The sequence below is a fragment of the Sphaeramia orbicularis genome, chromosome 21, assembly GCF_902148855.1.
Source record: "Sphaeramia orbicularis chromosome 21, fSphaOr1.1, whole genome shotgun sequence".
Lineage (NCBI taxonomy): Eukaryota > Metazoa > Chordata > Actinopteri > Kurtiformes > Apogonidae > Sphaeramia > Sphaeramia orbicularis.
The window spans coordinates 26,653,286-26,782,809 of NC_043977.1; the positions used below are offsets into that span (position 1 = coordinate 26,653,286).

Genomic DNA, 129,524 nt, shown 5'->3' on the forward strand with positions numbered 1-129,524 from the left:
ACTCATGATTTCAGAGAAAATAGTCTCAGAATGGTCACAAAAATGCACCATGTCATCTAAGAGTGAATCATGATATTCAGAAATGTTACCATTTAGTGTGATTAAATGAATGTATGAAACAATCTGAACACATGTAAAACTATTTCACAAATATAAAGCTATCAATTTGAAGAAGAATTAACATAAGACAGATTTTTTAAGTTCAACCTCACAGATCTTATAAGTAATATATTGTATCTAAAATATTTGATCATTATTTTGCATTTATTTACAAGTTGTTTATGTGTGTGCATGGATCAGGTTAGTTTTATTTGCAGATCCATGAATGTATGATGCATTTAAGTGTTGTTCAGTGAAAGGTTTTAGTGGATTCAGGTAGGATCTCAAAGTCGGAAAGACATTTTCAAAAGAAAGAGAACAGCTTAATGTTCCTTAATATGAACCCACATGTTATATCACATGTTTATCACTTTATGATAAAGTGACATTGGCAACTTCAGCAAAAGTTTTTAGTAGGGATGTGCAGATGTAGAGAAAACAAAAGGAAAATAAAACTTAGTTACATCCACTCTGGGGTCAGGTATTGGCCAAAGTGTGATTTTAAATCTCTCTAAAGGCCTAGAATTTCACAACTGGTGCTTCCATAGTTTGGCTGAAGTTCATGTTAGTTTGTTGAACTCTTTGTCTTATGATTCTCAGGCAATAACTAACTTCACTAGACAGTATTAACTTTTTAATGTTTCCTGTGTCAAAACTCCACATTTATTTTATTTTATAGAGGGAAAATAAATGCAAGACTAACAGCACAGGAAGTTTTTTGAGAGTAAAAAACAACGATCAGATTTGTGAAGCTGAAGTTAAAAGTCTGTCCATGGAATATTATTCAAGTTGTGACTTAGTCCATTTGTAAAATTGTGTGGCTTGTGTTCAAAATTGTTTGTAATTCCTGCGGTTTGGAGCATATGCTGATAAACACCCAAATTACAAACATCATTTTACACTTTTGTGACCATTCAGAAAATAATGACTCTCCATAGAAAACAATTTCATTTCATTTGGCACTGTATGTACATACTGTACGTACTTATGTAATAGTATTTACATTCACTCAAACACACACACACTCCAAGTCATTTCCACTTTTTAAGCGCTCTCCCCTCACCCACACTGACCCCTCCTCACTGCCCAGTTTCATGTGTTAAGACTCCGCCTCTTCCTGTGGGAAAAGTGACGGGATTTTTAGGATGGTTAAGTCACCATCCTTCAAGGCCAGTTCATGTTTCCACCCACTCCCACAGCTGACGGGGTGGACAAAACGTCACAGCAACTTCATAATATAGCCTGTCATTAGCACTGCACAAAAATGCTGGTAAATAGAGGAACTCTGCATTAAGGCAGCTACTGTGTGCAACATTTAGCATTTACTTTAGTTTTAGATGCAGACGTTTAAGGGTCAAAAGCTGGTGGTTGAATATTTCTGTCTTACTGTCAACAAATCTCACACAAATGGAGAAATATGGCTGAACTATATGCAACCAGGAAAATATTGTAATTACTTTGACAAAATACAGCAATTTTTGTGAAATTTTTAACTTTTCATTTTCCATTAAATAAAATATGAGGGTTTGGACCAATCAAACATGTTCCCTTATGTCTTGAGAATGTGATTTTTCTCTATTTATTTATGCTGGTCTGTTCTGACACATTGTCCCTTCATTCCAGAACTGAAGCTCCTGTGATCTGGACATTACACATGGTTAAAGCTGCACAACAGCAGTGACCTGGGTTCGATTCCCAGCCTGAGTGTAAATAGCCCCAATAGAATTCAAAGTAATTAATAATCTGTGTATTTTCCTTGATAACCAATCAAACTGACTCCAATTTTGTCCACAATAACCCCAAAAATGAATAGTGTAATCCTACACAGGGTTATATCGCAGTTTCAGTTACAGGCCTCGTCAGAAGCCAACTATAAAATGAGCCCTTTTGTAGCTTAATACAGCTGGATTATCTAGTTCCACTCCTTCTGCTGTGTCCCATTGGACCTAATTTCATAGAAAGTTGGTCAATGGAGGGAGGGAAATTTGGATTTGGATTATGACACCATTTGCACATATGTTTGTCTGTTTAAAAAATATGTTTACAGGTTAAAAAAAAAAAGACAGTTTGTGGTAAAGACAGAAAAGTATCATCTCACTTTAGTTTTGTGTGAAATAGCTCAGTGGACTGCATCTGTCATCACACCCAATAACCATCACTGACATCTAAACAGCTGCTGCCTTGGCATATTTTACCTTATTTTACAAGAGTGAGGTGAAAATAGCTTTATGTCTGGTCATTCTGAAGCTGCAGAGACATTTTCAGCGACTTAGAACAGATGCCTCATCTGCGACATTGAGGTGTATAGTCTTACTTTTGTAGTTTTACCACAAACTCTAACTTTAACCTGGGAAAATTATCTTTGAAATTGACATATATCATATTGCATGATGGCATAATTAAACAGAAACCAAAATATTAGTTGTCTCTTGCCACTGACTGTAATCTGAGTTTTTTTTCCTCCCAAAATTATGTTCCAATGGGCAAAACAGGAAGGGGCGGGACTTTCTTTCAATGACTTGTATTTCACCCAGTGTTACAAGCCGTAAATTTAGAGCAGTAAATTACACACAAGTACCAATGCAACAGTTCAGCACCAAAACAATAATAATGCAATCATTTTAATCAGAAAAGCAGCAAATCCTCCCTTTTGGAAAACTGAAAACAAAATGTTAGATGCTTTGCAAGGGTTTGTTGACAGTGACAAAAAAGAAAAATAGAACAACACCAGCTTTATCTGTTCAGGGATCAGTGTCTGGGGGGGGGTAAAACGGCACCCTGCAAATCCGATTTAAGGAAGAGAGTGCACCTGGAGCATACTGTAACACACATCCACACAACATTAAAGAAGTCTTTAATCTTTATGAGTTTCAACTCTTACTATTTTCTGTGCAAAATGAAAGTTCTATTGCTTAGTAAATGTTAGTAGTACCACACTGTCATGACAGCCACCTTCTGCAGAATGTGCTTTTTAATAATCCTGTGAATCTTACATGATCTGTTGCTGAGTGACATTAAACCTTTTTAGAAAGATATCCTGTTGGATGCACGATTTTCACTAGAAAAGGCATTTTAGTGTTTATAAAAATATACAAATATAAGCCAATGCTTTGCCTGCTCTGTACAAAGAATGAAAGGTGGTTTTTGTGTGGTAGAAGTTATGTTTTGAGTTTGTTCGTGCTGTGTAACCATAGACAAACTCGCTGCTAAAGCTCCCCCTCCAGCCCTCTCTCAGACACAGTTCATGCTTTGTTTCTTCTCTGCCGGCGGCCTCTGCCGTCAGCGAGAGACGCAAACGAAGATTAAGAAATCACTTCTGTTCTCTGTGGTAGGCTTGAATCTCCTCTGGAACAATAAAAAGGCCACAGACTCCCCCCTCACACACAGTTGAGTTCATTTGACTTGTGTTTTCGGTGGTGGACCGTGCAGAGGGATGAGGGTGTTCAGTCCAACGTCCACCTCGATCTGTTATTTGGACCGGTCCTGCCGCGCCCTGTGCTGAGGGATCAGTGGAGCCCTCCGTTGTACGACTTTCCATACATGTTGAAATCAGTTTCTACAAAATGTGTAGAGACGGGCTGCTTGTACAGAGGGTTGGAGGCCTGAAGGAGTGAGACAAAATAATCTAAAATTATTCCATACCAGCTGACTCACACCATCAGATCAGGATGTTCTGTTAATCTGTCATCATGAGGAAGGACTAATAAATCAACTTCAGAGTTTATGCAATGAATATTTATACTCTCTCATTAAATGTTTTAATGTTATTGGCATTTTGGGTTGTACTAATAATACAAGACATCAGTTGGAACTGTATCAACTACAAAAACAGCTATTATATATATATATATGTTAAAAAAACATACCATGTGGAAAAAACTTTTTGGACACCCTTAAAAATGTAAACAATCTCAAATATTAATCTAATATTTGCGGGAAAAAACCCTTTTTATGTTTCAAAATGCATGGCTGGATCAGACAAACACAAACAAATGCAAGTGATTTTTTCATTTATTGTTAAGAAGAAAAAATAACAACACTAAATTCTTGACAGTTTCATCATGTTGTGCCCTGGATGTGTTCCATTATCTTGGTGAAACATTGTTTTGACCTCAATGGAACAGAGCATGTGCAGAAGGGAGTATGTGGGTTTCGACAGTTCAGTGACTTACGAGTGATTCTTAATGTAATATATTACAAATACATGGGGTATCCAAAAATTTTTTTCCGCTGCTGTAATTTTATTGCAGTTGTGTCCTTACCATTTCATATCGGGCTCGTGAACGTGCGTTCTGAAAGCGTGCAAACTCTCGCCGATCATGAATGGTGATGACCAGCTTCCAGGCGGCCAGTAGGACCACACCCACCAGGAGGATGCTGCCCACCACCGCCAGCAGCACCGTTAAGGCATCAGGCCCACTCGCACACTCTGAAAAGACAAACACAATGAGACACAGTGTATAAATTAAACTATTATTACTACATTTTTCATACAAAACCATCATAATCATCATATTATCATTGGAATCTATTTCAGCAGTTTATTCATGAATCTATGTTATTATTTTTGTTGGTTTATAATTATTAAAATGCATTGTAGCATTTAGGTACATTTAGCTTCGTATATGAAACACTTATATATTACATATTTGGAAAATAGGCTGCAAAAACTGACCAATTAAAAATTTTTAGTAAAAACAAAGCCCCCACAAAAATCTTAAAATGAACAAAACTCCAGCCAATGAAACACAAAACTTCAAGCAAATTGTGTTTCTTATAAGATAAACCTAATACAAGATTTTGCTAATGTTTATGCTTTTAAAGTAAGGAAAATAATCTTCTTTAACTACTGGGATATTATGTAAACCATTGTTTAGAATTGTATTAGATTGAATATCTTAAGACAGTTAGAGTATATTCTTCTAAAATGAGATGATTTTAATAATGACAAACCTGTCTAAACTAGTTCAGTTTTTCTGCCTATGAACCAAGTCATTTTTACATACTTTCAGCTTCAACATATGGGTTAAAAGGGTTTTAAATGACTCATGTCAATGATCATCGTACTAATGTTTAGACCAGTGGTTCTTAACCTTGTTGGAGGTACTGAACCCCACCAGTTTCATATGCGCATTCACCGAACCATTCTTTATTAAAAAATACAATATGATTTTTTTCAAATTCAAGACACAGGCATATGTTTTACTGGTGCACAAAATGAACCGTGCATTAACATCACTGTGCTCAAAGAACGAAACCAATACAGTGCATGAACTCACAACAAATTACATACCTTTTCACAAAGACTTGACCTTTTCAATACTACCACACTGAAATGGTTTTAATTTTTAACCTTATGTATTCCAATAATGAACTTATTGTATTTATGCTATTTATCATTTTTTACATTTTAACACACACCCATCACCTAATTTCCATCAGGCTACAATAATAATGAATATTTACTGCAAATCAGTGTGACTTCTGCTGTTGTGTATATGTATGTGTCAGGTCAACCCGGTTTTCGTTTCATCTCGCTCCAAACTTTCCAAACCACGCAATTTTGACATAAAAAAAAGATAATTGCATGTAGTGTATAAAAAAAAAAGTTCTCGTTAAACTCCTTCAGTATTTTTGTGATCGTTGTTTTATTACGGCACTAGCTCGGCTTTAGCGTAATACGATTTCTCCATCCGCGATGGTGCGTCGGTTGTCACATGATTGTAACTGACCAATGCGGTGACCGAAAAATGTAAACAAACGCTACACATGGCTGCCTCCGTGGTTAACAGGAAGTAGTAAAAGTCATAACAACGATGTGGAAAATACTCAAATAATTCATCGTCAGATGAGTGGAAGAGATTATAAACACTTCCGGATGTGTTGTAGTGCTATAAGCAACAACAATACACCGCGTATATTGGATGTCAATCAGAGAAAGAGTCTCTGAAGCCGTTTGTTTACATACACGGACCTAGCCCAACACACACACCTGACTAATGAGTCGGGTGTGTGTCCTGACCTCCGCCGAACCCCTGAGACTGACTCACTGAACCCCTAGGGTTCGATCGAACCCAGGTTAAGAACCACTGGTTTAGACATTTGTAAAGAGCAGAATAACAAGCTTTCATTCTTGATAAATGCATGTGGCTTTAAATTACATTTTTAATCAAATCTCTTTTTCAGTACCCCATAAAAGCCACAGAAGTATATCATTTTACTTATGTAACTTTTGTAATACGGCTCCCAGATCTTATGACTGCTGTTATTCCACGTTTATTTATTTATTAAACTTTTATTTAACCAGGTAGGTTAATTGAGCACCACTTCACATTTACAATGACAACCTGGCCAGGAGGCAGCATAAGAGGCAGATGGAAAACAATATAGACATAAAGAAAAACACAGAAACTGATCATGCATATCAGTCCACTGAGTCCAGAGAGAGAGACAGTAATGCTTCCAAAATTTACAGACATATATTACAAAAGTAAATGGCTAAAAATAGTGAAACTGTATATATGGGGACATATGTTAGTAGCAGATGGCTAAGAGCAAGTGCAATGGTCTTGTAAAGAATGCCCAAAGTTACAAAAGTTACTTGACAAAAGTATTTTTTGCCATTACATCTGCACATGATTATGGATTTGCTATAATGCTAATGTTTACTTGATATTCTGACATGGATCCACAGATTTTGTTTTTACTTTCTGTAGAGTTAGTTTTCAGTCTGTAAAACAGGAGCCAGCTCTGAACTGACAGGTTCCCAGTTATTGGCCAGTATGGAAAAGACATCTGAGGTCAGGTTAAGAACAAATGGTTCCTTTTGTTGATTTATGTACCATCGCAATAATTCAAAGTGAATTTCTGTCCTAAAAATCAATGTAGTGGAGGAACATGATCAGAGGCACAGCTAATTTGTTGTTGCTTGGTGAACTGACCTGGCTCTTTCAGAGCTGTGAGGATGGATTGTCCGCTGGCGTGCTCAGAATACGTGAACTTCATGACACAATCATTGTCTGTCTTATAGAGACAAAGCACAGCGCCCGGGTCCTCGGTTTCTGGGAGAAGGAAAAGCAAGAGAGGAAAAACACGCCGAGTTTCAATCAGTTAAAAAACCACAAGAGATGACACTAAATCTTTCTGAATACCAGCCTTATGACAGCTCAACCATAGCCATCTTGAATTTATTTCTTTATACACGCTCTTAATCACAACAGCCTTAAGAAAAGGCGCTAATACCATTGTCCTACATGATAATAAATCACAACACAAAATTACTAAAAAAAAAAAAAAGTTTCTTAAGCGGACACTGGACAGCTGCCTATCTTCATTTCTTGATGTTATTACTTCCTTTCCTATCTTAACTTGCTTGGTAACTGTGTTTGGAGGAGGTTCATAATTATCACTGCAGCTAAAGATGATTTGGCTGCAGATTCAGTGGGAAAGACAGGGAAAAAAAAGAGGAAAAGATGATGAAAAATTCATCTCACCCTCAGGGGAAAGACAAAACACTGAACACTTGCCACATAGTCTGAATGTCTGTGCCATGAAATCACAGCTATGTGTAAAAAATGCATTCCCTGATTGAGACACGGATATTCAGGGTGCCCTTGTTTTCAGTCAATCTTCATCCAAAAGGAGTCCACGGCTCATGAGGGAGGGTGAGGTCACACTGCCCTGGTCCACCCCTCCCTACGCTCATCCCCCATCAGCCCCTCTTCCTCTGTTTCATGCACAAAGTATCCGGAATGTACATGTGGAGTCCATTAAGGCCAGTCAGATGGCTGAACTAGTGGGGAATGCAATGAAACACGTCAGATCTGGGCCAGAGCCATGCTGGGCCAATATGGAAAGGTCTTATAATAGTCTTTATAAGTGGAATAAGAGCCATCACCCCCCATCTCTTCTGTGCAGCAGCATGGCATCACAGAGCCATGATGACTATAAATCACTGTATAGTTATTAATACATTCCTAAACACTGCCTGACAGTTTTCCACCATGCTGCGATGGATGTTAAAACCTTAAGAGAGAGAAGTACTTATAGTAAACACAGTGGGACTGTCTGCACTGTTGGAAAACAAACCCCCAGGAATTTTAAACAGTTGGTGCAAGAAAGTATGGGACAAAAGATTTTGGACTGATAAGATGTTTAGAACGTAGAACCTGCTGCTGTCTTCTGTATGAGGTAAACATGTCTGTGGAGCTGTGAAAGGCTTGGACACACACCTGCCGTATGATAAAATACTGAAACCAGAGCAGCAAGAGTTTCAAAAATACTGTGTAAAAGTCTCAGGTCACCTTTAGCTTTGTTGTTTTTGCAGGGTTGAAATGAGCAGACATATTTATTTCTTGTCTATTTTCTTTAAATACAACAAGAAAATCAAGGGAATATGTGTACAGCCTCAAAACACACACAAAAACTAAACGAAATTGCTTGAAAAGGCTAAAGTCACAATTTAAGGTGACCCCTGGCCCTATGACAAGGATCAACAGAAACAGAAACATCTAATGTGTTGAATGAAACTTAATTAATGCAATAAATCTCATATTAAAGGGTTAAAGACATGTTAAGCACAAAAGGGAGGTTACACTAAATACTTCCACTTTAGTTTATAGAAGCTGTTTTGTTTTTAATTCCCATTTATCCAGATTGTATCTAAACACAGAGACTAAGAAATGCATATGTGTGGTTCAAACAATTAAAAAAAAAACCTAATGTGGCTTAAGACTTTTGCACAATATCATATACCAATGTACAAAACAATGATTTTGCTACTTTGAGACAAATACCTGACTTTACCTAAATCAGGTGAGCTGATTCCAAATCTAAAATTAAAATTCATCCAGCATGTCAAGATTTTATGCTATGCACAATTCAATGTATAACCATTAGCAGCAATAGGTGTTATTACGTTAATAAATTTGAAGTGATCAAATTCAGACAGCTTTCAATACCTGTATTGAACATGTGGATCCGACATTGGAGATTAAGCACATTAATAACCCCATATATTCCCCTCAAAGTTCAGTTCTCTAGATTTAACATCTTATGGCTCATTTGTGCCAAGTGGCGCAGCGTTTTCTGGCCAAACATAAAGCAACAAATTCTGATCAACCATATGAGGACATGATGAAAGCATATGAGCAGATGGGCTTTAGCATGTGGCTCAAAATTCATGTCCTCCACTCGCACCTTGTGATGCAAGTGATGAGCACAGAAATCAGATACCAAGAGCACTTCAACACAAATATAAAGGCAATTCACTGCAAAAATCTAAATCTTATTAAATGTATTTTTCTCATTTCTCGTCAAAATATCTCATCACACTTAAAACAAGACATAATCACCTAAAGAGTAACTTTTCAGTGAGATGTAAGAACATATTTTTAGGCAATAGATCTTGAAAATCTTATTTCAAGAAATCTTACCAAGATAATTTCCACTTGTTCCATTGGCAGATTTTTTTTTTGCTTAATTCAAGATTATTTTTGCTTAATTCAACAATTTTTTTTTTTTAGCTTAATTCCAGATTTTTTTTTATTTTTTTTTATTCAACAATTCATTCAACATGGAACAAGTGAAAATTATCATGGTAAGATTCCTTGAATTAAGATTTACAAGATCTATTATCTAAAAATAAGTTCTTATATCTCACTGAAAAGTTACTCTTTAGGCGATTATGCCTTATTTTAAGTGTGATGAGATATTTTGACTAGAAATGAGAAAAATAAACTTGGTAAGATTTGGATTTTTGCAGTGCAAGCAAAAGTGTCTGGAATATTTTATCCAATTCTGACCAAAGTTGATGGGCTCTGCTACTTTAGTTTATTCTTTGTTAGGCTTGATGTTCATATGTGTATTTATTTATTTATTTTGAACATGCAATGAGACTAAATAAAACACAAACACAACAACATTTAAAGGAAGAGAATCTTTCGTCAAGTACAAACCAGTCTAAATGTGCATGGACGAAAAAGAGTTAGAAGAAGTATAGACTTATTTAATCCTACCCCTCAAGTAAGTGTACGTGAAGTTGATCAATTTTGCTCATTGTTTTCAAATAATGAACACACAATAACAGGAGTTGATACAAGACAGCAAAATGTGTACTTTTTACATGTTCATATAATTTAAATTCTTAACATGCTGGAGAAATTCTGATTTTGTAATGCATCCTTGGTTTAGTCAAGGCCAAATGTTTTTCTTCCAGTAGCAGATGAAAACTATTTGTTGTTGTATTTCCTGTAGTCTTCTTTATTCCAGGTCATGGGGGATCCCACAGGATGTATTAGAGGACAGATCTTCAGTCTGCTGTGCACTCCCACTGTGACTTTAGTTACAGCCAACTCTAAACTAATAAGTCTCCGCTGTCTACGCCCGTGATAACAGCCACAGCAAATTTCATTGTAGATGAACTGTGCTGGATTTTTATATAAACAGTGGATGAGTGTGAGCACAGAAAGAGGCAATTCTCAACAGGAGATTTATTGACCCATTATCAAATATATGTTAGTACCTTTTAATGGTCGAGTATATAATTCAGTGTGTAATGAATTGAGAAACGGGCCTTTTCATGTGTTCATTTTATATACACTACTTATTCATCTGAATTTGTAGAAATAATGCAGTATCATGATAATTATTGTTAAGATGAAATGACCTATATGGAGATAGGAGACTTAAAGGGGTCCTATTTTACTAAACCCACTTTTATTGGTCTTTGGTACATTTATCTGTGTATTTGGACCCTAACAGTTCAAAAAGTTGGAATTTGAACCCTCCGGGTGCTGCAAAGCTATCTTTATATTCATGTCAGCAAAAATCGAGTGGATTTCTACAACCTGTTTTAATTCCTGCTTATTTTGTTATGTCTATAACTAGTTACATCACAACATTTGCACATATATGGTCAAGACTTTGGACGAACAATTCTCAGAGTATGACATAATTGTTTATCAGCAGCAGCGGTTGTAGTAAAAACTGAAAATATGTCCAAACTTCGAGCCGATTACCTAAAATCTTCAGTTATTGGTTGTATTAATGAACACAAGTAGCTGCACTGGACAGAAAGCACGGTCAACAATCTGGAGGGAGTGGGGCGTGAAGTGGCTCATTTGCATTTAAAGGGCCAGCGCTCAAAACGACCTTTCTGGTGTCATTACTCAGAAATAGGCTTGAAGTGGAGTTGAATTAATGAAGAATTCAGACCAAAGCATAGCATTTACAGTTTATGCAGACCACAGGGAAATGTCTTAAAATGCATAATTCCATTTTAAAAAAAGCAAAATACCACTCCTTTATGATTCTGTGGAATTGACAAGGTTTTCATGTGAAAAAAACAGTGTATATTAACCTTTTTTGTACATTTTGTTATAAAGGGACAGTGAACCAAACATTGCTCCTAAACAGACACACAGATTTGCATTTTATATACAATTAATTGGAGGATAATCCTGTTGAAAGTTTGTGTGTAAACTTGAAAATACCAGTAAATGTAAATTTGTAATTTGTAAATTTCCCTATGGGATGAATAAAGTATCTATCTATCTATCTATCTATCTATCTATCTATCTATCTATCTATCTATCTATCTATCTATCTATCTATCTATCTATCTATCTATCTATCTATCTATCTATCTATCTATCTATCTATCTATCTATCCATCTATCTAAATACAGAGTAAAGTAATCTAAAATAAACAGCTGCTTCTGCGGTATCCAGCTCTGATGTTGCTGAAGGTTTTATAGGTTTTATGCACACAAAGTAAGGTCCAGCTTCACTTGTTTATGCAGTCTTATTATTTGTATCACGCAAAAAGCACAAAGGCGTTAAATGTGTCACATTAGCTCGAATTATTGAACTACTTACTGTACTTTGGCAAAAGCCCACGCTAACGACTATTAAAAGATCCAATAAATAGTGACAGAGGGGGAGGCCCATAATATGAGAATCGAAACCATTGCAGATGTGGCAGATGTGTGGACTTTTCTGTGCCAGCTGGTCTGCATGCACATACTGTATGTGCGTGTGTTTTGTGTTTACTTACTGAGGGTCTCCACAGTGATGATTTTATCTTTGCAGAGACGCTGGCAGGTCTGATTATCTGCCAACCGCCCCGAGTTGAAAAGTCGGCACTCGATACATTCCCTGGAACAAGAAGAAGACGACTTGGACTCAAATTTTCTTATTTTACTTTCAGGAATGTGCTTCAAACCTCTACCTTCACCAAAAATATCCACATTATTACACTCCGAAATAGTCATCTGGACTAAAACAACAAAACCACTGGATTTATATTTGTTAATTTTCCATGACTCTGACCTGTTTCATGTCTTCCTCACAGTCATGAAAGATGATTAGATGTTTTCTGAATACATATAAATGGCAAAAGGAAAAGTGTAAACGAAGGATTAGCCTCAATAAACAAAGCGATAGAAAGACAAAAAGAGGCAAGACTCAATGAAAGAACTCAAATAAAATGGTTCTGTTAAAGAAATCCTTCACCTCAGTCTTATGTTTTGACTGAGTTTTAATTAAGGGTTTGGGTTGGCTGTAGAAGACGTTCACATTTCAGACCAGGCTGTGGCATTTTTCAGTTTGGGAATGGCTGTTCAAGACTTGTTGTTGTAAGGATGTTTGTTATTTTTGGTTTGGGTGCGTCAGCTGTCAAAAATGCACCACTGCGCTGCATTAAAATTGTAGAAATGCAGCGAAATGAAGAGCAAGCGGACTGTGCAAAACTGCAGTCAGTGATTTCAATTACTGATGTGTCACTGAGTATCAGCGAACAATGCCCAGACATTCTCCGCATGTTAAGTCTGATGTTCAAGCGTAAATCTCCGTCTTTTTTTTTTTGTTGTTGATAATGAATTGCTTACTTCATGTCACTGGTTGTATTATTGCAGCCCCGACAGCTGATGAAGTAGCGATGACTTGACTCTAAACACGATTCTCATCAGAGGTCAAAGGTTGTTCCATTTAGAATGCGACTGCCTTGGAAAACACAATCCATGTGTACGTAAGGAGGCCCGTTGAGAAGACATAGCAGTTACTCAGTCATCACAGAAGGCTGTTCTCTTTACTAGACGTCTGAGGCATTTAACCCCAACCTCAGAGAGTCTGAGCTGCCACAGTGACTGATGCAGCTTCAAACAAAGGAGCAACCGTTTTATTCCTGAGGGTCACCAATGGCATGAGAGTTATCTGTACAACTCTGTTACGACGTTCGCATCAAAGCCCAGATAAGTCGCTAAGTCAGTGAAGTATGTGAGGGTTTGGACGATGCTTTCCTACTTGATGTGTTCGACCTTTTCTCTGGCTGCCTAATGGATGGTGTGGAGTCACCGACAGATTCCAGAGTCGGAGGAATCTGGGAAATCATTCCGATTTCCTCGAAAATAAACTCACCCATCTTCTCCGTCAGCAGACATGGACAGTTCAATAATGCATTTCCACTGCGTAGTATTGACTTAACTCAACTGTAACAGGGTATCAGCAGGTTTGAGGAAGCTACACTGAACAAAAATATAAACGCACCACTTTTGTTTTTGCTCCCATTTTTCATGAGCTGAACTCAAAGATCTAAAACTTTTTCTATGTACACGAAAGGCCTATTTCTCTCAAATATCGTTCATAAATTTGTCTAAATCTGTGTTAGTGAGCACTTCTCCTTTGTCCTTTGCTGAGATAATCCATCCACTTCACAGGTGTGACATATCAAGATGCTGATTAGACAGCAGGATTATTGCACAGGTGTGACTTAGGCTGGCCACAATAAAAGGCCACTCTATAATGTGCAGTTTTACTGTATTGGGTGGTCCAGGGGCGTCAGAAAACCAGTCAGTATTTGGTGTGACCACCATTTTCCTCGCACAGTCTTCTTCATGAATTCTCTGAAACAGCTTTGGAGATGGCTTATGGTAGAGAAATGAACATTCAATTCACAGGCAAAAGCTCTGGTGGAGATTCCTGAAGTCAGCATGCCAATTGCATATTCCCTCAAAACTTGTGATGTCTGTGATATTGTGCTGTGTGATAAAACTGCACATTTTGGAGTGGCCTTTTATTGTGGCCAGCCTAAGGCACACCTGTGCAAAAATCATGCTGTCTAATCAGCATCTTGATATGCCACACCTGTGAGGTGGATGGATTATCTCAGCAAAGAAGAAGTGTTCACTAACACAAATTTAGACAGATTTGTGAACAATATTTGAGAGAAATAAACCTTGTGTGTACACAGAAAAAGTTTTAGATCTTTGAGTTCAGCTCATGAAAAATGGGAGCAAAAACAAAAGTGGTGCGTTTATATTTTTGTTCAGTGTAAATCTATTACTTTAGGGGTTCATACACATTTTTCAAGATCAAATTCAAGCACATTTTTTGTCAATTTGTCCAGCACGGCACCTTATCACTGGAGTAAAACACATATCTACAGGAATACATATACTCATGATTACTTCTTTTTTACTTTTCATCACAATGACAGGGTTCCTACACATTTGACATTTCAAAATTCTATACTTTTTCCAGACCCTAATTTCCAGATGTCTTGGTAAAAAAATTCCAACCAGCCAATCAGTCTTTATATTTGGGATTTATGAGCCAGTCGTCAGAGAATTTACATCTACCCATTATGAGTCCTGCCAACGGTCATACAAGGCATGCTGAATAGCTCGCTCATGAACAGTATGTGGACATCACCTGTCTGTCGATGCAGCAGTGAAACTTGACGACACCTGGGCGGGGCTTAAAATTGGTTGGAGGAGGATCAGAGCAGAAGGCTGGGCATTCAACTTGTCAATCTGCCCAAATGCTTTCTGGAATGCGTAGCCTATTGTATGTGTTCTGACACAAACATTTTACCTGTGCTAGCAAGCGCCTTAAAAAACACAGATCGAACAATTTCTTTTTTTAGATATTCATAATTTTATGTTTTAGAAAATAGAACAGTGGCAACAGTCTCGGAAACATGAATATTTTTCCATACATTCGTTTCCATTTTCCATAGTTTTTTGACCTAGAAATTTATAAAATCAAATTTCATACTTTCCATACTTGCGTAGGAGCCCTGCAATGATGTACATTGTATTATGCTATAGATATATAAAATTATGTTTCATAATAGCAAAAAATTTAGAAATTAAAGCAGAACACAAATTTTTATCCCAAAAAGGGAAGCCACTTGGTGTTCTTCAGACACACTTGCCAAATATTAAAATAAAAATGTAAATGGAGTCGACCTGAGAGCACCCTCTAATTTTATTTCTTGACAGAGTTTTATTTTTCAAAATGTATCACCTCTCTGTAAGTAGCTTTGGTTTGCCATCTATCCTGGCAGAGTTAATATTAAACACAAATAGATACATGACAGAATTATAATTGCAAGCACTTTCAAGCACTTAAACTAAAATTCAAGCACTCTTCAAACCTTGAAAACAAATAGAAATTCAAGTACTTTCAAGGATTTCAAGTACCCGTATGAACCCTGTTCTTTTTACTGATCAAATTCGAGACCTTACATTCACAAAAATAACAGCAGAACAAGAAAAGCTATTGTCTCAAACCAGTCTTAAAAATGTTTCAATACAGCTAACACTACATTTACATTTCTCCAAGACTAATGTTTCCACTACTGACGTTCAAGCAGCTGAAGCTTGAACCTGAACCCCATCTACCCATAAATGACTGTTCATTGTTCCACTCATTCTGATCTCAGTTTTCCTAAAAGCCTAAACAATGATTTGATAAATTCTTTACATGGATTTCCAAAGCAAATATTGAAACAGCCTTTAATGCGTCTGTGGATTTTTTAAGACCTTCCAGTGCCAGATTTAAGGATTATTTTGCAATTTTATAAATAATTAAGGTCTTAATTTAAGAAAATCAGATTTCAAACTTTTTAAGGATCCACAGACACCTTGTGAAATCAAATCTTTTTCATTTTCCATGTATCAAAAGTTATGGATAGCACCTGTTTCTTTATAATCTTGGCCAACTGTCAAAGTAAACTAAAGCAACACCAAAACATGAGAAATGGACGGATGGACTGTTTACATTAACTCTGTACTTGAAATCCACCATAAAGAAGTGTGACTCAAGAGCATAGTGCTACAATCTGCAACTTTACCTTTAGATATCACTAAATATTACACACGGAACTTTAAATAAGTCATTTTAATAATCTGTTTGTACTCAGGCTCACAGGATGCATTTTACAGGAATAAGGGTGAATATTTCCAGCAGTAGGATTGATATTCTGTTTTCCTTCCACTATCTGCATGATAAAATAGTGAAAGTCCATCTTACTATGCCAAAGACAGAAAGCCTTTGAGCTGCAACTACACGCTAAAAATGATCAGTTTTGACAAAGACATGTGCATTTTTAGTTACTTTAATACCGTCGTATCCTTCCTCTGGTGCTTGTGTTATTAACAGTTTTCTGCAAAGGTACTGCTACTGTGTCCTACATTCTGTGCCTCCCAGGACAAATGTGCTTTGTTTAACAAAGTGCAAACAAAGAAAACAACCTTGAAAGATAGCGGATGATGCCAGACCTATCATCAGCAGAGAACATGGTTGATCTGGGAACACAACACTAGCAAATACTACTGATACAGTCATGGAAAAATGATTAGATCACCCTTGTTTTCTTCAATTTCTTGTTCATTTTAATGCCTGATACAACTAAAGGTACATTTGTTTGGACAAATATAATAGCAACAAAAATAGCTCCTAAAAGTTTAGTTTAAGAGCTGATATCTAGCCATTTTCCATGTTTTCTTGATAATAACCAAAATCACTTCAGTTCTTACATCAATAGCTATGGCATTGTACTGACAAAACAGTGCTTTTAGGCATTCCATGTTTTCTTTTCTGTCTGTTTTAGTCACATGATACACAGAAGTTAGTACTTGATTGCATAACCATTGATTTTGAGGACTTTTGATGGTCTAATAATTTTTTCTGTGACTGTATGTGATGTTTCTGAACTGTAGTATTAATGTGTATGTTAATTTTTTTTACCATAGATATTTAAGTTTGAGCTCATTCATACTTAATATACTGCTGTTGGTTTAATCTACAGCAAAGCATCATATTGTACAATCACATAACCACATATTTCCACATATAACCATTGTTTTTGACGACTTGATTAGAGCTGAAACGATTAATCGACTCAAAGTGATCCAAAAAAAAAAATCATTCAACCACAATTCTCCTGAATCAAAGCTTTGTTTCCTTCATTTCTCTGCTGTTAAACATTGGTTCCACTGTTGTGTTTCGCACGGACGCTTGTTGTGACGCACAAAGAAGCTTCAATTCAGGGAAACTGCAATAGAATATTTCCCTTCAATCAATTCGAGTCGATTAATCGAATTGTGAATTTTTGCATTTGCTTCAAGCACCTAATCAATTAATCGGTTTCAGCTCTACTTTTGATAGTCTAATACATTTTTTCCACAACTGTAAATACTCAACATATTGGTATTGATTGCATTTCCATGTGAGACTTTACCTCTTCGTGCCACAGGCGTCGGGGCAGGTGGGGCATTTTTCGCAGGTATCCCCAAAGGCCCCAGGTTCCGTACAGTGGCAGCGACCGCACACACAGTTGCCCCGTCCGCTGCACATTTGCCCATCGTCTGAAATGCAGGAGGACGTCTCTGTGGAGCAGTTGCAGTTGTCGCCGATGTACCCAGCATGGCATTTACACTCCCCACAGTGGCACTCTCCATGACCTGTGAAAAAGAAGGGAAAGGAAGTCAGCAATAGTCGGCCTACGGGACAATTAGACCACCCTTGTAAACCCTGTTCGAATCATGTACTGTCAGAATTCAACACCTCAGGGTTATTAAAGCAGAAGTGGAGTGCTCATTTACAACCTGGTCAAAAGTCTGAACACACAAACACTGAACACGCTGTAGTTGAACATCTCGCTCCAATTCATAGGCAATAATAGGCTGCAGCTCCCACTAAGGCTAATGCCCCATGTTGGCAAAAAAAAAATGGTTACACAAGCAACAAAAGTCCAGCGAACAAAGAAGCATTCAGTGCAACAACACTGTAAGGAGGAGACGTGTCCTTGAAACAAATCAATAGAAGATCAGGAGCAAGTTTTACTAGTTTCAGAGGAACACAGCCAGTTTGGCTCATGCTTTTGTTTAGGAATACTTAATTTAGTGAAGTGCATTAGCAGTTTTTCTTCATATTTTAAAGGAATCTAGTAGTTTTCATTATCTATTAGCTATTAATGGCATGTAGGATGAAAGAAAGCATGGCATCAAACATCATTTAGATCAAATATGATTTGTATATTCATGATACTGAGTCTTTATTCCTGTGTCAGCTTCATTCTGTGCCTTTTCTAGAAGGTAGAATAACCAGTGTGCAATTCAAGAGGGAAAACAACAATGTCGAGTCTTTACCACAATTCTGTTTGCATTGTTCTGTGAACTTTCATCTTTGTGTTTTTGAGTGCAACATTTTTTGTAGTTTTAGCTTTAATTTTTATCATTAGAATCAGCACTGAGGTTTATTTATGACTTCATAACATACACTAAGCATACATGGCAGTGAAATGCCTCCAAATATTAGATAGACATCACAAGAATGAAGAAAAATAAAATTAAAAAAGCACAGGTTGAGGTACTTCTATGATCTCTCTATAGTCTACACCTACATGAATATTAGCCTTTGCAGCTGGTCCTGAACAGCAGTATAATATTTTTTTCTACCAATATGCCAGTTTTCTAATGTTACACTTGATTTCTACAGTTTTCTTTCTTTCTTTTTCCTGAGAAAACATTCTAAAACATCTCTGCAGCGATGAACAACTGCAGCAGCTGTGACCTGATCCACATCTAGTGCTGTCACAGAGTAAAATATTTCTTTTGTACCACACTCCTTCACTTTTTTCTGCACTGGCATGAGTCCAAATGAATCTAAACCTCCGACAATGAGCTGTGTCCTGCTGAGTCTTGTTGAAACTTTGATTCGTCTCGGGTGCTCTCCCTCTGTTCCAGGCCTCTATAAGACAAGAGGAATCCTTCTAGAGGGAGGACAGCAGCTGTAATCAGGGAGGAATTACTTGACAAGCCTATTTCACACTAGTCGTTGACTGACACCACACACAAAGACCAGAGTCATAGAGCAGATGGTAGGAAGGACACGATCAGCATGTTATGGGCTGTATCAGAAGTCCCTCTGTGCTGTGGGAACGTCTGTATAAGACTGAACATCAATGTCAGTAAGTTAATTAGCCGATTTTGTTTTTCAGCCTAAAATTGTATCAGCAACTACTAAACTGATAAATTATTGAAACGGTTATCTGATTATCAAGGAAACGAGCTTCACGTACCCTGTGTCTACCTCCTGGATTAGATAGTGAATGAGAAACTGTGACTATGAACTGTTTTGACCATGCTTTTATTTGAGATAATAACAATCTCACATTGATCAGTAGCTCTTTTTAATGCAAATCCACAAACTAAAACGTGGTTTTTGAGCTTTGAACAGAATCGTATGACTCAGTTGGGATGAAACACATAACTGGTGGTGATAATCATCAATAACCATCAAATCAAATGAAGAAATGAATTAAGTAAAATATTCAACAAATATATTAAAAAAAAAGCATTTTATGTGTGAAAATTACTCAACTTGCCATTTCCTTTTGGAAAATCTTCTTGAGCTTGTGATTATGATTTAAGAGTCTAACTTTAGTACAATGTGCAGTCCCCCCGTTTCCTGTTTCAGAGACTGCCAAACTTTGTTCATTTTTCAGTAGGTGAACCTGAGGCCTTTTTTACTGGTCTCTTCTGAACCACTGGACTCATGCAACAGTCATGATTGCTGATTTTTGTATGTAAAACTGCTGCCATGATTGTTTCAGTTTGATTCTGAAATAACATATTAAATCTCCGAAGTGACACAACACATGTTGCAAGGAAGTGTACTTTTTGTTGGGAACTCTGGCAAGCTTAAGAGACTTCAGGGCTTCAGTTCCACATGGGAAAGGACTGTATGACAGAGAGAAAAAGTGGCAAAAATAGTGTAAATACAGAAAACACTTAAACAGATATTGTATTTTTAGGTAGGCCTTTCTCAGATGGTAAAACCAGCACAAAAACTCAAACTATCCCTTTCAGGGCCAATATGTGTGTCTCAATGGTTGTCTGTTTAACGGATGTCCTTGAACTAGTCTCATCTCAAATGCTACTATGGTTCAGTAAAAAAGGTATTTAAACTATAAAAGCAACACAAAATTGGTTAAAAATCACTCAAAATAAAGCAGAAAGTAGAAAGTAGAGAGATGACGCACCATTTGTTTTATCATATCATGTTTTCCGTGTAATAACTTAAGTTAGATTATTCCAATTCTTTTAATGTTAACTGCCACTGACATGCACTTTAGAGACCATAAGAGATCATTTCTTTATTTTCTAGATATAACCCAGCTGTAAATCATGGCAATTACCTTGTACTTTCTAATTACATGCATAAAAAGGATTAAATGGAATAATTGTGCAATATTCATTAACTGAACTGGAAAAAAGGACAAATATTTCAAAGTTTTAAAAATACCATTCATCCATATATTGGAAAAAGAGGAGTCACTCACCAGTCATATCATGGTTGATTTAAGGAGTGGCTACTGCGTCTGTCCAGCAGACGTTCATGACAGCCTGGGATAAAAAACACCCACACTGTCCTACCCCTCAGACACAGTGTTTAGAAAAACAAAGCCTATGATTAAACCCAGATCCTTTAAGGAGGTCACAGAGATCTCTTAAAGTGAATATTAAGTGTTTTAACCAATATTCATGTGGTCACGATTGTGCAACATGTGTCTGGACCCACAGACATGCAGTAAATGTGTTCTATTTTTGCAAAAACGCATCTTATTTCTTGTTTCTGCAGAACTGTGGATTTTTAAGGTGGAAATTTTGAAAGTGATTGAATTAATTCTTTATTTGTGGTCAAGGATCTGGAGCACCACTCCCACAGCTGGTCAGTGGTTACTGCTATGACGAGTGGCATGTGGCTGAGTCACTGTACCAGCCCTGGTGATGTGTCCTTAAATGACTGAAGTGCTGCCTGGGCACTCAGAGGGCAAGACGAGAGGGTTTTTTCCTGGCAGTTTGGGGAGGATAAAAGAAGTGCAAGTGAAGCTGCTTTGACATGGGATTATTGTTCGACAAGTCTGGACGAGCAGCTCCAAAGTCTGCTACCTACGAAACACTCTTTATGAACGGTCCTAAACATCTGTGCCTACATCCACTAGAAAACAAATACAAAGAAAAGATAAATTCAGAGTCTTTCTGAGACTCTTGTGGAAGAACATTTTGTCAAACCAAGGCAACATCAACTGCAAATTGCTCCCCACTCCAGCACGGAAATCAACCGGCATTCTGACAGAAAAGAATACCAACACTGCATGAGCCTACATCCGATAACCATCAAGTGCACACACTCTTTCTCCCTTTTCTTTTGTTATTGAGCTGGTAAGTGGTTCCATTTCTTTTGGCTGAACTGTCTGGCAATTTTTAAGTCACTGCTCGACAGTGAGATTAAACACTACTCTTGATAAACACAGCTGTGGCAGAGGAGGAGATATGGAACATGTTCAGATTCCTCAGAGCTGTGACCTTCCTCTTTTCTTTGCAACTTTTCCATGACGCTGCTTGTAGACGTTCAGTCAGTCTGGATCAGCAGCCAAGCTGAGGGAATTTGGCAAAGGGGAAGCTGTTCTAGACAAACCTCACCACAAATTCTTTGTGTGCAAACCATCCCTTCCCAAATCTTAAGTCGGTGCGTGACAATTCAGCTGATAATTCTGCAGCTTTATTAGCCAGCAGATGAGTGAAAGGTTTTCAGAGTCTACAGGAGAAAAGGGAAACCAAATAAGGGAGCCAGGTTGTCCTAATGCTCAGTTGCAGCCGGTTCACCCCCACGCTGCCCACTGTCACTACTGACCTGATTACAGATCACTGACTTAATTCACATTTAGCTTTCCTACTGTTAAGTGGAGAAAAACAGAACAAAAAAGGAAAACATTCAAGCACATTTGCCATGCCTCTTACTTCATTTCGGGGAAATCAAAACCTCACTGATGAAGAAAATTTACCATTCTATTTATCACTTTTTTTTTATCACGTTTATTTTTGATGTCATACAACTGACAGCTGAGACAGTTTTACCAGTGTTTCTTTTGACTTTAGAAGGGCTTTAGAGAGAACACACACACATACTAAAGGAGTAGTTGTATCATAGCTATAATGTAAAATCATATTGATACTGTATGTGTTTAATAGCAGAGGATATACTGTAGTAGGAAAACCATTCAAATAGGATTTAAACACTGAACGAATCTGGAAACATTTCTGCAGAGCTTCACCTCCACTTCATAAAGTATCAGCGCCCTAGAAATGTTAATATAAGGAAGTCACCCAGACACCTTAAAAGTAATATTAAATGTTTTTATGTGTCTGGACTGATAGACATGCAGTAAATGCATTCTATCTCTGCATAAACTTGTCTTACTTAATTCTTCAGTGAAGGCTGCAGAACTGTGGACTTTTAAGGTGAAATTTTTGAGAGAGTCAAATTCATTCTTTGTGGAAAATAATCTGGAGCACCACTGACAACTGACAGCTCTTCTTGGACCAAGTCAGGCCATTTTAACAGTAATTTTTCTGGTTTTAGAAGTGCACTGGAGAGAACAGTAATAGTAAAGCTAAAAACTAGTAAAGGAGGAGTAGATGTTTCATATCTAAAATGGAAAAATATGCAGGTATGTGTTAAATAGCAGAAAATACAGCAGGGAAAACCATTTACAAAATATGATTAAAAACACCGGAAGAACTTGAAAACATTTCTGCATGGCTTCACCCCCACTGCATAAAGTATCAGCGCCCCAAAAATGTTAATATACGATGAATTATAGGCTCCCTGTGCTGTCAGACTGGCTGCTTTGAAGCCATAATTATAGGATGAGGAATATATTTGACACTAAACCAGCTCTGCACCAGATACAGCGCAGACACAGCCTGTTTAACATATTCTGCTATTTTCTGCCTAGAGACAAGCTGGGTTTCAACATCACATTTAAACAGGCTTAAGCAAATATTTTCAGATTATATGAAGAGGAAATGAGTGGCTGAGTTATATTTAGAGGCATTCATGTAGCACTATATCATTCATATCATGACAGACAGCCAGAGCTTAGGCTTTCAAAACAAACAGGAGCTCAGCATATGCAGCTTTTTAGAGAAAAGAAGAAGAGATAAACAAAATGTTCCCAGAACAAATTATTGCTGACATATGGAGACAAGGCTGTTGCACATATCCAACGAAGATCTGCCAGCACTGATACAGTGAGCGTACATATCATCTTTTTTTTTTTCACTGCTTGTAAGCGTCAAACAGGGAAGAAGGATCAGATGTACAGATGTAAACAAACTTTGTCTCATTATTTCCTGGAGCAGCTGGGCATCAGATCTAACCTGGTGTTTCATTTCCTCATGATAAGATTAAATCTCCAAGCCAAGTTGTGATGAAAGCTTAAACAAACTTAAATTTAGCAATGAAATGTATTTTCAAGTAATGCAGAATATTGGGAAAGTTTCACATCAAATTCCTCAGATGTGAACGACTTCATAAAAGCTGTGCAGTATGGGGCTATGTTAAACGACTAAACCCAAATACATACATCAGTCTCTGCTTCATGTTCAGGATCAAGAGCCACATTCCAATCCTAAAAAAGTCAAGTTTATGATGTCAGTAGGGGAGGGATTCATCAAATCAAAGCATTGTCCTCAGCTGCAGTGATAAAAATACAGCAATTCTAAGACATTAGATAAATTGGAAGACAACACATCACTAGTGGAGATGAAAAATAACCTCAAAAAAGTAAGACTTTTCCACTGCAGTGTGCTATCATTTTCACATAATATGACTGAGAAATGATACACAAAAGCCTTACCAAATCTCTTTAACAGACAAACTGCAACTTCAGTGTCAATGTATGCCATGCATTTTTATGAAATAATAATCCATTTTTGGCTCTAGTATTGCAGGAAGAAGTAATTCAATATCTTGATCTTTTCTCCCACTGCCCCAGGGAAAGATCATCTTGTTACTTCATGTCAACTGAACAATCTCCCTCTTCCTAATGAGTTATTAAACATATTTTAATCAAAGCAAAACTGTCTCTTTGGACACTAATTTAGTATGTAGACTTGTACAGCTACACCTATCTACACTCTATTTCAGCACTGGACAAATGTACGACTGAACCCATTTTCAAAGTGGGAGGATTGAAAAACTCATGTCTGTATTTCTTTCAACATCTTGTTTTCTTTGAACAAACTTTAGGTCAAGACTCAAATTGTTTTTTTACTGGATTACCATCAGCAGTGTAAAATGCAAAACTATGATATGAGTTAGGGTTAGGGTCAATTCATTTTCCTAGCAAAAAGTGGCAAACATTCTTTTTTGCAACCCGGACATGTACAGTTCAGATGATGCAGGACTTTCTCTCTTTGTAAACTTGGGCCTGTAAGCATGACAATTTGACTGAGTTCTGAATTCCTTTTCTCTTTATCACATGCATCGCCAAAAACATAATGCACATTTTTGAATAAAAACGTGGAATGGTACTCATTTAAGAAAGCTTAAAAGTGAACTTTCAGTATCTAAGTGATCTAAAAACACTTCTCCTCAGGAATGATACAGTTTTGCCAGCAGAAAACTTGAGCAATTGTGTTAGCAGCTGATATTGTTGGTGACTAGTATCTTGACAGCTAGCCGATATAACTTGTCAGTTTTAGCTGTGACTGACATTTCAACATTCCCAGTCTGACTCATTTCTTTAGATGCATTAGTAAGAAAAAGTCAGTCAAAATAAGGAAAATTCTTATGTATTTTTGTAAATTTGGGTCCTGGAGAGAAACCAAATTTGGCTTCTGGGTCTGAACAAGTTTTGGAACTCCTACCTTCAAGCAGTAACTGCCTCATGTTGCACTAAGCAGAGGATGTAGTGAAGACTGTTTTGTCAATGGTTTTGAGGGAACTTGTTTTGGTGGAATTTGCATGTGAGGAGAAGACTTGTGGCACTAAAATGGCAGAAGAAGGTGCCACAAAGAATGAAGCAGTCCTGCTTTATTGCATGTAAGCTTTCTATTTTTAGCATGATGTTTGTAGGTTGTTGGAGGTTTTTTCCTTATATGGTGAGGCGAACTTAGAAAATTGTAACATGGGGACAGTGGAAAAGGCATGAAAAGACTGACTGATATCGCTGGCCAGTGTCAGGCTTATTCAGTGAGTACTTCATGAGTCAGATAAATTATCATACCAACTACCATGGAGACACAGGATTAGAAGTTAATATTATTTTGTACCATGTCTTTGGGATTTGACTCAAACCAAGATAACCAGCATTCTTATCTGGTCTGATGATACTGTCACAAAAAACCCAGTGACCCTCATTAAAAATGCAGTTACAGGAGGAAAGAAGAGCAAAAACCCTCCCTCTAGTATTGACAGAAGGAAAGAGTGACTTCCTGCCGTGGTCAAAGAGCCGTCTGTGTCCCGGAGGATGTGGTGTGTTTGTGTATGTATGGAAAGAAAACATGCCTCCTAACCTCCAGCATCTCCAGTTGCAGTCTGGAGCACTGCCCCTTTTTCTGTTCTCAGCTGAGGCTGATGAAAAGCTTCTCTGAATACTTGAAATACTTGCGGTGCTCCCTTGTTCACAGAATTTGCACATTAAAAAAAGTGAAGAGGAGAAAGTTACAAGTCTGTCTCTTGGGAGGGTAAAAAAGCTAAACTTCCTGTTGTTGACAGTTGCCTGTGGGAAATCCTGCCGTACATAATATGCATGCATGTAAACAAATCCCAAACATGATGGTTTCCAGGGGTAGTTACAGGATGGCGTGTTCCCCGGTTCCAGGTGAAGGAATATAAGTATTTGGGGGTCTTGGTCACAAATGATGAGAAAAGAAAAAGTCTGAAGATGGGACTACATCAATATGTGGATGTGTGAATTGTTCTGCATGTATCATGAAAATAGACTGATGGTTTTCTGCTCATTGTTAAGTCTAGCATCAATTAATATGACATTGGACAAGTGCAACAAGAGGTAGGATTATATCATCATCATTGACAACATTAACTTCCAACAATGTTGGCACGGTGTACAATGAATCATCAAATCTAAAATCCAAAGTTTGGAGGAGATTTAGATTTAATTAGAAGGAAGGTCCAGTGCTAGAACAACAACTACTAACATTCACCAATGGTCCAACAGCACAAGCAAGCACACACAAGGCAAAGATGTGGCTATTAAAGTCGATTTCCAGCTGAAATTTAGCCACAGCTCAGCAAAGTCCAAGGTAATTACTGCATCTACAGACCGTTTTACTGCTGAGGGCCACGACCTTACAGTGCAGTCAAGAGTGAAGGCTTTAGTGGTATCGTAAATACTTCAGGACCAAGGTACAACACAACCAAGTAGACAGCATTTCTCAGACAAAGGGCTGACTGAGTTCTACACCGAAGTATTTGAGGTTAAGAATAAGCTTCTAATGAAAGATTATTATTTCTATTAAGCAACTGTTACATGTGAACTGTAACCAGACTGTGACATTGAACCATATTGCTTTGTATTACAACATATTGCTCATGAATTATATATCGTCTGACAAGCAAGAGGGGTACATATGTTGGAAAAGAGATGAGACTGTAGATAGGGTGCAGATTCTGTAGAGGTGTGGTTGATGTATCGTACATCATCTGTGGTCAAGAGGGAGCTAAGCCAAAAGCACAGAGTACAGGTCTCAAATTATTGGTCCATCTGGGTCCCTTCCCTCATCTGTGGTCATGAACTCTGGGTAACTACTCAAAGGACAAGAGTGTAAATACCAGAAAGTAGTTTTTTCCGCAGGATGTCTGAGCTTGAGAAGTTTAAAATCTGAAAAGGGCTCCGAGTAGACCTTAGGTAGCTCAGGCACCTGAAATGGATGCTCCCGGACCCATCCCTTTGGAGGGTTGCTGGGCTTGGTCATTTGGTTGGAGAACAAGAATCTGACTCATTGGAAGGATTATGTCTCCAGCTCACAAGGGTTTGGCTGAAGAAGTTGCTAGAGACCCAAAAATGGTCTAAGTAGTTTGAAGAATAAATGTATGGATGTAAGTTTTCTGTTAATATTACAAATTCAGGTAAATATTTCATTTTCATTTCATTTCATTTCTTTATTTGTATCAGACATGTAAATAATTACAGTCCATAGAGTATAATAAACATTAAAAAAATAAATAATAATAATAATAATAATATTGAACAAAACAGAAGCCTACCTATACAAAATGATGATATGGTCTACACAGTCACCAAGACTGGACCCAGTTGGACCCTTTTAGACTGACTGGTTAGAGTTAGACGACACTTTCCAACATCTAAACACCTAATGAGGGACAATCATTTGGAAGAATGGTTTGGAGACACCCTGCTGAGACTATAATTTCAAATTTTATATGTAGCTTCCTTGGGACAATATTTATGTCTATTGTTTTTTTGACAAATGATTGAAATATAAAAAATTTGCCTCTACTTATAATGGGCCATATTTTGATGACTTAAAATGGGCAAAGATAACAATATAGTTACTATTGAGCACAGGTAGAAAGTCATATATGGACTTTCATTTAATTTGTTGAGTTATTCTCAAGTGAAAGTACCACTCACTTCTATTGGGAGATTGATTGCAAAACATGCCAGCAAACTACAGAGCCACTGATCCTATTTTTTCTTTTAATTTGCCATAAGTTTGTATGAATTTGAACCTTGAATATCTACAGAAAGGTGTTCAGGAGGTATTAAAATCAGATCCTTAAAGCTCCTAAACTGCTACTTCTCATCATAAAGAAAGTCTCTTTATTTCAGAGGGTTTTTTTATCCTGTGATGGAGCTAAGACACCTGGTAAAGCACGCTAATGCCGGTAAAGCTTCACCCTTAGGCTTGGAGTCAAGATCACAGGCACGACACACATCTAGTCTTCATATTTCACCTCCTATCATCCGCCCACAGGAGTAAAAAGCTGGCTCTAAAATAAAGGCAGAATCCCACACTGCCCTTAGCTCATCTTCTCTGTGACACGTAGGTGTGCTGTGGATTTATTTCTTTGCTGCATTACAGGAAAGGGATTGACTGCAAAAAACAAAATTATGCCTCATAAGCGGTTTCATAAACCTTTTGATATTTTTGCTAGCCATAAAAATCTGTATCTCAATATAGTCAGATGAATTCAGCCACAGCAGTGCTCTTTGGTAAGTACATAACAGCCACTGCAGAAATGTACCTAAATTTATCCAAACTAAGAGTTAAAAATATATTCCCAAAAGGAAACATATACTGTGATTTTTGTAACTTAATTTCAGAGCACTTCTGTTGTTTCTCAGCACATAAAACCCTCCCTGGCATTGGGAAGTAGCGCAGAATATGACAGTAAATGACAGCAGAACAATAACATCTGAACCACTGATTACATGGTAGGATACATGATAGGATTGCTGTTTGGTCATAGGCTGTTTGTTTAGTTTATGATTCTACAAAAAGCATAAAGAGAGAAGGCTGCTCTCATAATCTATTGTGCTATGTATATATTAATGTATTAAAGTGTCCATGTTACTCTAGATCACACGTGTCAAATATGCGGCCCGGGGGCCAAAACTGACGCTCCATCGGTTCCAATCCAGCCCGTGGGATGAATTTGCGAAGTGCAGTTTAGGGCATCAAACTCAAAAATAATATCATAATAACCTATAAATAATGACAACACCAATTTTTTCCTCTTTGATTTAGTGCAAAAAACATTAAATTATGAAAATGTTTACATTAACAAACTATCCTGTAACAATAAAATGTGAATAACCTGAAATATCTGAAGTAAATTAAGAGCAATTTTAACAATATTCTGCCTGTTACTGAATGTTTTTTGCCTTTGTAGATCAGATCTGTAATGCATATGTGTAAATGATAAGTCGAGGTATAATATTGATAAAATTGGAATCACATTTCTTAACAAATTTCATTTTTTTCAGGTTATTCACATCCTTTTTGTTTGGATAGTTACCTCCGCCAAGGAGGTTATGTTTTTGCCAGGGTTTGTTTGTTTGTCTGTCTGTCTGTTTGTTTGTCTGTCCGTTAGTGTGCAACATAACTCAAAAAGTTCTGGACAGATTTGGATGAAATTTTCAGGGTTTGTTGGAAATGGGATAAGGAAGAAATGATTAAATTTTGGTGGTGATCGGGGGTGGGGGGGCCCACGGGGGGGGGGCACTGATCGTTACTGTGCAACATAACTCAAAAAGTTCTGGACAGATTTGGATGAAATTTTCAGGGTTTGTTGGAAATGGGATAAGGAAGAAATGATTAAATTTTGGTGGTGATCGGGGGTGGGGGGGCCCACGGGGGGGGCCACTGATCAGCCTTGGCGGAGGTCTGCGCTCTCCGAGTGCTTCTAGTTTGTAAATGTAAATATTGGCATAATTGAGTGTTATTTTTTGCGCTAAAACAGTTTGGAGTTGTCATTATTTATTGGCTGTCACGCTATTATTTTACTGGTCCGGCCCACTTCAGATTAAATTGGGCTGAATGTGGCCCCCGGAAGAAAATGAGTTTGACACCCCTGCTCTAGATATACAATAACAGACACATATTTGTAACTTTAGAGGGTATATCAGGAAAATAATCCCTATTTTGGTCAAGAATCATTTCACGCTCAGTCTTGTGACTATGAAAAATGTGATGGAAACAGAAGTGATGCTTTCATGACCAGAAGTAGCAGCAGAGAAACCCTCTAAGTGCGCCCTGTGAAACCTCTGGAGTGACAGCGGCTTCTGTAAACAAGGGGAGTCAGCGAGCAACCAAACTGCTGAGGGAGCAACTTTGTTTTCTTCACAGGCGGGGTAAAAGGTTAAAGAGTTCAAAATCGAGAATTAGACAGGCGCTGAGTTTTAAGGCAATTATAGGTTCAACTGATGCACTGTCAAAAAAAAAAAAAAAAAAAAAAAAAAAAAAAAAAAAAAAGAATGTTTTCCCCCTATCATCTATGACAAGGATTGCATAAATTCCTTCAAGGCTAAAGAGGAGATACCCAGTTCTAAAAGATAATAAGGAGACATAATGAATAGGCAATAAAAAAAGCCATGGATTTGAAGTGAAAATAAGCAAACTGTAAAACGCTCGAGTGGCAGTAAACGTCACCCAATTTTAAAGTCTAAAATACTTCTTAAGATTAATGGTGTTTCAAAGAATGCGGTAAAATTAAAGCCAGATATACCCTCTAGAATATGAAGATGTGAGTTATATCTTGAGAGGTAAAAGAGCGGCTATAATTCACGTCCCCAGCATGCATAGCAACAATAATATTCCCTTTATCTAGTTCAGTAACAGCAGCAGACTGTAAAACAAAATCAGGTGGGAGGAGTGAATTTTTTTGACATGGGGAGGACTGATGGGATAGACGTTGGAAAATGCATCTGAAGTTTTCTTTACTTTATACTTCAGTTACAAGAGCCAAAGAATACTTAACACAAAGCTCTGTGGTTGCTTCTTTGTTTTCTACCAAGGAATATTTCTGGGATTTTTTACATTTTTATTTCATTCTGTGGGAACAGTTCTCCAATTTCATTGTACTATTGTATAAAGTATGACAACAAAGATTTGTTTTATCTTACCTTAAAGATTATAGTTCAAAATTGATATACACAGCCAGGCCAAAAAAAAAACCCTAACACAAAAACAGCAAAAAAAAACCAAAAAAAAAAATCACACCTTTAGCATCTCCCTGAACTGCCTTTTTCTTTGATTATGGCAAACACTTGCTGTGGTTTCATTTTAATAAGCTTAGACAATGTTGTCACTTTTGTTTCAGTCAACTTTTGTACAACCCCAGATCATAACACTGCCCCCACAGGTTTGTACTGTCAGCACTAGGCATGATGGGTAATCACTACATATACTGCTCTTCTCATCTATATGCGACCATCACTCTGTAACAGGGTCAATCTGGACTCATCAGATCACATGACCTTTTCCATTGAAACAGTCCAATCTTTATTCTCTCTATCAAACCGATGGAAATAAGAAGCTACTCACTGCATCAGTTCAGATTAAAAACTTGAAACATCTTTATCACTGTAGTTATTATCCAATAGAAGGATCTGAACTATTTGCTCAGATTATTTGCCATGCAGTGTATTTCCCTATCATGATCTTTTCAAACAAGGAAGCAGTCTCTTCAGATCAGCAAAATGAGATTTATTACACAGTCATTTGTTATCCAGCATGACAGAATACCACAATACGCTATATAAACAAATATCCTCTACAAGTCATGTTTGTTTTCAGCCATTAAATTCATATTTAACGGCACAGAGTTAGGGGCTGCTTTGATCCGAGTCTTGCCTGTTACTCATTTTTAGCTGTGTTCCCCTTTAAAAGGCTGTTAAAACAGTATTAGTACGTTAGTGCAGTTTTATGTGCATGTGTGCGTGTCTGTCTATCAGGGCAAAACATCTAAAAAATGTAGGCTTTTAAAAAGTGCAGGCAAAGACAAGCTCTCTCTTGTATGCTGAGCAAAGCTGTTAGGCAGAAATTAACAGCCAGTCGATATGTGTCCTGTGTGCTTAGGTGTTGGAGTGTTAGAGCACATCAGAACCATGACCACTGTTAGGTCTTTTTCATTTTAGAAATAGAATACATGCACTTTTCAAATGTTGGCTGAGATTCAATAACATTTCAGCACTTGATCTACTAAAGTCATCATCATGCAGGAGAGCCAAAAAACAAATGAAATGGATGATGTTATATTGAAATCTAGGATGTGTCAGCTGTTTCGCAACCACAAAATGATAATACTGCACCTAGCGGATGTAAACATTATTATAGTATTTCCTGTAATCATGTAAATGTCATGCATGATTAAAGCAGTAAATAGTTACTTATCCGGCCACAATTTCGATTATTTATTTCCAAGAGATGCTGAAGTTTAACAAATGCATACCTTTACTATTTGTAGTTATTTGTTTCTGCATGTTTTGGCATTTGGTCTAGATTTAAACAGCTGTAAACATTCAAACTGGTTCTTTGTTTGGCATGACATCTATAACAGCATACACAGCCTTAGAAATGAACCAATGGGGGGAGCCGGTTCTTCAGAAAGAAAAACATTCCTTAGTTTGATTGCGTTTGTGTCCCAGTTTGTGCCAAAGTAAAAAATAAGCCACATGAGGTGTTCACTGAAACTAAAAGAACACACAGGAGGATGAGTTTGGGTGCAATTACAGGTATGTGCGGCTTTGACATGTAGGATTTCTACATGGATAATATCACTTGCTTGACAGACAACAGTCATTACAGTCATGAAAATAGTATTTACTTCTAGATTGATGTCTTTGCCATAAGAGGCCTGGTCATCCATAGACATTACTCACACTTAGTACAAGACAACAGCACATAAAAAGAGGCACAAAAGGGCAACCTGGAGACACAATGATTACCTCTGTGAGCCAGGTCTCTGAATGCTGAGGCAGCCTGCTGTTTGACAAATGCCAACATTTGCCGAGTAGGCATCTGTCGACTTATCATGTTTTAAAACAAGAATCTTTGTCTCCTTTTTTCTTTTTTTAATATTCTCACTAATTATTTTGAAAAAACTGAGTAAAATACAAGATTTTTGTATTTTTCTATGACATTAAAAGCGTATGGAGAGACATTTGTTTCTTTATTCATCAATCAAAAAGAATGGATTGGCAATTAAAAAGAATAGATTTGCAACCAAAAAAGAGATCTGAGAGCAAAAGACAGTAAGTACCAATCAAAAAAATAGGACCAATGGCCCTGTAGCTTACCCTGTAGCTTTGGGAAATGTATCCAGATGCCATTTATCATCACCCAGTTATGTGTATTTATTATATTACAGAAATAGCCAAGTTTTGGTCATATTCCAATCAAATCTGTAAAAAATTCAAATTCCAACTTGATATCATTGATACTTACGGATTTATTGGATCAACCCACTTCCTATCTCTTATAATGGGGAAATTTTTCAAAGTCGCACCAAATCCAGAATCAGATCCAGATCAAAATAATTTCAATACCTTGTGTTGACATCATCATACAGAAGCTGTATACCAAGTTTGAAGTCAATCAGAACTGGAGTTTTGGAGAAGATGATGATTGAAATGTTTTCCCCATAAGAGTCCATGTTAAATTTTCCGTAAGTTCCTGGATCTAGAAGATCCTGATCAGCGTGTGGCCATTATGTTTTGGTCATCTCCCCATCAGGGCTGGACTGTAGAAATTTACACTGGATATCATTTATATTTACTGAGTTATTGCATCGATCCACTTCCTATTTCTTATGATGGGGAAATTTTTCGAAGTCGCACCAAATCCAGAATCAGATTCGGATCCAAATAATTTCGCTAACTTTTGTTGACATCATCATAAAGAAGCTGTATATCAAGTTTTAAGTCAATCGGAATTGTAGTTTCGGAGAAGAAGACGATTGAAAGTTTTGTAACGGACGATAGATGACAACGGATGCTGCATGACAACAATTGCTTATGGCCTGTCGGCCGGTAAGCTAAAAAAAAATCATTTTGCTAATAAATCAGTCCTCTTTGCTTGTGAGTTAAAAACTTTTGCTTGAAAATCACTCCTCTTTGCAACTTCAAAAGTTTTGCTTGCGAATTAACTGCACTTGATGGGCGGGGCCTACGCTGAGGGATGACAGAAGAGTTTCTGTTGGTGGGTTTGACCTGGCTCCAGTGCCGGCTCCAGCTTCCGCATTAAACCCACTTATACTTAATTTATAAGCAAAATTATCTTTTTTTTGATTGGCACTTACTGTCTTTTGCTCTCAAATCTCTTTTTTTGGTTACAAATCTGTTATTTTTAATTGCAAATCAATTATTTTTGATTGATGAATAAAGAAACAAATGTCTCTCCATAAAAGCCTAATATGCAAAAATACAAGTGAATTATTTGCGGAGAGGGAATCTTAAGTTAAGATTTAATGCTAAAAAATGAACCCTGTACATTTCAAAATAATGAGAAGAAAATACAGTTTCATGATTTACACCCATGCTAAGAGAAAAAAATCCTATCTCTTTCCAAAACAGAGTTCAGAAGCGCTTTATTTATTTTCTCATCAGCTCCCTGGTTCAACACACTGTAGCCGCCACAACAGGACTCCAACAGCATATACGCAGCTGTGATCTGTTTTCTTGTCCCATTCAAACAGTTATAGTCAGCTGTTTAGCTCTAAAGATCCAAATCCAGGCGCTGGAAAAATGACCTCTGGGGGCTCTTAATGCTGAAGAACCGTACAAGAGGCTCAACCGGCCGTAAGCCTACCGGGCTTCACAATGAGCCCTAAAAACAGCTGCTGAACCCACAAAATGAAACTCAAACACTAAGCGATTTTCTCATGTACAGCTGAAATACAAGGTGCAAATATTTACTGTGAGGATCTGTGTGTGAGTTGCAGTGGGCTGTTGTTGTGGCTTCTGTGGCAACCTGGAAAAGAGAACCTTTTTCAGATGGACAAAAAAGCTGCGTATGTGAACATGCGACAGGCTTTTGTGTGCTTTAATTTTGGGACTATTTTTTTTTTTGCGGATGGACTGAATTATCTGCATGTTCCTGTTACATGATCTTACTGCGGTGAATAGAAAGCTTTACTTATCAGCACTCAGTGACATAAATTACTCTGCTGACATTTATTTCTCTGCTAAAATTTATGACATGTGAACGAGTTAACAGTAAGTCTGAATCCTAAAAACACCTTTCGACTCCAGAACAAACAACCACTTCCAGTTACTGAGAAACTTTATTAACTTATACAGTGATAGGATCAGGGTGTGGCTTTGTTTCTGCAAGATTTTTTTGGTCTTTGTAATGGTCAAGTTCAGTCAAGTCTCAAAGTGTAAAGGAGAAGGTGGAGTTATGGGGTGTTTGTTTTAGCCTGAGGTCTGAGGACAGGTGCTGCTCAGGTAGCTTTGTTCAGTCAGACCCAGGACTTCACCCACAAGCAGAAGGGGGAGGCAAGGGCTACTGTTTTTGGTTTGGTTTGTTTGCTTCTTTGTTTGTCAACACTCTTACAGCAAAACTACTGGTTGAATTCATACCAAATTTGGCTTATACATTGCAAGGGACCCAGAATACATCTAATTATGTTTTGGGAACAATAGGTCAAAGTTCAAATTTTTAATGAATTTTTAAAACCTTTTTTTTCCCCCCATTGACTTATAATGAGTGAAACTCCAAACATCTGTAGCAGCAAAACTATTGGCTGAATTCATACTAAATTGGGTTTATAGATTGCCAGTGACCCAGAATAGAAGCCATTACATTTTGGTAAAAATAGGTCAAAGTTTTAATTTTATATGAATTTTTTAAATATTTTTTTCCCCCCATTGACTTATAATAGGCAAAATTTCACATGTCTGTAGCAGCAGAACTATTGGTTGAATTCATACCAAGTTGAGTTTATAGATTGCCAGTGACCCAGAATAGATGTGATTACATTTTGGGAAAAGTAGGTCAGAGTTCAAATACTGTATAAATGTTTTAAATATTTTTTCGTCTCCCATTTACTTATATACATACTTCAATTTGCACTTTCTGTACATACTACAATGTAAAATCCACTGTAAATAATATATACATATATTTTTAATAGACCGGACCCACATACCCACTCACTGTATAAAAACTCCAATTTGCACTCTGTACATATCACACTGTAAATCCACTGTAAATCTCCACCCATTGCTGTCTTTGTCTCCAGTGGACTATTTGTCTATATTATGTCTAGGTCCACATGTTGTCTGGGTTCATGTTGAAACTGTATGTCGTGAGCAATGTAAAAACCGAAGCCAAATTCTTTGTATGTGTTCACGTACTTGGCCAATAAAGCTGATTCTGATTTACTTGGGAGAAAGGACAAAATTTCAGATGTTTATAAAAACATCAATTTTGTTTCAATTTACTTAAAACTTGCCATATATACATATATACATATACATATATACATACATACATACATATATATATATATACATATATACATATATATATATATATATATATATACATATACATATACATATACATATATATACATATACATATACATACATATATATATATATATATATATATATATATATATATATATATATATATATATATATATATATATATAGAGAGAGAGAGAGAGAGAGAGAGAGAGAGAGAGAGAGGCAATTGATATGCTGACATCAGCACACGTATAGACATGATGACATCAGCTGGATCGATGCAAAAATAAGCTACAATACATGCGGGGGGTGGTTTTTTTTATACCTGGCACCACTTGTTAAAGATAAGAACGTTTCAATGTTTACTTCAGCCATGCGATACATGTGTTAGGATGAGAGGTGAAACCATTTATGATCAAAATGACACTAATTTTACATTTTAATTTGCTGAAAGTGTCACGGTATGGTACAGTAATAATAAGTATGAATAATCACACCCTTCGCCCTACAGCTTTTATTTTAGACTATATTAATCAGAGAAAAAAATGATTAAAAAAAAGTTTGAGACTGTCAATTAAGCACAAGTTGTAATTAAAAATAAAGTTGTTGAGGGGGAGTGGTGGCAGGTAAAAAAAAAAAAAGTAGCTTGATAACGATAGATATCCTGAACTGCCCACCAGCGTAAAATGCAAAACACCATTACCTTTACAATGAAAGAAATAAATGAAAGACTTAAATTATATTAAATGCAAGCTGAATTATTTACCAACAGTGACATGTCTGATATTGCCAGTGATCTCCTGACTGCCTGGGTGGATCTAAGCCAAATGTTAATAAAGAACAGACACACTAATTGCTGCATGTTGAAGTAACACATAAAACACTAAAGTGAACCACAGCTGCAGAATCAAACACACTTTACAGACTGTGTTACAGGAGGCCTGTGCCTGCTGAAAAAAAAAAAAAAAACAACAAAACTTTCCGGTAAATTAACATTGAAAGTAATGGATGAGATTGATTTACTTCCACATGGGTCAATAGATAAAACTATTATGTTGGTGAAAAAGCTACAGTTTTCAATATTGTTATGAATTGCAATGAATAAATACGAAAGGGTGCATATTAGTTAAACTCTTTCTATTCTATTTATATTTCGATTTGTTATTTATTACATTTTAAGTAGTATTTTTTACAATGTGATGGATGCTCCTACTGCAATAAGTATGAAAACACAACTCATCAGCAGTACTAACTGTGTAAAGGAATACTGATATTTTCCATCTATAAAATAAATCTGTTCACTGACATTTTTTTGGGTGTATCAACAGAAGATATTAAACATTTTTACACTGTACATAGCTCCTAGATTCTGTTAACAACAGAACAAGGATTAACGCTGAACCTGCACATATTTTCTTAATGGCAGGTGAGTCACACGAGTATTGTCTGTGTTTTGACATGTCCTTTCACACACTGAAACGCCTTAGTTCACTTGTCACTGTCAGACAGAGAAGTAACAGCTTGTTAAGCCTAAAGACAAAAATATGTCCATTCTTTTTTGTTAAACTGATGGGTCATTGAGCTTTAAGGGTTCATGTGATGCTAAGTACCAACATGAATAACCACATGTGTTCCCATTTAGTCAACAAGGACACACGCTAGCATGCATACGCGTGCTCTCACACACATGCAAACAGTCAAAAGGCAGCTTTGGGACACAGTTTTATTTATGGGGTAAAAGAGGGTTTGTGCAACATGGAAAATAAAGTCATGCTATTTCTGGCAACTGGAGACTGCTGTGCTCTTAGATCATTATTTAGAACCAGATGCAGTGTCGGTGGTGGATTTGTGGGTCAGGGGGGCAGGAGGACTAGGAAGCCAATGCTCACAACACAGACAGTATATAGAACATGGGATTTTTAAAGGCAGAAATAAATTACTGAATGAGAAAGCCATATAATTTGAATGTATAAAACAGCTACACACTGACCTGCTACAAACAGACAAACAGGTTTGAATTAGGTCACTCACTGGTACATTACATAAATGCAGTCTGAGTCTATACAATGCATGTTTGTTTCCATGTCGTTCACCTTGAGGATAGTCCTCAAAGAGCCTCGGTGTGGACGAGCCTCAGGGCTGCACAGACACACATACAGACATAAACACAAAGGCAGATGGCCGAGGAGATACAGCGGATAAGATTACCAGAACATTCAGAGACAGACAGTCGTCCAACACTGGTCATCTGACCCCAGATACAGCACAAACTCCTCCTTTAAACGCCTTCTACGAGGTAACGCTGACTGACAACATTACCTGTTCTCTATTTTTTGACTCCATACCACAATATTCAGCTCTTGATTTCTTTGTTAATGCCATCTATGGAAAACAGATGGTACCTGCATGTGGAGCCAAAGCCAAAACAAACACACAGTTGCTTTAATAATTTCAGTTTCTGCACACAAAGTTGCCTCCAGCATCAACATTACATTTATACAAAGACGAGGATTGTAATTTGGCTGAAAAACTGTATCACGTCACTGCCTTTAGGGCTGGATGACATTCGAGGGATGTCATGATGGTTATAGCAGCCAAATCAGTAGTCACCCAGGGTCAGATGACATGAAAACAGTATACTATATGCCACCCTTTGTCCAATAGAAACTGATGTTAGCTTTTCTGTGTTAAATTTATGACTTCTGACTGCAGGGATTTCACTAAAGGCCAATTTGTGGAAAGAAAATATATCAATTCACGTCATTTTTTAAAAAAATTATTATGTTTTGTCTGGAATCATTGCTGCATGCACAAAATCTGAAACATCCCAAAATATATACAACCCAAACAACAAATACGATCAACAGTAATGCAACTCAAAGTCTATTGCCAGCTGCACATACATGTCCACTGGTACAAAATCATATGTAAAATGCATTCATCAAACATAGCACAATTTTTCCTGTAAGGAGAGAAAACGGCGTCATATCCAATTGTCAGAGGTTAACAAGTGCTGAAAAAAGTAGTTCTAGAAAAATGCCGTAAAACTTTGCAAATCAATAGAGGATTAATGTAGGGTAGAATGTTATGTAGACGTACAAAAAACAAAACAAATGAAAATCTGCAGTAATCTCATCTATTCATCAGCATATGTAAACAGTCACTTTACCTGAGCTGCCAAAATGATATTTTATCAGCGCCACACATCAAAAAAACAAGTTTAAGGACAGTGGATGACAGACACTCATGCATCACTCATGGTGAAATTTAGTCACATTTTATTGGCTGATATTAAAAAAAAGAAAACACGTTCTGTGGAATTCATGTTTGACTGTTATTTCCACAAGCATTTTCCAAGTCTTGGACTGGGGAGCTGTATTTTTTAGTGGTTTTGGCTGCTGACTGCCTAGTGTCACCAAAGTGCACGCACACCCATTTAATGTGTGCAGACAGTTTAACCTCACAGTCAGTCTGTACAGCAGGTGCTGAGGGCTGCCTTCTTCTCTTACTATGAACTCATTCTCAATTCATACTGAAAACTGATAAGAAAACTCAATAATAGAAAAAAAACGTAATTAGATCAAGCGGTTGACGCAACTTCAGAAGAAAGTCTGATCTGCTCAGAAATGCCAAAGAGACGGCGCTGAAGACAAATAGTAGCTGGCAGATAATAGTAAAGTTCAAAGTACTGACACCGCGATAAAAACACTACATAACGAATCACTCAACACCAAAAAAAATTCCTTTAGGATGTCAAAATGACTATTTATGTATTTATTCATTGCATGATAAACTGCTTCCAGTTCTAGAAAAATATAGATAACTTAAATGTAGCTTCTTTTTTAGCAACTGCACAGAAACAGCAACATTAACATGCACGTCAATACATCAATGCTAGACAGTTACAAATTGGACTCAACTGCAGAAAGCAGGACAGAATAGATTATCAATATCAAATCACACTCCAGTATTGATTGTTTGTCCTAGAGTTGCCTGGCTGTCTTTTAGCCCTTAACTCGTATCCCATCACCTCGACAGGAGTGCACATGTTTAAATACTGTCTGAACACACAAGCTGCTCTATAGGAATAAATGGAGAGGTCCAAAAAAAGGGGGATTTACATTCCCGCAATCAGTTGCCAAGACGTGAATATCACAAGAAATGTGATAAGTGATACTGAACCTGATCTGTGTGACTCAGGAACAGGAGCATTTCAGATTTACAGGCCGATAGCAACACTGCATTAAGTTCCATGGGAAAACAACATTCAGACACAGAGACAAAGAGTAAACTCAAAGGGGATGTCATGCCTGCTGATTACGTTTTTAATAAAAGTTGCTGTGCCTTTGGGCTGGTTATCAGTTTAGACACTCCACATTTTCCCAGACATAAGACAATAAATGAGCAGCACCTCAGTGGCGTGTGACCAATCCACATGGAGCACAATGCTATTTACAAGATTTTTTTGCCAGCTAGGGGCAAAAACAGATCTTAATAGTATTTCCTGTGGTTTTTAGAAATGTGCTCAGGTTTTACAACATGCCATGCACGGGGAGCTCCACAATAATTAAGTGACAGATTGAGAGGAGAGGGGAGGAAAGTATGGAGGAGGTGTAATGTTGGGTATCATTAGGAACTCATTACGTCTCCACACTGTGCCCCCATGCCCAGAAAGGAGGGGAAAAGAGATGAGCGGCAAAAGTAGTGGACTGTTAACATTTAATGACTGCTTATGGATGACTGGCACAAACAAACAGCTATTCTGCATCTGTGCGTTCAGCGTGTCCAGCTTTGCTGCTGACTAAACCAAAGACTTCTGTTTCATCGGGGTATAGATAAATAGAGGCGGGCATTGTTTTAGCAGATCGCGCCAAAGCTGGCCCCACTGTCACAAAGCACTCTCTGTGGTTTCACAGGAACAGTCCTTGGCTTGGGGATGAGCCAGTGGGCTTCCCTCCAGCCAAGAGGTCTCGAACCAGAACTCACAGTCTTGGACCCAATGTTCTGGGAACACAACAGCCCCAGCCTGTTTGGTTCAGCTGAACCAATACTCTGAGCCAAAACTGCCTTTATATACCAAGGCTCTTCACACTGTGAGTATGACGATAAAGCAGGGACAGTAATTGACATAATTATTTGAAGTTAGAATCAGAACACTCATCTCTGATGAGCAGAACATTACATAACTAGAATATGGGCATAGTTAAAAGTACAAACCAAGTTCAAAGCTTTGGAATTTCAAGATATCAGCTCAGTGTTACTGTTATTTAAAACTGGTCACACGTCCCTTGTTCCTCAACATGTCTCAGCTCACATATTTATCATTTACCCTTTTCTAGTTCAGCAGACAAGGTCACAGATCATTCTAAGACAAGTATCATATTAAAACAAGCCCTCAGTATAAAAACAAAACACAGCAACTGAATAACTACTACTGCAGCTGCTTCTCTGAGCTTCATTTTGGAGCGAAGCCAAAAGCCCTGCAGGCCACTTTTTCAGCCCAGTCAGAGAATGTAAGTCAGTTAAGCTGAAGTTAAGAGAAGCCAAACCACAAAGACACACCCAGGGCAGGTATGGAAACGTGAGACAACAACATGAACACGCATTATTTTTAATCATAACCCACAACAAGCAGTAGATCTAAGTGTGTTTGATGTTGGCTTGTATTCTCATTAAATCTGAAACACCAAGGGACTTGTGGTCTCTGAGAAGCTGAAGATCAACCATCCACAACAAGCACAGACTCCATGAAACTCCCCTTGACAGCAGTGTTCAAGTACAAATGTAACCAAAATAATTTCAGTGGAAATCTACAGATCATGTTTGCACAGTACCTGAGCAGAGGATGCCTTTGTGACGAGCGCAGGAGAAGTCATCACATTCGCAGAAGGTACCATAAATCTTTCCAAACTCCGACTCGTAGCAGAGACACTGGTTGCAGCTACACTCTCCTCGTCCGCTGCAGATCTGCTTGCCCTCGGCTTCCCTGCAGGCGCTCAGGTACATGCTGCTGGCCTCACCTTCCTGGCACTCGCAGTGGGCACCGAGGTAGCCCGGCTCGCAGTGACAAGTCCCACAGTTATAAGTACCTGAAACGCCAAAAGTTCTATTAGATTATTGGCTGTTAACGACGCAGGGTACATGATCCAGTAACAATATTTTCAAACTGTGTAGGAAAACACGTTCTGAGAAGAATGCGGTGAACGCTGTGAACATCAAACATCTCATGGAATCGGATCGTTTTCAGTTCTCATTTGTTCCACCACCGTATGAGGTTAAATCCAGTACAAGTCACTGTTTGCAAAACAACTTGAAGTGGAACAGTTACATCAGAATCTGTGTTAATTTAGTGACATTCACATTCATGGGTTTTATGGTCAGATACTTTCAAGAGCTGCTTAAAAATATGCAAAAGTAATAGAAAATGAAAAAGTAAGAAAAATGAAACGATGCTGCTGATGTAGGTAAGTAGGTAACCTAATGGACAAATACTAAACAACATACTTTTTGGCTGCACAAGCTATTTCACCAGTTTTAAACACCACATATTATGGCTACATTTAGACGGTAACTATCTGAACTGAAAATGCAAAAGTGGCGTTGCGTTCTCACTTTTAATTCCGCGTTTAGACGTGCATTTTGGGGGAAAAATCTGCATGCAAACCGACAAGCAAAAGTGCGTGAAATTTCCTATTTATTGATGTAGTATGCCCACCAGGTGGCTAGGTGGCATCACCGCCACTAAGACCAAGTGCCTCTGCCCTGCACAGAAGCTTTCTACTTCTCTTCCTGTTCTCTCCTAGCACAAAATACAATCACAAATAAATAGGAAACAGAACACTAATCTTTATAAAGCTTTATGACAATTGCTGAAACAACTGTAAATAAGAGCAGCTAGGGTAACTTGAAGGTCTGTTGCAGGGAAATGATCAGACATGGTGTTGCCTGTGAAGTAACCTTAACGCAACGAGAAAATGCAGTTTTGCGTTTTCAACCCTTTAGACGATGACGTGAGAGTGGAGCGTTTTTAAGATTTCCACTCTGGAAGGTGATTTCACTTTTTTTGCATTTTCAACCCCCAAAAACGCTGTTGCCGTCTAAATGAAAGGCACATCTGATAAAATATTTGTTCGTCTTACCTCTGAGAGCATTGTCGTGTAAACTGGGCCTTAAAGGCAAACTAACATTTTCCTTAAAAAACACTATATAGACCTTACGATAACAACCCTCTGTCAGTGATGGTGTCTAAACCTCTACTAGTGTTTTCTATTTCCTGCCAATAAACGCATCATGCAACTGGAAGGAACCAACATCAGTTACACGCGCTTTCCTCTTTCTCTTCTTCTCTTGCTTCCTTCTTCTCAGCTTGTGCTGATGTTGGTGTGTTTATTTGTGCTTTGAGAATATAATCACCATAACGGAATCAATAATGTTCCATTTTTCATTCCACAATCTTTTCTATTACTACACTGATAGTTCCCTGCATTTAGTCTGTTGTGAGAAAAAAAAATGTACACACTTTATCTCATCTGTCTAATAAGCTTATTATTGTACAAAAAAAATCATGAATTCCTGTTTTATTTCTTTTTGTGAGATAAAAAAGTACCTATGGAGCTGCAGATGCTGCTGTTAGTTTGTGCCGTCTGGGTGCACCCACAGTCACACATGTAATCCACAGTGACCTCCAGACGGTCTTTGAACCCCACTGGCTTGATGGTGAAGGTCTGGTCGGTGCCACGAGGGGGACAGCTCCTCGCTTCCACACTTACGTTGAACGATACCTAAGAGAGGAAAAACAGAGGAGGTGTTGTCACAGAGCACATACTGGCACTGATTTAAAAATGAAAGCGATTTCCTGTTTGTGGAAGGGGAAGGGTGCAGGTCAAGTTCAGATGGTCTGATATAGAACAGCAGGATTTTATACAACAACAACATATTAACTGCAATAATTTCACTGCTATTATCTAAATTCTTGCCAGCTAGTCTGTGAACTTGAACTACACATGACCCTGTGTTGTTTACATTACGGGGGCTTTTTCACCCAATGAGGCGTTTGCAGTGTGCAGCTGATGTGGCTTGGGCTGCACAGAAAGTGGGACATGACACAAAACCTACACCCATTTAATGCTCTAAGGAAGGAAGTCTTGACAAGTAGAGAAACCCAACCCCAGCTCTGTTTTGTCTGTTCCAACATGAGCTATTTCTGCTGGTATTTTTACTCGTAATCACTCAGTGACAGCAGGAACTCTACACACGGTCTGATGTTTGATTTCTTTTGACTTATAGAGATGAATTATGTTGCCAGAAAAGAGACACACACATCTAACTGACAAATTTTTTTGGCTCTGCACTCCTTGGATCAAAAATGAAACCATGATTATGTGGTAAAAGTGTTTGGCACTTTCAACCTTAATTTGAGGGTGTTTACATCCTTATATACTTTGCGCTGTAATTGTATCTTTAATTATACGAAGGCTTCCAAATGAAGGCTATATGAAGGCTACACACAGATCGGAAAACAAAAGAAACCTTGGAACCCTGACGACACCTGCTACTGCTGCCAACAACAATGGTGTGTATGGAAATTTATGATGACTAGTGTATCCTTTGCAGCTCCACAGTGTTTACTCCCAAACACACACTGTCAAATTACATCGAAAAATATCATTTTGGAATATGCTAAATGATCTGGACCAAAATGAGTCATTTCAAAGTGAAATAATTGCTAGTTTTCAACAATCATGTCCTACAACATATCCTCTAAACCAGGAATGTCAAACTCATTTCAGTTCAGGAGCCACATACACCCCAATATGATCTCAAATGGGCTGGACCAGTAAAATAATAACATAATAACCTATAAATCATGTCAACTCCAAACTTTTCTCCATGCTTTAGAGTGAAAAAAGTATATGAAAATGTTTATATCTACAAACTATCCTTTAAAAAATGTGAATTACATGAACAACCTGAAATTTATTTAGAAAAATAAGTGTAATTTAACAATATTCTGCCTCAGTTTATCATTTACACAAGTGCATTGCAACTTACAGATCACAGTGGTTCTACAAATACACAAAACATTCAGTGATAGGCAGAATATTATTAAAATTGCACTTACTTCTCTTAAGATTTTCCAAGTTGCTCACATTTGTTCAGATTATTCACATTTTTTGTAAAAGGACAGTTTGTAAATGTAAACGATTTCATGCAATTTCACTTTTTTTACACTAAAAGATAGAGAGCAATTTTGAGGTGTCATTATGTATAGGTTATTATGATAGTATTTTACTGGTCCGACTCACTTAGAATCAAATTGGGCTGTATGTGGCCCCTGAACTAAAATGACAGCCCTGTTCTAAACCCTATATTTAATCTCCATATGTCATAGAATGCATGAATATGTTGGCATTCAAGAGGAGCTCAATGCAACATACAACACTAGCCACTGAAGGATACAGGAAATGTCAAAGTGTTACGTGAGCCGGGCGAGCCCCTCCGCTTTTACGCGGGAACTTTAATGAGTTAATAAGAGGCCCAATTTAATTTACTGTAAATCTGAGGCACGAGGAGAATAGTTTACTCAATCACGTGGCTTGTGAGGACAACTACGAGGCTGTAAAAGAGGGGGTAAATTTTGGGAGGAAGTTGTTGCAGTCAATGTTGGGGATGAGGGGGGGTTATGAAGGACAGGGTAAGGAGATGATACACTGAGACTTAACTCAGCGATGACGTGCCTCATTATGCAGAGTCTGGAGGTAAGTAATGTGATTCCAGGAAAGATGATGGAAGGGGATGGACAACTTATAATGGTGTATAATGAACAACAGCTAAAATTTGCTTAGAGGTCTTATTTATGTCTTTGTGCATAACAAATCAATATAAGTGAATCCGCAAAGAAACTTTGTGTTGGTAAATGCAAGTTATGCAAATTTACAGGATTTCAGTTCTCTTGCAACATGTTGATGGTCATATGAACTATGTTTTCAGGTCAAAAATGTCCAATTTCATCACAATTAATACTATATTTTCATGTCACAAATGACAAAGTTAAATTTTAACTGAATTTACCTGAAAAACACATATTCTATTCTTTTAGATTCCCCAGTTTTTCTTACAAGATTATATACTACATATCACATGTTTTATTTTTACAGGTTGCAGTTTGGAGTATGGTGCTGATCCATCCTGCTTATATTCCGCCAATACATACATTAAGAATGTCACACGTCACTTTTTACATCAACAGTTTTCTAATAATAAGCATTTTTATAAAGAAATAACAATTCTGTATTGTTATTTACTCTTTAGTATGATGATAAACTATACAATAAATAATTATGATACTAGGTTTTGCACAGGGATCATTTGTGGAAACGGTGACATGGCTGCCGAGCATCAGTATGATGGGATCTGTAACAACCATGTCACATCCGTCCACTGCCACATTTTGTGTTTTTGTGTCAGTTGTTATTGTTTTAGATCCACAATACTAACATTTATGAATAAGAGGATAACTAGCAATAGCAAGTCTATAAGTTTATTACTAATAAAGTACTGGTACTGACCAGAGCATCATGGGTAATGTCACGTCCGTCCACCAGCAAAAGTTTTCACATACACGTGCTATTCAAAATCCAATATTTCTGAAAATATAGCTTCCACTGTCAAATAATATCAGTAGTCTGTGCACAAATGTATTAGCATTATTTCAACACAGTTCTATGCATTTCTTACAACTTTTTTTTTTTTTTTTACAAAAATGGCCACTCATTTGACCACCTAAGTAAATTTTAGCCGACAAACAAACTGAAATACATATAAAAAGTACAACAGGGGCTGACAAAAACATCATTAGACACCTCTATTTCTTCCATTTCTTCCCATTTGTTATTGCTTTTCTTTTGTTTATAACCCACTTCTCCTCTACTTGTATATATGCCAACACAAACACAGAAATCCCACACATCAGAATAGAGTGCACTTCCTCCAACACACACACACACGCTTTTCTATATTCTGCTGTTTGTAATGAATGCTTGTTTTGCTGCTATGTTCTAATCGTGTCATGTAACCCGATGCCTTTAGCTCCATTTTGTCTTGACTTGTTTTGTCTCGTCTTACATGCTACATACTGTTTCATTAAATAATATAAGGAAAAACACTGCGATCATTGTCTCAAATATCGTCCCAAAACCACAGTTACTAGGGAAACTTTTCTTGGCACAATGTAATTCTTATGACTGCCTGAAATTCAATTAAGTGGGACTAAACTCTCATTCTAATGGATCTGGTTTGTTTGAACAAAATTCTTTTAAAACTGACCTATGGTATGTAACACAGACTTGGCTTCATTCATATGTATGAGTTTATTCAGCAGACGTACATCTCTTGTGGTGTTACAGTGAAAAGGCTCCCGGCTTAACTACCTACACTCCAGCTAACATTCCTCTTCCTGCCAGTTTATTTCTTTCATGCCTCGCCGTTTCACAGGCCTCCTTCTGCCTACTATTGTGTGAGGTCATTGGCATGCAGAATGAGGCTCGATGGCAAGCACAGACACAGTGACTGGCACCTGGGTCATATCCTCAGTGAGGACCGGGAAAGCCTGGCATACAGCAGCCTGCACTGCTCCCCTCCATCTCCATTCACAGCTGAGGATAAAAGACATGAGCAAGGCCCATCACCCAAGGTCTTTAGAAAGCCCCCTTGCATTCACTGGTGTTATTCAATCACCGTCGGCTCCTCCACAACCAGTTCCCATCCCAAAACACTCAGAGGAAAATAAAGTGGCCAAGACAAGAGCGCAGGGGGGCTTTGGAAGAAGAAATCCACCATGCTAAAGCTCACTGTGCGATGGCGTGTTTAGAGCAACCCCTTGCTAGAACTTTCAAAAGATCCAGGATTCAACCCAAATCTTAATTGAAGCCTACGTAGAATATTAAGTGATCACAGGAGAGAGGTCTGCAAAACTCAAAGTGATTAAACTACCATCAAGTTAGTCCTTTGGCTTTTGCTTTGTTTCAGAGATACAACAACAGAAAAGTCCTCTGTGCTGGGGCAATGTCGAAAACAATGCATAATATATGCATTTTTAACAATACATGGATCTTCAACAACATCCTGATCCATGAGAAGACTAATCTACACTATTTTTTAATAAAGACCTCACTACATACATGAATTTGTTCATACAACCAAAGTTTGCATATTTATTATGGGCTTATATGGTTGGTTACATTGAATTTATTTAAGTGATACCATCAGAAGCAAAATCTATGTATTTATCCAAATGTCTTCAGGTTCCTATGGATCTATAATGAGAACTTTAGGCACTCTCCAACATCATAAATAAACGGAAATTATTTTTGAACATTTTAACATTTTGCTGTCATTGTTGTGGACCTAATGTCATTCTTACATTGTACAACTATAAAAAATAAATCAATAAAAATTACAGAGTAGACCTACACATGCTGGTGTAAGCCAAACATTTTTACCTGTTTTTCTTTATTGTACTTGTATAGTTTCATAAATGCTCCAAACATAACATTATTGTAATGCAAGGGTAAAATACCAAATACTCAATAATACAACATGCAAGAGTAGCTGTAGAGGAGGTTCAATATTTTTGGTGGATGCAGACCAAATATTTTTCATTTGGGTCAAAAACAGCTCTTTAGATGACAAAGGCTGCCAACCCTGACCTGGGCCTAGTCCTGGTCCTTCTGATCTGGGTTTGAGCTACATGCTTTCCTAACATACTGTGATGTAACCTGGAAAACCAGCATCACAACAATTCTTTCCAACAGATCAACAGCAGAACAGCTTATGCAGCATAGGCGTGCACAGTGATCTTCCCAGCTTAAAGACAACAATAAAACAGTAAAGCACTCAAGTCTCTATTTGTGGCACCAACTCCAACCCTTTAATGCAGATTCTTTACGCCTCTCTGGCTCTACCCTGCATCTACATTCAACAACAACAACACAATCACATTCCCAAACTGAGTGCGGAATAAAGACTGAAGTGTTGCCTTAAAAGCACCCAAACTCCTGCGACTATTCAAAGAACATGCTCAAAATGCAAAAAGAGAAGAGGGAAGAGTAGGCTTTGGTAAAGTGGTAATGGTCCTATAGAAAATTAGATACTGGAGATGAGTCTGAGTAAAATATCCATTGTTCTGTCGGCTAATCTGACACCAAAGCCCCACGCAGTAACATCTATAGAAAATAACCACAGAAGCAATGACTTAAAACGTGATAATTATATCCTTCTCTTCGATTATTGTGAGGGAAAGACGTAGCCAGCTTAAACATTACCACTGGACAAATGTATGCTTTGTTAGCCGTTGCTTAGGACAGTGGGCTGTGGGTGACACTTAAAGTGTTTCCCACAGCTCTATCCACTGTTGACCCAATCCAACCCAGAGGGGAAGAGAAGGAGCAAATACTCTCCAAGGAAAAGTAATCTGTGCCAAGAATTACTGCTTGACAATACTTGAGTCCTTTGTTGTTGATTTTTAGAGCTTGTAAACATGATTTACAAGTTGAAAATAGTGTCTAAAGCAAGTAACTTACTAACAGGCATAAATCTATATAAAACACTGGAAAGTGGCTTAAGAAGGGGAGGTCTCTCTATGAGCTACTTGTCATTAAAGGTGGAAAAAAACTGTGTCTGATAAGGGAGTCAAATACATCCTCCTCCCTCTCGTCCTAATCTGATTTTATTAGACAGGACCTCATTCAGATGATTCAAAGGTCAAACAGGGTTTGTACAAGACAGCTAAGTTACAAAGGACTTTCTTTAGTCGCTGACTGTGTGGATGAATGTCATTCTGAGCAGAGCAGGACTTCAGCCAAAGCTATGACTTCATACCTCAACCAGAATTGTACTTTCAACCTGGTAACAAAATATGGTAACGCTCAACAAATACTGCAAAATATGGGGTGGAAATTTGACAGTTTAGGCTTCGGCACAACAAGATAAAAATGATGTAAGGAAAGTAAAATAACAAAAATAAATGTTGTTTGTGTACAGTTGGACTGCATTGTTTGTGACTTGTGTCATTTAATTGGTCTCTAAGTGTGTTACCACCTCGATGATATTTGCACATGTTGACGTTTTCTTCCCACAGACTGACATTCCAACAAAATTCAACACAATTTTGATGGCAGAAGGGTCAGGAAGCAGTTATACATTAAGGCAATTCATGATTATTTGGGTCATGAGCTGAAAAAACATTAGAGAACGACTGCTCCAACTTTAAAAGAACACTTTTTTTTTTTTTTAAATCTACCTCTTTGGTAAAAATTGTTTAACAATTTATTTCTTTTGGAAGATTCTTCAGGAAATGTGTTCAACTTTAGGCATCCCAAACATGATATTACTAAATCCTTAGTACTACCAAGAATACTTTTCCAGAGATCTAAAAAACACCGGGTAAATTTTTCATAAGGTAAAAATATTAAACAGCTCTCTAAAGACAACCAGGCTGCTAAAATACTCAAAATATTTCAATGCTAACAGAATGCATAAAACATTGGAAACTCACGGTGTCTCCTATCTTCAAGTCGGCACACTTCCTGAGGCCTGGGAGCGGCTGTCCGTCCTGACAGGTGGCGGTGAAGGAAAGGCTGAGGTCCTCTGGGTGGTCCCACACCGTCAGCTCCACTTTAGAGCGGATGTTCTGAGAAGATCACACGATGCAGAATTTATTTGTGAATCTGAGACTTTTCTGTTCCATCGTAAACCAAGTTCTTCCAGACCTCCTTGCAATAATAAGTTCATTTGTAATAGTTGTCATCGTGCACTAAAAGTATAACGCCAGATTACTCTGCTGTTGCCCACACAGAGATTTATACTGAAACCACCTCAGTCTATCTTTTCATGCCTCTTACTCCAATTGAGCAACAGAGTGGAAAAGAGCGAAACATGGGGAATGTATTGCCCTGGTTAGGCACATTTTTATAGTAAATCTAACCACAACCACAAAAGCTGTGCATGAATGCAGGTTGCGTATGTGTGGATTTGAAATACCATAGCTGCTCACAATGCCAGCTGCATCTGGCTCTGTGAAACATGTGCAGGGCCACAGTACAGTCATTCCTGTGCTTTTACTGCCATGTAACAGTGCCAGGGATAAATCAGACTGACACTGTGCACATGGAAAAGCATGCCCTAGATAATGCTCTCTCACAGATGCTTACACTTCTGACTCTTAAGACAATCACAGCAAGCAGTCAAACTCTGGGGGGAAAATTTGTTGGTTACACAATGCAACCTCACAGTGTTTCGGCAAAGCTGATGGAGCTAAGATCCGCGGCCTGGTGGATATAATGTGGCAGCTGGAATGTTAATAAGACCCTGAGTCAAAGCGCTTCATTCAATCCCACTCCCACACATTGAGCGTGTCAAGTCTGCATTTGACACAAGTTTCTGCCACAGAGGATACGCTGCCACAGAGGATACGCTGCCACAGGCCAAAATAAGATGCAAATCCTCCTTACTGAGGAAAGGAAAAAATCTGAACACCCACACAGGGAAACATTTTAGGGAAAGGTTGACTACTTACAGCATAGCTCTTCAGTTTTTAGAGGCATAGATTCTTTTTCAACTTTTTGCTTTAGAGAGAAATTAACATTGGAGGACACACTGGGTGTTTACATACGTACTAACGTTCCACTGATTTCTGATTATTTCTCATATAAGCAGTACATTCCACATGGATACTCTTAACTTAGACCCCATTCTGATTCTATTACCTTTTCATTTTAAACATTAAGTTATTCAGCATTTAGATCCATTATTTCAAGTAAACACATCAGTTAGAATACATTTGCCACTCATTACTGTCAAGTTTGTACATTGTGCATAATTCAGTTTTTCAAGCTAGGGGACAAATGCCCTTAACTAAAGCCCATATTTCTGGTCTGAGAGAGAAATACACCTGCCATTAAAGTTTAAAGATTTAATCAACATGACTTTTTTGATATTCACAAAAACTACAAATCCAGACCATCTTAACTGTTGGAATTAAAAAAAGAAGGCAGTGTTCTCAGTAATGAACAAGTCTGCTAATGGTTAAAAACTTTGGAGGAAAACAATTTATCAGCCACATGGCAGAATGTAATATCAATAATAGTGAAAATATTAATTTTCATGAGCCGTGGACTCAGTTTTAGTAGGAACACTGTTTTCTGCTATATTTTGTGCATGAAATAATGTCAATGATACGAAGACATCACAGATTTTATCAAACACATTAAACATTATAGTATTTGTCTGTAGTGCTAACGGTACTTAATGTGTAGACCTCTAGACCTCATGTTCCCAGTGTATTACTTTATTTATATAAAATGAACCCATGAGCTACAACTACAAAAGAAAAGATCTGTCCTTGTACTGTTGGACAGACTAAACCTGTCACTGACTTATGCAGTTTGTTTACATCTGATTCAAGGATTGTTCTTTGTATTCAGTCTTTGTAAAAAGGAAAAAAAAACACTTTACAATTATGTGGAAAACAGCCTAAGGGCATAAATTGTCATAATTAATCCAAGAAGGGTATTTTTTGCCTCCCATCAAGGTTATACACTGAAACACAACAAAAACAAGCTTTTAGACTTTTTTTTTTTTACCTCTAAATTACAAGTCACTTAAAAACAAATAAATGAATTGCTGTGTTCCAGGCCTGTGAAAGACGTCAGAGTGAATTCAGTTTCTCCACAAAAATGAGAAATCCAGCTTGTGTGCACCCCTGACAGCTGGAGGCTCATTAACTGTGCCACAACAGTGAGAAGACTTTAAAGAATTTGCCTCCGTTTTCCTCCCCCTCCTCTTATCTGTCTTCACAAATCCTCCTGTGTCGATGCTGAGCCCTCTCCCTGCACATGCAAACAGGAAACGCCACAAACTGACAGTCACAACAGTATAATTTCCTTTACTTACGCTGTAGGCTGCAATGATCAGCTGAATGACATTCTTAGAGTCCTGGTCCAGGATTTCAACTGTAGTTCCAGGTATGAGAGCAGTGAAGTTCTTTTAAAAGAAGAAATTACAGAGACAATATTAGTTCTTTACATTTTCCAGAATAGAAAGAAGCTTTTTTTAAATAGTGACTGAAAAGTTGATGAGTTAAAGTACCTTATATATAACATACAGCCGCTTTGTCACAGCAAAGATGAGAAAGATATTATTTTCCGCCAATTTCTCCCCCAGAAGAGCCAGAGAGGGATAGTCCTGCAAAGAAACAGCAATGGACAATATGGGTGCTTGACTAAGGAGTGTTAATATTTACGTGAATTCAGTTCTGTGTTTATATTACTTAGCTGGCCTTTTGAAAGCAGGTTAACCCTTTATCAGGCAAGTGACTATTTCCGGCAATTTCCACACATATTACAAAAACAGTGACAGCAACAGTTACAGTGAGGACAGTTGGTCAACAATCTCAGGTCCAATGTGGTCTCCAGGGTCTGTAAGGTCCACCTCTACATGAACAGTGAGTGTACCTGCTTTGTTAGGTACCATGAAGTAATGGTACTAATGTAAGGAATGATGTTCAAAGGGATAATGTGGATGTGGACAGTGTCTGGATCAGCACTTATGTTGTTGTAAAGTTCTAAAAATGTTGTTCTAGTCTTCTAAAATAAGTTTCTTTCACAGCACATGTGCTTTTCTTGTATTTTTTAATATACACTTCTTGGATTTTTTTTTTTTTTGCACCACTTGCAAGCAAGGAACCAAATATGGTAACTTCACTGACCTCAACTTTCTACATAACAATAAGACATTTTGAAAATTTTCACAAAAGTAAATAAGGCTTGTTATGTCCTCCAGTAACACACTAAGGTTTAAATTTTGAATTTCAGAGTATTTATGGGTTAAAGATTAATGTGGGAGAGGGTGAATTAAACACACTTCAATATCACAGCTATAACAGCCTAACAGAAATTGGGAAGAATTTGTCCCTTGAACAGAAAAAAATTACAATCATTACAAGTAAAACATATTTTGAGGACGAAACAACTCTGTCTGCAATTGAAGGAAGGAAAAAGAATGATAAAAATCAAGAAGGCTGCTGATTTATGTTGAACAATATGAACAAAAAAATATATATTCTAAGTAGAAGCACAATGCAATGCACATGATACTAATGAATTTTGATATTATTAGCGCTTGGCTTCTACAAATCCTGTTTGAAATCATGAGTGAAAGACTTTCTTTGTACATTTCTAATGCATCTGGTTTAATATGAAATCCCAAATCCATTGGTTCCAGATTGGCACCCCTATTAGAAAATCACTTCTTGTGACAGCTAAATCAATAAAACAGCAAAGAAATGGTTGAAAATGTGGGCCAGTGAAGTCAATGTAAAATATTTTACCCTCTTGTATGACAACATGCTCTTGTGATACAGTATTTACAAGTAAACAGTCTCATTTGTGGTTTTACTGGGGGAGCTTTCAGATGTGGAAGTGTTGACTACCATGGACCGTTGCTATTAATACACAGCATGATTTGACCAATTAAAAAAGGCACATTTTTTCAGCATTGTGGTTGGTAAAGACTAATTTATCCAACATGACCTTAAAAAACAGTCTATAATGTAAAGTTGGAAACAAACACGAAGTTGGGACAGAAACCATATAAGGCTAGGAGACCGTGTTAACTCAATATATCAGTTATTTTTTTAACAAGTAAACAAAAAACTACAGCCATTAATAGGTGGATTTTGTTGAGAAAAGTGCCTGTTTAATCTTCACTGCCTATGGGTTTTTAAAGTTAATTCAAGGTTTCAGGTTTCTAGGGGAGGTAAAAGCTCGTTTCACTTCAACTATAAAAATGTCATGTACGACTGCTGCATTTTTACTTCTTTTTCTTCTCACCATCTTATTAGAAGCGCTGTACTCGTTGTTCTCATTCAGGTGGCACTGTCCATCATGGGGCTGAACCAGGCCTCCCAGTCTGCCGTCCAGAGCCAGGTGAGGGACGTCATCTGTGGCAAACACCAGCAGGTGGTAGGCCTCCTTCCTCCAGCCAATTTTCGACTGTAGGTTAAGAAAAGAGAGGTTTTATTTTGTGCTCTCTTGGGGAGTAAGAGCTGTTTTTTTTTTTCAGACTCAGCTTTATTGTCATTCAATCACAAACATGATCAGAATGAAACACAGTCCCAGATCTCAGTGTGTCGCATGAATGAACAGGATAAAAAAAAAAAAAAAGACAACAATAGATAAAAATAGATTAAAAAAACAAAAACAAGAGAATAGAATAAAAACTACTATAAAAATCACTAAAACAAATATAAAAACCTCTAAATCTGTACAGTCTTGCACAATACACTGCAAAATCTCTCTTCACACTTAAAATAAGACATAATCACCTAAAGAGTAACTTGTAAGTGAGATATAAGAACTTATTTTTAGACAATAGATCTTGAAAATCTCATTTCAAGAAATCTTACCAAGATAATTTTCACTTGTTCCATTGGCAGATTTTTTTTTGCTTGAATTAAGCAAAAAAATCTTGAATTAAGCAAAACAATCTGCGGATGGAACAAATGAAAAATATCTTATTCTTATTTCAAGATCTATTGTCTTAAAATAAGTTCTTATATCTCACTGAAAAGTTACTCTTTAGGCGATTATGTCTTATTTTAAGTGTGATGAGATATTTTGACTAGAAATGAGAAAAATACACTTGATAAGATTTAGATTTTTGCAGTGTATGCATTAACAGTGACATCTTAAGGTGGTGGTGTATGTACAGCAGCAACATGAGCAAGATAAAATAGTAATAGTGACATGATTAGCAGCATCATGTGTTGTTTTAAGGTGCAAGGTAAAGTTAATAGGTAAGTAAAGTTTATTTATAAAGTGCTTTTCACAGATAAAAATCACAAAGTGCTGTATATAAAATGGGTGCAATGAAACATAAGAATAATTTCGTAAAATGAATAAAAAGAATAAATCCATCGATCAAAAGCTTGTGGACACAGATGGGGGGTGGCGCAGTTCAGTAGTCTGACTACATCCGGGTAGAAGCTGTTTTTTTTTTTTTTTAAATCAAAGAGAGGATGATCTGGAAAAATAATTAGACCCAGCGTGTTTGCAAGCAGATAATTGAAACAATTAAATGATTATCGGGGTTCTATTAGCAGTCATTATGTAACTGAAAACTCCTGACAAACACCACCAGACTTTTCTGCAGCAGGATGGAGCCTGACCATCATCAAAAGGAAACAACAGGCAGAGGCAGCACCAGTATCCACCAAGCTGCTGACTAATGCGTGACAGTAAAGCACCATACAACTTTAACCACAGAGGGCTTTTGTCATTCCTTTGTGTGTTATTTAGTCTGTGCAGTTGACAGAGCACTGGACCAGTCTACCAGAGGCCTCTTTCAGGAAGAAGGCGTTGATATAAACAGAAAATATGGCGTGTGAGATGGCTGAGCTTTGGATCAAGGTGTGACACAGAACCATTTCCTGTTGGATAAGAAGTGGGTAATTATTTCTCAAAGCAGGAACTGTGTTGTAGTTTAACTCAAAGCGTATTTGTATCAAAAAGCCATTTTAAACCATTTCAACCAAACAGATATGCAATATTTTCTCATTAAAAATTACTTATAATCAGCATTTATTTTAGTATGTGGCTAAATGCTGCACCAAGTAACAAAATGAACACCGTTGCCCATAAAGTTAGAATAATAATATTTTTTTTTTTTTTTTTACCTCTGTAACAATGTGATTTATCCTTGGAAGAAAAAGTGTAGCTGAGACTCAAAGGTGATCACTGATGTGTATAAAAAGAAGCATGTGTCTGAAAACAGTGTCGTTATAGTTACGTTTACTAAAAATACACTTTTATTATATTCTGGCAAGAGCTGCATAATACTGGAAAAAACTGACACTGCAATTTTTTTTAACCCTGCAATATATATTGTGATATAAAATAGCTGTGTGGTGCCGACGTAAATGGTCAAACAAATTAGTTGTATTACCTCTCATTGTAGCAACAATTGCATGGCACTATCGACACAGAACACATGTTTCAGTATCATCCTTCTTGTAGCCAAAATAATTCCAGATAACTGATGTTGCTTTTCTTTTGGACACCAAGTCTTCATTTTCAGTGATCTTCTCCCGTTTGTTGCTCATTTTTCAGTGTTGTTACCAGTGACTCACTCCATGTACAGGGACGTGGTCTGTTTGGGCAAACGGATTAAGAATGATTGCGATTGGTGGATCACTGCGTGCAGTGTGTGTCAGGTACTCTTGAAATTAGTTGAGGACATGTTGAGTTCATTTGCCTCCTACATTGCAGGACCTGCGATGTGACTATTGTGCACACGTACATTGTGATACCAATGCTCAAATGATATATTGTGCAGCTCTAATACTGGCATTACATGAACTAATCAGACTGTTGGTCAATAAAACACTTACACCACAGTCATTCTGATATTCTACAAGTTGCTTCTTTTGTCAGATTTCTGGACAACATGGGTCAGAAAAAGTTTGAGTGCACCACCGGAGCCATCAATCCTTTCTGTCTGGACAGGCTCCTTTCATCTGATATTAGTTGGTCAAATTTAGTACCGTCTCTCTAAGCAATAAAAATATGGTGATTACATATTAATACTGGACGCAAGAATATCTGTTCTCAAAGACGTTTGAGTAAACACTTTATTCACATCCACATCTAATGGCTAACCTGGCTCCCATTGAATGAAAGTAGACTAGCCCAGATCAATCAGGCCTTTGGACAGACCCAGCCCAGTGTTTGAAATAGTACAGCTCCAGTAAATTACAAGGCAGGAGCGACTTGGAGAGAGACATTCTCTTCCTGTAGAAGACAATTAAATTGGGAGAGGAAAACAGGGATATGACTGGACCTGCGAGTGACTCGTCCTCATGTTTAACCAGCTGCACCAGACTACACTTCCTGTCTATCCCCCCTGGTGCTTTTAATTAACAAGCAAATAGGCCAGACGCCTGTCACGGGGGGCATCTACTTTAAGTGGTTTCACAGCAGCTTTCCTCTACTGTCTGAACTAAATGAACCTTCCAGAGAAATTATATTCTTCTTATTGCTACTTTCTTGTCATGAAAATTGTTGATTTGAGTGAATAATGAATTTGTGTCCCACTTAGACATTGTATTATTATTGTGCACTTCCATGAAAGGAACAAATAAAAAACTGAAACTGATAATCCAAACACTGATAAATAAGACCATGCAGTGATGGATGATTAGATATAAATCAGATGTCAGGAAAAACGATCAGGAACACTTGTCACCTTGCATACAGCAGCCTGCAGGATGGCATCAAATCCACCTTCCGGTGCATCTCGATTGCGAGATACCATCTGCTTCTGCACCTCCTCATTAAAACGGTCCACTTTGTCCGTCAGTGAAAGGATGTGGCGGAAACCAAAGGTGGGAACACAGTTGGGGAAAGCTTTGTATCTGTGGAGTGACAGAGAGGATATAGATGTTATTTCCTCTGAAAAGAAAAAAAAAAAAATCACCTGAGGACAATCGTAGTAGCAGTTAGTAGAACAGATTAGTTCTTGTGCGTTTTCTCAGTTCTCAGTACTAACTTGATTCCTGACATTAATAAAATGTGTCAAGCAGTAGCACTAAGGGGATCACTGACTGTTTATGTTGATTTGACAGGAGCTTTAAAAGTGCACAATGAGATACAGAGTTCAAATGCAGTTATCTACACCCTTCATGTATCCCTCACTATGTATGACGAGGACACAACCCACGCCATAACCTAGATGTGTAGTGATGCGTGATGGTGCACTGCTATCTCACCCCCAGGGCAAACATCGTGTGCCACAGCTTTTTCTTTCTTTTTTTTTTTTCTCTTTTTTATCTGTTATCTATTCTGCTTCCTTTCAACTTGCCCGCATCAACACCCCAGAGGAGAGGGGCCATTTTGAAAAACTGCTTATTCACTTTTACTTCATCAAATATGAAAAATCTCCAATTCTTGCAACTGCAGGATATCGAACTATGCATGATTCATGGATGTTCAAAAATAGAACATGTGGACTTGGAGTAAATTATTATTTCAGGATTTCCCATCATCTCCTGAGAGCACCTTTACTTCAGGACAGAGCAGCCCATCTATGCTATTCTCTGTACAGTCAGTGAGTCTACAGGGATAAATCCTTAAACTGCAAACTGTGTTCACATTACCCACCCATTGCAAGGATTCTCGTGATACTTCGGTGCCGTGTAAGAGAAAGGGGACACGTTTTTGTCCACAAAAGATCCAAAGCCTAGCCTGAAGTTGCTGGTGAGTTTGCCCATTTCCTGGGCCAGCTTTGTGCCCAAGTTACGGATGGTGTGCAGATCGTCTTTCATGGAAAGAGACAGGTCCATTAGATAATAAAGATCCACTGGGTAGTCTTCAACCTGCCGCACCTGCAGCCCAAACCACGTCTGCTCTCCTATATGAACAAAAAAGAAAAATCTGTGAGGAGATTTTGTCTTTTTTTAAAAGTGATTGTACAAAAATTACAAGAAATCCCAGCAACAAAAAGAATTCTCTTGTAAAATGCATGATATGAACTACATCAGTGTCATACCTGGTCGGAGGCTGAGTGAAATCTGCTGAGGCATAATCTGGACAACATCATACGGGGTCCACCCAGACCCTTTAGAACTGAGAGGTCTACTCTGCAGAATAGAGATGCTACTTTTGGGGTACTCAATGAACTGCACGTCACAGCCCCTCTTCTGCAGGTTTTGAATAAAATCACACCGTGACGTCAAAGTCCTCCCTCTTCCAAAATCCTGAAAAACAAAGTCATAAACTTTTAATTAATGCCTCCTGAATGTGACAAAAGACAGCACATGTGCTCTACTATAATTATTTGACTAAACTGTAGGGAATGTAAGATGAATGTACCAGTCTTTAACACTGTGAAACTGTATCAGTAATAAGAGCAATATGGTGTTTAAGGTATGTATATACCTCTTGTGCGCACCAGGCGCAACTGGGGTGAATGAGAAGGCATTCTTCACAGGATGTGGTGCTGCCACTCATACACATGTTGAGACCTGAGAAGGATTTGAGCAAATATCACAAGGATAGTAACAACAATGTGAAAGAAAAAGGAAAGTGATCACATTCATCTATGTTAGGACTTGTACTGTGGGAGTATAGAAAGAAACCTCTGCATAGAGTTACATATTAAAGGTATTATCTTTATTCTATATTTTTTATTTGGTAGTGGTTTATTGTTCTTATTTATCTATTCTATTTATTTGTTTATTTATTTATATTGTTTTTAACTGTATGGCTTTTTAATCTATTCTTGTATTTTATTCTTTTTATTTGGGTTTTATTTATTCTTCTGTATAGCACTTTTTTTTTTTTTTGTACCGTTTCTATGTCTTTAAATCTATTCTGTATTTTATACTTCTATTTTGCTTTTAATTATTCTTCTGTACAGCACTTTGGTCCACTGCAGTTGTTTTAAAGTGCTTTACAAATAAAGTTGGATTGGATATTTTAATGGAGCAAACAGGAGAAACTAGAACAGTTAAAGCCTTAAAGGTGTTGATTCAGCCTGTGGTAATGTTCGAGGGCACACTGTGAGTACAGAGTAAACACAAGTGACAAATTAAAGGAAAAAAACCACATCAAGGATCTCCATAGAGTGGTGGTCCAATAAATATCACTAGACCAGCTTCAGTGCTGCATGGCATGTTCTCTCATTTGGTGTTTTGATGATAGTGGTGTAGGGCATTATCTAACACGACAATCCAAAACCTTCTATGAGTGTTTGATTGTAGGGAGGTTTGTCAAACCCTTAGCATATGACTGACATCCTTTCCATACACCCTGCACCATTCAGTGTTTTGTTTTTTCCAGGCCTGTGGATGGGGGCATTGTCATTGTCAGGTTTTTCCTTTAATTTGTCACCCGTCTGTACATGAGGAACACCACCACAACGCTTCAGTCAGAAATACTGGTATGAAAACCAGGACAGTCAGAATATAATTTGCAGCTTCTGCATCATATGCGTGCAGTTCTTTGTGCTATTATTGTGTTGATGTCACACAAAGGTTACATATTCATAAGTGACATTTTCTTTGATATAAAGGCCTGCAGATATGTGCACAGCCTGCATCTGTGGACCCCGTCAAACCATTTCCACGAGTAACTGAAATGGACATGTTTCATCATAAAAATCCACGCAACATCTGCCTCTTGGTGTCACCTCCTCAGCTGTGATGACCGGTATTGCAAACAGAACTAAGTGTTTTGCAGCTTTGTTTGCCACATGTGTTTTCCAGTCCATCAGTGCGTGTATCCAGACACTGGTTCCACGGACAGACACACACTGTGGGGTGTTGCTGCTGCAAAAACAGGCAGATAAAAGTCAATTTATCACCAAACACACCCGTTTGCTTTGTCTTACCCTGAGTGGTGTGCAGGAATGTGTCCAGGATCACGCAGCACAGAGCCGCTCTCCACATCCACGTCCCCACGCTCCACATGGTGTCACTCGCAGTCGTGAAATTCTGGATTCGTGTCTCCTTTCGCACTTGACACCGATTTTTTTTTTTTTTTTTTTTTTTTTTCACGGTACCATCCAGCCGCTCGTGGGATTGAGTCCGTTCCGTGGGTGCAAACCAACCCAGTGCCTAGTGTTTACACCATCCCAGCTCTGCTCAGCCGCTCATTCTAGGTTCATCCTGAAGGATCGATGACACTTTGCCATTGTTTGGAGAAACCCACGGACCGCTCCACACCGTCCTGTTGATCCTCTGCGTGGACGCCTCTGCACACTTCCACGTCCTGTCTACTTCACCCATATCTGAAAGCAGCTCTCTCCAAACTTCTCCATCGGTTTCATGTCACTTCTCGGGCTGGTTCGGTCACAATCTGCGTAAATATCAACAAAGACAGGAAAAAAACACACTCAGAACGCGTAAACCAGGACGCGCACCGGGTCCACTAGTGGTTTTCTTGTCCAGATTGGTGTTGTTGCTGCTCCTGGTTGCTCCGTTTGGCCGGTTTGTGTTCCAGCTGGAGTCTCCGCCCATTCCCAACCACAGATTACATTAACCCCTTCAGTGCCTGCCTGTACAGTTGGCACCTTCTGTGGTGGAGGTCAGGCCTTCACTGGTGCAGACACCTAGTGGTGGTCTGGGGTAGGGGTGGAGTGCCGAGTTCTACCCCCTGCCCAAAACTGCTCTGTGGAAGTACTGTCTCATCAGATTTTCAATTATAAAAGCCACTGAATTTGTAGGTCTGATTTTTTTTTTGCACTGAAATTAAGTATCTGAATTTTTTTGCACTGAAATTAGGTATCTGAATTTTTTGTCTCTGAATTCAACTCTGTTCATAAATTTAGAATTTAAAAAAATCCAGATACTTCATTTCAGTGCAGTATATACACACACACACATATATATATATATATATATATATATATATATATATACACACACATACATACACATATATATATATATATACATATATACATATATATATACACACACACATTATATATATATATATATATATATATATATATATATATAAATAAATATTCAGATACTTAATTTCAGTGCTCCGCTCTCATTGGCTGGCATTCTGTGACGCTCCGCTCTCATTGGCTGATGTTCTGTGACGCTGCGCTCTGATTGCCTGGCGTTCTATGACGCTGCGATCTCATTGGCCGGCGTTCTGTGATGCTGCGCTCTCATTGGCTGGCGTTCTGTGACGCTGCAATCTCATTGGCTGGCGTTCTGTGACACTCCGCTCTGATTGGCTGGCGTTCTGTGACGCTGCGCTCTCATTGGCTGGCGTTCTGTGACGCTGTGCTCTGATTGGCTGGCGTTCTGCTACGCTGCAATCTCATTGGCTGGTGTTCTGTGATGCTGCGCTCTCATTGGCTGGCATTCTGTGACACTGCGCTCTGATTGGCTGATGTTCTGTGACGCTGCGCTCTGATTGGCTGACGTTCTGTGACTCTCTGCTCTCATTGGCTGGCGTTCTGTGATGCTGCAGTCTGATTGGTTGATGTTCTTTGATGCTGCGCTTACATTGGCTGATGTTCTGTGACGCTGCATTTTGATTGGTTGATGTTATGTGATGCTGCGCTCTCATTGGCTGGCGTTCTGTGACGCTGCACTCTCATTGGCTGGGTGTTCTGTGACACTGCACTCTCATTGGCTGCTCAAAATTAATAAATGAATGATTGAAAAAAAGCCTGTTTTGTTTAAAATCATTGCTTCCTGATGCTTTTTAAGGCTAAAAACTCAAAAAAGACTCTTCTAGGTAATTTGCAAATGCCCATGTTCCTGTGACTTTAATAAAAGAAGCCTCAAATCATCACAACTTTCACCACAATTTTTTGGAAAAGCTGCCGCAAAATCAGGCATTTTAGGCCACAACAATAAAAAAAAATCCTTTGAAATCCTGGAGGGACTGTAATATACACACACACACACACACACACCTGCATTTTAACAGTGTTAAAATATCTTTACACCATTTTCATCTTGTATGTCTCACCAGATCCTGTTGCATCTTTTTTTTTTAATTTATTTTTATTGAAAGAATTCAATTTTTTTTTTTTTTTTCCATACATTGGAAAAAAAAAAAAAAAAAAAATACACAAACTATGCAGATCCAGAGAGTGGGTGTAAAAAAACAAAACAAAAACATTTACAGCAGCTCACCATGGTCCTGGCATACAGGATCTCAAAGTAAAGAATCAATGTATAAATAAAGAAAAAAAAAAACAAAACACAAAAACATTCCCTTCAGAGGATTTTTGGGTTCATATTCATGCATTCATCCCAGCAAAATCAGATCTCAAAGGCTTCACATATCTTACCCATCCCTCCCAGTGTTGCACAAAAAACCCATCTTCAAATTTATAGTCAAGGTTATTCTTTCCATCCTATAAATTCCCATGGTTGTCTATCCAATTATTTATTCAGTTCTTCTCGTGTCATCCATCGTTTAGTCATTGCCTTTTTTCCTGCAGCTAGAAATATGCTGAATAAGTATCTGTTTATGTTTTTGACCTCTGAAGAAATGCATCCCAAATACATGGTTTTGAAGTCAAAAGGTAAGTAGGTATTAAGAATGATTTCTATGGCTTTATGTATTTCTTTCCAATAATGGTACATTTTTGGGCATTCCCAGAATATGTGGAAATGATGTGCTGTGTGGCAGCTACAATTCCTCCAGCATTGTGAATCCCCATTTGTATAGTGTGACTTATGGCTAGGGGTAATAAAGAAACGAGTTACATTTTTCTAACAGAATTCTTTCCATTAGTGAGACTTTGTACTTTTCCACTGAAATTGGCAGATGTTTGGCCATTCTTGGTCCATTATTGTTCGGCCTCCCTCTTTCTCCCATTTATCTTTTATGTATCTTGTTGAGTGATTGATAAAGTTATGGAGACATTTGTACAGTTGTGATATAATGTTTCTTTTCATATTAGATTTGTATGCTTTTATGAATAACTGGATGAAAGGTTTGCTGTCTTCTCTGATACTCTCCTGTTTGTTTTGGTTGTGATTGTTACATCTTTTACTTTGTTACCTTTTTACATCACTCATGTTTTGCAAGATCTTTTACTTTGATTTTCATCTTGTTACTTTTGATTTTTACAGCATTTTCATCTTCTATGTCTTGTTAGAGCTTTGTCTTTTAAGTCATTTTCATCCTGTTACATCCTCAACTTTATTTCCTTCTTGCTGCTTCTTCTACATAATTTTCAACTCACTTCTACATTATTGTCATTGTTACATCTTTTACTTGCACAGTAGAATGGTTCCTGTGTTTTACTATACACAGCACATTACAGTTTTTATCCAGATTCTACCCAGATCTTTTTAAACTTATAATTTATAGTGTACATTGTATAGTGTTTGCTCTTAGGTTATATTTCTCCTTACTCATGTTTGCTGTGGTATTATATTATATTGTTACTGAATGTGTCATGCTGCTGCTACACTGTAATTTCCCAGTTTGGGATAAATAAAGTACATTTATCTATCTATACACTGAATGTTGTTTTTGGATTTCAATTCCTGCTGAATCAATGTGTATGTTGCATTTTCCTGCTGTGGGAGTTTGATGCTGATCTACCACTGTTGGGTAGTTAAATCTACAGCTGCATCATATTCTATAAGATCATTTTTGTAACATCACTGTTCTGAGAATCACTTACCAGTATCTATAAAAAGACAACTTAGCATGAATTTGGAAACTGTCCTTTTTAGTTTGTTCGAATGCATTTGCAGATTTTTAAAAACATTATTTAGCTTGGGAAAAAGAGTGTTCCTAACCAATAAATGTAAATGCAAGGACGAGGATGAAAAACTGTAACCTGAAAAGTAACTACAACTGTCAGACAAATGTAATGGAGTAAAAACACAATATTTACCTTTGAGATGTTGTGCAGAAGAGGCTAAAGCTGGAATGGAAAATGAAAGCAATCAAGTGCTTCATATTTGATGCAAAATAAACACCCGATCCAGCAGCAGTTGATCACGCAAGACCTTTACTTCTGAACTGAAAATACAGCATCTGAAATCAGCCTGAAGTAACACACTGTAAGGTGGAAAATATAATCCAATTAAGATTTAACACTGAAAACAAGAAAACTGACCAATAAAGACAGTGAGACTTAAAAGATGAAATATAACCAAAGGTGCTGCTTAAACATCTATATACAACCATAAAACTAATTCTGTCATTTATTTAAACTAGTTTGCCTTAAAATAGAAATTCCTGTCAGGAGGTACTTTGTGAAACCACTGATCTGTAAAACACAAACTTATCAAGATACAAATCACTGCACTCAATGAAAAAGACCAGGCTGCCTGAAAAACAAACAGGCAGTATTCTTTAACAACAAAAAGTTTAACCCCTTTTTTTTTTTTGCTTTTTAACACAACAAACCCAAATTACATATTCACAACAAGCCCCAGTCACATCACTTAGTTTTAAAATGATATTGCCCCCTTTTTTGAATATTTAAACTTCAACAAACATAACAAAACTATACTTTTGACTGTAAGGCGCTGCCTCTTCATAACTGTGTGGTGCTCACTGGCCTGGTCAGAATGTCAGATGTCATCTGTCTGATGCTCCTGAGGGTCATCCCACTGAGGACACCCTGGTGTTTGACCCACAGCTCCAACAGAGCATCAAGTATTTGCTGCTTCCCGACATCTGGGTGGTGCTGTGTCAGTTCTGCCATCAGGATGTCAAAGCTGACCGAGGTGCTGTCCCACTGGGGCACACAGGTTCCTTCAGCCATGGGTGGGATGCTCACAACCTTCCTGTGCTTGAGGCTGGAGGTGAGTGGCAGCTGAGTTATTACCTGGAGAGAGGATGAACAAATTCACTAAAACTGTAATGGTAAAACATGTCAGCTGTTCCTCATCATTCAACAAAAGCCCCAAGAGTATATCTTCATCCGTAAAGCAATAATAATACATCACACTTATATAGCACTTTTTTGGACACTCAGAGATGCTTTACAAACAAAACAAAAGAACAAAGAGGTTCAAGAAAATGTAAGTTTGAACAGTTGAGTTTTGAGTAGTGATCTGAAGTTTTGAATTGAGCCCGAGTTCCTGATGTTTTGTGGGAGTGAGTTCCATAGGGTGCGGGCAGCTGCATCGAAGGCTCGGTCCCCCAAGCAGCCTATTACTTCCATTTTTGTAAAAAGTTGTTTTGACATCTGAGAGAACACCATCTTTTCCAGTACAAATATTCATTTAATTACACTACATACTGTATATCCATCCACTGCACTTACTAACAATTAACAGTTCTTTACAGTCATACACACAGCACATCTTATCAATTATTTTAATAGTATATGTTTTAAAGCATGGCATATTTTCCTACAAATATTTGACCACACAAAGTTACGGGTGTGATTGCTGTCTACATCAAGCAGTTACAGCATGACCCCTGACAGACGAAGTGCAATAATTTTAGATGACTGAGCTGTTGGGGATTTCTGGTCTGCAATGGTTACTTAGTGCCCCAAAAAAAACCCACTAATGAAAGACAACCAGATCTCAGTCCAACTGACCACCTGTGGGATGTGCCTGACAAATAAGTCCGATCTGTGGAGGTGCCAACTCGCTCCTTATCTGCTAATCTCCTCCTTGTGCCAGATATCGCAGTACATCTTTAGGAAGTCTGGTGGAGTCCATGCCTCAGGTCGGGGGGGGGGGGGCAATTTTTATGATCCAGTTTCTTTTGTCCCCCCCATCATAAAGTTTCTTTGTGTGAAGACATATCCTAACTTCATTGATGGTTGAGTACATTATTTCAATGTGTTGTGTAAGGCGGTCCAGTGAGGACTGATCCCCTGCCCTGGCTTTGTAGATCTGTTCAACTTGTAAAGTGTGGCTGTGCATCCTGTAGTCACTAAGCTCTCCTACTGTAGCTTCAGCAGACTGAAGGCTACCTACTTTCACTATAGCAAGTCTGAAGACGACAGTGAGACAGACTTTTGTTTCTATGTCCTGATTTCAGAAAGAAATTGCTCTTGGGATGTTAAGGGTTGCTGCTTCTACAATAGATGAAAACTTTGATTCAACATAGTTGAATCAACTTATGAGTGAGTGCAGTAACTTACTTGGCATCATTCTCTAAAGTACGAATGTGGGCCTCAGACACAATACTTTTTAAACCACAGCATCAGATCAACCTGGTCGAGATCAAGATTTTTTTAAGGCCTACACTGCCCTCTGGTGACAATAGTGATACAATGCATGAAAATTAAACAGTGGACACTGATCTAGTATTTGTTTTGACTCTAATGGAAAAAAGCACAAATTACTATCAAATTCATGGGACCTTGCAAAATCTAAACACTCTACTCCACATGTAATTAATCTAAGAAAAACATAATCTGACTCTAACAATTATTTGCATTAATTAGTACCTGGAGTTTAACTTTGGCATCTTTTCATATAATCTTTTTTTTTCTCTTTTAATAAGAAACATAACATGAACTTGGAGTTAGGAATGAGTTGGTATAACATGACCCATAAATGATGACTGCTGCTTTATTATGTATGACTGGTATTAGGCTGTATTTATTAATCAAGGTCCTCTGAGATAAGTATACCTAAAATGTGCCATGCATACATGCTGGGCAGAAATGAACAGACTCACCTCAGAGACGTTACTGGGCAGACCAGAAACACACAGCATTGAACTCATCTTCTTCTCACCAGTCCCATATTCTGTGGTTAAATTAAATTCACAACTAAGGATATGATCCAAAATAATGCATGATGTTTGAAGATTTGCAACTGACTGCTTACCATCAGTAACATGTTCTGAAGTCATTATTGTGTTCTGTTCTGTCTCAGCAGCTACTGCAAGCTCGAGGTCTTCCTCAGCATCATACCAAGCCTCACTTGTGCTCAAATCTTTGAATGGCGTTGCTGCTCACAGAAAATAGGACATCTCAGTCAAGCACTTCAAATCTTATTATTTAATTAAAGAAGGGGTGTTTTTGATTACCTGACTGACTTTCATTTGGCTTGTGTGTATTATGATCAGGGTCTCTTTCATTTGGGATAAGAGTGACAGCTCCCCTCATTTTACTGATGCCCTCTTGTAGTTGATTCATGTGTATTTGACCGTCCTGGGAAAAAAATGAACAAAACACTCAGATAATAAAAAGCTTCAGGAAATTGGAACAAGTCAAATTTAAGTATTTTTAAAAGCATTACAACTAAAATGTTCACATCCATACTGGACTTTAGTGATGCTCCTTATGTCAATACAGAAAAAAAACACTAAATGATCACAATTATTTGCCAGTATGTTTTTCTGATTGTTTTGCTCCAGTAAATTGTGACACGGCTGCAAAGTTGGCACTGGCACATAGTGCTTCCGTGAAGTTTTTCTTTTTTTGTCTGTTTTGTTGTTACACTATGACCAGCACAGTTTTTCTAGAATACGAATTTAAACCCTAAATTAAAGATTTTGGTGTTTTAGATTTTTTAAGGTGCTGCAGAAAACCTGGGTAAAGACATTGATGGAAACCAAGTTATCAGCACAAGAATCTAATCTAGATCATGCATACTTTTTTGATGCCTCAGTTAAGGTATACTCTATAAGTACCTGGCAGTCTTTGCTGTTTTCACCATGAGGACATTGAGGTTCATCAGTTGACATATTATTCTGTGGTTGCTGAGAGCTCCTTAGGATCAGGAAATACAAGAGTACCGAATCCAGAAAGTCAATGTTCAAAAGCGATAAACTTCTGAAATTGAATTATGTCAAATAGCCAAAGCATAAAGTGTATGTGCAGACATACCCAGATGCAGAATCTCCCAGCATGTCATCGGTTGTCTAAATAGTGAGAACATATTTAACTTACACCATTAAATTTAATAACTAGAAAAGCACTCAGAGCGCAGACCTCCGCCAAGCACAAAAATTCCCCACATAATCGGTGATACAAATCCTACATTTATTTTTTAAAATAAAATCCGTTTTCTGGATCAGATCCTGATCAGCCTTTGAAATATGACAGAGGACCCCATTGTCAATTCCTGAGTTAAATTTCATGAGTTTTGGTCAATAATTAAGCGAGATAATGGGAAACGAAAATTTCGGCCCCATTTACCACAATGTTAACGAAAATTTCAAAGTGAGCCAGAATCCAGGAATTTTTCCGGATCACCCCCAAAAGTTAATCATTTCTTCCTTATCCCATTTCCAACAAACCCTGAAAATTTCATCAAAATCTGTCCATAACGTTTTGAGTTATGTTGCACACTAACGGACAGACAAACAAACAGACAGACAAACAAACCCTGGCAAAAACATAACCTCCTTGGCGGAGGTAACAAGTGGTACCAGGCACAACAAACCCCGCCCCTCGCACATACTGTATCTTATTTTGGCATCGATCCAGTTGATGTCATCATGTCTATGTCTGTGCTGATGTCAGCATATAAGTTGCCTCTATATATGCGCCATGTTTGAAGTAAATTGAAACAAAATTGATGTTTTTATAAAGATTTGACATTTTGCCCATTATAAGTAAATGGGAGAAAAAAAAACAATCACAAAAAATTTAAACTTCGACCTACTTTTCCCAAAATGTAATGACATCTATTCTGGGTCACTGGCAATCTATAGACCCAATCTGGTATGAATTCAAGCAACAGTTTTGCTGCTACAGACATTTGAAATTTCACCCATTATAAGTAAATGGGGAAAAAAAATTCAAAATTCCTAAAAAAATCCGAACTTTGACCTACTTTTCCCAAAATGTAATCAGACCTATCCTGGGTCACTGGCAATCTGTAAACCCAATTTGGTATGAATTGAATCAACAGGTTTTTTGCTAGAGTGTTAACAAACAAAGAAACTGAACCAAAAACAATACCTTCAGGAGGCAAGGGGTAATAAATGTTTTAAAATTAAATGTTTTACATTATTGTATATCTATGATGGAACTTACTCGTGCAGGTACATAAGCTCCAGTTATCTGTGCACAGTCAACTGACAGCAGCTTAAGATCATGAAGAGGAATCCCAGCCTGGATCTTCTCTCTCATCTGGTTATACTCAGATTCCAGCATTTTCAGGACACTCACAATGTTTGCAGGAGGGGATTCGGGACTAAAGATGGAGGAGTAAATATAAAACTAAACACAAGCTGCCCTAAACAGCTGTCCTCTTTTCAGTATTTGGTGTAATGAAAATATCTCCCTGAACAATGTGATACACCAGAGTTTGACAACTGTTGGGCACCACAAAGGCTCAAACAGGAAAAGGAAAATACTGACCCGAGATGATCAGTGTCTTTCTGCACTGAGGGGGGCTGGTCTTTCAAATAGTGTTGTCTGCAAAGCCTGTACTGCAGGGCCAGGAGACTCAGCTCTGCTTGCTGGGCACGCTGGACATAGTCACATTTCTTTCTCGATTTACAGCCTGAGCTGAATAAATACAAATACAAAAAAAACAGTTTGATTAAAAAAAATAGTTAATTGGGAAAAAAAACACTGCAATTTAAATGTAAGAATATCTGATATATCACCATTTCATTTTTCCTTTTTGCAGTTCCTCTCTTTTGGTTTTGAGTTTGATAAATTCCTGACAAAGTAAGAAGAGTCTGCTTTAATATACTCATTTGGCTGCAGTTAATGACAGATCATTTTGAAACTTACCTCAGCAAGATAATCCAGATCTGACATATGGAGTTCTGTAATAAGATGCTTATCAGCTGTTGCTGGATTTTGAGTTTGGGTAAAAGCTGATGAGCAGATTGCCAGCTCAGTGCCAACCATAACATCACAGGTAGGAATGCAGGGCATGGGAGAGGTAAACTTCTCTGCGGTGGTTTTCTGGATAAGAGGCTGATCAGTTTTGCAGCTTGCAGGACTTCCACTTTCACTGGCATCTTCATTGGAAGGACCTCCTCTGATATTTGGTTGCGAACTGTTTGCAGCAACCAACAGCACAATACTCTTGTCATCATGCATAATGCTATGGAAGCTGTCAGCGTCCCCATTTAAGCTTGAGATAGTATCCTCTCCACACTTCATAGTCTTGAAAGTGCTCTTGTTGTTATCCTCTGTACCATCCAAGTGAATATTCCCAAGATTGCAGCATTCAGATAGCAACTCTTTTCTGATTGCTGACTGCTCTGACCTGAGATATCAAACAATGTTGTTCACTATCAACAAAATTTTAAAATCAGTTTAAACAAATAAAAAAAAAAATTTGTAGAAGGATGTGGTTGGCTCCGATTGAAACCAGCAGGTCTACTTTTAAAGTGATTAATAGAATGACATCTTAGAACAGTGTTTTTCAACCTTGGGGTTGGGACCCCACGTGAGGTCGCCTGGAATTCAAATGGGGGTCGCCTGAAATTTGTAGTAATTGATTAAAAAAAAAAAAAAAAAAAACTTACTAATAAAAAAATATATGGTGAGTTGAGAGAGACAATCACAATTCCATAAAAGGCATGACAAGCTCTGAAGCTGAAACTGAAGAACTGTGGTACTGTTTATCTTTCAAATGTTCATTGTGGCCAGTTTAAGATGCTGCAGCTCTTTCATAATTCATTGTTTGAGTTATTGTTTGTTCAGTATTAATTTGCAGCCTTGTAAATACAAGCTTGACTGACTGTACATATCCTGACCAAGAAAAATAAAATTCTCACTTTGGGCAGAAATCTCAACCTGGCTTTTCTGCCTCCATCCATAATAATATACATTATATAGCCCAAACGTCGTCTAAAATTAACATTTATTTGCAACATAGTATAGCAAAATTTTACATGATCAAAGACAAATTAATTTTAAGAAAAAAAAAAAAAAAGTCTCTGTTTTGAATGTCTGGGGTCACCAGAAATTTGTGATTTTAAAATGGGGTCACGAGCTAAAAAAGGTTGGGAACCACTGTCTTAGAAATTTTCAGTAATGTTTATCACAAATGCAGTACAAAAATTTTACAGAATCTGGTTGGGTATTCACTGCAAGAATTAAATAAATAAGTTGTAAGTCAGCCATACGACACATACTTACTTCAGTGGACTGATTCCAGTGTCTGACATGTGAGTACTTTGGCCTTGCATCACAGGAGACAGCTCAGGGTTTCGCCTCTTGCATCTTTCCAGTTCCATATCCAGAGAGAAGTTTGCCATGGATCCTGGATCATTGGAAAGAGCAGCACTGCTGCTACTGTTGGCCATCTGCCATGATTGTTCACTCAGCTAGGACAGCGGTGAAGAAAAACTTATTAATATTCCTCTTTTAATATTATTTGATATTTAACAAGCATTATACCTTCATCAGGCTAACAGTATACAATAGAACTCTCACTTGAGGTGACCCCTGATGATCTGCTTTCAGTGAAACTGGGCTGCTGGGTGCTGAATGGAAGATGTCCTGCTGGTTGTAAACGCTGTTGTTGTTGCCAACACCAACCATAGCTAGATTCTCCATCACATTATGGGGAAGATTCCTTGCGCCTACATTTATGAGGTATGTTTCTTCCATGCAGAGTAAAAAACAAAAAGTGAAAAATACCATATTTCGTTGTGCTAATGAGGTCTGCTAAATCTTGACTTGAAGTTTAATTGCCAGTAACATTTTTCTCAATGACTTTTATATGAATTTATTTGTAATCTCTTTTCTAATTACCACATTCACAATTCTTTGATCCTGGCATCTCAGGTCTAAAAGGAAAATACAGTTTCAACAGTAAATCATTATTTAAAAAAAAGAAATGCATATAAAAACACTTGATTCATGTAATGTGAAACTTTACTGCATTTCCTATGAGACTTACTTGTGCATTATGGGTGTCACATTTGGCTGGTTCGTTCTGATGCCATCTAGATGAACATACATCAAATAACACACAAATTGTTATGTGTTCTATGCAAAAGTGACATATTTTAAAACACTTACTTTTCACATAAACGTGGTGTCTTGACATCTCTAGGAAAGGATGGTTTTTCAAAAAGTTGTGTAACCCTCCTTCATCTAGTATAAAAGAAAATATTCACTGTTATACTGACACATAGCCTACTAACTCATAATTCTCTGCCAACTATACCAATTTCCTTGCTTTTTGTTTTATTTCTAAGGGGCGTCATCAAATGGCAGACACCAAAATGCCTCAGGATGCAACTGACAGATGTACAACTCAACAACTATACTACAAAAAGAGTTGTTACCAAAGTCAGCACCATTTTAGGAGGGGACAACTGCAGCCTGAGACTTATATGACAGAACTGAAATGAAGACTGGTGTAGAGATACAAATACTAGAATCAACATACCATTAATTTTAAAGTGTGAAATAAAACAAACAAAAAGCAGTTGTTTTACATTTGCTGATTAGTTTATGTACGCAATGAAATATACGCAACTCAAAAGCAGGTCATTTAGATTCCTGGATTTATTTTATACATTAAGAGACCATTCTGACTCGGTCCTTCAGTGATGATAACTCTTTGTTGACATCTCTCAAGAGGACATTTCTGCCTTCATTCTAAATCTATGTTACAACTAGTCAGAGCCACAACATGTGGGGATTTCAGCAGGTAATTAAGCTCACCAAATTCTAATCCTTACCTAGTATAATCCTTCTGTCCTCTGAAGATAACCTGAGATACCAGCCCAGAAGTCTTGGGTCCGTTAAATCAAGGTAGATACTGTTGTAAACCAAATCAAATGCAGACCTGTAGGATGCACAACAATGTTTAACTTCTCAAAAAGGTAAAAACAAAACGTCCTTTGTGTATTAGTATAGCAGTATACCTAACCAGAAGGGCCTTCCTGTTTTGCTCTGTATGTGGAGAAAATTGAGAAAGACAAATGTTAGCTAGCAGCACTTGAAAACATTTAATTGTCAAAACTCATAATAGTACATTGGGGGATGTTTTCTGATCACTGTAACACATCAGTTAGACACTACTATGTCAGCTGCAAATAAATTCTGTGAATTATCTTCTTTCATTCAACTTACTTTGATCTTCAGTCCCTGCGTTATAAATATAAGGTAATGTCTGCCATGGCAAAACCACAACTGGATAGTCAGACCATGCACCCACCATCCCCTGGTTAGGTAAGGTGACTGGGAATGACGGCCATATCTGGAAAAGAATTGAGTTTGCAATAAAGTAATCAAAAATGGCAGGCTGCTCAAAGAAGAGCTAACTACACAATGATAGCTAACTACACAGTATAACAGTTAGCTTTAGCTAGCTAGTTAACTTAGCTACTGCAAAGTCAAAAGTCAATTAGGAAAATGACATTATAACCCAATATTGTAACGTTATCTTAAACGTTTAACGTTTTTTTTGTTTGTTTGTTTTTACCTGTCGTGGCATCATATTCACTGTGGGGAAAAACTTAAACACACCACAAACTGCTGCAGCCTCTGAACTGAATTTTCTTCAGCTGTTAACACTTGGGCTAACTTGACTAAAATAGCGGAGAGGCATCAACTAATTAGTTGATTGGTCATGACCTACAGGGGCTAAAACAGTCCGTTTTTGTCCAACTTTATCAATAACACATCCGTCATCATAACTTTCTTCTCCTTTCTAGTCAACCAAGCATGTGTTTTGGCTTAATTATTTTTGTAGCTGTATATAGTTTTAATGTTTGAATTTTTTCCCGCTCAAAACAATAACAGCTCACATTTTTCAACCTAGATCTTGCAGCAAAATACAACACATGCAGAATTAACATGCATTTTCCTGTCAATTTCGATAATTTACATATTTGTAAACAGCTGTGTTGCATCTAAATTTAACTTCACTGGAAGAAAAAACACAAACCTTGCCACAAATTCTAGAGATAGCCAGCTACAAAAAAACAAAACAAAACTATAAACAAAATGTGTTTTTGTATTTAAATCAGGTAATCTGACATGTAGACAGGTTAACATATGGCTAGCTTCATAACATAATAGCTTAAGTCATACTTTTGGACAAATTGTGATATCTGTATAAAATGAAGCAGCAGTGTTTGGACAGTAAAGTTACGCAGATATCACAATTTGGCAAATAAATAAATAAATAAACGACTTGAGCTACTATGCTATGAGACTATATGTAGATTTCTCCCATTTAACGACTGGTAGTGATGCTCTTTTCTCTTGATGCAAATTGTGTGAAGTGCAGCAAACCGGAAGTGTCCGAGTCAAGACTGAACATTTGGAAACTAATAATTTACCGAAATCACCAGACTGACAGAGCTACTATTAGTAATGTATAATATATCTAGTAAAAAAACAAACAAAAAAAAAAAAACTATAATTGGTCCTCGTATTCTAGAGTATGTAGAGTAGTGGCCGCTGTCATCCAGCAGAGGGCAGCCATGCTTTGTGTTCAATGAGCCTTCATGGAGATTGACATGAAGTGGGTGGTGAGTGTGTTTGTGTACATGTTGTGAGAGATCAGTTATGTAACACAGTTTTTAGGACCATGGTCTCACCATGGTAATTAGGATTGTGCGAAAACAGCATGTTGGCCAGAAAATGTGAAAGATTTGTACTGTTCCCTTCCCAGCAGAATGACCCACATTTCTCTGTAGTCATAACCAGAACAGAGTGGTTCAATCTGAACCACAGTAAAATGGTTTTATGTGTGTATTTACACTGAGTGCCTCCTTTGGGTTAAAGATTCAAAGCTAAAACCTTAGTATGCTTCAGTTGCCATGTATAATATGTAGATCAATAATTTACTTGGTAGAGGCTATGGCTGTGTGGTGTAGGCCTTCTACAGTATATGTTGATGGACTACCCATTTGCTTGTTCATTTTTCTCTCTGCTCTGCCTAAGGCTATGTATCAAGCACCCTGTAATTGTGTATACATTGATTTAGTGTGATGTTTATGGTGCAGCCCTATATATACAGCCTTCAATCTTCTCTCAACATAACATGCTTTAGCCATACTATACCTCACTCTTGCACAAGCAGAAGGAAGTCTGTATCAGTGATGGAACATTTCCAAGATGACCTGACAGGACACAAAGTTTACTAGCCCCTGTTAAATGGACCAGGACCTTTATATCAGGATATGACTCAATGCTGAGGACAGCAGGATCATAGTATGTTACAAAGCAGACTAGAAAGCAGAGAGGGGGCATTTTAGGTGATTATTTGCTCCAGAAATCCTAAAGTTCCCCAGCCCCTAAACTGAAAGTTCTCAAAAAATGGATGTATTTATTCATCTGCTGTTGTTTGACACAGACATTTATGGTTTACAATGAATATTTGTTTTATTTATTGTGCTCACAGACCCACAGTTGTTTCAGTGGTTAACAATTTTGGCATTTGTACCAAACTTATTCACAATTTTTTGCTTTTATTTTATAAAATATGCATAGACAGATTCATTATTGTAATAATTAATGTATAGTTCTGACTCCACTGCACATAAAGACATTGAATAACAATAGTTTCATTATTTTAACCATAATATTACCAACTGCAGAGTAAAGATGTACACTACTTTTAGTCAAATCTCACTGGTGCTGGAATCTATCATTTTCATTGCTTTGTTGATCTTTTTGCTCCATTGACTTCATATCATGTTCTGTTTGTGTTTTAATCAGTGCTTTTAAAAATACCAGTGTAATGGGTCAAAAACAAGCTCTATGGCCTGTTTAGTTTTAATATACATTAACTATTTACAAGTTTTAATTTTAGTATCACCAGTATTTGGGAGTAACTAATTATATGTAACACCATGTAATTAAATTCCAAATGATTGTAATTGTAATCATTTACAGTTACGGAAGGAAACAAATATGTTGCCATTACAAAAGCTTTATCTCTAAATGTTTTGGGGTTTTTTTGTAAATGATTATTGTTTTTGTCAAATCTATCCATCGGGAAAGTGGTCATGTTGTTGGACAAGAACACTTTTAATTCTGGATATTCAATAATATTACCTCTTTGTAATCAGAAAAGTTCTCAGACATCACTGTATTGTGTTAGTTCAAATGAATTTGTAGAAATTTCAGCCTTTTTAGTGAATTTTAATCTGTAATAGAAGAACATTACAAAATAATCAAATGGGATGAGTTACATTACTCGGGTGAAGTAATTATAATATATATAATTATTGTAATTATTCGCTCCATTTTAACTGGATAATTGGTAATCTGTAAAAACAGTAGTAAAACCAATGGCCTGGTCTCTACCTACTTTTGTAACGAACAACAAATAAAAGAATGTTGAAGTCTGACTGTAGGTTTATTTCAGATGCTGTAATGGGGACAAAATCATGGTTGGTTCCACCACATAAGAACAAAACTAGAACCAGAACCAAAGGAAGTAATCTTGCATAGCCACACCTATATCCAGACTTAGTTTATCACATTCATATTGGACACAGCAATAGTCCCTAATAGTCCCTAATGTTGGGACAGAAGTTATAGCTGAACATGCATGTGAGAAAGCTCACCACGGTATTAAAATGGCCAAAAGAAAATTCTTTATTAGTGTGTAGCTGCAGCTGGAAGGTACCAAGGGACAGTTTCAGTAAAGCAACACACAGATAGAAGAAGGGAGGAGGGGGCCATCCCAGCCTTCAGTCACCCAGTGGTAGGATTATTCCAACTGAGTACATCCCGTAAGTGAGGGATGTCAAACATATAGCCTGTGCACCAAAACCGACCCACCAAAGGGTCCAATCCGGCTCATGAAATGAATTTGTGAAATGGAAAATTTACACTGAAGATATTAACAATGAAGGGTATCAAGCTCATTTTAGTTCAGTAAAATACTATCATGATAGCCTATAAATAATGACAACTCCAAATTTTTCTCTTTTTTTTAGTGTAAAAAAGTAAAATTACATGAAAATTTACAAATTATTTACAAAAAATGTGAATAATCTGAACAAATATGAACAACCTGAAATGTCTGAAGAGAAGTCAGTGCAATTTTAACAGTTTTCTGCCTGTTACTTAATGTTCGGTGCCTTAGATCCACTGTGATGAAACTGTAATGCGCATGTATAAATGATAAGCTGAGGCATGATACTGTTAAATTGTCCTTATTTTTCTAAAGAGATGTCAGGTTGTTCAGGATATATTGTAGATGTAAATATTTTCATACTGTAATTTAACTTTTTTCACTCTAAAACAGAGAGAAAATTTGGAGTTGACATTATTTCTAGCTTATTATGTCAATATTTTATTGGTCTGACCCATTTCAGATCATATGGGCTGGTTGACACCTCTGCTCTAAGCCTTCGATAACAGGTGTATATATGACTTTTAGAGTTTAGAGAAGAAACAAGATTTGACTACTGAGTAATATGATTTAGCGTTGCATCATGTAATAACAGTGCAATAGGTAATTAAGTAATCATTTTTCACCCCATTATGTAATATTAACATTTTGTAATAAAATTCTTGAATGCATTTTGTAATAACTTATTACATACAGCAACAATTATTACAAAATTTGGTTATAGCACCGGGGTTTTTTTTAAGGAAATGTAATAATTTGGAGCGTTATGTAATATACAGTCAAAATTGATGCCTTGATTGGAAAAACCATCATACCAGCAGAACAACTGTATGCATTCCAGCTTAATTAGACTTCATTAAAAAAAAAAAAAAAAAAAAAAAAATAGTAGGATGTTTCATTGATCAAATCTAAATCAAATGTAACTGTATTCATTATAATGGAGAATGTGTTTGCAAGCTACAGATAAAAGCTGCACTAATTAAGTATTATTGACAAGAAACTTACTGGTGCACTGAAATTTAGAAGACACTATACATTTAAGTTATTTATAAAATGCGGCAAAGTTTATTCACTGGAAAAAATCAAAATCTTCCCAAGGGTATTTTCTATTTCTAGTCAAAATCTCTCATCACACTTAAAATAAGACATAATCACCTAAAGAGTAACTTTTCAGTGAGATATAAGAAATTATTTTTAGACAATAGATCTTGAAAATCTTATTTCAAGAAATCTTTTTGCTTGAATTAAGCAAAAAAAAAAAATCTGCCAATGGAACAAGTGAAAATTATCTTGGTAAGATTTCTTGAAATAAGATTTTCAAGACCTATTGTCTAAAAATAAGTTCTTATATCTCAGTGAAAAGTTACTCTTTAGGTCAGGGGTGTCAAACTCATTTTAGTTCAGGGGCCACTTCCTCCCCAAATTGATCTCAAGTGGGCCGGACCAGTAAAATAATAACAGTGAAAAAAACAAAATCAAATTATGATAATGTTAACATCTACAAAAATCTGAATAACATGAACTGGAAACATCTTAAAAAAAAACAAGTGCAATTTTAACAATACTGTGCCTCAGATTATCTGTTTATCCTTTACACTTGTGCATTACAACTTACATTATAATTACAAATACACGAAACATTTAATAACAGACAGAATATTGGTAAAATTGCATTTACTTATCTTAAGACATTTCAGGTTTTTCACATTTTTTGTCAAATAACAGTTTTTTAGTATAAACATTTTCATGTAATTTTACTATTTTACACTAAAATAACGAGAAAATTTGCTGTTTTCATTATTTATAGGTTTAATATGATAGTTTTTTTACTGGTTCTGACCCACTTGAGATCTAATTGGTCTGTATGTGGAATCTGAATTAAAATGATTTTGACATCCTTGATTGTTAATATTTTCAGTGTAATTTTTGTATTTCACAAATTCATCCTACGGGGCCACATCGGACCCTTTGGCGGGCCAGATTTGGCCCCCGGGCCGCATGTTTGACACCTGTGCTTTAGGTGATTATGTCTCATTTTAAGTGTGAGGAGATATTTTGACTAGAAATGAGAAAAATACACATGGCAAGATTTTGATTTTTTCCAGTGTTACAAAATGTGTTCAAGAATTTTATTACAAAATGTGGCATTATTACATAATGAGGTGAAAAATTCTTACATTATTACATATTGCACCATTATTACATAATGTGGCGCTACAGGGATGTCTGTTAAATAAGTGGACTCTTCTAAATCCACCATGTCCCAGGCTACCAATACACCTGCATCAACTGACTCCAAACAAAGCACAAAAGACAGGCAGGGATCAGGTTTATCAAAAACGCATCTGTTATGAGTGATGGCAACATTTACTTACAATATCAGGGCAGGGCACTTCCCATGAGCGTACTAAAAGGCCTTTCATAGCATTCAAGGCACTTTCCTATCCTCTCTCAATCAATAGAGAAATGCCTGCCAGGCTGTTACTGGAGACCATGGCTTGGCTTTTACACTCCGGTTGATAAGGCTCTGACTCAACACCAGACAAAGTGTTGCTGGTCATCAAAACAATGCCTGAGTCTAAAGCTTCACAAATCAGATACCATCATGTACCAGATGTTTCCTCAAGAAAAAAATTAACCCTGTAGGTGTTTTACAAGACAATTCTGGCACAATACTTTTATAATTGTAGGCACTGGTATAGTCTTTTTTATGATTCAAATAGTTTTCCCTCATGAGTATTATTACTTCCACCAAGTGTAACGGTGGAGATTATGTTTTCATCTGGGTTTGTCTGTCTGTTAGCAAGAAAACTCAAAAAGTTATGGATGGATTTGGATGAAATTTTCAGGAAATGTTGATACTGGCACAAGGAACAAATGATTCAATTTTGGTGTTGATCGGAGGGGGTTATGATCTGCCTTGGCGGAGGTCTGCTTTTCTAGTTGAACCCTGTCATGCATAGTGGTCACTCCAGTGGACAGCTACTCTCCAGCTTTTCTCTTATGTATTCATGGATTTTGTTGTTTTAGTTCCATATCAGCCAACACAGTGGACACTTATGCATCATCCCAAACACTGCAATTCATACCGTTACAGTAACTTTGCTGTTCTTGAAAAACCTGATCTGGGCTAACATGTTTGAGTGTAAATCAGTTGCTAGATGTTATTTGACTTTAATTAACAGTTGTCTTCAAAAAAAAGTTTTTTTGCATATTATTCATTTATTTACAGGGTGGGGAAGCAAAATTTACAATGAACATTTAGTTGTTTTTTCTCAGCAGGCACTATGTCAATTGTTTTGAAACCAAACATATATTGATGTCATAATCATACCTAACACTATTATCCATACCTTTTCAGAAATTTTTGCCCATATGAGTAATCAGGAAAGCAAACGTCAAAGAGTGTGTGATTTGCTGAATGCACTCGTCACACCAAAGGAGATTTCAAAAATAGTTGGAGTGTCCATAAAGACTGTTTATAATGGAAAGAAGAGAATGACTATGAGCAAAACTATTACGAGAAAGTCTGGAAGATACTATTAAAGAAGAACGGGAGAAGTTGTTGTACTCGAATATTTGAGGAACACTTGCACAAGTTTCAGGAAGTGTGTGAAGGCAGTTATTGAGAAAGAAGGAGGACACATAGAATAAAAACATTTTCTATTATGTCAATTTTCTTGTGGCAAATAAATTCTCATGACTTTCAATAAACTAATTGGTCATACACTGTCTTTCAATCCCTGCCTCAAAATATTGTAAATTTTGCTTCCCCACCCTGTATTCATTTATTTGTTTTGAGCAATAGTAAGAATTAAGCATTTTTTGTGTACAAGGAACTAATATCTGAGCAAATACATTAATAAATTAAGGTGATCAAAACAAAATAGCAATTGCCATGTACACTAGTAATAACAAAATATATTCAAAATGTACTGCTCTGTGAAGTGAGTAATAACAAGTATTAGAGTATGATAAAATGTGAGAAAAAATCAGATTAGCTGCATTAAAAATGTTCTTATCTCATAGTTTTCACACAGTATATCACTTTCTGATATTGCGTTTTAATACATGTTTCTTTGCTTCAGAAATTAAACACATCTTGAACATATTAGTAACGCCATAAAAAATAGGTTCATTAAAAAAAATGTAATCACATTGTTTTTTTCATGCCTAAATAGGCATAAAAACACTCAGGAAAAAGAATCTTGACAAAGGTTCTCATAATTCATGCATCAAAGAGTTAAACTACCAAGCAGTAGTATAAGTACATCTGCGTAATTAAAACTATGAAAATGATACTCTTATGTAATGATGTTAAACTGATTTGGGCATTTTTAGCACATAGCAAATGTCAACAAATAACCTAACAAGATAATTACATTTATACAGTTTCTTACCTAATTTGACTTTTAGACAGCGGTGTCAAACATGCGGCCCGTGGGCCAAAACCAGCCTGGAAAAAGGTCCAACCCAGCCCACGGGATGAATTTACAAACTGCAAAAATTACACGGAAGATATCAACAATCAAGCATGTTAAAATCGTTTTAGCTCAGGTTCCACATACAGAGCAATTTGTTCTAAAGTAAAGTAATAGCATAATAACCTATACATTTTAACTCCAAATGATCTTCTTGGTTTAATGTGCAAAAAAATAACATTACACACAAAAAATATTTACATTTACAAACTATCTTTTAACAGTAGAATGTGAATAACCTGAGCAAATATGAACTTCTTCAAATGTCTAAAGAAAATGTGCAAAAAAAAGTGCAATTTTAACAATATTCTGCCTGTTACTAAATGTTTGTGGATCCGATCTGTAACGTACACATGTAAATGATAAGTTGAGGCATATTATTGTTAAAATAGCACTTATTTTTCTTCAGAAATTCATTTTTTTCAGCTTATTCACATTTTTATGAAAGGATAGTTTGTAAATGTAAATATTGTCCTAATTTATAAGTTATTAAGTTATAAGAGGTTTTTTTTTTGCACTAAAACAAAGAGAAAAATTTGGAATAGTCAATATTTATAGGCTATTAATAACAGACTATTAATTATTGCAATTATTTTATTGGTCTGGCCTATGTGAGATCATATTGGGATGAATGTGGCCCCTGAACTAAAATGAGTTTGACACCCCTGCTTTAAGCACAAAAGGTAAAATGTTCTCATTACAGTGAAATATCTAATTTTACATCTGAAATGTTCAATGAAAAAGCTAATGCATCAAAAGGTAAACATTATGAGCAGCAGTAGTAGTAGTTGTGGTATTAATAGTAAATATATGCCATCCTAAAATTATGGATGGTTTAGATGTTCACTGTTACTGGTGAATTTAATTGTTCTTCATTAACAGCCAGTACTATTTTCAACTCAAAACATAAAACTACATTCATTTGTTGTGCAGATTTAACAGGATTCAACGTGTAATTTAATCTCATAGTTATTGTGTAGAGTATGTTTCATGTATTTTACATATTTCTTTCAAACAAGTCTGATCCTTGAATGAATAATTCCACCAACTCAAATTAACTGCAATGTCTGTCCAGAATATTTTGGAGCTATTTATCAGTCTAGTGCTAAAACTGTAAATTATTTACTGCTGAGTCATAGTTGGCCATGAATATGTTAAAATAATCAGTCCAAAAATGTTCAAATAGCCATTTTCTGTTCTTTACCCTTCAGTTATTGTACATTTAACTTCTTTAAGATTTGTAAAATGTCTGTTCATTCCAAAACTACATAAAACTAACAGCCAAGTTTGTGCTTTAAACACCTCAAACCACCAACGTCATGTGCATTCACTGACTGACTGGAGATTCAACATGAATTTCCTGGCTAAGAAATTGAAACACATGAGATAAGTGTTTTCTACAGTTACACGGACATGTCTCACAACACATTCTCTGTGGGTTAGAACAAAGTAATCATTTACCCAGAAATGTATTGCAAAGAGCCAGGAGAAGCATGTGACTCATGTGAAATGAGCCAGGTCAAGCACAGTTACTGCCAGACCACAGCAGCCTGTCAGCTGGCTGACTGTAGGCTGGAAGGGGAGGGGGTGGACAAAATGATGAAACACACCAGGACTGCAAGCAGTGAAGCATAGAGGACCGTTTATTGTACCCAGTACAGATTATCATAAACTCAGCAGTGTAAGAAACACATTGTGAGGGGAGGGGACTGAAGCCTATACAAGTGCAGACAATCCCTGTGTATGGGAAGGATCTCATGATTTAACGTGCGTCTCTACTGTAGCCTTCGCTGGAACTCTGGCCTTTACACACATACTTTACAGCCAAGATAATAACATCTTCACATACACGCTCCAACCCAATACAGAAGCCTCTTAAAGAAACAGTCTGCAGTAGTAGCATCATAAGGATGAGGGTAAGTTTTAATAAGGACAGTTTTTTAAAAAGGTACATATCTATTAGAGCCAGAACTATACAGCTTATACATTAAAATCAAAACAAATGCAGCCTTATAGCAAAAATATATACTTTATATAAGTTTGTCTTTGCCCCCGTTCAGAAACAAAATGAACACAAAAAAAAAAAAAAAATTTGCAGAATATCACAAATATCTTCTTTGTCCAAAGACAGTAAAGCGATATGTTGGTGAACACACAGTCTTGACTGATTACACCATGCAAATAGAAGCGGAGGCCTCTTGTTGACAACTTGTGATTGGCAGAGAGGTGTCCAAAAATGGTGTCAAAATGTCACCCCTTTCTTTTTTTGCATGCAAGGTCCTGATGCTCCTGCCATACATTGGTGCATCAGAGGAACTAGTACACGGCCAAGGAAACATCAAGCACCCAGACAGAAATACAAAAAAAAGGAGCAACATAACCGTTTATCATACATGATTTCATTAGCCGCTCAGGGAAAAATATGTACTTTGTAACGGAGGAGCGCTAATTAAAACCCGACCGATTCATCAGTATGGGCCCATCACAGATATTGGTGTATACGCTTTTGGATAAGTGTTGATATCAAAACCTTGATTTATAGAACATATAATGCAGTAATAAATGGTTAATTTCTTAATTCAAGTTATACATTTTGTTGAGTTTGTTTTTGTTTGCTTAGTTATTTGTAAGTAGTGAAGTTTACTGTTCAGTGCACATGTCAGACTTTGGATAAGAAGGTTTATTGTTAAACTGTAGAATATTTGTGCCAGGGGTTTGATGGCCACTTTTGAGAGATCATAGTAAAAACAGTTTATACGTGTATATATAATCCTGTATAGTGGCCCCAGAAATCCAGAACCGGTCGGGCTCTAGCACTGACCTCGATCAACAAAAGGACCCAGCAGTGATGAACAGATGTGAAGAGGAGTGTACTGTGTAGACTGTGGGCCCCTACCATGTTATGCAGTCTCTAAAGGGAAGCAGATACAATCTCTTACACGGGCAGAACAGTTAAAGAACGTAGCATTTACACGAGAGAACAGCCCAACCAACTAGCCTGAAATACAGCAACATCCCAGAATCCTGAGCTCTGGGTCTCTAAACTGTCAACAGAACATACCAGGCATATTTTCAAAAAAGTAATATCTACAGAAAACAAAGTGGTTTGTGGGTTTTGAATATGTTGTGGGTTGTTTGTCAATCCGTTTTTGCAAATTAAAGCCCTTTGACGGATCTTGTAGTTAAAATGCAGTGACATGAAAATGGGGGACCCAAAAAGGCAACTATAGAATAGTGCTGCAGTTAGAATATCTTAGATTTTAAATATTTTGCTCTGTTGGATATTTGATTGTTTTAATAAAAGCAGATTGTCACAAAATCAGAAATGTAACAACTCTTGCAGTCTTGTACAAAGGGGGGTCTGGCAGTTCTTTTAAAGTTGGAGGCCTTGGGCCTTGCTTTGTTTGGTCTCCACAGCAACAGCAGCCTCTTGCCTTACTTCAGGAATCTTGTAAGGTGGGCAGAACTGTTTTCATGATGGTCTCTCCCTCTCTCTCTCTCATTAGATGGCATAGCAGAAGAGCTGTTGCAGGTTTTTCCCTCATTCTTCTTAGCCAGGGACCTTACGGAGTCAGACTGTACGAAGGTTTTCCAGGGAGGAGAGTGAAACTTGAAAGAGCAGAGCATGAGACTTTTTTTCTTCATGCTGCTCAGCAGTTCCAGCTCCAGGTAGAAAGCCTGGAGTGGGCGTCCAGAGACATAAGGAGTGTCTGTGTGTACATGTGTGTTGTGCATCAGGACCACAAAGCATTAGTAGCCATAGCCGTCCGGGAAGGGCAAGGCTGCCACACACTGTTCCCCTGCATCCAGCAGATACGGAGCTGTTTCATCATAATGGGTGAGGGGCACTGTGTCATCGTCCAGGCCGGGGAGGCTGTCGGGGTCTGCCTTCAGGTTGGGCCTCTGGTTGTCAGGGAAGGCCATGGAGAACAGAGCCTCTGGGTCACAGACAAACTTATACACGTACCGCTCACCAGCCACCTGGGAAATAAAGAGAACATATTTGACTCACTTTATTGATCCTGATTTAAGTAAGGTGGTAAAATGTGAAGCAAAAGCAGAAAATATATTAGATTTAGTAAAACTGGGCATGATGCCTGGATCCCAGCAGGGTTTCCTTTGTATACATTGTACTGTGGCAGCCTGCTACTGCCAGATCACTGTCACCAGTGCTTCAGTATGTTGTACATTACCCTTCTGTGTTTTAATTTGAAACAAAGGCCTTAAGAATCCAATTTTTATAATCAAATGTGATATCTGCCCACATCTGATTACTTGAATATCACACTAACAATAAATAATGTGGAAAAAATCACTAAATTATACTTTAATTTGAAAGGCATTTCAATAAATTTCTCTGTTGGAGTTAAATATTTACACCTATAAATGTAAGCCTGTATCAGTTCCAAATACTATTGGTTTCCTCTATTACCTCCTATCATCCCTTAAGAGAAAAGAAAAGGGTGAACGTGCCTTTACCTTCTGCATGATGCCCTTCTCGTAGTAGTAACGCAGGGAGCGACTCAGTTTGTCATAATTCATGGCTGGTCTGTTCTTCTGGATGCCCCAGCGACGAGCCACCTGACAACACAAGACACACATATAAAGAGCTGCTGTCAGTTACAAGTGTATTGAATAAAAAACATACAATCCATAGTTTATAAAGTTGTAGTGGTTGTACTAATTCTGAATAGTGGAGACTGACCTCCTCGGGTTCTATGAGTTTGAACTCCATGCCGCGACCGGTCCAGGCTATGAAATGGCCATTGGCCGGGTCATCCAGTAAAGTGACCAGGAACTGCCAGAGCTGCAGGGAGCCACGGCGTTGGTAGGGAGGACCTTCACGATACACAGAAGGCTCCTGTTTTACTTTTCCTGTGAGTGGAAAGAAGGGGAAGGGAGAAGATGGAGAGGCAGAAGTGGGGAGAGAGATAGAAAAGTGTCAATCAGTACAGCACTACACCACAGTCACAGTGTGGTGATACATTCCTGCCAGATGGTGACTGTGAAGTGGATTTGCAGTTCATTATGCACCGTGAGCAGTGGAAAGATTCTGCAGAAAACGCTCACAGTAGTTCAGGCCGTATTTAGTGTGGTCTGTATTGTTTGGTTTGAGTTAGAAATAAGTTAGGTTAAAAATCTGTAAATACGCTACCCCTCCTTCCCCCTTGAAAATTTTGAGAAATTGTGAAATTATCAGCTGTTTACTACAGAGAATGTTAAATAATTTATAAAATAAAACATATCAATAAAATAGATTTGCACCTATTTTGTCCTTGATCTTAAGGTATGATATTGTATTCGTCCCCTTGTATTTAAACCATTATCAAAAGTAAAACTAATTTATTCACTTTAAACCAGTTGATATAAATAGGCATTCTTATTTTTGGAAGATTTCAGAACTTACTGCAACACAGCTAACGGAACTTTAGAGAGGTTAAAGAAAGAACATAAGTTCCTCAGTCTCACCTTCTAATCTTTCGGGGACCACACAAGTGTCGTCAAAGTATAGTTGAGGATCTCTGTCGAAGGAGAAGTCTGAAATTAAAGGAAGACATGCATAGTTAATCAGATCTGTATAACAGATTGTGGGAAAAATGGAGCCCAGTAACCACCTTCCTCCCAGAGATTCAAAGTGCATACAAAGCAATATAGTTGGACAGTTTCCCAAGAGTGTGAGGTTGCAATATACTGGGCCTCTGCCAGCTGCTGATGTGAGGAATCGACTTTGTGTGGAGAAAGCTACACACCGATGGATTCACTACGCCTTGAAATTTGTACGCTGCTGACCAGTATTCTTTAGGCAAGCTAAAACTGAAGTGCATTTGTTCCCTCAAAGTCACAAGACTCAGAGCCACAAAAGAAAGGACTAATGAAATAACTCAAACAACTGAGACATAAAGAGACAAAAGCATGCAGTATGATGAACTTACTTTCATGGTTATTTTGGTAGAAGCTCCCTGTTCTCCCAAACGTTGACTGACAGTTAGGCACTTCTGTAAACAAAGAACATGGGCGTATAAATTTAGACCAGAATAATCACAACTTTACTGTCATATCAACTGTGTGATACATCAACATCCGCCCTGCAGCTGACAGATATATTTGGGGCGCTGCTGCTGTGCAAGTACAGCAATAAAAAGCTCTAATGACTATATGGTTCACTCAGTTTATTGTGATTGGTCCAATTCATGTTAATCATAAAAACACAAAAACATTGAGACGTGTTTGGCCTTTAGCTGTCCTACCACTTTGTTGTGTTCGTCTGCAGCGTCAACAGCTGGGCCCCCTCCCCCAACACACACACACCTAAGAGTGGACTAAAGCCCAGATCCCAGAGAACACCGAACAGCACACAACATTGCTTGCATGTCCACCAAGCCCTTAAATAGGATTAGCACCATGGTTGCTGTATTAAATCTCAATGACAATCAAGTTACGCCAGTCCTCACCCTGAGGGGTCAAAGTCTGTCTTCCGTTTGTTGCGTCTCTGCTATACGAACCCCTCCGCCCATTACTCTGTTTCCTGTCTACAGATAAGACAACCAGAGATCAATCAAGGTTTTTCTTAAGTCTGTGTCCCTTGTTGTCCTCACATTAGAGAAGAAGCTACAGGAAGTAGTCATGAAGGACGAAACCCAGAGAAAGGAACATACATATGAACTGATTTTTTTTTTTTCAGCCAATCTTTGAATTTATATTATTTAATTTTCCTGATTGTTTTGCCCTGTATTTTATTTGTGTGTGAATTGTGCCCATGTTGCATGGTGGCAAAGACAAACCTTTTGGACATAGTTGCAAATAATAACAATAAATATAGATTTTAAATGAAGCACAGTATATAGTTATGCAATCAAAGAACTGAAATCAGACAAGAGCTCCAACATTACAGTGCAGCACTGATATATCAGTATTTTCCAGGTAGACTAATAATTTATAACCGATTACATTTCAAAAGGAACCCTGTCTGTAGAAGCAATATGTTCATGTTGGTTGGCTGAACATGCATATCTCCCATCCATCTAGAGATGTGAGGCATCTGTGACGTGGGTATTTAAAGGCCATAAGAAGCTAAGAGGATTTGTTATTACATCACTGCCAGCCGGACAGTCACTACGCAGAAAAGAAAGGAGCGTATATGGAAGTGAATGCGCAAGAGAAGATAAAAAAAAAAAAAAAAAAAAACTGTTGCAGAATTTCAGGAAAAGTGGGTGTTAATGCAGCTGAGCGGGGACAGCAGCTGGCTGTGTGGGCGTTAGGATCAAACAATACACCGAGTTGCTCTGGCTTGTCTGATTTATTTGACAAGAGTAAACAGCATCTCTGACACAACTGTCTGACAAGGCTTTTTTTCTCTACCGTCAAGTTGAAATTTCCAGGCTCTTTCAGTGGCCGTGCTGTGCTGCAGGTCACTCTGTCCTCTGAGGGCAGTGGCCTAGATCTATTCCAGGTAGGCTCAGTGAAGAGGTTCTGTGCACCTGGCTGGATAACCCATTTACTTTTTGCCCTTGGAGGCTTAGGCTGAGCTAAAAGACCCACTTTTACTTTGCTGGCATGACTCGGGAGGAATGATGCAGATTAGACTTAAGAGTGTGTGCATGTGTGAAATGAGCACCTGTGTGCTCAGGCTTCTGCTGCACGGTAAAACTCACAGTCATGTGCCATTAGCCAGAATAAACATGCCCTGACACATTCCTTACCCACCGCCAGAGCTTCATTCATACAGCTAGCCTGCAGGGGTCAACCACTTATCTTCCTGAGCTATTATCTGATATTTAGGAATTTTGCTTTTAGCCTTTTTAGAGTATCACTTTTGTTTTATTTTTAATCCAAAATCTGGTGTTGTCACGCAGCCACCACCCTGTTGTCTCAAACAAAGCCCCTCCCACAGCACTTTTTCACCAAGTAATAATGAGCAAGATCAGAGGAGATACGCAGCCCCACAGTGATGTGCAGATGGTAAAAAATGCACCCAAATTCATTTTCAGCCACTTCCAAATCATACTACCTACCAGAATCAAAGCAGAAGTCACGAGGCTCCTGCTTGATGGCCATGGGATGGAAAGTGGCCTGTCGAGGTGGGCCTGCAGGTGGTCCTGGGGGGCCCATGGTAGGGACACCCTGCTCAGTGTATCGTGGGTCGAGGAGCTCTTGCTTGAAACCCTGTGGAGGTACGGCCACCAGAGGCTCCGACATCTGCCGGTGGTACGGTGGCCGCCCATCACATGGCAGATTGTTGTTGCTGCTGCTGGGGGTCTGTGGCAAAAACTGTGGGCGTCCTTGGCTCTCTGATGGAGGAAAAGGTAGACATGGCTCCGACATCTGCCTCTGAAACCTTAAGATAGCAAAGAGTCACAAAACATTAATTTTGTATTAAAGTAATTTTAACATTCTGGCAAAGACACTTTACTGAAAAGCAACTCCAACCAGTCGGTGGGTTCATCTCTGAGTACGGATGCTCACCGGTGCTCAGGGGTGAAGTTGTTAGCATCCTGGCTGATGGGTGCACAGGGAACAGCAAAGGGCAGGCTGTGGAGGGCTTGCTGGTTGGGGGCTCCAGCACTCGCAGTTATAGGCTGTTGTACGTGCACTGGACGTGGACCTGGAGTTGGATTGGCTCCATGTGGGTGTGGTGGGGGGGTCTGCTCACTCAGTGGATGTGTTCCTGCTGTGCTGGTGGGCCCACAAGGAGAAACTGGTGTTGAGGGAGGGGTTAATGGCTTGAACCCAGGAGTGGGCTTCCTGTCACAGGCACTGTGGAAGAAAAGAAGGAGCAAGGGTTACCAGTGAGAATTCAGCTTTACTTTAACCACTGATAAATACTCAATATATGATTAAGTGACTGCTAGGACACTGTAAGTTTGGTAGAGAATGAAGACAGACCCATTCATCTGCACCAATGAGGATAGCCGTAGTAGCCTAATCATCATCATCATTATCATTATTATTATTATTAATAAATATACCTGTAGCTGTAAAGGCACTTCTCTCCGTAGGGCATGGGACTCCTGTCCTGGCGACAGGGAGAAAGCTCTTTGGACGGAGTCAGCTCTCGTTTGATTTTGGCTGGTGGCGGGCCATGAAACATCACTAGATAGGAGGGAAGAAAACAGAGAAACAACAATACTGAGTGCATTAGATAAACTCCAGATATCACCTAATTGAAGCCATAAACAGAAGTGCAGCAGTTATCTTAACCACATCTTAAACTGATTGATAAATTGATGCATGGGCAATGTCAGTGTATTCCCTCGACTGTCAGAACCACTTAGCAGCTATTTGTCTTCAGCCTTAATGGCAGTCGACTATGGACTTTGAAAACAACCATCTATCCACCACTGCTAGGTAGCATGATACTAACTGCACTGTACACACAAAAGCTATCAAACTGCTCGTCTGATTCCCATTAGGGCGGGCCAATACCAATATCCATGAATCAGTGGGACTGTAATCTAATGGTGGTGAATGATTTTCCTTCTCTTGTGCTGTAACCATTAGACACTAGCTGCAGCTCTTTGTGTATCGGCTGCAGTTTCCGGGGCGCCACATAATAGCCAGCCAGAAACTGGATCCCTTGGCACAGAGGAGCAGGAGCCAAATAAATCACCCGGGGTGCTGATGGACCTAAGCAGGGCTAACAATGGGCACGTGAGCTCGCCTGTGTGCACTGTGAAACCTAATGGTTCGAGTGAGACTCCTCACACTGAGAGGAAAACAAATAAGAGGGAGATTAGGCATCTTTTTGTACTCTGTGGCTGGTGAGCGGAGAGTGGATTAACAGAGAGACACTACTTACACATACTCTGCTGCCTATCCTCGAAGAAACCTCATATAACCTCGACTCCAACCATCAGAGGCTATAAACTTTACAGCAAGTTCTAGGCATACTTAGCTCAGGCCTGAGTAAAAGGACTGATTTACCGCGTGGTGTGGTACCGGCTGTATCTGCCAGCCTAGACTTGGTGAATAGGCGACTTGTGAGGAAGAATGGCCTGCAGCCTGGCAACAACAGCAACTGCCAGACAACTTGTTTTTTTCCCCCCACACGCACAAAAACAGCGTCCTGTCAGTTCAATGTGTAACCACAACCATATTTAAGTCTATGGACTATATATGCCATCACGCAATGCATGCATACAAATGCATACATGTCAAAGCATCAGCCTAAATAATGCGTTAAACTGCAGGCTAGTGGTCAGTTTGCAGCTCACTGGCAAAAACAGGCAGCAACCACACCCTGTCTCCACCTCCTACGCATCAGACGAAAACATAAACTGAGGGAAAGCCAAAGGGGAGGGGGAAGATCATAAAATGCCCCGCTGAGCATAATTCAAATCTATCCTTCGGCTGTAGCCTAAAATGAAGTACAAGTATGTGTCTGGAGCAGGTTGGGAGTGGGATACAGCCAGTCTGGGGAGGCGAGAACTACAACAGTGAGCTCTGAAGCTGCCCTATCCACTGGAATCTAGCCCATTCCAGCAGCACTGCCTGAGTGCGGGAAAGTGTGAAATCAGATTAGGAGCTTGGCTCATGTGATGCCCCATGCCAATCGGCTGATTAAACTCAAAATGGAGGAGAGCGAGGGAGAGCAGCCTTTCCCAGAGCTGTGTTTTGAAGACTGAAATGAGTGAATTTTAAAAGGGTGAATGGAACTCAAAATAGAAAAAAAAGAAAAGAAAATGAAGCAGAGATAAAAAAAAAATTCTTATCAAGAACATGACTATTAAAAAACACAAATTTTATTTTAAGAACCATTTCAGAACATAAACAGATTCACACTCAGATAAACAGTAAGAGTCAGGTACTCACAGCTATCCGACTGGAAATCTGGGACAAACTGTTCGTCATCAGGCACCTGGGCTGTGAAGATACAGGACAAAATCACACGTGAGAAAAACCAACCACACTATAAATCCATCAGTAATGACCCATCTTTATTCATCTATACAAGTGTGATATTGTCAATAAAAACTCTAAAACTGAAATAAACTAAAAATACTTCTAGTAGTCGACTATAAACAGACTGTTTCTCATAAACAGGACTTTGTTCTTCTTGCTCCAGTTGTTACCACAACATAGGAATATTCCACATTCTCATCAAGTTAATCTTTAATCTCAAAACTTACCCAATTTTATCCTGTACACCTAAAAGATAACAGATGTGCCTAGTACTACCTTATGCAACACACTAATAGGACATTACATGTAAAACTTTTCAAAAACTGATTAATCCTGCTAAATGTATTTAACATAGACGGCTTATTGTACCAGAAGGCGGACTAGAAACTGTTCAAAGTAAAAGTAAAACTCACCTTCAGCAATCCAGATCTCTTGTAGTTGACTGAGGTCTTGGAAAAGCTCTGTGAAAGGACACAAAAAAGCAAAACCACAATGAGTTTACATTCCCAAAAAATGTTTGACTGTGTGTGATTTTAAATTAAAATATCCAAATTCCAAAATTGTGTTTTTAAAAAAGTGATCAGACAGACAATCTATACCTTCTGTGTCCTGGGCAAGTTCTGTGTCGATGAATTTCCGCTTCCTTTCGTTTAGAGGCCTGTTGTGAGACGGTTCCTCCACTTGAGATTTGTGCTGTTGACAAAAAGGAAGATGAAGACATGTCAGGCCAATCCACCCATCGACAGAAGAGGTCACTCCCGTCCCAGTGGACAGTGCAGACATGTGTACTGTAAATAGGTCTGCCATTTAAGTAAGCGCATGCTGACAATTGAGGAGGTGCATCTGTAATGTAGAGCCCTGATATGAGTGTAGGGATGAGATGTGCACGGCTGCTATGTGTCTACTTACATTGGGTGGGACCATAAAAGGGACTTGCTGGTCATAGAATCCGTCCATGATATCTGGGTGACTGGGGACTCCGATATTAGGGGGAGGGGGGAGTTGTTCGCTTTAAAGCGACAGCGCCACCTGGGCCACTTTCTGGGTCACTAGAAAGCATAGGATTGAAAAGAAAGCTGATGTCAAAATGTCAACTTGCCTGCAAGAAAGAAGAAATTTCACTAAAGGCCACTGTGTTCTCTCAGGCCTTTATTTGAACAACAAACAACTCTTTGAAATGAGCCATGGAGAGTCAAAGGAACCTGCATAATGTAAACACAGCGTCATTATAAAACACATGTAGCACTGTTATATAAGCCACACTAACTGACCATCTGCGTGCACTAGTTTTCAGCATAATTAGCTTTGAGAGCTTGGGTAGAAGACTTGGAGACCGTTCTGGGTCTGCCTACAGTCTATGGAGAGCAAAACAACATCATGCATTACCAAAAAAAAAAAAAAAAAAAAAAAAAAAAAAAGAAGCGAGAGCTGAAAAGTGTCTGGAATTGAACTTAAAGCTGGGGAGTCTCTGCTGCTGTGAGTACAACTCCATTAAGTTAGAAGCACCAAGAATAAAAAAAAAAAGTTTCCTTTAAGCAACAATAACACAGAAGAGGCACTATCACCGAGCTCTGCTCTCACATCTTCCTCAGCAGAGTGATATGACTCACTCCTCTATCTCCTGTTAATGGATGACGAATAAAAGATAGCTGCTGGGCAATGATTACAGGCGCCGAGCTTATGCCATCTGAAGTCACTGTACACTGTGTCTTAGTGGATATATTCAATCAAAGCAAAGCAACAGCACAAAGATTAAAACAAGTTTCCTTGGTTGAAAATAAGGCAGTCTCTAAAATTTAACTTGAACATGACTATAAACAACATGCTATTTAATTAACAATAAGCATCAGCTGCATACTTTTATTTCAAAGCTCATTTCTGGTTTAACAATTCAACAGAAAATAAGTAAAAGGCTTATAAATTCACCAGAATATAAAAAATACAAATTGTACACATCAAACACCAGTAAAAGCAGAAACAACATATGTTTTAGGAGTAAAACAATGTGCAGCAGTAACAGCAGGTATTAACTGAACAATAGTGAAATACATAAAAGAAAAGGCTGCAAATATGTTAAGTTATACTACAGAAATATGAGCATATGTTAATGATTTAGAACTCACCTACATCCCTAAATTCACCAAAAAGTCTAAAACTGATCAAATATGACAGATTCAATCACAGCAGTGGGAGGCAGATAACACACGTTTTGTTGCTATAAAATAATGTCAAATATATGGAGGAAACGTGCTCGAAAAGCATGATGAATTACAAAGAAACCAGTAATTTAATATTCTACAAAGTAGGAGCTTATTCTGTAGCTTATTTGTGATTTGTACGTCAAAAGAAAAACACAAAAAGTTCTTAAAAGTTGATTTAAAAAAAGTACAGCAAGTTCGCAAGGATTATGTGTATCGATGTTTTCCGACGGAAGTTTGATCAGTCTGATAGTTCTCATTGCAGCAGATTTCGCTAATTTGCGGCAAACTTTTGCGTTTCAAACGGGGCTGGGGGGCCGCGGTGGGGGAGGAAGATCACCCGACACCCCCTGCCTGTGCCGCCCCTCTTCCTCCTCCTCCTCCTCGTCCTCCTCCGCCCTTCCCCCACCCATCCCTCCCTTGTTTTTCTCAATGAAGTGAAACTCGATCCGTGTGGAAACACAGGAGGAGGAAAGAAATGGTTCGTCCATTCATAAAAATCACAAACAGTCGCCTGACCGCAGCGATAAGTCAAAGCTCATATCCACAAGATTAACCAAAGGTCAAACACAAACCCACCGCTTTGCTCAAACACAAGCTCCGTTGTTTATTTTGCGCAGATTGGAGCCGATAGAAAATGGTTGCCTAAGTAAAATATCTTTAAAGAAGATGGCGTGCGCTCGTTTGTAGCCTAAAAAAACGTTAGGACAATGTAACAACCAGACTACACAAAAGCAATATGTCGGTTAAAAATGTTGTTGCTTACCTTGTCTGTGTCTCTATATGTGCTCTCAGTCGGAAACAAAAGCGGTAGAAATATCCACAGTTAAAAAAAAAAACAACGTGTCGATAGTGGTGGAATCGTCTGCGCACTGATAAACTGATGTGCCTCCGTCGACTCACAAAACTTGACTGAGGTTTTCGTTAATGGCCCGGCCAGTTTTCCCCAGGGCTCGAGCGGCACTCAGAGACAGACGCTGATTGGTGAATGGAGCCTGTCTGTTTAGGACGCAGCCAATGGCGTCTCCGCAGCTCATGAATTATTCACCAGGGGGTGTTTAACCAATCACAGCGCAGCACTGGCCTATTTTTATGAATGGCTGGATTTCATTCACTTTTTTTTCAAGCATCAGTGCCAAGATGTTTGTTAAAGGGCCAGCTGCAGTGGAAATGTACTAAAGCTCCTACACATACAGATGAGTTCATCTGGACTCTGGACTCTAATGAGAGGTTGCACCGGTGTACTTTTTTTTTTTTTTTTTTTTTTTTAATTATCTGCCTCGGAGATTGAATGTGCTAAATCTCACATAATTTAATAAAATGAAACAAATGACAAAAGTGCTGGTTAGCTCATGGGCTGTCAAACTCATTTTAGTTCAGGAGCCACATACAGCCCAATTTGATCTCAAGCAGGCAGCACCAGTAAAATAACAACATAATAACCTATATATAATGACGACTCTAAATATTTCTTTTACATTATGAACATGTTTATAATGACTGTATTACACCTCTGCTTATCATTTACACATGTGCATTACAACTTACAGATCACAGTGGATCTACAAAGCTACAACACATTTAGTAAGAGGCGTAACTTTGATCAAATTGCCATAATTTTTCTACAGAAATTTCAAGTTGTTCATACGTTATATAATAATTTTTCTTTACAAGTGACTTCTTTTCTGGAAGATTTTGACTCATGGACCAGTGTTATTGCACTTTAAGGACAAAAAAATTCCACTTAAGTACCATATGATCAGTCATAAATACCCATTGCTACTTTTGTGGCAGTTCCAAAATATTTTTTTCTCTATATTTAACTTTTCTTAAGTGCTTTATCACCATTTATTATGATATTATCCTCTGTATTTTGCATTTTTTTGAGTGAAAATCATGTATTTTCCTATATTTAATTCACTGATCATGTACACGTTTATAAATGTTCAGTTTAAATTTGGGGGTTCTTATATCAGAAACAGAGCAAACTGAAGAAAAAGTTACTTTTTGAGCAAAATATATCATTAACTGAACATAAACCCAATGTCTCCATCCACTGTCATTGATCCAGCTCCATGGGTTTTACTGGTGAATCAATGTTGTAGAAGATGACGGTGTTTCCACATTTACTATGGAGCCTCTGAATGTCCAAATGGGTCATATCTGATGACCATGAAAAGATGAATAACTGTATTTTACACCAATTATTTATATGTATTGATAGGATTAGTGGATCAACAGGTATTAAACAGTTTAGGCCAGTAGATGGTTTTGGTCGTCGGTGGCTTTTTGGGTCTTTACGGGTTAATGAGGTTATTTTATATAAATGTAACACATCCAAACACACAATTCACTAATGTTAGATGAATAATAAAGAGGAAGAAGTATATTAGTTTAATTATGGAAATATATTATATATTTTATATTTTCTGTACAAAAAACAAGCTAGGCTTATTTCACTGTCAACATCACACAATCATGTTCCTTCTCAGATGCAAAAAAAGTGTTTTCATTGTCAGGTGTGATCATTGTTAAATTGATGGTGATGTGAGAGTCTTAGGACACACCATGCCAGAGAAATGTGCTGCTGTACAGGGTGGGGAAGCAAAATTTACAATATTTTGAGGCAGGGATTGAAAGACAGTGTATGACCGATTAGTTTATTGAAAGTCATGAGAATTTATTTGCCACAAGAAAATTGACATAATAGAAAATGTTTTTATTCTGTGTCCTCCTTCTTTCTCAATAACTGCCTTCACACGCTTCCTGAAACTTGCGCAAGTGTTCCTCAAATATTCGAGTGATAATTTCTCCCATTCTTCTTTAATAGTATCTTCCAGACTTTCTGGTAATAGTTTTGCTCATAGTCATTCTCTTCTTTCCATTATAAACAGTCTTTATGGACACTCCAACTATTTTTGAAATCTCCTTTGGTGTGACGAGTGCATTCAGCAAATCACACACTCTTTGACGTTTGCTTTCCTGATTACTCATATGGGCAAAAGTTTCTGAAAAGGTATGGATAATAGTGTTAGGTATGATTATGACATCAATATATGTTTGGTTTCAAAACAATTGACATAGTGCCTGCTGAGAAAAAACAATTAAATGTTCACTGTAAATTTTGCTTCCCCACCCTGTAATAGCTGCAAAATGTGGACATATCAAATACTAAATCAAAAATGGTTAAAAACAATAGGACTCACTTCATCCGATATTTGTGGTGCTCATGTTTCATGGACAATATGACATGAAATCATGTTTTGATCACAAAAAACTGTCAACATTTTCAGATCTGTCAGGTGTTCTACTAATTTTCACCATCACTGAATAAATAAAACTGTTACCCCAGAAAGCACACATAGCTGACAACAGTTACACTGTGGTAACTGCTGCCATAATACAGCCACAAAACTATCCAACCATCCCCACACTGGGGAAAATCCCTATTGCAGAATTCATGAATGTAAGTCAACTCATGTGATTTATATTCTACTGCATCCCTGTGGTCTGGCATGAGTTGGACAAACCAAATAACCTCTGAAATAACAATATCAACACAGTCCAGACAGACAATATGCTGATGCAAACTCCTGTGCGCCTCTTCATTTTTGTGGGATTTGGGAAGGTTGTGATTCCTGCTAGAGGAGCATGAACTGGTCCAGAGAGAAGTATTTTGGATGTATGCACTCAATAAAACATCAAATACACTTAATTACAGTTTACAAACTCTACACATGACTACTGATCATAATGAAGTAACACAGTCTGAGAATACTGGTTGTTTTTATTATTTGTCAGTATGTATTAGTACAAATAGACATGCTAAACACACTGAAACTGACCCTCTGTGACCATCTGTTCCTGCTGTACATGCACAAACACATATTTAAGAAATCAAGAATGGCCAGAAACAAAATTGCATGAAGCTTCACACTGTGTGTAATGGCGTATAAATAGAAATAACTACATGCAGGGTTTTCATGACAGTTCTTAGGTAATTTGTCAGACAACTTATGCACACAGGTTGGTGGTTTAAATGTCCCGCTCCAAGAAATGTAATTATTATTGGTAGCTAATGCATTCTTATCATACTTTTACCAACATGGATGATATTATAATCTTTGTTTTGTACTATTATTATTAAAAATATTGTGATACAATAAAATTAAAAGCAATCAAATCCAAAAAGCGTCAAAACAAAACCTACTAAAGCGCATCACTGGAGTCCAACACCCAACTGCAACCATCAGATATGGAAAAAGTCATTAACTCAAAGCTTTGATGCATTGTTTTTACATTTATGGAAAATTACATATACTTGTGTTTGGTCTTTGTGAGCAGAACCACAGAATAAGACAACCGATTGTTTCCCAAATATGTACTGAATTACTTGTAAATCTAGAATGCACTGTTAAGGGAACTACATCGAGGCATAAGCATAGTTTTATTGGGATGGGAGTCAAAAAAACAGGTGAAATGTGAATACGTTTTGTCCTTGACTTGGAAATTTGAGATGTGCTGGCATATTTATACAGCCTGGTTAGTTTACAAACTCTCTTGTATTACAACAAAAAGGAGACGATGACCTTAGTATCCACATTCCCAAAGAAAGTTACATAAACTAGTACTTACATTGTCATAAACTGTCAAGTGTGTATTTATGTGTTACCGAGATGATTACTTGTAATTAACCTTAAAAAAAAAAAAGAAGCAGATTTTCCATAAAGTCATATTTGTTTTCTTTTCCTATTGTTTTAACCCCTTGTCTTTTTGTGGCATGAGCATGTGTTTGCCCAGTTTATGTAGTTGATATTGTGTTTACTTTAATAATCTTCCATCTATATTTGCAATGTTTGTAACACCATGACCAGGATCACAGCCAAGAATCTATAAATACAGAGGCCATGAATGTGAATCTCTGGCAGTGCAGCAACAAAAATAGTCTCTGTGTCTTTTAATATAAAAACCCTTGGGAGTGTTATCGCTTATTTATTCACAAACTGTAAAATATAAATTCTCTTAAGATGCTTAAACCTTCAAAATATTATAGAAAAATATAGACAACACAATCAAACAAAACATTCGAGGTCCACTAATCATAAACTGGATTTTTTTTTTTTTTGCAGGATGTGCTGTATATTTTGTGACTTTGAAAACTAAATAACACAACCTAAAGCAAGTGTAAGACAGGATTAGGAAAAGATGCATAAGTTTGGTTTTAATATAAAAAAAAAAAAGTCTGCAAAGATGTGATTAAAGAAGGACTTCCAATGTATTTTTGTTGTATTTAAACCAGATCAGGATCTTTTTCTAACTGTAACTACATCTGCTGTTGAAACTGTTACTTATATATTTTTAACATCCAAAGACCTAAACAGCTGCTAGTGACCAAAAGCATCTACTGATCCAAAACGCTTAATAGCTGTTGATCCGCTAATCCTATCAATAAATGTAAATAATTAGTGTAAAATGCAGTTATTCATTTGGTCATGGTCATCAGATACGACCCATTTGGACGTTAAAAGGCTCCGTACAGAGCATGGAAACACCGTCATCTTCAACAACATTGATTCACCAGTAAAACCCATGGAGTTGGATCAGTGACAGTGGATGGACACACTTGGTTTATGTTCATTTAATAATATATTTTACTTAAAAAGTCACTTTTTTCTCAGTTTTCTCTGTTTCTGATAAACCTATTTCTCATGAAGTTACAAAAATGTCCACTTACCTGGACACCATGCGTTTAATTTTTGAAGCAAAGAAACATGTTTTTACTGTCAAACTGTGTGAAAACTATGAAAAAAATTGTTTTAATGCTGCTAATTTGATGTTTTCTCACTTTTTATTATACTATAATAGTAGTTATTACTCACTCAAATAATATGCAAAAAACAACGAAACGCAACAACTTTAACCCTTTCATGCACAAATTATGAGAACCTTAAGCAAAATTTTTTCCTGAGTGTTTTTATTCTTCTTTAGGCATGAAAAAACAACGCGATTGAAAAAATTCTTCTGAAAAATAAATTAAAATAAAATAAAAAATAAATTTAAAAATATATATATATATATATATATATTTTTTTTTTTAAAATGATGAAAAAAAAAAAAATTCTTATGAACCTATTTTTCATGAAGTTGCAAAAATATCCACTCAGCTGGACACCACACGTTTAATTTTTGATGCACAGAAACATGAAGTTAGTGATAAATTGTGTGAAAACTATGGGGAGGGCTTCTGATTCTGGGGGTTTATGCTCAGGAGAGATCTACATAATGTTACCAATTCATGTCAGAAAAGATATGTAGTGTCCTAAAACTTTAATAAAAATATGTGTAAAAAAACCCAAACAAACAAAAAAATTAAAAGAACAACAAAATCCATGAATATACAAGAGAACAGCTATAGAATAGCTGTCCACTGTAGTGACCAGTGTGCATGAAAGGGTTAAAAAAAAAAAAAAAGAAGTTAATTACAGTCTAATAACAATTAGCAATTGATTTGCACTCAAATATGTTACTGCAGATCAGGTTTACCAAGAACAGCAAAGTTACAGTAACGGTATGAATTGCAGTGTATTATGGGATGGTGCATAAGTATCCACTGTGTTGCTTGATATGCAACTAAAACAACAAAATCCACAAATATACAAGAGAACAGCTGTAGAATAACTGTCCTGTGCAGTGACTGCTATGCATGAAAGGGTTAACAGTTAAAACACACTTTTTTTCCAGTGAAAAACACAGATATAGTGAAAGTGAAATTTTCCTGTTAGTGCGCCTGCTGACACTATATATTTAGAGGAAGGTGCTGTAAAACCCAAAGGTCAGAGGTCGTAAATAAATAACCTCTGTCGTTATCACCCCTGTCACTAAATTAGGAATCCCCCACATGAACTCTCTACATATATTAGTCGACGTTAGAAGAAATTTCAGCAGCAGAACTGTAATCTCCTGCAAATCCCTGTGACAGTGATACAGAGATTATGAAGCCGGTGCAGAAGCAGTAATAGTAAGAACAGACAAACACACACCTAGTGGTCACATAAGCTACAGTGCTATCTTTGCTGGGGTCTAAGGCCAAAGGCAAACAGCTTGTCTTTCATACGACGCTGCGCAGAAACATGTGGAGGTGAGAGGGGTTTAAAAATACCATCTGTCAAATTGAATTGTACATGTGTGTGAAGCATTAAATAGCAGAGGACATATCTCAGTAAGACTATTGCAACATGCAGGTCCACTGTATGCTGCACCTCTCCGTTGGTTGGTGCGGATGTGGTGGGTGGTCACTTGGAGGCGTGTGGAGAGTGAGCACATTGTGTTGCTGTTCTTATTCTTTCCTAAAATAAATGTGCCATATGCAAAGGGTGACATGCTGCTTGTATACATACCTCTGTGGATGGATGACTGTGAAGCGTGAGAGTGGGCGTGTGTGGAGACAGGGCAAGATTTAAGGCGCCAATTTCCTGTTCCCTCCAAGGCCACTACTGTAGGTTAGTGTGACACTGACATAACGGTCAGGGCAGTGCTCCCTGGGCGCTAAAGTGGGTAATCCTCAACTTTACTAAGACCACAGGACGCACTTCACCTTTGGGCGTTTGATTCTTCTAGAGCACAGGTGTCAAACATGTGGCCCGGGGGCCAAATCTGGCCCGCCAAAGGGTCCAATCCGGCCTGCGGGATGAAAGTGCAAAAATTAACCTGAACAGTCAAGGTTGTCAAAATCATTTTTTTCAGGTTCCACATACAGACCAATGAGATCTCAAATAAAAATAACAACACAATAACCCATAAATAATGACAACTACAAATTTTCTTTATTAAAAATTATGTGGAAAAAGTTTAAGTGAAAAAAATAACATTATACTGTGAAAATATTTACATTTACAAAACTGCTCTTTCACAATAAAATGCAAATAAATACATAAATAAAAACAGAGATGAACAACCCGAAATGTGCAATTTGAACAATATTCTGCCTGTTACTAAATGTTTTGGGCATTTATGGATCCACTATGATCTGTAGTTGTGTTCATAATAAGAGATGGAATAATGTAGAAATTGTTCAAATTTTAGTTCCAAACTCCAAAATTTTAACAATATTCTGCCTGTTACCAAATGTTTGTGTAACACTGTGTGTAATGTACATGTATAAATAATAAGTCAAGGCATAATAGTGTTAAAATTGCACTAATTTTTCAAATGAAATTTCTGTTTTTTTTTTTTCCAGGTTATTCACATCTTTTTTGTAAAATGTAAATATTTTCATAATGTACTTGGGGGTTTTTTGTACTAAAACAAAAAGGAAAAACTTGGATTTGTCATTATTTATAGGTTATTAAGACATTATTTTACTGGTCTGGCCCACTTGAGATCAAATTGGGCTAAATGTGGCCCCTGAACCAAAATGAGCTTGACACCCCTGCTCTACTACGTGTAGTCCCCTGCTGGTCAGATGGGGTTAAAATCTGATTTTATGTGGTTTATTGCATCATTCATCATGCAAAGAAGGATAACTATGTTTTTTTTAGACTTTGTCATCATATACCTGATCTTTATCCAAGCATGTCTTACAGAAATAACATGTATTTATCAAAAGTGTCTAGAAAAACCTCCATTCATCTACTTCACATTTCAGTGGCTGAAAAACAATCTGTTTACTATCTGTGAAAAACAAACAAACAAACAAAATAAACTTGCTGTTTTCTTCCAGAATGCTATTTGCTAATGAAACACAGTAAATATTATACTGTTTTTGGACTATATTACTTTTTACAAATAGCATCCTGTAATAAAACAGCAATATATATTTTAAAAAATATTTTATTTTTCAGTTTTCAGTTATGTTAAAATACAAAAACAAAGGCTCAGATGTGTGTGATAACTAACTAATAAATTAACTAGCCAGTCCTTACTTAAAGAAAGAGGGGCAGAGGCAAAGGACGGTCACTGGTATACAGATATAATCCTTAACTTCCTCCGAGTGATACCAAGATATTTACTTTTTTTTTTTTTTTTCAAAATGTGTATTTTTTAGATAGGAGGTTTTGTTTTTCAGCCATCGATTTCCAAAATTAGGAACATCTTGTCCCAAAACAATGCACAAAAGTTTGTCCATGTATTTATCACTTCTGGGTTTGGCTACTGTAATTCCCTACTATCCTGATATCGAAATAATCCCCTAAAAAAACCTTTAATTAATCCAAATGCTGCTGAAAAACAGACCAAACCTCCCCATTTGTTTCCCTTCATTGGCCTCCTGTAAAATCTAGAATTGAATTTAAGATCCTTCTGTTAACTCACAAATCTATAAATAAACTCTGCCACACATTACAGATCTCCTCGTATGTTACGATCCAAACAGAACACTTTGTTCACAGAGTACAGGTTGACTTGAGTCTGATCTAGACTGGAAGGAAAAAGTGTTCAGTTACCATGTGGAACCATCTACCTGCATGGATCCAGGAATTAGACACACCCGCTACCTTTAAGACTAGACTAAAAACCTTCCACCGTGTAGTCAGGGCCAGCTCTGGTGATCCTGAACCATCCCTTAGTTTCAGCTGCGTAGTCCTAGGCTGCTGGGGGACCCTGATACACCAAGTACCTCATCTTGCCTCCATTATTTGTCAGTAACTTCTTCTTTTGTGAGGTTGATTCTCTTATATGGCTCTGAAATTTGAACGCTCAGTGCCAAGACAAGGAAGATGCTCGAAGCAGCTGAGGTGCGGTTTTATCATAGAATACTGAAAATCCAATTTAACACGTTTCTTTCTTTTGGAGGCAGTGTGGTCAAATAAATGCAAACCATGCACATATCTGCTGGTGTTGCTCCAAAAATAAACCATTTTGGGATAAAATAAGCTCTGTGATAAATGAGGTACAAGGATATACGGTCACCAAGAATTGTTCCACCTTATATTTGGGAAATATAAGTTCAGTTGTACTGAAAGAAGATAATTACTTTGTCAAAATTCTTCTCACAGCTGGCAGGAAGGCCATAACAAGAAACTGGCTGCTACAGACCCACCTAGATACAAACAATGGTTAGATATAGTACAGGAAATATGGGTGATGGAAAAAATGACTGAAACCTTAAGACAGTGTTTTTCAACCTTGAGGTTGGGACCCCATGTGGGGTCACCTGCAATTCAAATGGGGTCACCTGAAATTTCTAATAACTGATTAAAAAAAAAAAATTACTAATAAAAATGTATGGTGAGTTGAGAGAGACAATCGCAATCCATAAAAGACATGACAAACTGAAGCTGAAACTGAAGCACTGTGTACTGTTTATCTGTCAAATGTTCATTGTAGTTGGTTTCAGATGCTGCAGCTCTTTCATAATTCATAGTTTGAGTTCTTGTTTGTTCAGTATTCATTGTCAGCCTTGTAAATCCAAGCTGGACTGACTGTACATATCCTGACCAAGGAAAATAAAATTCTCACTTTGTGCAGTAATCTACACCTGGCTTTACTGCCTCTGTCCATAATAATATATATTATATAGACTAAATGTCGTATAAAATGAGCGTTTATTTGCAACATAATACAAACAAATTATTATGTGATCAAAAACAAATTAATTTTAGCAAAAAAAAGTCTGTTTTGAATGTCTGGGGTCGCCAGAAATTTGTGAAGTTAAAATGGGGTCACGAGCCAAAAAAGGTTGGAAACCACTGCCTTAAGATTTAAAAAAAAGATGACTTTGATAGAAAATGGGACAAATGGATTGGATTTAAAAAAACAAAGACATCAGCACTGAAATGGTAATGTGATGCTCTTATTTTCCTTTTAATTGTATTATTTCTGGGTATCTTTTGTTGAATATTGTAACCCTCAACTGGCCTTGCTGTACTGCTTGTTGTATTTTACGTTCATGAACATGCGAAAAATAAATAAATAAAAATAAATAAATAAATAAATAAATAAATATTGAAAATCCCCTGGACCTTCATGAGAGCAAATGAATCTAGCAAATGGCAGGACAAGATCGTCAACTGCTTAAAAATATAAAACTCAGATGGAGCAGATCACTGACACATATCATCTGGAAACAGGAACTCGAGGATCTCTGTCTGGCCAGGTGCTTCGATGGTTTAAAAGCACATGGAGGGCAGAGCAATATCTTCCCACTGGCTCACCAAAAAAAAAAAAAAGAACATGGGATTTAGGGAAGTAGAAGAGGACAGCCTCTATCCGACCCATTCGACACAGGCTGCATCAGACAACGGCATCACTGTCTTTGTGTCTTCTGTCTCTGTTTCCTCTCTCTCCCTGATTCTGGTTCTGTTGGAGGTTTTTTTTTTTTCTTGGAAAATTATTTTTTGTCTCCCTTGTCAATTTCAGTTTACTCCGTTGTTTGGTTTCCACTTTGTATAGTCTTTTTATTGTTGTTGTTGTTGTTGTTGTGGACACGTTTTTATTAGTTATTTATCATTTTGTCATACAGAAACAGTTGACAACATATAACAGTCACAGTCTAAAAGTAATGATAATATAGGTTACAGTTATGAAATAGCAATCAAGTTACACAATTAATTTTTACAACAGCATTTCATAGGACTATGAGAAAAACCACACATTAATTGTTTGTAAAGAAACTAATCCATTTATCCCATCTTATTATGTAAAGTTCATCTTTCAGCCCCAGCATAATGTTAATCTCTCCATTTTGTGAATTTCATCAACAATTTTCAACCAGTCCTCCAGCACCGGTAGATCAAATTGAAGCCATTTACGACTGATTGCTTTTTTTTCTTTTGCCTGCAGCGCCAAAGATTTTTAGACGGTATTCATTTATTACTTATTGTCAAATCATCAGGAAGATCTCCTAACAATAGGGACAAAGTGGGTTGCTGTAATTTAAAAACCAAAATCTGTTCTATTTTTATTCCAACTGTATAGTCTTTTTTAAGGCCTTGATCTAAATTTGTGAACAGGCCTGAAATTATTAATTTATTTTGTTTGGCGCTATATAAATAAAATGAACTGAAGTGATTTAATCATAATGCTGTTGGAGGTAACTACTTACTTACACGAGACCACATTAGGGTTTCTAAGATCCCTTTGGAAATGTAATAGGTTGCAGTTTACTAGTTCTGTTAAAGTGCAAATGATTATATCTGATGACTGTTGTACTAAATGTTTTTAATTGATTAATAAAAATGGGTGTTTTCCAGAATATTCTGCACTTGGCTTACAACAGTTCCTTGACTGAAAACTCCACTGTAACTGGATAATAATTGGACATAGTGGTGAGAAACAGAAATAAGAATATAGGGCAGTGTTTTTCAGCCATGGGGTCGCAACCCCACATGGGGTCACCTGGAATTCAAATGGCAATGCCTGAAATTTCTAGTACAGTCTACTCTCGTTAAACCACCCGCCGTTATACCGCCATTTTCGCTCACCGCCGACCAAAACCATTGCACAAAAATCCCCAATACATTATTCCATTAGCTACCGCCATTTCCGCCTATCGCCATCCGCCAGCCCAGTTCCATGCACAAACAACACTTATACCATTGATTTCCTGACCGTTATACCGCCAGCGTGATTGCCATCGAGTACACATAAATTTTAACAATGCACTGAAACAAACGCGCCAGACGCTGATCGTGACAAGCTTCAAGTAGGTCTACGGAACGGCCACCGTTCATTTATCGCAGAACACTCAGTAGGTCAGGATGTCGGGAAGAGGACGTGGGATTAAGCCAAAGCCTCAAGATGATGGGGTGTCATTTCCCGACACGGTATAATAATGCTTAAAATGTTTCCCCACTTTAAATGATCCCTTACAACATAACAGAATCAAGATTTATTTAGAAACGCAATTAGAACGGGTTAACGGAGGCAGCATAGACATCATATAGTAAAGACATGCACATTATGGACGCAACCCGTTGTAACGCCATTTTCGCTATACCGCCAATTTGGCCGTGAACGGAAGTTGGCGGTATAACGAGAGTAGACTGTAATTGAAAAAAAAAAAAAAAAATACTGATACAAATATTTAAATGATTCAATATATATTTCATTATAATTAAAACATCACACTTGCACGATGTCATATACTTTTGAGGCGGAAACAGGAAACCCCTCCCACACATGATCAGTGGATTGCAGACATTATGAAGTTTTTACATGTGGAGAAGATGAGATGTACGTTAGCAGGATCAACTGCAAAATTCTATAAAGCATGGCAGCCTTTTCTGAAATTCACAGAAACTTATAAAATGAGCAATATCTCATGACTTTAACACCAAATCACCACTCATCACCTGGATAACTGTAGGTATGGTACATATTTTATTTCTGTCTTTTTTTTTTTTTTTTTAATATATGTATAATTGCCATCTATTCAATTTTATTTTATGTATTTATTTATGCTTTTACTATGTTTTCATATCTAGACTTTGTATGAATGCTATATGTTTATGTTTATGCATTTGGCAGACGCTTTTTTCCAAAGCGACTTACAGGGGAAAACCAATCAAATCACTCAATCAAATTTTATTTATATAGCGCCAGATCACAACAAAAAAGTTATCTCATGACACTTTATATATAGAGTTGGTCAAAACCAGACTCTAAGCCAATTTACAGAAACCCAACAGAATCCTCCAGGAGCAAACACTAGTGACTGGTGACAGTGGCGAGGAAAAACTTCCCTTTAACAGCAGAAACCTCGAGCAGACCCAGACTCCTGGAGGATGGCCGTCTGCCCTGACCAGCTGGAGTTAAAGAGAGAGGGTAAAGAAAGACAACAAGAGAGAGCGATAGAGATAGAGACTGGGGGAGAAGGGGGGAGTAGGGGGAGACACATGGAGGCAGTTGAGGATAAGTGAGTGATGATGATGAAGGCAGGAGAGAGGCAGGACCACCGCAGCAGGTCCAGAGATAAGAGCTATATGCCTCCTGTTCATAATCGTGATGTCTTCTGGTAAATATATTTACATGGTTATGTTTATATTTAAGTTGGGGGTGGGGACTTGTGTTCAAAAACACAGTAGAAATGTAAAGATTGTATGATGCATCCATGTTATGCTGTTGAACATCCACAAATAAAATTCTAAAAAAATAATAATAATAATAATTAAAACACTACACACTTTTTCTAATAAAAATCAAGTTCAAATAAAATGCAGGATATAATATCTGAGAGGGCATATCTTGAATGATCTGATCATGTGACCATGTGCGTTAGTTATTACGCTTCAGCCTGCCTGGATACAGTCACAGTCAGAAAACTGGACTGAACAGACAATGGAAAGATTTCTTCGCCCGCCTGGACCCGCAAAGACATTTCCAAGAGAAAAATATCTCTTTTTTTGAATGTCTGGGGTCACCAGAAATTTGTGATGTTAAAATGGGGTCACAAGCCATAAAAGGTTGGGGTTGACATTCTCTTGGGTTAAAAATCTTACCATGCCTAAGTCATCCGTAAACTACAACTTTGGCTTGATCGCAGCAAAGTGCCAGGAAAATCAGTATAAGTGGGTGACAGAATTGTAATGGAGTGTCTTGGCAGTCTGACCTATGGTTTGCAAATGTCTGTCAAAAAATGCATTTTCCAAAAGAGTTAAAATGGGAATGTGCCTCTGGCTGCTGGATGCTCTCTCAGCGAGGGACAAGATGTGACTTGCCTTCTATTAATAGCACTTTGGGAGATAATTCCTGCCTTGTTATCTTAGCAGCCGTACCCAAGAAGCCTCGCCAAAGGCAGACTCCTCTGAAGCTCCCAGTTGTATAACCATGCTTTCTTTTATTATCTCTATTGTCTCTCTCCCATTCTTAATTCAATGGCTGCCTTCTCTTTGATAGTTTCTCCCCCATTTCTGATTCTCATCCTTGCTTTCACTCTCCCTGCCTCTGCTGGCTCTGCAGGAAGCCCCACGGCCACAAATTAAGACTAAAAGGGCAAAAAAGAAAAATGTAAACACAGCGGTGAAAATGATGAGACGGTACAAACAACCCCCATGTCCTACTGGAACTAGCTTATCACATTTGGTCAGCTCTATAAGAAACAAAGCCTCTGCCATTGTACATTCAGAGATAAACTAAAAACTCATTACATTTTTTTTTTTAGTTTTTTAATGATACACGTTTAGAAAGACCATCAGACTTCAGCTCTGTGAGGCTGGACTTAAAGCACATCAATATCTGGAACTATAAACATGAATGACAGCATGAAAACACGGAAACACTGTGATTTTTAACAGGTTTTACATGTTCCACATTCATCACTCACTTAGAGACTGTAATTATGTGACTACACAGACACTCACTGGAGCTCATTCCTCTGCCAAGCCTCCATGGTGGTGTAATATTTAGAAAATTCAACACAATTTTAAGTAGGAATGCATGCAAACAATACAACAGCCAGAAGGATGTCCAAGGCATTCGAATACAAAAATAAAATGAGCTGTAGGAACACAAAGAATGCTTATTGTTAATTGCTCTTTTTTTTTCTCTTTCTCTTTGCATTTTCTTTCATATGTCTAGATTTTCGGTTTTGACCCAGTGAAGAGCATACTTCTGTTTTTTTTTTCTTATAATATTAACTGGGGGGAGGGGCAGCCATGTAGAGTTGGCTGTAGAGTTGGTTTGTGACCGAAGGATCGAAGGTTCCTGGCAGGAAAGGTTGTTGGCTGATGTGCCCTTGAGCAAGGCACTTAACCCCCCATTTGCTCCCCAGGTGCCTGATATGGCAAGCCCACTGCTCCCAGTCTGCAGTGTGTGGTGTGTTCCTGCATGTTCTACTGATGGGTTAAAGGCAGAAGTTCAGTTTCAGTGTGTGGTGCATGTACTGTATACTGACAAATAAAGAATCTTAATTGTTTTGATTTTAGTATAAGTGATAGAGACATTCTCACACATAATGTTATGTCACTCTTTTGTTGTGAATTTTCTGTATTATACTTATATTAGGGCTGTCAAAATTAATGTGTTAACGCAGATTAATCCACCATCATGATTAATCGGATTAAAAATTTTAACACAATTAACCCATCTGCAGTGCAGAATGACTCTGAATGTCTCTGCCAACGCATTTGGGGCAGTTTGTTGTTGATGAGTAAACATCGCGACAAACAGTAGAACCAACCCATAAAGATGGAAGACGCTAAACAGCACATTGGCCATCTGGATGGAAATATGAGGACAAAAAAAACAAGACAAAACAGTCGACCGACAAAGTATTACACACACTCTGCAGGAAGGAGTGTTTTTTTCACCAAAGCACTTCCATCTTAAAATACCACATTAACGTGAAGCATAGGTTTGTCAGGGGTTCTGTTAGCACTTCGGCTGACATGTTTCCCAGCTTGCGACAAAAACGTTAAACACGTACATATTCTCTTCTTTCTGGAGTCTGTTTGCACATGCTAAATGAAATGTGATTAATATAGATTAAAAATGAATGATATTTAATTGTGATTAATCGAAATTAATCCACAGCAACCCTGTGATTAATCTGATTAAAGTTTAATGGTTTGACAGCACTAACTTATACCAGTCGTGTATTTCTACCTTACTTTTCTTTTTCTTTCTAATGCTAATAGTAAATTAGTATTTAAATACAAACACTTAATTCAGCACATATAATTGGGCATAAGTTTAGTTCTGGTACTAAATGTCAAAGTAAAATAATAAAAATTCATAAAAACACTTTTTGCTTGCCTATCAGCAGTTATGTACAAACTATTGCATGCAGTTGTTGTATTGGTCTGTATTTCATTTGTTTGTTTACTTCGAGCATTTACAGAATACATGCAAATTCAAAATTCCAAAAAAAATCATTCATCTCTACTCGAAAAGGAGTGGGAAGAAGAAGAACTTATTTAATCCCACCTCCATTCTCATCATCAAATAACTGAACATAATAACAATTTAAATGCTCACTTCTGTCCTTTGACTTCAAGCCAGAGCAATGAACAAAACAGAACAAAATAGGCCTAAACCAAATTAGAATGAACTCATTTGACAGCATTTACATTGTATAACCAAAACATGTGCAAAAAAAAGTAGAAACAAAGTACATTCCTGGTGGTGTTACCATGGTAACAGTTAACCATCAACTTTCATAATAATAATTACATACTAACAATGGTGAAAACAAAAAACTGCCATACCACAAGTGGTAAAGAACAGCAATAATTACATACCAACAATGGTAAGAAAAAAACCCAAAAAAAAACTACAACAGCACTAATGGTAAAGGGCAGCACATCCCAGCAATGGTAAGAACAATAGCAGATGGTAATGGACAACACATAGATGAGGAACAACAAGCACACATTAACATATAAGACAGAATATTGATGTTTTAAGACCCTCCATCTTTATACTGGGGCCAGATCATATTTTTGTATAACAGTTTAAATCAGTGGATATTTTGGCATTGCTTGTGTTGGATGTCCAGACTGCTCCAAAGTTTCACTCCACATACAGACACACAAAAATGTTTACGAGTGGTTTGAAATTTGGGTAATGCGTATAAAATAATTTGTATAAACAAAAGTGAACAAAAAATTGTGCTGATTTTCATTAAATGTGGTGTAAAACTAAGGCATGGATCAGGGATGGACCATTGCACTTTAGATCTGATTCACAAAAATGGGTGGAGGTACTGTCCATACTGACATGTATATGTCTGCCAAAGCTCCTCAGACCTGTAACTACATCCATTAACCCACTAATTTTAAAACAAAGCAGCCAATAGGATTACAACTGGTGAGAATATCGATTTACTTCAAAGTAATTTCACTGTAAACCAAGAAGGTGATAGGAATATTACAACAATATTATAGAAATGATCTATTGGTAGACTAGAACAGCTTTTACTGAAGGAAGACACATTTATAACACTGGGTTACAAAAAATGTTTTTTGCAAGTTGTCTAGGTTTTTTCAACTGAATTAGGACCATTTTGCACCGCTAAATCCAAAAATGACATCTGTTTTTCTTAATCAGGTCAGTTTTTTTTGCTAATTTGATTTTGAAAAATTTGATCTTCTCACAAAATTGATTACATTTTTGTGACTTTATCAGTTGATTTTTTATACAGTTCTCACCCAAAATAGGTTTTAAGAGAAAAAAAAAATCATTTTCTAACAGGATTCCTGTTAGGTACAATGGCGTATTCACCGCAGATGTAGCAGAATATGTCAGGCTTATTTTTGTACGATCTTCTAGTTGAAGCCATTTCATTCACCTGTAATATTATAAAAAACATTAATCATAAATTGGCAAAAGTAAAATCTTCAGAACTCGTTTATTGCAAGAAATATGAAAGAATTTTGTATCATATGATGTGAAAATGCCCATAAATGTAAGCAAAAATGTTAAAAAGCCAATATGTAGCATAGTTCAGAAAGTTGACCTGACTGAGCAAAATTAATGTGATTTTTGGATTCAGCACACCAAAATTATTCTAAATCAGCTCAAAAAACTTCAATAATAAATTTGTTGTTGACCAGTGTAATCCAAGAAATCGGAGTGCACATGCATTTAGACAAATATCAGTGTGGTATCTGGTACACTGTAATTACCTCTGAGAAGTTTTTCCTGTTTTTCGTTATCTCTACAGACCATAGTGCTTTAAAACCATGAGGTATTTATTTTATCATGGTCCTCCCCCTGAGGCAACGCTTCATTCACTGTTTCAATTTCCTCTGAATCTGCTTAATCACTGACTCACAGCCATAGTTGGAGGTCTTTAACTGACCCACGATGCTTTTGAAAGAAAACCAGCCTTCTGTCATTATCTGGCTGCTCCAACAGTGGGCCGTTAGTCCCGTGTTTGACGTTCTAATCACATCACCAGTGAGTAGATATTACAAAATAACCACATGCAGCAAATCCAATCAAACCGGCCCTTCATTTGTCAACAGTAGATTGTGTGTTTAAGGTCAATAAACTGACCCTGACGTTAGTATCATGTCTATATATGGCCGCTCTCCGACCTTACTTAGACTTTTGGACGTTCCAGTTTGATTCAGACCAACTTTCTGTTGTGAAACGTCCTCTGGACCACAGCTCTGACCTGACAGATCTGACTGATCTCTGGTCCAACCATAAGAGATATTATATCCTCGAGGTTACAGGTCAACATCACTGTAACATCGTAATGTTTTTCTGTAAATTATTCAACACCACATTCCTGTGTATGTCAAGACAACTTGGTTATCACTGGAAATTATTCTGTAGAATCTTCTAAAAACTACATGTAATGCCTTTTAACTGAAGGCTATATTTGTGAGATTTGTGTGAAGTTTGTGTTGGAGTCTGTGTTGAGCTGAGAGCCAGTTATTTGTTGAGTTTAAATCCATTTCTGACTTTGCAGCAGAAATCAACATTAACTGATGGCTCCCATTACTTAGACCAGTGTTTTTCAACTTTGAAGGGCCGGGACCTCACGTGGGGTCACCTGGAATTCAAATGGGGTCGCCTGAAATTTCTAGTAATTGATAAAAAGAAAAAAGAAAAACTTGCTAATAAAAAATATATGGTGAGTTGACAGAGACCATCCCAATACATAAAAGACATGACAAACTTTGAAGCTGAAACTGAAGCACTGTGGTACTGTTTATCTGTCAAATGTTCATTGTGGTCGGTTTCAGATGCTGCAGCTCTTTCATAATTCATAGTTTGAGTTCTTGTTTGTTCAGTATTAATTGTCAGCCTTGTAAATCCAAGCTGGACTGACTGTACATATCCTGACCAAGGAAAATAAAATTCTCACTTTGTGCAGTAATCTACACCTGCCTTTTCTGCCTCCGTCCTTATTAATATACATTATATAGACTAAATGTCGTCTAAAATTAATGTTTATTTGCAACATAGTATAGCAAACTATTACATGATCAAAATCAAATTAATTTTAGCAAAAAATTTCTTAAGTCATTTACTACCATTTATTATAATATTATCCTCTGTATTTTGGGTTTTATCAATATAAATCAGGTATTTTCCTGTATTTAATTCACTGATCATGAGGATGTTCATAAAAGTTCAGATTAAAATGGAGGGTTATTGTATCAAAAACAGAGAAAACGGAAAGAAAAAGTGACTTTTTCAGGTAAATATATCATTAACTGAACAGAAACCGAGCATTTCCATCCATTGTCATTTATGAAACTCCACCTTATAGAAGATCACGGTGTTTCCACGGTAACTATGGAAGTCCAAATGGGTCATATCTGATGACCATGAAAAGATGACAAACTGTATTTTACACCAATTATTTGCATGTATTGAAAGGATCAGTGGATCAACAGGTATTAAACAGTTCAGATTATCAGATGCTTTTGGTTGGTGATGGATGTTTGGGTCTTTATGGGATAAAACAGAAAATAAATGAAGTAAACATTCCTACAGGACTAATTTTATCCCAGGACGTCTGTGTTCGCTGAAACATGGTACGTAATTTGCAGTGGAATTTTCTAGGTATAGCAGATTTGCACTGGATTAAGACCACAGTGGATCTTTGCAATTCTTACAAAACCAGAGGTCAACAGGTGAGACTTATCCTGCGTGAATACGTCTGAAGTTGTCACTCTACACTGTATGTTATGTGGATCTGGACAGACATGGATGTAAACCGGAACCTGGTGAGTTATTGGAGGTGTACGACTATTAGCCAGTATCCTTTGTAAACATGAAACTTACATATTGAACTTTTAAATTCCTTCAAAAGCACTATTTGCACAGGACTAATATAGTCTGTGAACCTCATGATTTGAAAATGAACCCCAATATTTATGTTTCATGTGGCAGCAAAGTCTGTTTTTGACACAAATATACCGTCATTATTTCCCAGTTCTGACATTAAGGTCATGGTTTAAAGCAGAGCTGTCAAACTCATTTTGGTTCAGGGGCCATATTTAGCCCAATTTGATCTCAAGCGGGCCAGACCAGTAAAATAATGACTTAAATAATGACAAATCCAAGTTTTTCTTTTTGTTTTAGTACCAAAAAAACCCAGTTACAATTATTAAAATATTTACATTTTACAAAAAAGATGTGAATAACCTGAAAAAACATAAATTTCATGAGAAAAAATAGTGCAATTTTAATAATATTATGCCTCGACTTATTATTTATACGTACATTACACACAATGTTACATAAACATTTGGTAACAGGCAGAATATTGTAAACATTTTGGAGTTTGGAACTAAAATTTGAACAATTTCTACAATATTCCATCTCTTATTATCAACACAACAACAGTGGATCCATAAATGCACAAAACATTTAGTAACAGGCAGAATACTGTTAAAATCGCACATTTCAGGTGTTTCATCTTTGTTTTTATTTATGTATTTATTTGCATTTGATTGTGAAAGAATAGTTTTGTAAATGCAAATTTTTTCACATTATAATGTTATTTTTTCACTTAAATTTTTTCCATGTAATTTTTCACAAAGGAAATTTGTAGTTGTCATTATTTATGGGTTATTGTGTTGTTATTTTTACTTGAGATCACATTGGTCTGTATGTGGAACCTGAACCAAAACAATTTTGACAACCTGGACTGCTCAGGTTAATTTTTGCACCTCCATCCTGCGGGCCGGAATGGAACCTTTGGCGGGCCAGATTTGGCCCCCGGGCCACATGTTTGACACCTGTGGTTTAAAGGAAATGTAAAAAAAATATTCCTTGCTGTATTCATGTCATCCATCTCGTCATCTTTTGAGATGTTGCTCTTCTTATTGACTGAAGTTTGCTCTTTAATTTAATATCCGTGTTATATGTCATGTTATGAATCTCCTCAATTTTCACCAAAACACCTTTAAAGCTTTCATTTATTTCCACCAGTGCAGCCTCCTAAACTATGAAATGGAAGAAACATCAACACACTCATTTTATCGCAGGACCTCTGTGTTTGATGAAATGTGGTGGGTCATTTGCGGTGGAATTTTTGCTTTACTGATTCTAGGTATTGCAGATTTGCATGGGATTATGACCACAAATCCAGCCACTGGTTCCAGTTTTAGTTTTAGGCTTAGTCCTAGCTCTAGTTCTGGTCTCTAATCTATCAGGAAAGGCATCTGGTGTAATGACAAAAGAACAAAAAATAACCTTTGCAATTCTTACAAAACCAGAGGTCCACAGCTAAGACTTGTCCTGTGTGAATAAGTCTGAAGCAGGGGTGTCAAACTCATTTTAGTTCAGGAGCCACGGTCAGACCAGTTAACTAATAACAGGGGAAAAAAGTAAAATTACATTATGAAAATATTTACATCTACAAACTAAAGAGATTAAAAAAACAGAAAAATAAGTCTAATTTTACCAATATTTTACCTGTTACTAAATGTTTTGTGTATTTTCGTGTATTTACAGATCCACTGTGATCTGTAATATGCAACGCACATGTGTAAATGATAAACTGAAATTTAATATTGTTAAAATTGCACTTATTTTTCTTCAGACATTTCAGGTTCATATTTTTGCAGGAGTCATAATATAATTTCACTTTTTTCACTCTAAAACACAGAGGTTTTTTTTAGTCATTCATTCATTTTCTGAACTGACTTTATCCTCTCTAGGGTCACGGGGGTCGCTTGGGGCCTATCCCAGTTATTTATGGGCGAAGGTGGGGTACACCCTGGACATGTCGCCAGTTCATCACAGGGCTGACATATAGAGACAAACAATCACTCTCACATTCACACCGATGAGCAATTTAGATTAACCAATTAACCTATCAGTGCATGTCTTTGGATGGTGGGAGGACGCCGGAGTACCCAGAGAGAACCCACGCAGACACGGGGAGAACATGCAAACTCCACACAGAAAGGTCCCACCCCCATCAGTGTTTTTTTTAAATTATTATTTTATTCTTATTAATTAAAAAAAAAAAAAAAAAAAAAAAAAAATATATATATATATATATATATATATATATATATATATATATATATATATATATATATTATTATGTTGTTTTACTGGTCTGACCCACTTGAGATCATACTAGGCTAAAATGACTTTAGCATTGTTAATATCTTCGGTAAAATTTTTTGCATTTAATAATAATAATGGATTAGATTTACATAGTGCATTTTTATTTATGCATACTCAAAGTGCGCACAGTGGATCTATTATTCATTCACTCACACATTCTCACTCTGGTGGTGGTAAACTACGTTTGTAGTCACACCTGCCCCGGGGTAATCTGCGCCAACAGCCCCTCCGACCAAACATTCACACAGATTCACACACCAGTGAGTGGCAGCACTGGAGGCAAGGTGGGTGAAGTGTCTTGCTCAAGGATACATTGGCACAGGACTCGGACAAAGCGGGATTCAAACCGCTACACAGCAAATTTGTGGAGTAAAATAATCTGGAGTTAGGTAAAAAAGAGTGAAAGAGTTAAATTTCTGGAGTTCATTCTGCAAGTTTAACTCCAGCTTGTGTCTTTAATGGTGTTACTTTAACCCTGCTCTAGAGTGTGTTCCATGGTCTCACATGTACATTTAATCGAGTTGATTTTAACTCCCATGGAGTTTATTCCAAAGACCGTAATTTGCTGTGTAACTACAAATTTCACAAATTCATTCCACCGGGCCAGATTGGACCCTTTAGTGCACAGGTGTCAAACATGCGGGCCGGGGGCCAAAACTGGCCCACCAGAGGTTCCAATCTGGCCCGTGGGATGAATTTGCAAAGTGCAAGTTAGGGTGTTAGACTCAAAAATTATATCATAATAACCTATAAATAATGACAATACCACTTTTTTCTCTTTGATTTAGTGCAAAAAACATTAAATTATGAAAATGTTTACATTTACAAACTATCCTTTAACAATAAAATGTGAACAACCTGAAATGTCTAAAGAAAATTAAGCGCAATTTTAACAATTTTCTGCCTGTTATTAAATGTTTTGTAACTTTGTAGATCTGATCTGTAATGCATATGTATAAATGATAAGTCGAGACAGAATACTGATAATAAAATTGCACTTATCTTTCTTAACAAATTTCATTTTTTCAGGTTATTCACATCCTTTTTTGTTTGGATAGTTTGTAAATGTAAATATTGGTATTACTGAATGTTATTTTTTTGCACTAAAACAATTTGGAGTTGTAATTATTTATTGGCTATCATGCTATTATTTTACTGGTCTGGCCCACTGCAGATTAAATTGGGCTGAATGTGGCTTCTAGAACACAGGTGTCAAACAATCCGGCCCACCAAAGGTCCCGGCTGGCCCTTGGGATGAATTTGTGAAACGCAAAAAAAGATATTGAGAAATTAGCAATCCTTTTAGTTCAGGTTCCACATGCAGACCAAGTCAATCTCCAGTGGGTCAGACCAGTAAAATTATATCATAATAATCTATAAATACTCACACCTCCACATTTTTCTCTTTGTAAATGTAAATATTTTCATGTATTTACACTAAAACAAAGTATAATTTCACAAAAAATGTGAATAATCTGAACAAATGTAAACGACCTGAAATGTCTTAAGAACAATAAGTGCAATTTTAACAACATTCTACCTGATACTAAATATTGTGTGTATTTGTAGATCCACTGTGATCTGTCTGTTATAATGAACATGTGTAAATGATAAACTGAGGCAGAATATTGTTAAAATTACACTTATTCTTTCAGTTTGTTCAAGTATTTCACATTGTTTGAAAGGACAGTTTGTAGATGTAAACATTTTCATTGTTTAATTTAACTTTTTTCACTGTAAAATACAGAGAAAAGGTTGGAGTTGACATTATTTCTATATTATTATGTTAGTATTTTACTGGTTCGGCCCACTGCAGATCAAATTAAGCTGAATGTGGCCCCTGAACTAAAATGAGTTTGACACCGCTGCTTTAGTGGGTCGGTTTTGGCCTGACAGCTGTGGTCTAAGTCTTCACCACATACAGTATATAATATGACTGTGAATGTGGACAGACATGGATGTAAACTGGAACTCAGTGTACGACCATGAGGCAGTGTCCTTTGTAAACGTGTGCTGTAGAGTGCTTTGCAAGGTTATGGATTTTTCATTATAGTTTAGTTTTTATTTAGTTTTGACTTTTTTTTCTCTAAGTCAGTTAGTTTTAATTAGTTTTTAGAGCAGGTTTCCTAGTTTTTATTAGTTTTCATTATTTTTGAAATGCTTAGTTTTAGTTTTTTTTTTTTTATATCTTTTCTCTTCTTCGTCGTATTCACATAAATCCCAGACAGGACTCTGCTGCTTTCTCCTAACTTTAGTCTCCATGCTTCCAGGTAGAGTGGGGACCAGAAGACGACTGGAAACCACAAGTGACCGTGAAGTATCGTATGGTGCCAGCAGCTAAAATTGCTAGAGCGAAATAAATCGATTTCATATCAATCCGACATTGACAAGACAAAAACGAAGGGAATTTTATCCATAATTTTATATGTTTAGTTAGTTTTGTAAGCACACAATACAGTTTCAGTTAGTCATCGTTTTTTTCTTTTAATACTAGTTCTTATTTATTTCAGTTAACGAAAATATTTTAACAATTCTAGTTTTCATCATTTTGTTAGTTTTTTAAAAATATATTTTATTTTGCGGTTTTCAATTATATAAAACATTACACACAAAAACAAAACAAAACACAAAGGCTCAGATGTGTGAAACAACAGATCAATTAATTAACTAGTCAGTCCTTGTTCAAAGAAAGAAAGAAAGAAAGAGGAGCAGAGGCTGGTACACAGATATACTCCCTAGTCCAATTTAACGTCCTCCAAGTATGTGAGAAACGGAGTCCAAGTATTTGGAAAGGTGTTCACAGAACAGCTCCTCAAAGACCTGAGCTTTTCCATCTGTATTAATGACAACATGTTACTGACCCACGCTTGAAAAGAAGGAGGATTTGGAGACTTCCATTCTTTTAATATCAGTCTCTTAGCGATTATCATTCCAAGTTCCAGTGGACACTGTTATGTTGCTGGTATACTCCCGACAATCTGAGAACAGCCAAAAATAGCAAGTCCTGGTTCAGGCTGAAGGGGCCTTTCATAGGCCCTGGAGAACCAGTCAAATATTTTAATCATTTTGTTAGTTTTTGTTAACGATAATAACACTGGTCTGCAAGGAAAATGCTTCCAGAATAAAAGTAATGAAATTTTATCACAAGAGTCACTGATAAAGAAAAATCAAGTCAAAAATGCTGGTTGGCTGAACTTTCCAAGATACAGCCTTGGGTCAAAATGTGAAATTCAAGAATTAACGAGAGAATGGGTTTGACTCAAAAGGAATATTTATCTCAGAGCTACAAGATCTACTTCAAAACATTGTCTGCACATTAGAATACATTCACTTTACAGGTTCTATTTAGTGGAAGATTTATAAAACTGTTATATACAGGGTGGGGAAGCAAAATTTACAATATTTTGAGGCAGGGATTGAAAGACAGTGTATGACCGATTAGTTTATTGAAAGTCATGAGAATTTATTTGCCACAAGAAAATTGACATAATAGAAAATGTTTTTATTCTATGTGTCCTCCTTCTTTCTCAGTAACTGCCTTCACACGCTTCCTGAAACTTGCGCAAGTGTTCCTCAAATATTCGGGTGACAACTTCTCCCATTCTTCTTTAATAGTATCTTCCAGACTTTCTCGTAGTAGTTTTGCTCATAGTCATTCTCTTCTTTCCATTATAAACAGTCTTTATGGACACTCCAACTATTTTTGAAATCTCCTTTGGTGTGATGAGTGCATTCAGCAAATCACACACTCTTTGACGTTTGCTTTCCTGATTACTCATATGGGCAAAAGTTTCTGAAAAGGTATGGATAATAGTGTTAGGTATGATTATGACATCAATATATGTTTGGTTTCAAAACAATTGACGTAGTGCCTGCTGAGAAAAAACAACTACATGTTCGTTGTAAATTTTGCTTCCCCACCCTGTAAATGTACATAAACCAATATATATGTGTAATAACACTTAAACATATACCTTGAAAACATCAGCAAACCGGCACTTTTGTCATTTATTTTCCAATTAATCTTATTACAATACGTAACATTTAGCACATTTAATCTCTGAAGCAAATCATTTCTAAAAAATTGTAGACCAGTGTAACCTTGGTCTTTACCACATACAGTATACAATGTGAATGTGAATGTGGACAGACATGGATGTAAACTGGAACTCGGTGTACTACCATGAGGCAGTGTCCTTTGTAAACATGTGTGCTGTAGAGTGCTTTGTAAATACAATTATTATTTAAAAAAAAAAAGAACAGGACAGCATGAATGTTTAACCTCTTCTGTTTATTTGATAAAGTGTTTCGTCCATCAAAATGCCAACAGCTCTCAAACAGTGAGGGTGACAGAGAGGCAGATACAAGGGCAGACTGCAGAGACTGCAGGCGTATTGATTCCTCAACCTGTTTTGTCCAATCACGTCATGGACATGAGGGACAGTCTGCCCTTGACCCTCTCTGGGCTGACAGTCCTCTACCACACTGACCCTGAGGGGGAACAGAGGGCTCGCATCACTCACACACACACACACACACACACACACACACACACATAGAGTTTATAAATCAGTCCTGGCAGATAATTTAATCTTGGTTACATAGTTTTTGTTTCCTACTTGGTAATAATCCCCTGAAGCGGTGTAATGAAGTTGCTATTGTGATGTGCCGCATTTGATTTGTGATTCACTCTGTAAACTCTTTTTCCTTATTATTTGATGATTTAATGTACATGTGGAGCTGCAAGCCTCTGATGTCACTCGATGGTAATCTGATAAGAACAGGATCACACTCCGCTGCTTTAGAGGGAGAGGTGGGCCAAGTAAAGGGCGAAAAGGGAGGAGGAAGGGGCGGAGACAGCTCCACGTAGAGAGAACAGATGGAAACAGACGACTGTGAATGTGCTGATTAATGAAAATGCGGCTAACGATAAACACGTGGTGCAGTTTGACACTAAATAGTACACAGTAATATGAAACCTGTAAAGGAGACACGTGTTCGCTCTCAAACCCAACAGTTAAAGGTTCAGTGTGTAATGTTTATTCGCATCTACAGTAGCGGAGAAAACGTGTTTGGACACCTTTAAAATTGTACACAATCTCAATTATCCTGAAATATTTGTGGAAATTTTGTTTTTATGTTTCAAACAAATGCAAATAATTTTTTTGGTTTAATGTTAACAACGAAAAAAATGAAACTAAATTCTTGAGTTTCAACATGTTGTACCCTGGATGTGTTTCATTATTTTGCTGAAATGTCCAGTTTTGACCTCAATGCAACAGAGCATGTGCAGAAGGGAGCATGTGGGTTTGGAGAACGGAACAATACTTGGTGTTCAATGACTTAAAAGTGATTCTTAATGCAATATATTACAAATATATGGGGTTTCCAAACCCTTTTTTCCACCACTATAGTATTTCAACCAAGTGAAAGCCCCTCCCCTCACCCTCTGCTACAGTGGCTGCAAAAAGAGCCCCTTTTCCACCAACAATTCCAGGATATTTTATTACCAGGAATTTTTTTTACCTGGGTTTAAGTGGTTTGTGTTTCCACCATACCTCAAAGGTCTGGAAAATACAGTCAAATCAGATTAATGAAGAGCGGGCGAGTGGAAAAAAAATCTGCAACACGTGTCCAATCCAGTAGGTGGCGATAAGGAGAAGATTAAGGCCAAACAAGTACAATGAAGACATAAACAGAGGTCGACAAGTCAGTGTCATCATGTGTGATGTAATACTCCAAAATGGAGGACGTTCAGGTTGTTCTGTTGTGCCTTGAATGAAAAAAGCGCATACACCACTGGAATAAACAAGCTAGGTGAGCAGCCAATCAGTGTTCAATACACAGCCCCGCCCCTCAAGAATTCTGAGCAATCTGAAAAGTTCAGACCCCCTACTAGGTACTTTTTTTTCAGAGAAAATAATGCATTTAGGGAAAGTTTTTTTCTGCGATGGCATATTAGGGCCACATAAGAAAATAATATTGCTTGTCACTACGAGAATAAAGTCGTTATATTTCAAGAATAAAGTCGTTATATAATGAGAATAAAGTTGTAGTTTTAAAAAACTCATTATTTAGTGAGAATAAAGTTGTTATATTTCAAGAATAAAGTTATAATGAGAATAAAGTCGTACCCACTCACTGAATAATGTAGAACTTGGAACATTTTGTGAAGTTCTACTTTCACTTTCATTCAACACATTATCATTAGTCTAAGGACTTTGAAGCCAGTTTACACACGTTTGGGTTTGTTGTAAGAACCGAACTGATTTGTAGCAAATTGCCTCTTTTGTGGAGGAGAAACTGAGGAAGTGGTCAGCTGCAGGGCTATCAGTGGTTACACCAGAGAGATAGGGTTTGTTGTTTCTCAAGAAACTGGGAATTCTACTCCAAGTTTTGGAGTCCAACAGAAATGACAATTGCTGCTTCGCTTGTTGCATTTGCTGTAAAACCGGAAACTTTGTCAGGTTTTCAAAATAATAACTTTAACTTTAATCTTTAACTTTATTCTCATAAAAGTACGACTTTATTCTTGTTAAATAGTAAGTTTTTTAAAACTATGATTTTATTCTCATTATATTATGACTTTATCCTCAAAATATGACTTTATGCTCCTTAAATAATGAGTTTTTTTTTTAAACTACAACTGGCCCTAATACGCTGTCATATTTTTCTCTTATAATTTCAGTGGAAAAGTTTTTCAAGAATCCTGGTAAATAATAAAAGTCCCTGCAGGAGAAAAGGGGCTTACTTGTTTGTTTATTTTTTAGTTAACAGTATAAGATCTCTGGTCCTGACTCAAACATAGTAAATGGACTCTGCTCTCTTTGTAGATATAAACAAGTCATTTTAAAAACACAGCAATTCTTCTGTTCCGGTGATCACATCCTACGTTTCCCTTCTGCTATTAAATTCCCCTCATATCTTACACACTGGACCTTTAAGGCCTCCAGATGCTTCCACAGATGCTTGTCGGTCAAACATCTGAAACCTCCTTTCTACACCACACAACCCTGTGACAATGGAATTGAAGGGTTTGTGTCCAGCACTTGTAATTTTCCAAAGCTGACAACCCACTGCCACCTCACACAGCGACTGGATGTGTGCAGAGGAGGGAAAGTCTCTCATTTCATTGTTCACGTACTCCGTGAACTTGTGAACAAACAAGTGCAACATCATAACTGAATTCAGAGGCAGACTGTTTGAAATCCAGTTGGATAAAAACAATTATTGCTTTTTTTCTCCTCTTTATGAAGGCGGCATTTTTATCCTCTTCGGACTGCAGCCTTTTGGAACAGCAATTAAGCCTTTGACATCTTTTGAATTCACTTCAAACCTAATGTTTAGATGAGAAGTCCATTATATCTGTGCATTATTATCAGTCCAAGCTGAACAATAGGACTGGTAGGATGGGAAACAGCTATCCAGATCTAACAAGAAAAAAAAAACAGGCCTACGAACACCTCTAAAGAATGAATGTGAGTACTTTTTTAGAGACTGTGTTTGCATTTCCATGTAACAGGGTTATGTGAGTGTTTACATGAATCACAGAATCTGCTTATTCAGTTACGTGATATGATGACTGATACTAGAATCCTGCTTATTGATTACTGTGATATGGGTTTGGACATGGAGGCTATTGGAAAATTAAAAAGAAAACCCAAAAACTATTAGATTCATTATCTACCAGGTATTATTACTACACTGAGCAAGTAAGTCACATTTATTTTGCATTATTTTAGATAGAATTATACACTGTTGTCCACAAAGTTGGAATAATTTTGTTTTCAATACATTCCTCTTTAATTCCTATTTCTACCACATTTGACCAGGTGTAATGATTATACACTGAGTTACAATTTGTCTAGAATAAATCAAAGTGTGACCATCATTTCATGAGAAGAGGTGACATTTTATATTGATTTATTTTTAAAAATATATTTTATGCTGATATTTTTATGGAAAAATACACTTTCTTTTTTAAAGTGAGATGACGATCATTGATCAATAGGTAAACTTTTTTCATCATTATGAGAGCACTTTTGAGATCTTCTGTCTTAGATTTGAAATCTTTAATTATTCCAGCACCTTATTTCACAATTTCTGAGATGATGTATCTTAATTTGACTGAATGCACTGTCTTTTGGTAACTTAATGCACTCTAGCAGACTAGTACCTCGTGATGGTTAAAGCATCAAACGGCAGTTTCATCTGACATTTATGCAGCTATTAGTCTACCTTTAAAACAACTTGAGTGTGGCTATTGAAAATGAGGCCACTTTGGCTGACAACAGGTTTAGCATTTTCAGAAGCACTTATAGATTATTAAATACCAACATTGCATTGCGGAGTCAGCTCATCCACCTTGTTGCCAGCGATGGGAGCCAAGAATAACAGGAAATATTAATATGCCCTCAAGTGTCAGGTGATCACTTCCACTCCATGTATATTTAATTAAAGTTTTCATCACTGTTAAAGTGAGACCCCTTTATTGCTGCAATTATTTGGGTTTCTGTTAGATCAGAGAGAGAAAAGTCTCATCTGTTCAGGGATTTCAGAATACTCCGGCAAACTGAGTTCCTCAAAGGCAGGTTTTAAAAGGGAGATCCAATGCTTACATGTGCGGACACAAAATGGGGATCGTCCACTGATGTATAAATAGAAATTAATGTTAAAATGCAGTTTTTATGTTCTGTAATGACTCTTTGCTAGACGACAAAAACATTCAGACTAAATATTATTTGTGTGAAGATGAAACAAACTATGTATTTGTTGATATGTGAGCTTTAGAGCTGCTGGTAGGTGGATTTATTCATATTGGGCAGCTGTTTCCCTCCTTTATTCAACGATACTCTTATTCCTCAAGAAATTAAATAAATAAATTGTAAAACAATTTGAAGGATAAAGTAGACAGATATACACTAACTATATGGTAGTTTGTTTTTTTCTTGCTGGGGATGCTTTTTGAATTCTTGTGAATAATGTAAATGGTAGGTGACTCATAGATATTTCCTGTGCAACTACAGTACGTGCTGTGTGACAGAAAGAAATGTTTCAGCCTTTTAAAGTGTCACTGAAAGGAAGATGTTACTGACGGCTCCAAGGACTTCTCCACTGACTCATCAGTTTAAACCAAACCACACAAGAAGAAATCGAAGCGACAGAGTCTGAAAGTAAACCATGCAATGTTAAAGGTTTAGAACGACATGATTAAAAAAGGTCCTTAAATCCACATCAATCCACTATAGCGAATGAAGTGCTTCTCCAACGCTGTGACAGCCAGTCCCCTCAGTCAGTCATTAGAAAGACAAAAAGCAGCACAAATAGATTTATTTCTTTCTCCATGTGAACAAAACCCAATCCCAAATGACTGCCTTTATTATCCAAACGCCTGAAGCGGTTTGTTCTTGTGTTCCACGGATCTCCATTGTTGTCCAAAATTAGAATCATATCAATATTCCGTCAAGTATCAGTAGAAAATATTCCCAAACACATGCTCTACTTACTTCTGTTTGAGTTACATTTGCTAAAACTACTACTGTCAGCTGTTGAAGGTAATTAGTTTGCCTTTCGATGTCTGAAATGAACTTACTGTTGAATATTTACATCTTTAGTTGAACTAACAGACCTGAAATCGAGCCAAAGATACAGCATGTGAAGTCGCTAACATGACACTTCAGTTTTAGTGTTTTTGGGATCTGTTCATAGAAAACCACGACAGTAAAGATGAGTCCATTACAACAGCCCATTCCCATGTTCGTTACATCCCTCAGTTATGAACTGAGGGTTATGCAACAAAAATGGCCCCACTGGGTTAGAAAGTATTGACTTTTGAGGAGTCGCTGCCTTTACATGATGTTGAGCCAGATTTAACCCTTAAAGACCTACAACTATTTTTTTGGCAACTTCCTTAAAGGTATTTTGTTTGGTTTCCTTAAACGTTTCTTGAGTGCTCAATAAAGTCAATCAGTAACTGTGCCCAAATGAATTTTTCTGTAACATTTTCTATCACCATTTATAATAAAATTATCCTCTGTATTTGCATTTTTCAGTGAAAATCAGATATTTTTCTGTAACTACTTAATTGATAATGTACATGTTCACAAAGGCTCAGAGTAAATTCCAAGTTATTTTATCAAAACAGAAAACATAACGTGCTGCACACTTTTAATATCCCTCAGCCAAATATAGTGTAAGATTCTGTTGAAAGTTACTGCCCTATAATTTAGATTAGATTGTGTTTGTGTAAAACTTATTACATATATATTTATATTTGAAAATACTCAGATATTATAACTGCACAAGGCCATTTGACCTTGAAAAAGTAGATCAAGGTCACCTATTTTCAATAGGCTTCTGCTCTGCGCCAAGATGTATCCACAGTATAAATTTGGTGCAGATATCCCAATGCATTCTTCAGATAATGTGATTATGTCATTGAATGGACAGACAGACCGAGACAGACGACAAAATGATTACAATACTCTTTC

General features: G+C 37.3%; 3 protein-coding genes across 4 annotated transcripts; all 3 read right to left on the bottom strand.

The window, feature by feature from the left end:
• Positions 1-365: 365 nt before the first annotated feature.
• Positions 366-62,250, bottom strand: itgb5 (integrin, beta 5). Its single transcript, XM_030124409.1, has 16 exons — positions 61,643-62,250; positions 60,190-60,275; positions 59,801-60,008; positions 59,413-59,662; positions 58,499-58,667; positions 55,087-55,248; positions 53,345-53,440; positions 53,150-53,239; positions 50,754-50,888; positions 43,806-43,980; positions 42,034-42,288; positions 17,624-17,846; positions 12,155-12,255; positions 7,041-7,160; positions 4,362-4,528; positions 366-3,701 (listed from the first exon to the last, which is right to left on the bottom strand). The coding sequence occupies exons 1-16, from the start codon at positions 61,719-61,721 to the stop codon at positions 3,606-3,608; spliced, it is 2,412 nt and encodes an 803-aa protein (XP_029980269.1). The 5' UTR covers positions 61,722-62,250; the 3' UTR covers positions 366-3,605.
• A 3,578-nt stretch (positions 62,251-65,828) lies between these two features.
• rbm44 (RNA binding motif protein 44) lies at positions 65,829-71,897 on the bottom strand. Its single transcript, XM_030125224.1, has 10 exons — positions 71,420-71,897; positions 71,290-71,345; positions 71,039-71,188; positions 70,712-70,871; positions 69,557-69,591; positions 69,361-69,439; positions 68,755-68,878; positions 68,553-68,675; positions 68,401-68,471; positions 65,829-66,583 (listed from the first exon to the last, which is right to left on the bottom strand). Exons 1-10 carry the CDS (start codon positions 71,795-71,797, stop codon positions 66,290-66,292), a joined length of 1,470 nt encoding a protein of 489 aa, XP_029981084.1. The 5' UTR covers positions 71,798-71,897; the 3' UTR covers positions 65,829-66,289.
• A 12,676-nt stretch (positions 71,898-84,573) lies between these two features.
• etv5a (ETS variant transcription factor 5a) lies at positions 84,574-96,977 on the bottom strand. 2 transcript variants are annotated; one of them, XM_030124407.1, is made up of 13 exons: positions 96,821-96,977; positions 94,766-94,905; positions 94,456-94,549; positions 94,270-94,317; positions 93,767-93,817; positions 91,924-92,047; positions 91,421-91,711; positions 90,970-91,292; positions 88,891-88,953; positions 88,427-88,495; positions 87,663-87,832; positions 87,437-87,538; positions 84,574-86,938 (listed from the first exon to the last, which is right to left on the bottom strand). In XM_030124407.1, exons 2-13 carry the CDS (start codon positions 94,811-94,813, stop codon positions 86,708-86,710), a joined length of 1,614 nt encoding a protein of 537 aa, XP_029980267.1. In that variant the 5' UTR covers positions 94,814-94,905; positions 96,821-96,977; the 3' UTR covers positions 84,574-86,707. The 2 variants fall into 2 exon arrangements, with proteins under 2 accessions (XP_029980267.1, XP_029980266.1); XM_030124406.1 differs by having other exon boundaries at positions 87,431-87,538.
• Between the last annotated feature and the right edge of the window lie 32,547 nt (positions 96,978-129,524).

Bases quoted from the DNA above. Each gene is read 5' to 3' on its own strand.
- itgb5 (XM_030124409.1), bottom strand. From the start codon at position 61,721: ATGTGGAGCGTGGGGACGTGGATGTGGAGAGCGGCTCTGTGCTGCGTG. The intron at 12,256-17,623 runs GTAAAGTCTCAC...TTCTTGTTCCAG, and splicing joins GACGCCTGTGGCACGAAGAG to GGAATGTATCGAGTGCCGAC. The intron at 7,161-12,154 runs GTAAGTAAACAC...TCCTTCTCCCAG, and splicing joins CATCACTGTGGAGACCCTCA to AAACCGAGGACCCGGGCGCT.
- rbm44 (XM_030125224.1), bottom strand. From the start codon at position 71,797: ATGAAGTGTGGAGAGGATACTATCTCAAGCTTAAATGGGGACGCTGAC. The intron at 69,440-69,556 runs GTATGTCTGCAC...CCTGATCCTAAG, and splicing joins CTGGGAGATTCTGCATCTGG to GAGCTCTCAGCAACCACAGA. The intron at 68,472-68,552 runs GTAAGCAGTCAG...ATTTAACCACAG, and splicing joins TTCAGAACATGTTACTGATG to AATATGGGACTGGTGAGAAG.
- etv5a (XM_030124406.1), bottom strand. From the start codon at position 94,813: ATGGACGGATTCTATGACCAGCAAGTCCCTTTTATGGTCCCACCCAAT. The intron at 94,318-94,455 runs GTATAGATTGTC...GTCCTTTCACAG, and splicing joins ACTTGCCCAGGACACAGAAG to AGCTTTTCCAAGACCTCAGT. The intron at 88,496-88,890 runs GTAAGTTCATCA...CTTTAATTTCAG, and splicing joins CTACCAAAATAACCATGAAA to ACTTCTCCTTCGACAGAGAT.